At 51.0% G+C, this 143,171-nt stretch overlaps 1 protein-coding gene across 1 annotated transcript; it reads left to right on the top strand.

Moving 5' to 3' along the window:
- The first annotated feature begins 48,570 nt into the window (after positions 1 to 48,570).
- HS3ST2 (heparan sulfate-glucosamine 3-sulfotransferase 2) lies at positions 48,571 to 120,695 on the top strand. The gene is made up of 2 exons (XM_036460272.2): positions 48,571 to 49,326; positions 119,445 to 120,695. The coding sequence occupies exons 1-2, from the start codon at positions 48,884 to 48,886 to the stop codon at positions 120,061 to 120,063; spliced, it is 1,062 nt and encodes a 353-aa protein (XP_036316165.1). The 5' UTR covers positions 48,571 to 48,883; the 3' UTR covers positions 120,064 to 120,695.
- Positions 120,696 to 143,171: the final 22,476 nt, after the last annotated feature.

Genomic DNA, 143,171 nt, shown 5'->3' with positions numbered 1-143,171 from the left:
TATATATATATATATATGTGTGTGTGTGTGTGTGTGTGTGTGTGTGTGTGTGTGTGTGTATATATATATATATATATATATATATATATATATATATTTTTTTTTTTTTTTTTTTTTTTTTTAAGGTGCCAGCCTTTAACTACTTGGCACAGTGCAGCAATCTCTCTATGAGGCACACAGGGAGCAACACATCAAGCTCATTCTGGGGTGAACACGTATTGAACGAAGTGGCAGAAAGTATTGCCTGTGCTATTTAAGTTATTTCTTCTTCTTAAGTTTTTTTTTTTTTTTTTTTTTAAATCAAGGAGTTAGATATGCAGAAATTCTATGTGCATGTGATAAAGCAGAACAGACCATGACAGATGTCTGCCACTTGCAGTTCCCCGTTTTGAGAAAGCTCAGCGTCCAGGCCCACCATTCCCTCTGAAGACCCCCAGGCTCTTGCACCAGGTCACACGCTACACCACCTTCAGGACGCTGTTCACACAGGCTGCAGTGTGAATGGCACCCCCACTCGGACCCTCATTGTACCCAAAGGCATGCAGGCAACTCCCGGCCTTCGATTGGGTAGGTGGGGAGTACACTTGTTTCAGTGCTTTCACACAGTACAAAGTGAAAACGCAGAAAAACAAAACACCCAAGAGAATGTGAGTATTTGTATTTCCAATTACATGGAACATGCATTCCTCACCAGCAAGAGTGCCAATTTTGTTATTCTGAGTTCCTCTGAAATTGGCCCAAGCCCCTTAGGCACTTCTTGCCTAGTTCCACTTGTTGCCATGGGATAATTGGTCTAAAACTGATTACTTGGTTGCTAATTATGCGTCCTATTGACAGTATATTTCAGCTCAGGGAAGCAATTAAAAAGTTCGCCCTAATAAATCAGGGGTAATTAACAGATCTTAAATTTTGTCAAGAGATTAATTATTAAGAAATCCAGAACAAATCAATGTGTACTCCAGGAGGGGGAGGAAGGGTTCAGTCATTGGAGCTGGAGGTTATGTGGGCCATTCATTCGTTTAACAAATGTTTGCTGAGCACCTACATGGTGTCAGGGCCTCCGTGTCTTTGCTGAGGGGCACACAGGGAGCAACACGTCAAGCTCATTCTGGGGTGAACACGGAGGCCCTGACACTGGACAGGGAGTGTCAGGCACGTGACCGGCGCTTCTCAGGAGAGCCTCTCTGAAGGCATCAGAAGAACAGTGATACTCCTGACAGTCGTTTTGAGCATGTGTGCTCTTCTGCACGTGCTAAGAGCTTCCATGTTTATTTCATTAAGTATGTACAGTGACCATTGGGCATAAAAGGAAATGCATTCTTCTATTTGTAGTTTCCTGAAAATCCTGGCACCACTGACTCACCACAAGAGTGGTTCTACTTTCCTCCTCTGTGAAATGAAAGAGCAATGGTACCTCAAGCACTAGTTTGCGATGATGCATGGAAGATATTTTAAATAGTTCTTGACACATGCCAGGTGCTCAGTAGGAGTTAGCTGTTGGTATTATTTCCTACTGTCTTCTCACAGACCCAGAGGCTCTCGCCCGCAGCAGGCCACGCTGGGCGGCACAGGCAGGACTCCTGTGGCCAGAAACAGCGGCGGTGGAATCCGGGATGTGCCCAAGAAGGCAGAGGAGGTGGCCAAACTGTGGAAGTCCTGAGTCTCACCCAACATATTTCAGTTTCCAGTAGGAAATGGATTTTGCAAAATAGAAAAGGTATACTGGGTCCTTGGGGAAACATGTGACATCTATGATCAGACATTCCACGGGCAGCAGGCAGGCCAGCCGGGTGATCGCCTCACCAAACATGCTTACGTCCTTATAAAACACATCGGGCGCACACTGCTCACTGCCGGAGGCACCCTCTTTTTTGATGGATGTAGGAAATGATGTGATGAAATATTCAAAAGTCTAGAACTACAGTGCGGGAAGAGCCCCCTGAGCATGAAGCCAACACGGGAGGGAGAGAGTAAGTCCTGAGACATCACTAGGCCCCTGTACGGAGCTGAGCCAGACGCACCAAACCCTAAATCACTAGCCATGCGAGCTAATTATTTTTCCAAAAACGTAGGTCATTTTGATGTGGGACTTTTCTTTTTATTTTTAAATATATTTTATTGATTGTTTATAGAGAGGAAGGAAGAGGGATAGAGAGTAAGAAACATTGATGAGAGAGAAACATTGATCAGCTGCCTCCTGCACATGCCCCACTGGGTATGTGTCTGCAACCAAGGTACATACATGGTCTTGAGGGTAATTGAACCTGGGACCATTGAGTCCACAGGCCAATACTCTATCCACTGAGCCAAACTGGTTAGGGCAATGTGGGATTTTTTTTTTTTTTTTTTTTTTTACATGTAACCTGAGAATCCTGACTAGTATGGTGTCAGCGAGTATTTATCTAATAGATGAAAACATCAGAACTTTGCTAGAAGGAACTTTAAGAAATCTGGGTTTGTTCACTTTTTGTCATATCCAGAAGCTCAGTGTGACACTCAAGATAACCTGTACTGGGTCTTCTTTCCCTTTGCAACGTTAGAAAGGAAATGTATGTTTGTTCGGATTAGGAAACATAGGAAGTAAGACATGCCTGCAAAGTATGTTCAGATATTGATTTTAGTGTGTTTCAGAAGCAATACATGTTCACTCTAGAGAATACAGAAAAGCACAAAGAAAATAAAATTATGGAACTAGTCATAAATAAACATTATGGCATACCAGTTTTTCCTTTGCATCCATGTTTTTGAAATAAAATTGAGATTATACTCAAATATTCTTGCAGTCTGAGTTTATTTTCATTAAAATATGTTTAGATGATTTCCCTAGCCAACAATTATTCTCCTATAGCATCACGTTTGACCACAACCTGGAAAGAATTAGAAGTTACAGAAATGTACAAAGGACAACCTATAAATACCTACGCACCCACCATGCACAATGAACAACTGTTAATATTTTGTTATATTTGCTTTCAGTCGTTATTTTTAAAGAAAAGCATGTAACCAAATCCCCCAACAGGAATCCTTATTAACTTTTCACAGGGAGAAAGGCCTCTGAAGAGCTCCCTGTGAACAACGGCGTGGGATGCCCCGCCCCCAGGGGGGAGCCTCGGAGCAGTGGATGCTGGTCCTCTTCCCATGGGGTGAGCACCAGTTCCTGCTCTCCATCCCGCCAGCGCTGACTCTGTGAACCCCCGCCCTTTCTAAGATTCATTGGAGGAAGGTGGCATTTGGTTATTGTCTTAGTTTGGAGTCTTTGATTCCTGCTGACGTAAAATATGTTTTTTATATGCTCTGGTCAATTTGTGATTTTTCTATGTGAATGGCATTCTTAGGTCTTGTGTCCTTACTCTGTTTGAGTATTTATTTTTTTCTGTTTCATTAAAGATACCTTTGTATACAGCAAATATATTCTGCTGTGCACCATTTGCCATTCAATTGAATTTACGATGGTTTTGGATATACGTATGTAAGTTTTTATTTTTTATAATAAAATCCATCAGCCTTTTCCTTTATATTTTCTGCTTAGAAAATCTTTCCCCATGTAAAATTATAAAATTATTTACCAAAAATATTTTCAAGTGTCTTTATGGTTTTATTTTTACATAAAACTTTTAAAATCACCTGTAATTAATTTTTGTATATGGGGTGAAGTAAAGATATTTTGATTTTTATATAAATTATTATCATGTTTCTTATCATCATTTATTGAATAAATCACTCTAATGAAAAATGCCATTGGGCATTTGGCCCCTGGTGGTCAGTGCGTGTCATAGCAACTGATTGTACTGTCGTTTGATTGATTTGCATATTACTCTTCTATTATATAGGACTAGAAGTCCCGTGCACGAATTTTGTGTGTGTCCCTCAGTCCAGCCTGCACCCTCTCCAATCTGGGACCCCCTCAAGGGATGTCTGACTGTCCGTTTAGGCCCGATCTAGGTAGGACATCCCTCTCACAACCCAGGACTGTTGGTTCCCAACTGCTTGCCTTCCTGATTGCTCCTAACTGCTTCTGCCTGCCAAAATGATCACCCCTAACCACTCCCATGCCAGCCTGATTGATGCTTAACTGCTCCCTTGCCAGCCTGTTTTCCCCTAACTCCCCTCCCCTGCAGGCCTGGTCACCCCTAATTGCCCTCCCTTGAAGGCCTATTTCCCCTCAACTGCTCTCTCCTGCAGGCCTGGGTCCCCCTTCCCCCCCTCCACTGTCCTTCCCTGCAGGCCCAGTCACCCCCACCTTCCCTCCTCTACTGGCCTGGTCACTCCTAACTGCCCTCCCCTGCAGGCTTGATCACCCCCAACTGCCCTCCCTTGCAGACCTGCTCAGGTGCTTTCTTGGGGGAGGCTCGGGCCCTTCTCCTAGGTCAGGCCGCCTGGTCTGTTCTCTCACCACTTGGCCCTCCAGGAGGTGAGCAGCTCACTGGCCTCTTGCCTGGGGCTCCCTGTGGAGAGAGGGTCTGAGGGCTGCGTGGCTGGCTGAATGGGCCGAGCCAGAGTCGCTCTAGGTGGAGTCCTGATTTCCCTCTCAGCCTAGCCCTGACCTTTGAAAAACGGTGCCATCTCCTTTATGCAAAAAGGAAAGCAGCAAGAGCCAGAAGCGGAGTGAAGGGCTCAGATGAGAGTAAAATTTAGGAGACACAATCAAGGGCTCTTGATCAGACCTCCTTCCCGGGGGATCCTCCTTGTGATAAATCACAGACTCAGAGGGTGACGCCCCTGAGCAACCGTGGCCAGGCAGAGCTGTGGCCCGATGAGCATTTGAGGGTAGCACTCTGCTCTGTGCCACTTGTGCTGCTCGCTAATCCTCAGCTCAGCTCCTGGGGCACCAGCCACCACTGTGCTGAGAGGAGCACACGGAGGGGGAGCAATTTGCCAGGATCACCCTTGTCATTAGGGGCAGAACCGAGCTGTTTGATGGGAGAACTACAGGCCAAAGCAGCAGGCCAGGGCCTATGACCTGGAGCCCAAGAGTCCTCCTGGGGCGGACCCTTGCTGCAGTGCCGCCTCTGCTGCTGCTCCTGGTCCCCAGCCCACCCCCCACGTGGGCTCCCCTGGCCGCCCCTCCTCTCCCCGCAGGCCCCGTGTAGCCTGCCTGAGTGATGACATAACTCCTTTGAAAACTCCCGGCAGAGGGAAAGGGGCCAATCAAATGTGAGTAAATCCTATTGCAAATCCCCAAAGCCAGGAGCCCTGCATGATGTATCGCAGTATAATGCACAGGCCTGCACACAGCACACCTTAAAGGTTTAAGGAGTCCACTGGCTTTTCAGAACTAGTGTCCACACACAGGTGTTCACACACTGCAGTTATACATCGCCCCCACACAAATACCCACCCTCCACCCCCACGTGTGCATGCACACACTCACTCTGCTTTTTCCTGTGGTGCGACCTTTGTCTCCGTCTGACATGTTAGGTGTATAACTCTGTACTCATTTTAAGTACTTTGGCTATTTTTAAGACAAAATTAGGAAATTTAAAAGCAGCATTTTGCTTACTCATGAAACTTATACCAGTGACTGGGAAGGGGACACCGGCGTTGGGCTGGGGGACTGCCTTTTCGTGGGAGTGAGCCCCTCTTGCTCTGCTGGGACTCTTTTAAGCCATGTATCTGCATTGTCTTTTCAAGGCCTAAGAATAGAGGCATTTGGAAAAAGAACAGAAAATGGCCACTTGCTTCCAAACAACACGGGCTTAGCGGAAAGCGCTATACCTGGTAGGAAAGCCTATACCTGGTAGGAAAGCTCTGTACCTGGTAGGAAAGCTCTGTACCTGGTAGGAAAGCTCTGTACCTGGTAGGAAAGCTCTGTACCTGGTAGGAAAGCTCTGTACCTGGTAGGAAAGCTCTGTACCTGGTAGGAAAGCTCTGTACCTGGTAGGAAAGCTCTATACCTGGTAGGAAAGCTCTATACCTGGTAGGAAAGCTCTGTACCTGGCAGTTAAGATGAAGGCTGAGGCCCATCCTGGAGGCTTACAGACCCCAGGGCCACGGTGGTCTGCTGCAAGGGCTCAGGCTGGGCCCAGGCTGCCCTGAAGGAGCCCAGAGGGAGGTTTTCTCCAATGGCTGCCCTCCCAGGGGCCCTCCGCGGGGCTGTTCCCTCGGCTGGCTCCCTGACCCAGATCTGTAAAGCTTAGGCCAGGACGCTCTGCAATCTACTCGCTAAGATGAAAATCCGTCCCTTCCTCTTCAGGCTTAAGTGGAATGATTAATTCGGAGGGTCTGACTCTGCAGGGGGCTGGCTGCAGCCTTTGAGCTCAAGTTCCTTTGCACCACGTCCTGTGACTTGAGAACCCTGGTCTCTAGTCTCTATGGCAGCTGTTTGGGAGCAAGGGCGTCAGACCCAGGGAGGACGGGGCCTGCAAGGTGGATGAGGACTTCCAGCCAGCTAATGAGAAAGCTGGGGCTTTCTTCTGAGTCCAAGGTAATCCTGGAGGGATTAACTCTTATCCAAGAACTTCTTAATGAGAGTCCACTTACCTCCCATTTTAGAGACTTTAAAGCTCCTGAAATTTAGAACTAATCAGCAAGCTGGTCTGCTTGGAATTCAAGGACTTCACACAATCAGAAGTTCAAAGGAAAAGAGAGCAGCTCAGTAGCAGCCCCTGCCAGCAGAGAGGAAAATATTAGCTGAAATTCAGCAAATGGCCTTGCTCTGTGTCCCTGCAAAAAGCACAGAGGTGCCAGGTCGGGTCTGAAATGTGGGGTCTGGCTCTGACTTGCAGATGTGTTTTGTTTAGTTCACAAAATAATTCTAAATTTTCAGAAATTTCTTGTGTAAATGTAGTTTCGGGCTTCTTTGTAAAGTAAGAGGCTCTAGCAGGAACAGGCCTTATTCCTGCATCCATACAGTCTTCTTGAGCTGCCTGGCGGCTGTGTCTTTGTGATGGACTGTGTGTGCGCATTTGCCACAGTCTCTACCTTTCCCTATTATCCTTCCAGCTGACAGCCAGCAGGAAGCCAAGGCCCTCAGCCTGACAGCCCACGAGGACCTGGATCCTGCTGACACCCACCTGAGTTTGGAAGATGACTCTGCCCCCAGTTGAGCCTTCGGATGAAACCACAGACCTGGCCAATGCCTTGATGGCAGTCCTGAAGCATAAGACTCAACGAAACTGTGCCCCGACTCCTGAGCCTAAGGCACTCTGAGAGAGTAAACATGAGTTGTTTTAAACTGCTCAGTTTCTGGTAATGTTGTTATGTATCAACTAATGTACATTCCTCTGGGCTTGGAGTTTCAACAACTACATCCCTTCTCAATTTGACCTTATCTTTACCTCTAGTAACTTTACTCATGGTGTAGATCTGCTACATGGTGTAGATTCTCCCACATCTGGGTCATTTCCCAGGACTGACTTGTTTGAGGAGGAGGGGGGGAGTGTGACCACACTCAGCTCACACCTTTTTTGTGTCACTCACCAGAGGCGTTGCACAATGAAAGGTGTGTTTTTTGATGGTAGGGACTCTGTCTTGTTCGTCTTGACATCCGGGGTGCTAGATATACTGATATGTGTTCAGCAAATTGCTATTGAATGAATGGATGTAGCTGAGTGGCTGAATATCCATCACAGGTACTTTCCCCTCCAGGTTTATTCTTCATGACTAGATCGTCTTCGGTCCTTTGAAGGTGCCAGAGTTTAGAGAATTAGATTCCTTTTGGCATTCATCCCATTTCCCAATTTTTTGTTAATATAACCAATGCAGCAATTAAGCATTCTAATAGCCAAGTATTTGTGTCCATTTATGATTATTGCTGGGTCAAATTATAGGCACAGTATTGTGGTTTTTAATAGTTACCAGGATTATATTCACCTTCCTAAAACATTCACTTTCCGAGCACCTGCCAAAGCTAGATAGTATTTTTTCTTGCCGATTTAATAGCTGGAAATGGTATCTTGTTTTTATTTGCATTTATTTGCTTATGAATGAGGTAGAGTATTTTTATTAACTGTTTCTATTTCTTTTATAAATCTACATTTCATGTCCATTAACCATTTTTCTATGGGAACAGTTGCTTTTTACCTTACTGATTTGTAAGAGCTCTTTACATATTAGTTGTAAATGATTTACACCAGTTTTTAAAATTCTGTTTGGAACACATTACGAAGTTTCTATTTGGTGAAATTTACCAGTTCTTCATTTTATACTTTCTATTACACATAGAAAATTAGTTTTGACCTTCAATGTTTTACATTCATATTCCAATCTTTTCTGTAGGGAAGTGGTTGATCTACATCAGACCTGTTATTAAGTTCCACAGCTGACGTATGGCCTTCCTCTGTATTAGTAATGTTTTGCTTAAGCGTAATTGAAATCTAGTTATGGAGAATCAGACAGGGTCCCCTGCAGATTCACACTCATAGATGTTTAATTGAAGCCTTTTTCTCTAAGTAAGACTCTAGAGACAGTCCTCCTCTTCTAATAGTGGAAGCCACTTATACCTTGCACTAAGTCCTGGGAATGAAGAGATTTCTTGGAAGACATAATCACCCATGAGAGTGAGGGGCAGCAGAATTGGGTCGGTGACATCATTAGACAACAGGTAACAGCCTGGACAAGTGTTCAATGTTGAGGATCCTACAGGAAGTGAAAGTGTCCTGATAGGTGATCAAATGGGATCAAACACTGGTTGAGTTCAGGCCCAGTGCTATGGACTATGCCAGTGCCTTAATATCCACTGTGTTATTTAATTATCCTACTAACTCTACAGGGTAGATATTATTGTCCACACTAGAGGCCTGGTGCATGAAATTCATGCATGGAGGGGAAGGTGGTATCCCTCAGCCCACCCTGCACCCTCTCCAAACTGGGACCCCTCTCACAATCCAGGACTGCTGGCTCCCAACTGCTCACCTGCCTACCTTTCTGATTGCCCCTAACCGCTTCTGCCTGCCAGCCAAATAACCCCCTAACTGCTTCCCTGCCAGCCTATTTGCCCCCAATTTCTCTCCTCTGCCAGCCTGGTCACCCCGAACTGCCCTCCCCTGCAGGGTTGATCATCCCCAACTGCCTTCCCTTGCAAGCCTGGTGCCTTCCAACTGCCCTCCCTTGCTGGCCATCTTGTGGTGGCCATCTTGTGTCCACATGGGGGCAGGATCTTTGACCACATGGAGGCAGCAGTCTTGTGTGTTGGAGTGATGGTCAATCTGCATATTTCTCTTTTATTAGATAGGATAGAGGCTGAATAGGTGGGGGCCAGCTGGTTTGCCCTGAAGGGTGTCTCGGATCAGGGTGGGGGTTTTCTTGGGGTGTAGGGCAGCCTGGGCAAGGAGCCTGTGGTGGTTGCAGGCCAGCCACACCCCCCGGCGACCCAAGGGGAGGTCCTGGTATCTGAAATTTATTTACCTTCTACAATTGAAACTTGGTAGCCTGGAGTGGAGCCAAGCCTCCTGCTTGCTCTGTGACTGCAGCCATTTCTGTTTGGATTTGTTTATCTTCTATAATTGAAACTTTGTAGCCTTTAGTGGAGGCTTAGGCTGGCTAGGTCAGGTGGAAAGCTTGGCTTCTTCCATTGCCTGGGAAACCCAAGCCTCCCTCCTTCTCTCTGTGGTCATAGCCATCTTGGTTGGGATTAATTTGCATACTCACTCTGATTGGCTGGTGGGTGTGGCTTTGTACATGTAAACAAAGGTATGGTCGATTTGCATATTACTATTGTATTAGATAGGATTTTACAAAAAATATATTTTATAGATTTTTTACAGAGAGGAATAGAGAGGGATAGAGAGCTAGAAACATCGATGAGAGAGAAACATCTACCAGCTGCCTCCTTCACATCCCCCACTGGGGATGTGCCAGCAACCAATGTACATGCCCTTAACCGGAATCGAACCTGGGACCTTTCAGTCTGCAGACCGTCGCTCTATCCACTGAGCCAAACTGGTTTCGGCTGTATTAGATAAGATTTTAAAAATGAAGGAACTTAGCCTCAGGGTCTTGATTTAGGTTTGTCTAGCTCTGAAGCCCTTTCTACCTCCATAGACTGCTGCTTTTTCCCATGTGACACAGGTGATATCCAAGGGTGCAGCTGGCAGGAGCAGAATGGCCAGCTGTGGGCCATGTTTCTGGTGAGATGCCATGTGACACTGGTTGGCTACCAAGATGGGCACATAAAGGAGAAATTTGTGAGAGCTTCATAAACTCAGCCTATGGCAAAAAGGCCCAGTCAGCTGCTCTGGCCTGTAACTGCACATTGACTTCTTGCTAGAGCTTTCTAAATGTGTTTTCTTATATAGGGATAGGGTCATCCTATGTTAACCTGCACTTGTTGTGGCAAATTGCATTGACCCCTCTTCTTTAACCTGTAAGGTTTCTGTCATTTTCTCATCCCTTGCGGGCGACCCATAAGTGGACCCAATGCTCTCTTCAGTGTTGAGTACCGGAAGTGCCGTGGTGTATCTGTCATTTCTCTGGTGCTTAAGAGTAGCACTCACAATCCCAAGGTTGCTGAGGGATAAGGTAAGTTCACCACATGGATTCATGGAAGATGGACAATTCTGAAACCATATTTCAGTCATGTTTCCCACAAATGTTTATTGAACACTTACTATAGATGCTTATAACATATCAAATGGCCCAAACTGAGAAAGAACTCGCCCTCAAAGAGCTGACGTTCTAGCAGGGCAGGGAGAAGGAAGAGGAGGTGAGGTCACAAAGGTCATGGGTGGGGAGAGCGTGCAGGGCCATCTGGCTTTTCCTCTGAATGACAAGAGAGCCATGGCAGGGCTTGCGCGGAGGGCATGACCTGATGCGTTTCACTGGGATCTGGTGGCTGCTGCACTGAGAACAGATTGTAGGTAAACCAAAGTCGAGGCAGAGAGGTTAGTAGGGATCAGGTGGAAAGCTGTAAGAGGATGGTGGAGTAGGCAGGGAGACAGGAATAAAAGTTGGTTGGGAGTGTATTCTCAAGCAGAGCTGATGGGATTCCCTGACATAGCAGATGTGGGATGTACAGTGAGAGAAGTCAGTTGCCATGGGCTGCCTTTAACTAGAGAGGAAGGCCATGGGGGGGCGAGAGAGAGGGGGAGATAAAGAGGTCAGTTTCAGACATTTGAAGGCCTATTGTGCCTCTTCTGTTGCTCAGCACTCAATCACGAAGTGTGGTTGAGGTGACAGGAACTTAAACAACTCAGAGGGAACTAGGAAATGCACAGACAAAGCGGTGAGCCGTGCCCACAGGACTCTTTTCTGAAAGTCCCAGGAGGAAGCTGAGAAGGGCTCACAGCACCACCGCACTGATCCTGCGGGCTCTCAAGAGCCCTCCAGGTCTCCCGAGAGTCTTTTTTTTTTTTTTTTTAAAATATATATATTTTATTGATTTTTTACAGAGAGGAAGGGAAAGAGATAGAGAGCTAGAAACGTCTATGAGAGAGAAACATCGACCAGCTGCCTCTTGCACACCCCCTACCGGGGATGTGCCCGCAACCAATGTACATGCCCTTGACCGGAATCCACAGACCGAGGCTCTACCACCGAGCCAAACCGGTTTCGGCAGGTCTCCCGAGAGTCTTAAAGCCACGTGATGTCCGTTCTTTCTCCATGGAGCCTGAGGGATGCCTTGCTACCAAGCTGTTTCCAGGGCACACTGACAGAGCAAGTGTAGACTGAGTGAGATATGGGACGAGTGACAAAGACAGGGCTGCAGGTCCAGGAACTAAATCCCAGATCCAGGTGTGGAATAGTGGTCTTCTCTTGGGGGCACTTCTAGTGCCCGCCCTCCCCAGGCCCTCAGCAGGCCAGAGGTGGCACAGCCCTGTCCCCATGAGGTTGGGCACGGCCATGTGATTCATTCTGAACAATGAGCTGGAATGGCAGTGACTTCATTGTCCTGTCCCTCTGGCTTTCCCTGTGGTAAAGAAGGAGGCCTGGGCTCCAGATGGTGCAGGCCCGGCATGGCTCCGCAGAGCAGAGTCCCTGCACATGTACAAGGACTACGAACTTGTGCTGAGCCACTGGCATTCCAGCGTGAATATGTCACCACAGAAAAGTTCCACTCTCTCCACTAAAACAGCTCTTAAGGACAGAAGCAAATTACACCTTACTCTGTTTCCTCCTTCATCTCTTATCCTCTTAAGAAACATAAAATCTGTTAACGCTCTTCTAATGCTTGTGATAATACAGCAGTGTGTCAGGGCCCTATCCATCCTGAGACTCCCCCCACTCCACCCCCCCACCCCCGGCACTCAGCGCTGGTACCTCTGTTAGAGCACCACCCACATCCTGTGCAAATAATCTGTGTGCATCTGAGCCTCTCACTGGACTGTCAGTATCAGAATCCTAAGAATTGGAGGGGACGAAGGACGGATACAGACAGACAAAAGGCACAGCACTGGGTCTCTTCCACCTTCATCACAGTGCTTTTAGTTGACTGCAGGTACTAGAAACTAACTCTTGCTAGTTTAAGTGAGAAAGGGAAGTCGATTGGAGGGATAGAGTAGTTCTTGGAATCCAAGGGAAAGAATGCAAGGACCTGGGTGACCCAGGCAGACCCTGGCATCTCACTCAGTGACAGGACTTCATCAATGTTCCCTGCACTGCTCTCCAGCAGCTTCCCATCCCCGACTCTGCAGCTGTCAGTTGGACTCTCCAAGAGAGAGAAGCCAATGGCCTGGCTGTGGTAGGTGTCTCCCCCTATACCCAACGCCAGTGACAGGAGAAGCGCCAGGGAGTAGAAACAGAAAGGAATGGCCTTGCAATGTGAGCAGCTGGAAAAGAATCTCACAGAAGCTCATGTCAGATGGCAGCTGTCTGACCTCTAAGAAGAGAATCTACCACTTCATAGCTCTGCAGACTCTCTCAACATGATGCTGCCTGGTAAATGCCAGCCAAGCACATCTCCGGACCCCGCCTTCCATGTCCCAACTCACCCCAAACTTCTGCAGAAATACCTGGACACACATCTCTTTTTAGAGACCAGAATATGTCCAGAAGTTTGGGTCATCTTATTTGAATTTAGCTGGCTCTTCTGTGGCCCCAGCAACTTTCCTCCTTAATGTTTCCCATAGCCAGGGCCCCTCGCTCCTCTCATGGGCTGTGTCAGCCCCTACTGGGGCTGATGGCTCAGCCAAGCCCAACTGTTAGCTGGGAACTGACGATGACTTTCTCCGTATCTGGCCCATAGGAAGTGTTGGCTGAATTAAGCTGAAGTGGATTACAAAAGCTAGCTGTGTATCTTTTGGTCCCCTCTTCCAGAGTGGGAAACGGGAAGTGAGCAGGAGTCCACTGGGAAGAGAGTGTGCAGAATCAGTATTGGAAAGAGATCACCCCCATGTCCCATTTATGCATTCATTAATTCATTCAACTAACATTTCCAGGTATCTATTATGTCAATGTTTTTCTAGGTCTGGGGATATTAAAATGAAACAGATCTTGTCTTGCCATTACCTCAAATCTAGTGGGGGATAAGACATTTAAACAGATAACTGAAATTGTGGGTGATCAAATAAAGAGTAAAATCTTATTAAAAGAGTATGGCTTGGGAAGAAGCCTTGACATGCCCTAGCTAGTTTGGCTCAATAGATAGAGCATTGGCCTGAAGACTGAAGGGTCCTCGGTTTAATTCCAGTCAAGGGCACATGCCCAGGTTGTGGGCTCATTCCCCAGTAGGGGGTGTGCAGGAGGCAGTCCGATCAATGATTCTCTCTCATCATTGATGTTTCTATCTCTCTCTCCCTCTCCCTTCTTCTCTAAAATCAATAAAAATATATTTTAAAAATATTTTTTTTAAAAAGAGACCATGACATGAATGCTGCCTCCATCACCTCCTGGCTGCATGACCTTAGACAAGTTTGATCTTTCCAAGTCTTCATTTCCTATGACAAAGGAAGGCAGAGTAACTCAGTTTTGCAGTGTTGTTGTATCAGCTATAACACATAAAGTATCTAACATATAATAGATTGTCAATAAATGGTAACTATTAATATCATTAAATAATCCAGGGTATTTTTTTACATACTTACGCTTTTTCCATAATGTCCAGGACCTACAATATTGCCTAGCACATAAATCCTCAATAAATATTTTTGAATGAATGAATCAATGAACCACCATTTCTTGTGCACTTATCTCATCTTGGGCATCCGTGTATGTATCTGTAAAACAACTTAGAGAAATACAGCAATAGGAGTTAAGACCTTTGTCTTTGGTGTTGGGAATATTGGGTTCTAGCTTACTATGAACTTGGGCTCTTTCTGAGGTGGGTCCCTAGAAGCAGAACCCAAGGAGGGGTTTCTGCAAATGCTGACGCTGTACTCCAGAGGAACTTGTATGAAAGGAAGGAGATGAGGTAAGGCAGCATAAGAAGCTAGATGAAGGCCTTGGCGGTTTCTGATGCCTCAGTCTGGCTTCTACGGAGAGCTGTGGAGCGTGCATTTCACATCAGTACTGTCCTAAAGAAAGGGAGCTGGCTTTTGTACCCCCACATCAATCAGCTGTTGGCTGGGGGTGGCCTGAAGAAGCACCTCACAATTTCTGAAGTAACCCCAGGCATGGTGGTTCCCGCTGACTCCATGGCCATCCCTAGATGCTAGAGAGGAGCTGGGTGCTCAGGGGTCTGGGTGCAGAGCCAGGGACAGGTGCTATAGACTTCCAAGTACTCCCATTGAAACGACAGCCTCTGTGACTGATGGCACACAAGGGAACTAAGAGGTCAGAGCTTAAGGGACACATCGGAGGTTACCCAGCTCTAAGTAAGAAGTGAATCCGAACAATATCAAGTGTTCATAACAATGTCGGCCGCTGTTGAGCAGTCAGGTTACCGGGTGCTGGGCAGGGGAAGAATGCTTACATGCACCATCTCCTTCACTTCACTGCCCATCACAAATCTAAGGGCAAGTCGTTGCATTACTCCCCGTTAAAACGAGGGAACAATGCTCGGAGGGGCTACACAACTTGCCCAAACCACACTGCCAGCAGAAGCATGGCCAGGATTTGAAATGAGACATGTCAGTTTCCAAAGCCAAAGGATATTAACCACAACTCTAGGGAAATACTACGAAGTATTAATGTGGTTTTTATGTGCTCCACAAATTTCTGGTTCCCTTATCTCATTCCCTGCCCTGTATTCAAGCAGGGAGCAGTCTCTGCTCGCTTTGTCACAGGACATTTGTAGTGAAGTGGAAATCAGAGAAGAGGGTGCCCTTTTGGGATTTCTCCCCTCCCCCCTCACCGAAGTCTAAGTTTTAGGGAAGGGGGGTCTAAGAACACAGAGTACAATGGCTTGAAGAAATGGGAAGATTTATTCTAGTAGAATCAGGGTCTGCTGGACTGCGGAAGAAGGGGTAGGGAGAGGAACAGAGAGAGGGCGAGAGAGGGAGCATCCTTCGGATCCCTGGGCAGCAGGGAGGAACCCACTTTTCAGTAGCACAGAGAAGGAAAGCTGTGGTGTTTCTCAGTAGATGGACCATAGGACGCCTCCCTAACCCTCTCGCCTTCAAGCTTAGAGTCACACAGAGAGGGAGCAGGCGAGAAGAAGCCATGCAGATGGTGACGGAGAATGCACCCGAGATGTGTAGACAGATCACTGAGATTCAAATACGGCCACACTCTGATGCAAAGACATGGATGTGCTGACCTAGGAAGAACCAAGCTAACTTCCTGCAGATAACCAAGCTGAGCTGGAAAACAAAAGAAACATTTATTCACACCTGTCTGAAGTTTGAAACATATACCTATGACCAATGGGGAGAAATTGGCCTTAGGCGACAGGGAGGCATGGCTTGTGTTATGGTGAGTGGGGAGACCTTCTCTGCACTGAAGTCAGCATCACTGGTAACTGAAAGGCAAGCACTTGCCTCTCTGTTTGGCTTTCTCTACCCACTGTCCCTATTTTGAGAGCGGGAAGTATAGAATACTGAAGTCTAAGTAAACTAAGCTAGAACCCTGATAAGAGTATTGCCTCAGTGGAAGGGCATTGAGAAAATTGTCCTCATCATCGGCCCAGGGAAGTAAATTGAGGAATTTGTCAGTAACCAAAGCTACTGGTTAGAAAATTACAAAGCGAACTCACTCATGGAAAAAAGAAGTGCCGAATGTGCAACTCACGTTGATGTTGAAAATCAAATTATAGCCCAGCCATTGTGGCTCAGTGGTTGAGTGTCGACCTACAAACCAGGAGGTCACGGTTCGATTCCTGGTCAGGGCGCATGCCCAGTTGCAGGCTCCATCCCCAGTGTGGGGCATGCAAGAGGCAGCCAATCACTGATTCTCTCTCATCATTGATGATTCTCTTTTCTTCTTCCTCTCCCTTCCTCTCTCTGCAATGAATATAATAATAACTAGAGTCCTAGTGCATGACATTTGTGCATTGGAGGGTAGTCCCTCAGCCCAGCCTGTGCTGCCCTCTCACAGTCCAGAACCCCTTGGGGGATATCTGCCTGCTGGCTTAGGCCTGCTCCTCAGTCCTTAGTGCTGCCACAGAAGCGGAGGTGGGAGAGGCTCCCGCCACTGCCGCTGTGCTCGCCATCCTTGAGCCTGGCTTCTGGCTGAGCAGCTCTCCCCCAGTGGGAGCCCACTGACCACAAGGGGGCAGCTTCTTCATTGAGCATCTGCCCCCTGGTGGTCAGTGTACATCATAGCAACCAGACATTCTGCCATTTGGTCTATTTGCATATTAGTCTTTTATATGTAGATAACAATAATAATAATATATGTGTGAAAATCAGATTATACTCCTGATAATTTAGATTTCTAAAGTGATAAAGTCACATTAAAATTTGTTCTAGAGTGATAAAAACCTCAGGGCTCTCTGAAGACATAAATACAAAACCACTCTGTAATACCATTGCCATAGCTCTAAGTTCCATGGGACTCCCCTGATATAAACAGTACACACCAGGATTTAGCTATAATTAAAGAACTATAAACTGTTAACTATGAGGAAGAATCAGCAGACAACACACACAGTAAAATTAACTATCTCAAGAACTTTAAGTAGCAGAATAGCAATCTAAAAGACACTGTAAGTCCATTTAAAATTTTTATTAATATAAAAGAAAAAATAGAAAAATCCTTAAAAAAAAGTTAATATAAAAATGATAACAAGCAGACTTGAAAAAGAATCAAACAGAATGTCTGCCAATAAACTATGTGGGCACAGAAAATAAAACCTCAAAAAACATGTTAGCAAATTAGACACTACTAAAAAGAGAATTATTGAGGTATAAGTTAAAGCTTAGAATATTACCCAAAATAAAGCTCACAGAGAAGAGGATATGGCCAAGATGAATAAATGATATGGAGAACAGAATATACAGAGAGTTCTAGAAGGAAAGAATAGAGATGATGGGAAACAGGCAATATTCAATGAGAATTTTCAGAATTTAGGAAGCATAGTGAGTTTGAGCATAAACATATATCTACATATAAATCCAACAGGTTAAAACTGAAAAAGAACAAAGAAAATATTAAAAACAATAAAATTATCTGCAAAGAAAAAAAACACACAAACAGATTGATAGCCACAACAGAAACTCAGACAATGGAATAGTCCCTTCAAACTCCTGAACAAAACCCTGCCAATCTATATTTCTATACTTAATGCAAATAACAACAGTGAAAGACAGAAAAGATGGAGGGAGTTTAATGCTCCGGGAATGTGTTGCAGTAAAAGGATAGTGAGCATGGAATGAAGAAGTAGGATGCCAGAGCATAAGTGACATCTGGGAGTAACTAAGAAAGCTTCTCTCTTTAAAAAATAGTAATTAATATTGGGGGAGAGGGGAAAAGCCAGGTGGAAATAGAATAACCAGGTAACAAAATGAATCAAATGAAAGAAGGGTGATGAGAGTTAAAGCTTCCCAAGGCCTTTGTGTTGCTCTGAGCAGAATAGAAATAGCAACCAACTGCAGAATCCAGGATGCATATTAAAATCTTAAGGGAGATCAGAGGAGACCATCGAGCAGCTGTGACACCCCAATAGGCGCAAACACGTGGATTCAAGGGAGTTCTTCAGTCACCCACGGAATACCACATAACCAGATATCCTGAAAAGAGAGACCATGGGGAGACAAAGAAATAGCCCGCACATGAAAGAAAAGCAGGCATAACCAGAAAAGGAAGTAAACGAGTTAGAGGCAAGCAACCTACCAGAGCAAGAATTCAGAGTAGGATGGCTAAAAAGAATGGAAGAGAAATTTGATGATATGAATAAGAAACAAAAGGAAATGAAGAAGAACCAAGAGGAATTGAAGAAGAACCAAGAGAAATTGAAGAAGAACCAAGAGGAAATGAAGATGAACCAAGAAGAAATGAAAAATGACATCGCTACTATGAAGAACTCAATAGAAAGCATCAAGAGTAGACTAGAAGAAGCAGAGGACCCCATCAGTGAGCTAGAAGACAAGATGGGGAAAAAATACTCAATTAGAGCAACTTCTGGAAAAAAAAAATTAAAAAGCAAGAGGAGAGCTTAAGGGAACTTTGGGACAATACAAAACAAAACAATATTAGAATAATAGGAGTTCCAGAAGGAAAGGAAACTGAGGGAGACATGGAAAAAGTTTTTCAAGAAATAATGACAGAAAAGTTTCCTGAGATAGAGAAGAAAAAGCCCACACAAATCCAAGATGCTTGCAGTGTCCCAAGCAAAATGAATCCCAGAAGACCGATGCCAAGTCATATTATAATTAAATTGGCAAACACCAATGACAAAGTAAGAATCTTAAAAGCAGCCAGAGAGAGAGAGAAAGTTACATATAAAGGAACCCCCATCAGACTAGCAACTGATTTCTCAACAGAAACACATCATGCTAGAAGGGAATGCGATGAAATATATAAAGTCATGCAAAGGAAGGGTCTGAATCCAAGAATACTGTACCCAGCAAGGCTATCAATCAAAATTGAAGGTGTAATCAGGAGCTTCACAGAAAAAAAAAAAAAAAAAAAAAAAAATACTAAAGGAATTTATCTCCACCAAACTAGCAATGCAAGAAATGCTAAAGGGTCTACTGTAAAAATGAAATAGAAAGCGAAGAAGAAACACAGGGGTATAGAATAAAAATGGCATCAAATGAGTACCTATCAATAATAACCTTAAATGTAAATGGATTAAATGCTCCAATCAAAAGACATAGGGTAACAGATTGGATAAGAAAACAAGACCCATATATCTGTTGTCTACAAGAAACCCACTTCAGAAAAAAAGACACACAGACTGAGGGTGAAGGGATGGAAAAAGGTTTTCCAGGCAAATGGAAATGAAAAAAAAAAGCTGGGGTAGCAATACTTATATCTGACAAATTAGATTTCAGAGTGAAGGACATAAGAAGAGATAATGAAGGCCACTTCATAATACTAAAGGGAGCAATCTAACAAGAAGAAATAACCCTGGTAAATATATATGCACCCAATACGGGAGCACCCAAATACATAAAAAACAAAACAAAACAAAACAAACTACTGGAGGACATTAAGGGAGAGATTAATAGCAATACAATCATAGTAGGAGATTTTAATACCCCTCTGTCACCCTTGGACAAATCATCTAAACAAAAAATCAGCAAAGAAATATCAATCCTAAATGACTCACTAGACCAGGTGGAATTAATTGACATCTTCGGAACATTTCACCCCAAAGCCACAGAATATACATTCTTCTCAAGTGCACATGAGACATTCTCAAAGATAAACCACATTTTGGGACATAGGCAAAGTCTCTTCAAGTTCAAGAAGATAGAAATCATATCAAGCATCTTCTCAGATCATAGTGGCATAAAACTGGAAATTAACTACAATAAAAATAACCCTAAGAAATCAAACACATGGAGACTAAACAGCATGTTATTAAACAAGGATTGGGTTACCAGAGAAATCAAGGAAGAAATTAAAAACATCCTGGAAACAAATGACAATGAAAACACAACAATCCAAAATCTACGGGACACAGCAAAAGCAGTTTTGAGAGGGAAGTTCGTATCCCTACAAGCCTATTGCAAAAAACAAGAAAAAATGGTAACAAATGATCTAACTCTACAACTCAAAGAGTTAGAAAAGGAGCAACAAGAAAAGCCCAGTATAAGCAGAAGGAAGGAAATAACAAAAATCAGAGTGGATATAAACGACATAGAGACCAAAGAAACAATACATAAGATCAAGAAAACCAAGAGCTGGTTCTTTGAAAGGATAAACAAGATAGATGAACCTCTAGCCAGGCTAACCAAGAAACAAAGAGAGAGGACTCAAATAAACAAAATCAGAAACGAAAGAGGTGAAATAACAACAGATCCCGCTGAAATACAAAAGATTGTTACAAAATACTACGAACAACTCTATTCCAACAAACTGAACAAGCTGGAGGAAATGGACATATTCCTAGAAAAATACAAACTTCCAAAACTCAATCAGGAAGAATCTAAAAATCTCAATAGACCAGTGACTTGGGAAGAAATTGAAACAGTCATCAAAAAGCTTCCAGCAAACAAAAGCCCAGGGCCAGATGGCTTCACAGGAGAGTTTTACCAAACATTCAAGGAAGAACTAAAACCTATCCTCCTCAGACTATTCCAAAAAATTCAAGAGGAAGGAACACTTCCAAACTCCTTCTATGAAGCCAGCATTATCCTAATACCAAAACCAGATAAAGACAACACAATAAAAGAGAATTACAGGCCAATATCCCTCATGAACATAGATGCCAAAATCCTCAACAAAATTCTAGCAAATCGGCTCCAGCAGAACATCACCATGACCAAGTAAGATTTATTCCAGGAATGCAAGGATGGCACAATATCCACAAATCAATAAACGTGATACATCACAAAAACAAATTGAAAAATAAAAGTCATATAGTCATATCAATTGATGCAGAAAAAGCATTTGATAAAATCCAACACCCTTTCCTGATAAAAACTCTCAACAAGGTGGGAGTACAAGGATCATACCTCAACATACTAAAAGCTATATATGATAAACCCACAGCCAACATCATATGCACTCCCCCTTAAAATACCAATGCACTCCCCATTAAAATACCAACAGCATATTTCATGGACCTAGAAAAAACTCTCCAAAAGTTCATTTGGGACAATAAAAGACCCCGAATAGCCACAGCAATCCTGAGAAAGAAGAGTAAAGTAGGAGGGATCTCAATACCAGACTTCAAGCTGTATTACAAAGCCACTGTTCTCAAAACAGCCTGGTACTGGCACAAGAACAGATGTATAGATCAATGGAATGGAATTGAGAACCCAGATATCAACCCAAATCACTATGCTCAATATTTGACAAAGGAGGCACGAATATACAATGGAGTCAAGACAGTCTCTTCAATAAATGGTGTTGGGAAAATTGGACAGATACATGCAAAAGAATGAAACTAGATCACCAAATTACACCTTACACAAAAATAAACTCAAAATGGATACAGGACTTAAACATCAGAACGGAAAACCATAAAAATACTAGAAGCATCCACAGGCAGCAAAATCTCAGACATATGCCAAAAGAACTTCTTCACTGATACTGCCCCTAGGGCAATGGAAGCTAAAGAGAAAATAAACAAATGGGACTACATCAAAAGAAAAAGCTTTTTTACAGCAAAAGAAACCATCAACAAAACAACAAGAAAGCCCACTGTATGGGAGAACATATTTGCAAATGTTACCACTGATAAAGGTTTAATCTCCAACATCTACAAACAGCTTATACAACTAAATAAAAAGAAGATGAATGATCCAATTAAAAAATGGGCAATAGACCTAAATAGAATATTTTCAAAAGAAGACAGAAGGAAGGCCAAAAGGCACTTGAAAACATGATCAAAACAACAATGTGGTACCATCTCACACCTCTCAGAATGGCCAACAAATGACAAGTGTTGGCGTGGTTGTGGAGAAAAAGGAACCCTTGTGCACTGCTGGTGGGAATGCAGACTGGTGCAGCCACTGTGGAGAACAGTATGGAGTTTCCTCAGAAAATTAAAAATGTATCTGCCTTTTGACCCAGTGATCCCACTCCTCGGAATATATCTCAAGAAACTAGAAACACCAATCAGTAAGGATATATATATGCACCCCTATGTTCATAGCAGCACAATCTACAATATCTAGAATTTGGAAACAGCCTAGGTGCCTGTCAGCAGATGATTGGATCAAAAAACCATGGTACATCTACACAATGGAATACTATGATCCCATAAAAAAAAAGAAGGAATTCTCATCATTTGCAGCAACCTGGATGGAATTGAAGAACATCATGCTGAGTGAAATAAGCCAGTCAATGAAAGAGAAACACCACATGACCTCACTCATTTATGGATAATAAAGAACATTATAAACTGATGAGCCAAAAGATAGATATAGAGACAGTAAAGCAACAAGTAGACTGTCAAATTACAGCAGGTAGGGTAGGGAGATCTGGGGGAGATAATAGATCAACCAAAGGACTTGTATACATGCATATAAGTACAACCAATGGACACAAAACTCTGGAGAGGGAGGGTATGTATGGGAGGGGGGGCAATGTTAAAATATGTACACAGATAATAATTTAATAAAAAATAAAATAAAAAAATAAGCCGAAACTGGTTCGGCTCAGTGGTAGAGCGTCGGTCTGCGGACTGAAGGGTCCCAGGTTCGATTCCAGTCAGGGGCATGTACATTGGTTGTGGGCACATCCCCGGTAGGGGTTGTGCAGGAGGCAGCTGGTCGATGTTTCTCTCTCATCGATGTTTCTAGCTCTCTATCTCTCTCCCTTCCTCTCTGTAAGAAATCAATAAAAAATATATTAAAAAAAATCTCAAGGGAAATGACTAAGAGAATAGAACTAAAATACGTAACTTCTGAAACAGCAGAAAGGAAAAAATGCCTAATTAAATCAGTATAAAAGTAGACATATAAACTATAAAACATCATATCTAATAAAGAGGGAATGTGCTAATTTACTATCACACCCTCGCAAAGATGGCAGCGCCCACAGCCATAAGATGGCGGCACCCAGTCCCCTCAGCACCCACAGCCTCATTCAGCCTCAGTCCCCCAGTCACCTCAGCTCCACCTCACCCAGCATCAGTCCCCCAGTACCCTCACCCCCACAGGGGAAGTTAGTTGGGGGTGATCGGGCCAGGAGGAGAGGACAGTTGGGGACAGTCATGTTGGCAGGGGAACAATTAGGGGGCTATCAGGCTGGCAGGCAGAGTGGTTAGGGGCAATCAGGCAGGCAGATGAGTGGTTAGGAGCCAGCAGTCCCAGATTGTGAGAGGAATGTCTGACTGCCGGTTTAGGCCTGATCGCTGGCAGTCGGACATCCTCCAAGGGGTCCCAGATTGGAGAGGGTGCAGCTGGGCTGAGAGACATCCTCCCCCCAGGTTTTTGGTTTATAATATAAAATAAACTCACTAATATTGTCAACTGTGATTGAAAAATCAAAAATATCTCAAAATAAGATGGTCAAAATAAATCCAAATGTACAATTGCAATCAGTATAAATGGATTATTATTACAATGAACACACAGGGATTTTTGGACTGGGTAAAAAAAAATGTATCTATATGTTATTTATTAGAGATTTACCTAAAAGGCAGCTTTTGAAAGTAATGGGATCAAAGAAGAGATCCCAGGCAAATGCTAACCAAAGGACAGTGCCTCTGGCTCTGGGGTGAGAATCTCCCCCATCTGCTTGACCCTTGGCTCCTGGCTGGGGAGGGTGGGGGAAGTGGAATGCACAGGCCTGCAGTGGGGGCTCCTGGCCACCAGACTGCAAGGAATGACCATTTTGCTTCCTGGCACGTGTGTGTGAAATCTGACCCTAGATTGGAATCACAGGTTCTGGAAGCTTTATGTGACCAATGAGTTTTCAATGATCTTAAAGGCTCGTCGGTCCTATCTCAGCCTACATGCTGGACATGGTGGAATGCACTCTGATTTCATCCAGAGGAATGAACCTTAGTGACTCAGAAACACTGACGTGCCACTTCTCCTACCCCACTTTCTTGTTTTATTTAGAAAAAAGGCGAGAAAGGGAAAAGCAGGCATTTGGGAAAAGGCTTCAGTGATGGCTGTATTTCTCTCCTCAGCTCACAGGCAGTCATGCCAAACTTGGTGACTGATGGCCTGGAGGACAGAGCAGGGCCTCATGGGCACCTCTCTAAGCTGGAGAGCTGCCCACGAGGCTCCGACTAAACGGATTAAAGTAGGCAGCTCGGTGGATGGCTACAAAACCAGAAGGTGCCGAGCAACTCACACATTACAAAACAATTGAATTAGCAGTGATGTTTTTTGGCCTGAGGCTTTTTTCCTGGCTCTGGAAATAAAGACAAACTTTGATCTATTCCACTTGGAACCTGAGGAAGACAGTGGGCCAGAATATTTCCTATAACCTTATAGGCTATTTCCAGATGTCGCTGTGGCTTCTTGGAGGCTGGGGGGGGTGGGGGGTGCTGCATGCATTCCAAATGACGTACCCTGCTTCTGGTACAGCAACCCCGGGAGAGAGAAAGAGCCCCCAAGACTTGTGGGAGGCAGTGCTGCCCCCCAGGTAAGGCATTTACTCGCTGTACCTCAATGTGCACATGCCATGCTTAGTGGAAGTAAAATATGAAAGAGGTGGAGAAATGACAGAACAACAAATATCATAATATATAGAAACTCTAGCTCCGTCACATCTACAACCACTGGAGGCTTGACCAACCAGAAGTCAGTGCTAGGTTGCCTTGGCGACCCAGCACTGACTGCTATGGCTGCAGGGTGTTGACCCAGCACTGACTGATGAGGGGGCTGCAAATCAGGCCCGGAGAGAGGCCTGAAGAGAGAAGCAGGGTCTGCTCCATAGCTTCTGTGGCAGCTGTTGATCAGCACTTGCCTATCTCTTTCTTTCCGGGCCTGGCCAGCAGCTGTGCCTCCATTTCTCTCCGGGCCTCCACCAGGGCTGCTGATCAACCCTGCCTTTCTAATCAGGCCCCATTGATAGGCCCAAAGATGCTGACTGGCATAGAAACTGACCAATCAGAACCAAATTGGCCATCAGAGGACAGTAGTTGGGGACAAGATCAGGCCAGCAGGGGAAGACAGTTAGGGTGATCAGGCAGGCAGGCAGAGGCAGTTAGGGGCGATTAGGTCAGCAGGGGAGGACAGTTGTGATGGGCCAGTCCTGAAGGTGAAGGCAGTTGGGGGAGGCAGGCTTGCAGAGGAGGGCAGTTAGGGGTGACCAGGCCGGCAGGGAGGACAGTTGGGGCCCATCAGACCAGCAGGGGATGGCAGTTGGGGGTGATTATCAGACAGGCAGGGGATGGCAGTTGGGAGTGACCAGGTCTGTAGGGGTGGGGAGTTGGGGGCAATCGGGCCAGCAGGGAAGCAGTTAGGTGTTAATCAAGCTGGCAGGGGAGTGGTTAAGGGATGATCAGGCTGGCAGGCAGAAGCGGTTAGGGGCAATCAGGCAGGCAGGCAGGTGAGCTTTTAGGAGCCAGCAGTCCTGGATTGTGAGAAGGATGTCCGACATCCACCAAGGGGTTCCAGATTGGAGAGGATTCAGGCTGGGCTGAGGAACATGAACCCCAGTGCACAAACTTCATGCACTGAGCCTCTAGTAGACTTATAAAAGACAGAACAAGCAAAGGTTTTCCTGTTCTTAAATAAAAAGCAATTATTTTTCCAGGAAAAAAAATTAATGAAAGGAGGCCTGCCACTAACACACTCTAAAAATGTATTTTACATTTTGAAGATGAAGAAATTATGCAGCAAGCACTCAAGCAGGAAAATAATTATCTTCGAACACAAAAGGAAAACACAACCTATATATTTTTAAAAGATCCGGTGGCCCAGAGCTGCCCCTCGGTAATTAGTGTCAGAGAGACTCGGTGGTGCCTGTCTGGCTTTGAGAAAAGAAGACTGTCCTTTGCTAGATGCGCACACTGGTGGTGTTGAGGAAGGCCTGTCAGGGAGCCCGGCAGAGGGCACGTGTTGCAAAGCTCTTCAAGCGAAAAGAACTTGGCATGTAGAACCGTGAACCCTCCCCTGGCGGCCAGGGCTTTTTCCCAAGGGTGTAAGCAAAGAGCTGTTGTGATTTGATGGATGTTAAAACACACACACTCTTCTGGGGTACATGAATGAGGAGGTATTGCATGCACTGAGCAAGAAGTGGTGCAGGCCTGGACCCGCACGTGGTGGTGGGATTTGAGGTCATTCTAGAGCGATGTTGAAGAGAACTTACTGATAGATTGCGTTAGGGGTGGGGTGGAGAAAGTGAGAGTTCAAAGAATTTCAGATTTCCATTGGAAACCAAGAAGACGGTTGTGATTTACCAAAGTGAGAAACAATGGTGAGGAATGAAGATTAGTGAACTGACTAAGACATGACCAAAGAAGCACTTGGCTATGCATGTCTCACTCATGTCCTCAGCCCCACACTTCTCTGCATGCACCACACCATTCTCTCAAATCTTTCCATTGACCCCCCTGGAGCTCCTATATTGTGATCAATGAATCCCCAACATCCTCAGCCACCTCTACCCCACACCTCCTGCTCCTCCCTTGGTCTTCCTCATTCCAGTAAATGGCGTGTCCACACTGAATTCTTGACCCCCACGCCGCTCATACCTGCTTTTTCCACAAGCACCTCTGGCCTGCCAGGTGCTGAAGTCCAAACCTTGAAGTTATCATCAACTCCTCTTTTTGTCAACACCCACACCATACACTCCAGGAAATCCAGTGGCTTTCCATGACTCAGAATATACACCAGGGATCTTACAATATCCCATAAAGTCCTACCAGATCTGCACCCTCTGATAGTATCTCTTGCTCTCCTCTCTTTCACTCACTTTGCTGCAACCACATTGGCTGCCTTCCTGTTGCCTGAGACTCTGAATACATCACCTCAGGGCCTTTGCACTGGTTCTTCCTTCTGTCTGCAGCACTTTTGCTCCCTTCCCCACTTATCCACATGGTCCCCTCATTTCCTTCTCATCCTTCAAATATCCCCTCATTGGTGAGGCATGCCCTGGTCTGATATAAAGCAACGTCCTTTCCCTTCTTATCAGCACTTGGCATACTCTCTGTACTTATTTGTTTACTTATTTATTGTTGTTTTTCTCCACTAGAATGCAAGTACCATGAGACCATTATCTTTGCTTTGTTTACTGCTGTACCTCCAGAGCCCAGCCTATGGGAGATGCCCAATCAATATTGTTGCTATATGTTGTTGCTAGTGACTAAGAATCAAGTAATCTGAAATTTAGTCTCAATTATAACCTCAAGTAACTTCCCTGAGATTAGTATTTCTTAGCTGGGAGGTGGGGAGAGTAATATCTGCCCTGCCTAGGTCACGAGGCTGCTGTGCAGATGGCTTAGATGTTACAGAAAGATGTAGATATTTTTATAGGCCATAGTCCCATGGCCAAAAATGCATAGTAGAATGTATGGAACTCAACAAAGGGAAGGTTAGCAATTTCTTTTGCAATCACTATGGGGAAGAAAAAGAGTGAGGACCCTAAAGAAACTAGTATGTTCTCACAGGGAATTCTATGACGAGTTCTGATCTTAAAAGATTGGTCCATAAAAGATGGAAAGGCAAGCTCAAAACCAAAGATGAATACAAAAGAGTGGTGAACAGGGGCAAGAATGGTTTTATGGAGGCTGTGAGAAGAAAATAAATAAATAAATAGCTAAGGTTCGCAAAAAAGCTAAGGATGAGAAAAATTGATTTGGGGACACATTGGAAGAAGAAGATAAATGACAGAATTGTGCCAGCAGATGACAGATTAAAAACAGAACTCAGGTCTTAGTTTGCTTGCAACACTGAAAATGGTCTTCAAACTTGAAATAATAAATCCTTAAAAATGAAACTTGAAGAGCCCCTGAGGTAGGAAAAGAAGCCAAGAGTATTATTTCATTAACTGACATTGGGCCACGAGACCCAATGTAGTAGTCAATCTAATCCCCACTTCATTTAAGGGGTCTTTTTCTACTCTCCCCAGGTTTGGCAACCAGGTTCCCCCTCTGGTTCTGGGCGTATCCCCACCTCGTGCACAGCTCGGCCGGTTAGGAGATCACCAAGGAGCCATCTCTGTGTGCTGCAGAGTCTCTTCTTATCCACGACCAAGCCCTAAGGGCCCTGAGCCGGTCGGCCCACGTGCTTGGTTGTGTGTGTGTGCACAAGCGCATTTCTCTCCAGGGGCCGAGGAGGGTGTCTTCTGATGACAGTGAACTAGGCTTCATTGTTACCCAGCATCTTGTCCACCAGAGGCAGGAGAGTTTAGGGATCATAAGGGTTACTGCCCCCCTGCTACTCACAAGTACAAGACAGACATACTTTTGGTTTTCCAGCTTCCTATTAATACTCCAAGAACTTCAACTATTTTCTCCCTGACAGGCTGACCTTGACTGTTGTCAAGGTCACTGGCTGGCCACTGAGTTTCCATGTGGTCATCTGACCATTGGGACCCAACTCTGTACCAATGTGTGCCCCACTTCCCAGTCCATAGGAATGGGCTCCCATTTTGACTTCCCTTCTTTGCTCTTATTCTCACTCCAATGGGGCACTGGGACCTGGCACCCATGGGGACACTTTCCAGACACTGCCCGCTGTCTACCTGGGCTCCTCTGGGCCTTCCCCACCAGGCCCTCTCTCTTCACAGCCGCCACCGTGCCAACCACGGCCATGGAGGGTCATCACCTTGGGCACTGGGCCCTCCACCGAGCGTGGAGTCAGCCCTCCCCTCTCCCTACCATTCTGTTTGTACACGGAGACTCTACTGTATGTCACGGTCAGTTGGACCTGCCTCCTCCATTCTGCTGTAAATTCTGTCCTTCATGACTCACTTAAATGTAACAGCTCTGAAACATATGAGGAGGAGATTCCCACACAACTTCCAGGAGAAGCAGGTGGACTCCGTGAGGGGCAGAAACTGAGCCTCCTTCATCTTTGTACCCTGGGGCAACCAGCAGCCCTAAATTTTACGAGGAGATAATCAGAGATTAGAAAGACTCTGGTCTCTATTTCCAAGAGAGACAAATGCCACGATGCCTGAGAGAGTTACATGCAGACCCTATCAGGGGTCCTCAAACTTTTTAAAGTGGGGGCCAGATCACGGTCCCTCAGAGAGCTGGAGGGCCGGACTATATGAACTACTAATTCCTACTGTAACACCTCGGCTGCGCTCACTGCCCAAAAAACCTGGCGGGCCGGATCAGACTCCTCTGCGGGCCGCATGTGGCCCGCGGGCCGTAGTTTGAAGACGCCTGCGCCTAAATGAATCCTTGCCGCTTTGCTTTGTGAGGATTTGCTGGGAAGAGAAGGACATGTATGAAGCTGACCTGGTTTCCAGTTCTGAGGGGGTTCGCCTCAGCGCTGCCACACAGAATTTGTGAACCTCAAATCTTTTAAAACTATTTAATGTTTTAAAAGTGTTTTGAATTGTAGTAAAATACAATTTTAACATTTAAGTGTGTGTCTTAGTGGCATTAACTATACTCATATTGCTATGCAATCAACATTACCATCCCGCCACCTCTAGACTTTTTCACCTTCTCAAATGGAAAACCAGTAAGAGCCCCTGGCACCACCATTCCACTCGCTGGAAATGTATGACTGCTCCGGGGTGTATTGGAGGGACCGTTCAGCATTTCTCTGTCTGTGTCTTGCTTTTTTCGCTAATGTGCTCAAGGTCCATCCATGTTGTAGCTGTGCCAGGATTCCCTTCCTTATTAAGGCTGAATAGTAGTGTACTTGAGTTTTCACAAGACCTCTTTTCTCCCAGTATCTGGGGTAAATGGCAGGCACTGGATGCAGGAGGAGCTGTCCGGGGAAGTCCCACACTCGCCTGCCAGACTGCCGGGGACGGCATTTCTAACAATGACTTCACTGAGGACACGGGAGGGGCCAAGCTGTGTGAATGACACAAAAGTGGGCAGAACAGCTCTCCTGTTGAATGATAAATCTGAAGTCAAAACCTCTGGTCTATTATACTAGGAAGATATATGGAAACCGAGGAGATGAGAGTTAAGAGCAGTAAGTGCAGTGAGCTAAAATTAGGTTAAAGTGCACGCGTGCATGTGTAGCGGGTCCCCCCACCCCCCGAAGCAGATGAGGATGGAATAAAATGGCTCTAAGAGCAGCATGGCCGAGAGTTGTGGGTTTTAATTGACCACACGCTCAGTCTGAGTCAACAGTGGGATGTGGTTGCCAAAAAGGCAGCTAATGGGACCAGAGATGCACTAATAGAAGCAGTGCCAGCGGGGCAGGAAGTGGCCGCCTTGCTGGGAGCCGCGCCTGGAACGCTGAGCTCAGCTCACTGCCCAGAGGGCGAGGGGGTCCGGAGCCCGGGGCGTTGGGCAGAGGACAAACAGTCTGGGAAACAGTGGTGTGAGAGCAGGAAACACATCGGGGGGCTTGGCAGGTGGGAGAGAGGACTTTGCGGGGCCCAGGAGGTCGCTTTAAGATCTGGAAGGCTTGCTCTGGTGTGGTGTTCGCCAAGGGAACGGCCAGTCCTGGCTGAAGTATAGGGAAGGGTACATCTACCTAGAAAGAGAAAGCACCTCCCAGGGCTGAGTGACTCCTTGCCACCGGAGACGGTGAATCAGCTTGTTTCAGAAAAGTGATTTTTAGGGCCGAGAGCCCTTGGAGTGGCCACCACAGCGGCACAGGCTGCTGGCCTCCAGCGGGGAGACCAGGACGCTTCTAAAGGTCCCACAACGAAGGCCCAGGAAGGCGCCGGACAAAGTTCTGTCCGCCCCGTGCTCACCGCGCGGACCGAGGGCCCTGCTGTAGAGGAAATGGCCACTGCCATGTGCCAGCCGGAGGCCAGCCCCAGCTGGATCGCCTGCGGCGTGTCTTTCTACGTCACTTGCCACATTTCAGAACCTGCGATTCCACGTACAGACCTGGAGGCCTAGCCTTCCTGCCCCACACGCGGGCACCTCCCTGCGGGACAGCAGCGCCCGCAGGGAGCAGCTGGTGCGGGTTTGGACAAACCAGAGCTCTCACAGCCCCACCTCACTCCCTGCGTGGCCCTCAGGCTGAGTCTGCGGCCCCTGTGCCCTCAGACCAGGGGTTCTCAGCCATCTTTGCACTCAGGTGACTTGGGAGCTTCAAGCAAGCCCAGACCAACAGCAGGAGCCTCTGGGGGGACCAGGCTCCAGAGGGATCCAGGGCGAGTGCAGGGCAAGAACTCAGCAGCCAGGGAAGGAGGTTCAAAGACACTCGTGGCCAGCAGACAGAACTTTTGTTTGTTTTTTGTTTTATGATTTTTAATGAAACATTTTAGCAAACTGTTTCCTAAACTGGAATTAAATTTCATATAAAAATACAATCACCTCATTTTCTTTATTCTTCAGTTTGGCTTTTCTTCTTCTTCTTCTTCTTCTTTTTTATTTTTATTTTATTTTATTATTGTTGACAATATTACAGATGTCTTCCGTTCCTCCACCCTGCCCCTACCCAGCCCCTTAGGTCAGTAGATAGAACTTTAAAGAATATTTTATTGATTGATTTGAGAGAGACAGAGAGAGAGAGAGAGAAATATAACTCACTGGTCCACTTATTGATGTAGTCACTGGCTGATTCTTGTATGTGCCCTGACCAGGGATTGAACCCGCAACCTTGACATATAGGGGTGACCCTCTAACCAACTGAGCTGTTCTCTCGGCACCTGAATTTCTAATTGTCAAAGAATTTGAACAGCTGACTGGGCTGCTTCGGAAGTGAGCTCCATATTTCTGGAGGCAACAGATCAAGAGCATTTTCGAGAAGAAATCCCTACTTTGAAATACGTGACGGGGACGATGAAAACCTCCGGAGTGTCCTTGAGCACACGCTCAGGTTCCGTCTGGGCAATTAGACCCCGACAAGGCGGGTGAGGGCTGCACAGGAGCCGAGAGAAAGCTCCGCAGGCGGGGCGGCCCACTCCGGGGGAGCCATGACCTCAGCCTCCGCAACGCTCAGGTCCTTAAAGTGCCTGTGTGCACTCTGCTGCACACTGACCTGGAAACACAAGTGAGGGGAGGTAGGGGGAGGGGATGGAGGAGCGACAGCAGCGGGGAGGGTTTTAGCACACATGAGGATGGTTTGGATTGAAAGTGCAAGGTTCTCTGAGTCAGTCTAATGCAGAGGCCTCAACTAAAGTATTCAAGGAAAGAACTGTTTTCTAGATCCTAGCACTTTCTCTGGCACACTTGCCATGTGATGTTTGCTTAAATAACCTCTTGGAAAGCAGCTGAGATGCTTGCGTGAGAGTTCTTAGCTTTGCAGCAGACCCTGGTGCTGCTGCTGTGAGCTGAACAGAATGCCATTCAGTGGGTACCAGACAGTGCAAGAAGGTTTTGAAACATGCCTGCTTAATAAAGAACAATACCTTGATGCAATGACTTATTAGAAACGATTATACTGGTTAAAATGTATTTTGCATGTGAAAATATTCACAATGTAGAACTCTGTGAGAACATTAAGTTACAGAACAGGACTGCAAGGTCTGATTCAATTTACTTTTATACTTACATACAAAATCTGGGGGAAACCTGAACTTCACGTCTTATACAAAATTAACTTAGGAAGGAGGATGAGCTGAAATATAGAATGTAAAACTGTAAAACTTTTAGAAAGAAGCATAAGAGGAAACCTCTAGGACCTTGGATCCAGGCCTGGTGCTGGGCCGTGTGCCTGTGCCAGGTTGTAGAAGGGAACGCCGGGGAGTGTGGTTTGGTCAAATGAAAACGTCTGTTTTGCAGAAGATCTGTTAAAGAGCGAAAAGGCCAGCTGCAGACTGCGGAAGATATTTGCAAACGATGTTTTCCCACAAAGGACTAGCATCTAGAAGATACAGATGCTAACTCAAGTCTCAACAGTAAAAAATAAAAATAAAATAAAAAGACACAAAGAGGCTGTCCCGCAGAAGAACGTGCAGATGGAAAACAAGCACATTAAAAGTTGGCATTAGCTCTCAGGGAAACACGTCACAACCACAGAAGGAATCAGCAGCCTCCTCTCAGAATGTCTGACATGAACAGCAGTGCCAACACAAATGCTGGGGAGCAGGCAAGGAACTGGGCCCCTCGGACCCTGAAACATGATACAGCTACTCTGGAAAACAGTTTGGCGATTTCTTATAAACTGAATATGCAATTTCATTTGATCCAGCGATTTAGTTCCTGGCCATTTATCCCAGAGAAATGAAACTTATATCCACATAAAAACCTGCATGAGTCTTCATAGCAGATATGTTTATAATAGGCAAAAATGCCCTTCAATGGGCGACTGACTAAAGAAACTATGGTACATTCATACCATGAAATACTGCTTGGAAATAAAAAGGCATGAGTGACACAGCAACAATGTGGGTGGATCTCTGGGGAGCTGTGCTGAGCAACAAAGTCAGTCTCAAAAAATTACCTACTGTCTGACTCCATTTGTACAACATTTGAGAAAAGACACCGTTTTGGAAGTGAGGGGCTGCAGAAGGGGGTGGAGGTTCACTTTTGAAAGGGCAACATGAAGGACCCTGTAGTGATGGGTTTGCTCTACATGTTGACTGTGCTGGCGGATACACAAACATGAGATAATGTTGTGTGACACTAAACACACGCACACACACGCGCACACATGCACACACACATCAATACAAGTAAAACTGGGTAAATCAGAGCAAGGTCAGTGGGTTGTATCAACGTCCACACCTCGCTATGATGTTGTGCTGTAGTTTTGGAAGAGGCTACCATTGGGGCAACTGGGCATTAGGATCTTTCGTTAGTTCTTACACCTGCATGTGAATCCACAATTATCTCAAAATTAAAAGTTTAATTAAAAAAAGAGAAATATGCATTGACATGTAAAGATGTCCACAACATAGAATTTCATATGAAAATAAGGTTACAAAATAGAATACAGATACAATTTATGTTGATCCTCTTGTGCATTTATATTAACAGATATAACATCTGGAATATATGTGAAGTGTCACATCAATTAAAAAAGAGTACAGAGCTGATGTGTCATTCAGAAAAGCGCTGAGATGTCTGGAGAAAGAGGAGGTGGGTGCAGCCGGTGGCAGCAGCAAGGCCGCCGGGTCCCTCCAGCTAGGAGCCACCGCTGCTGCCCAGAGCTGCTGCTGACATAGCTGCCCATCAGCATCATGGGTAATGGACTCTGGGTGTCCCTACTCCTCCTGCTACCACTTGCTTCCAGAACTTCAATGTGGCTGCAACTATTACCACAAGAGAGAGCAAAATGTTCAGGGCCTACTCAGGAAGGCAAATAATCCTCTTCACTAATATTTACAGGGTAAAATAAGATCGTTGTTAGAGTATTAAATTTGACAGTAGAATAGTAGTCAAGTTTTCAAGCAAATATAAATTGGCTAATTGAAATAAGCAAATACTCTAGAAAAATTAAGTGTACTGGACAAACACACACACACACACACACACACACACAAACTGTTCCTCAAGTGTTAACTAAAATTTTTATTGTTAGTTCATCTCATGGTAAAATTGTGTAACATGTGATGAACCTAAAGCAGTCATATTTTATTGCAAAAAAATTAAAATTTAAAAGCTATCAAGACTACATTATAAAATTTCCAAAGGCCTCCTAATATTTAAATTAAAAAAGAGGGAATAGTAGGAGAATATCATGTAAGGAAAAATATCCTGTAAGTAAATTACATCTAGAAAATTTTTACTTTAGAAAATTAACTTTCATTTGTAATGCTAACAGCAAGACACCCATGTAAAACATACATGGTGTCAAAATAAGCCAAAGGAAAATCATTTGGGTAAAAATGAAAAAGGATCACAAATCAAATTTATAGAAAAGATTCCTTTATTAACTTTTGGTCAAGAATATGTTTATATATTTTCAGAAGACAACTCTGAGACCATGTGGATTCCTGCAACAGAGAGGAATTGACAGGACTGCTCCAGCCATGAAGACAGAAGAGAAACAGGCCAGAGATGGAAGATCCTGACGATGCCCTGCCATACTAGCAGTCAACAGCCGTGCATCGCTACCGGTTGCCCAGGACCAAACCAGAGAGGGTCAGACCTGCATTACCACCATCCAGAACTGAGGTATCATTGCATGTACACGTAAGGATCTGTTTGACATAGAAATTGGGATTCAAAAGAACTGTTGGCCCAGAAAGAAACTCACTTCATTTGCCTCGCAGCATAACCATTATTGCTTTCTCATTTTTGGTTCATATAAGTGTATTTTTTATGAGCTCATTCATCTAGAAGAAATGATGAACAACATAGACTGATTAATAAGAACAGACCCAGAGACAAGGAGGTATGGATCAGACTGTTGGACCTCAGAGGGAAGGTAAGGGAGGGCTGGGATAAGGGGGAGAGATCAACCAAAGGACTTATGTGCAGGCATATGAGCCTAACCAGTGGTCACGGACAACAGTGGGGTGGGGGCATGTGTAGAGAGGGGTTTGGAATGGGAATGGGGAGGAGGGGGGAATGAGGACAAATATGTGATACCTTAATCAATAAAGAAATTAAATAAATAAATAAATAAATAAATAGCAAATGGGGAGAGGAGAGAGCACAAGAGGGGAGGGGAGAGAGAACGAGAGTCCTAGGTCCTTTGCTTCTGACTCAGCACTTGGGCCCGAAGCACAGTCACATGCTATCATTTTAAGGACCCGCAGCAAGGACACAAATGGAGGCCCACATACCCTGTGCTTAAACATTGGACAGCTATCAACCAGATCTACAAAATATTAAACAAAATAGATTCTATTATCCAATCTGACATAAGCTTCAGAGCACCCTGGAAGGCTGAGTCAGACTTAGAATCTGACTCTGGAGTCCTTCACTTGAAGATGAAGGCATTGTTGTCGGAGAAAAGTGTGGGTGGACTTCCCCCACTGTGAGTGGGAGTGCGGTTCTTGGGGTGCTGCTGGAGGCCCCCAAGGGAGGGTGGGGTATGATAGAAGTTTTGTTTCTAACCCGTGTTTCTGCGTCCCATTTCCCTCGGTCCAGTCACAGAAGACGTGTGGCTGGGGTTTCAGTAGAGCTAGAGGCAAAGCCAGTGTCCAGCGCTTCCTCCCATACTGGGGCCCAGTCCAGTTCAGCCTCAGGCTGGCTGCAGCCCCTTAGTCTATTGTGTGTGGTGCCCATGCAAGGGGAGTGTGCCCCCAACAATAGAGTCCCAAGAACATCAGAGGAATCAAGAGGGTAAACTCCTTTGTTTAGGGGATTAAGAATTCCAAATGTCACATCCTTGCAGTGGCCACACCCATTCTAGCCAAACTTGCTCCCAGGGGTGATTGACAACAAGCACCTTCGCTACTCCCCCTAACTTTACTGGGCATGCACCTATCTTCCCTTCGCTCCTGGCCTGGTATTAGTGACTAAGTGAATCACAATGGTGTCATTATGAGGCAGCCAGCCCTGGTCTATAGCTCGCCCCCTTCTCTTTCCACCCCTGGCTCACCTGTACTTCCAGCTGCCTCACACACAAGCATAGAAACATCCAAGCTCCAGCCCCTACCAGAAAGCTCCACTTCTGGCCCCCCTTTTGGCCTCAGTGTGTGCACGCTGGTGGCACAGCCCACTCTCAGGAGCAGGCCTGGGGGAGCTAGGTGGGCCTGGAAATGAGGGGAGGCTGTTGGGCCAGGTGTTTCCAGACCCAGGATGCCTGGAATGTGATGCCATGCAGGCCTCACAAGCAGGCACATGTCTCTGGTCCTGTGGCCGCCTCACTTCACGGGCGGGAACACAGCCAGAGCCTGGGTCTCCCTGGCTGCAAGGGAATGCAGGAACGTGAGATCTGACACTTTCAGCTTCTTAGTGGAGGATAGGTTTGCCTGCCACCAAACTCACTGCATGAACACAGGAAGGCGCTCAGAGCTTCTGGCCTCAGAGAAGAGACAAGGTCCACCAGGATGCTTTAGCTCCTGGCTGCTCTGCATGGCCAACTCAGCGGTGCACAGAAGATGATGCAACCAATGGTGGCGATGCCGAGGAGGGTGATGACAGAGGCCGGTGTTTGCTGAGAATTCGCTCAGTTGGGCACTGTGCCAACTGTGATTGGATCCTCACATCTCTAGTCTGTAGCCCTTTGGTACTGGCCCTCCAGCAGAGAAAAGACCTGAAGTGCTAAGATAGCCCGCCAGTCACTGGGCAGCAAGCGGGAAAGACAGGACTGAACTCAGGCGTGTGGGGCTTCAGGGCCCTCAGGCTTTCCCGCTGCCTTGGCATCCTCTGGAGAGTCCACCTCAGAGGTGACTTTGAGCCTAAAAATCAAAATGTGTGTTAGCGAATATTGGCCTTGATTACAGAAACCTCGAATAACGCCCTCTGATCCTGAGTAAGGGTACGCTGCACGGAGTGTCCGCTGGGCCAGCTCTCAGGCTGAGCTCGAGTGCATTCGGACACCCTTCCCTCTGGCCAATCTTCTTTAGGACTGAGGATTCCCAGTGATCAAAGTTCTGGAGACAGGTCTAGGAACCCTCGGGAAGGGAGAGCGGGCCAGAGGGAGCGCGCGCGTCCTGGTGGTGGAAGAGGGGGCTGGCTTTTGTCTTTCTCTCTCTCTCTGTCTGCCCCGCCAGGTGGAAGGCTGGGCGGCGTGGTTTGGGGACCATCTGAAGAAAAGGCTTTTCAGATCTGAGGTGGCTGTAAGAGAAGAGGGGACTCTGTGTGGCGGCAGTGTTTGGACACATGAGATTCCGGGCTGAGTGAGGAGAGGTAAGATCTGGGGCTCGGGGTGTGGGAGGGAGCGCTCCTGGGCAAGGCTCCCGGACGGTGTGCAGGCAGTCATGGAGCACGCTTTGGAATTACAACTTTCGAGGCAGAACCCAGTCCTACCGAATCCAGTCTCCCAGGGGGGCTACTGGTCAGCGGAAGGTTGGCCTGACTCAAAGGGAGAATGATCCAAAGCCATGTCTGGGCTCACCTCTGGAGAGGAGACAGGCATGGGGCACTGAGCTGAAAGCAAGCACTGAGCTGGCAGTGTCATCTGGGCAGGGGCTAGGAGGGAGGCACCAAGGCCCTGTGAGGTGTCACAGCACCAACTACAGAGGACGCTGTGCTTCCACCACATGGCCCATCCTGCCGATGACCCAGACTGCCAGCCTCGCTCCGTGTGCTGTGCACCCGCCCCCTCAGCTCCAGGCAAGGAGAGCAGGTCCCACACCACCTGCAGCAGGCAGCACTGGCTGAAGAAGGCCACCGCAGCTTGTTTTGTTTTTGTTTTTAATGTATTTTTATTGATTTTTTACAGAGAGGAAGAGAGAGGGATTGATGAGAGAGAATCATTGATCAGCTGCCTCCTGCACACCCCCTATGAGATGTGCCCGCAACCAAGGTACATGCCCTTGACCAGAATCAAACCCAGGACCTTTCAGTCCGCAGGCCGATGCTCTATCCACTGAGCCAAACCGGTTTCGGCTATGCCACACTTTTATAAAAGGAATGATTCATGATGACTTGGATGGTACAAATCCCCACCTACCCACCAGCTGACCTTTCTTTTGTTGTTGTTAACCCTCACCTGAGAATATTTTTCTATTGATTTTTAGAGAGTGGAAGGGAGTAGGGGAGACCCACAGAGAGAAACATCAATGTGAGAGAGACATATTAATTAGTTGCCTTTGACTGGAATCGAAACCAGGACCCTTCAGTCCTTTGGCTGATGCTCTATCAACTGAGCCAAACCAGCAAGGGCCCAGCTGACCTTCTTGAACTGTGTACCTGCCCACGGCTGAGGCCCACAGGGTCTGCCTGGGAGAGCAGTCAGGGCTGAAGATGTGGACCTGGAGGGCAGCCACCAAGCACTTTGTCAGAAAAGTTTGAGGTTCTTTCAGAGCCCCTCTGTCACAGACTGTGCTTTCTGTGACACCGTGTCTGAAGGGAGGAGCAATGATATCAATCTATAAGGACAAATCAAGTGAGAGGACACAGCAGCAAATGAGAGATTGCAATAAGAATTGGAAGCAGGACGTGGCCCAGCAGTGGCTGAATGCCTGAAGCAGGAAATGCCGCCTTCCTCCCAAGAATATTGAAATGGCTCAGTACTTGGAGTGTCAGGTGCTGGGATGAGGTTCAAGGAGGAAAGACGTACAAGGCTGAGCAGCCGGACTCCTAGGCATTCCTTGCAATGTTCACAGCAAGGAGGTTGTGCTTCATTCTAGACACTGATTCTATAGACCAGTGTTTCCCAAAGTGTGGTACGCGTACCCCCAGGGGTACGGGAAGAGTTTGGTGGGGGTATGCGTTGCACCGGAGTTTGGTGGGGATATGCACTGCACCGTGCTTAGCTGCGCCTAATTCTCATGAGTACGAGGGATACTCAGCATTACGAAAATTATAGAAGGGGTACACATATGTCGAAAGTTTGGGAAACACTGCTTTAGACCAATGGACTAACATGTGCTCCTGACAGGAGGCCCCACACAGAGCTGTGGGAAGGAAATGTGTATTGGTATGAACCAAGGGGAAGAAGGTTAAAATCACCATCTTATAAAGCGTGGGGCAAAAGTAAGCTTATAAGTGTGAGTACACAAAACAGTTAATTCTTGTATTCTTATTTACTAATTATTATATTATTTTCCACATGAGCAACTGTAAACCAACTTTTGCCCACCCCTGTATAATAAGGATGTACTCATGGGTCCCATTCCAGCATCTTCTCATTCTTCTTCATGTTTGAATGAGGCCAGTTCCAAGACTGCTAGCTGCTTAGAACAGTTTGGGGACGGGATGGAAGGCGAAGATTTGGGCGGTTGGCAGTTTTTTTTAGGGGGTTTTGTCTCAAAATAATTTTTATGAGGTTGACAAGTCTTTAGCCCCAGGGGTGGATCATCTCTCTAAGTGAGATGAGAAGCCACAGAGAAACAGAAGGACCCCTTTAAGGGTTGAGTCGACTTTAGGAAGACCCGTTGGGACTGTATCAATCAGTGCCTACTCAGGAAAACAGGACCACTCTAGGTATTTCAAACACAACTAATTTAAAACAGGAGATTGGTTCCAATAGTGATGGAGGGTGGGAGGAGCCAAAAGGGAAGGATGCAGTTGCCTAGCAAGTAGCACTCAGGCTGCAGACACCAAAGGGGGGGTGATGATACCAGAGCCCATGACTGTTACATCACTGACTGCTGGAGCATCTGCTACTGTTACTGCTGCCTCAGGAACCACAGCCACATCCACTTTGCAGGAAGCTCAAGGTTACACTCCCATTAACACTGCAGGATCGTGTCTGAGAGGGGCAGGGTCTGTTACTCCTGTGTGTTTTGTGCTACTGAGGCTACAGAAATGCCCACTTCAACCTCCATGCTACATGAACAAGTAATTTGAAACCTACACTTAGCCAACTCTGCAGCTGCTGCTAATGCCATGTGAGCTAATTCTAGGAGAGCATGGTCTCTCCCCTCCATTGGTTGTCAGTGTCCTGCCAGCGCCTCCTCTTGGGCAAACCTAATTGAAAAGCAGCTGGCAAAACCAAAATAGCTAGCCAGGGATACTGGGGAATGTCACTTTCAGGTTCCCTGCATCTTCAATCCAAAGGGGAGCATGGAAGAGAGGGGAGAGAAACGAGGGGGGAGACTGGGAGTGGCTATCGGAGGAGTTAGGTGAGAAAGGACGGTGGCTTGGACTATGATGAAAGCAATGGAGGTGGTGAGAGGCAGTCAAATTCTGTACATTTTTTGAGATAAGAATCAATAGGATTTGCTCACAGATCAAACATGGAGTATGAGAGAGAGAGAGAGAGAGAGAGAGAGAGAGAGAGAGAGAGAGAGAGAGAGAGAGAGAGAGAGAGGCTAACTCTGGATTGTTCTTGGATTGTTCTTGGTCTTAATGAAAGATTAAATTCCTATGTACTTGGATGATTAAGAGCATGATAAAAGCAGGTCTTAGGAAGTAGGAAGTTCAGTTGTGGATATGTTTAGTTTGAGATGCCCACCCATGAGACATCAGGTGGAGATGCTGAGTAGACAGTTCAGGGAAACAGAGATACAAATTTGAGATGTAGTCGTATATAAGTGGTATATAAAGCCATGGGACTTATGATGTCACTATGGTTGATAAATAAGTGATGATGCCCAGGGACTAATTCCAATGATTCTCCAAGATAAAGGTCATGGAGGCAAACAGAAACCATGGAAGAAGGTTGAGAAGAAGCAGGGGGAGGGGGGGTGAGAACACCAGAAGAACATGACATCTTGAAACCCCAGTAAACAAAACCTTTTAAGAAGAGTGTCAGTTGTGTGCTTATAGGTCAAGTTCAGCGAGGACTATGAATTGACTTGAGATTAGCACTGTGGACATCATTGGTGACCTTGAGAGGAACGGTTTTAGAGGAGAGGTAGGAGCATAAGTGTGATTGGAATGGGCTCCAAGATGAGTGGAGAGAAGAATTTGGAGGCCCTGGTGAGTAGAGATACAATGCCTCCCCCCATGCTGCTGAACTGTATGTTTATCCCTATGTATCTATCCAGTAAGCAAATGCTGGACAGCCACGCTCTTGAGGAGTTGAGCTTTGTGTGTTGATGGGAAGGGCTCAGTGGAGAGGGTTAAAGCTGGATTCAGAAGGAAAAGGGAAGGACTGCTGGAGTCGGATCCTTAAGGAGACAAGAATGGACTGGACCTAGTGCACAGTGGAGGGGTTGGCTTTATTTAAGTCAAGTCCTTACCAGGAGGAAAACCAAGCATGTGAACGTAGCTCCAGCAGGTGGGGGAGGTGGTGGTGAAAGTTCTCTCCCAGCTGCTTCTGTTTCCCAGTGAAGTAGGAAGCTGATGAGAACAGGAGAGATGTTAGAGGTGTGAGAAGAGGAGAGAAGGAACTACATCCGGAATGGGACCTCGAAGTGGCCAGGGAACTAACTGTAGGATGATTGCAAGGAAGTGTTAAGGGTCCACTTGAGATTAGAAATGATGAGTTTTGAGTGATTTTGGTCATCATGCCTGTGCATTTGCTGTGTTCAGCAGCGTGGGTGTAGGCACTGGGCACTGGATGGGCAGAAAATTGATTTTAAGCAAGAAATACAGTACAGTGAGAGAGTGCTAAGGGAGTTGATGATATAAACAACAAAAAATGAATATCCTGTTTCTCCATGGAGTTTAGACTGAGAAAAGAGGGAAGAGAGTTCAGCAAGGCAGTGCTCAATAAACAGATTCACCCCTTTCAGACAAGTTGCACTAGATCCTCATGACTACAATTGTTGTCCTCCAGGTAAATGGGGTATTTGAGGGTCTTCCCTATATACTTAACCAACAAGCAATGCTGGACACTTGTCATGAGCTCTCTTACTTCCCTAGAATCATTTAAAATATCGGGGAGATAAGCTGGAAACAAAGCCAGAGCGGACTTAAGTGATTATGGAGAACAGAGATTGATTTTATTCTATTGCCAATAAAATTTTCAAGTAGGTTGAAAGATGCATATCTAGTTGAAAAGTACATATGTGTATCAATCAAAATGGCTTAAATCCAGATGATAATTTATCGATGGGTATCATTTAAAAGTTGCAGCCTAACAATGGCTAATGTTTATTGAGGGCGAATTGCTAGCCAGGCTCTGATGAAGCGCATTGCATCTGTTTTCTTGTGTAATCCCAGCAGCAGAGCCAGGATCGGAGGCATCTGCTTCCAGAAAATGCACTTCTAACCACTGCACTCTTGAGGAGATCTTCAGGCAAAGCTGAATCCAGGGATTCAGACATTATTCACAGGACTCCGTCTTTCACTCTCACTCTGCTTACTCTGTGTTGAATGAATTCCCATGCATGTCAGGCCCCCACCATTCATGACAGCTCAGGCTTAAACGATCCTTATATTTAGCATTTCCAGAGAAAGTCATTTTCCTCTTAAGAAAGTACTAGATCTACATCAGTCTGTTTATAATGTTAGAAAATAGATTCACAATATTGTTAAGTAAAAAACCCTCACGGTTTACAAAACAGTAGATATGGGCTGACCCACAGATAAATACATTTACAATTGGAAAGATATAAATAAAACACTAACAATCGTTATTTCTGAGTGTTATGATTTGGGGGACTATATTTTATTTTTGCTTCTCAGTATTTTCATTTGTTCCTACATTAAGAATATATTATCTGTATGATAAAACTATTGAAGGTAAACAAAAACTCAATAACAGCAAACAAAAGTATCTCTCCATACTGTTCTCTGAGGCTAGGTCCTTTCCCTCTCATCCCGTCCGGTGCCGCTAGGTTGTGTCTCAGGAAATGGATAAATCGGGGGTGGCAGCACCCGAGTGACAGTCTTACCTGCTTCTGTTTGGTTAAAGACGGGAAGAGGAGAAGGAGTACCCCAGGCCAGCTCTGCAGCATTAGTATTTATTTATTTATTAATCCTCACCAGATGATATTTTCCCATTGATTTTAAGAGAGTGGATAGGAGAGGGAGAGACAGAGAGAGAAACACGAATGTGAGAAGAGACACCTCAGTTGGTTGCCTCCTGCATGCCCTGGACCAAGGCTGGGAGCCTGCATCCGGGGTACATGCCCTTGGCCAGAATTGAGTTTGTAAACTGACGTTCTATCCACTGAGCCAAACTGGCTAGGGCTCTGCCATATTATTGAACATGGGAACAGGCTCAGTATCTTTCCTGACACTGTAAGCACTTTGGTCCATTTTGAAATGGAATGTTAGTTCTTCCTGGCAAGCCCTCAGGAGGTAGCATTCAGGGGTGCATCACGAAGGAGAGAAGACACGTAAACCACGGGGTCCCCACTGAACATGCAGCCGAGCTCCAGTACCAGGCTGACTCGGAAGTGGCTGTGTAGTCCCTGCCCTAAGGAGTTTCCGTCACAGTAGGAAAGCAGGGCAGTCAGATAGCGTGGACTAAATGATGCCGAGCAAGGGGGGCTCCAGGTGCTGACCCCAGGGGAGACATGGCGAGAGCTGGTCGCCAGCCTCCGCGTTCCTGCTCCAGCACGGACGCCCCATTCTCCAGCCTTCGGCGCACACGAGAACATGGCAAATCCGCCCTGCTTCAGACCGCTTCCTAATTCCTCAAGTACAGATCAGAGTAATCCCCGTCCTCCCCGCATGGAGAGAGGATTAAACTGGGTAATGTATCTAAATGCTTAGCCTGCAGCTGAGAAAATGCGCAGTAAATGGCACCTACCATTTATTAGAAGTACGTTTGTGAATAGCAGAAGCAAGCCAACATGGAGATGACAAAACGTTTGGAATCTTACAAAGGGCTTCAAATGGCTCCTAATCTTGCAGATCTGGTTCCTTCTGCAGGCAGTATCTGGCTTCTTGAACCTTTGCCCTGTGATTTTGTCCAGGGTAGAGTGCACTAGCATCTACATGTGATTTTGTCCAGGATACAGAGTGTACTAGCATGTACCTGTGATTTTGTCCAGAGTACAGAGTGTACTAGCATGTAAAATCATCTCGCCCTCCTCCCAGCCTCCCCCTAAATGTGGAATAGGCTGTCGCATCCTCCTGGCTCGGATGGGAACTTGGCACTTCACACAACCTGCAGACCACATGGCTCCAACTCACAGTCCTTCGCTTCACCAGAACCACCCTCTTTGGAACATTTTCTCACATTTCACAGAACTCAGCTCGAGAGAGGAAGATGTGAGACATACATTGAACTAAAACTGAATAATAAGGCTTGACTGGTCCAACGACTTCAGGAAAAGAAAATGTCCTTGTTTTATAATTTTCGAATTCAAGGTCTGGAATGCAGGGTGTCAGAGTGAGAAGGGAGATGGTGATAATGCTGATGCACCAGAGACAGGCCCTCAGCGAGGGAGGAGCAGTGTCTTCTGTGATGCCGTTCTGACACTCCAGCTCCTCAGTCCTGCAAGCTCTCCCAACGTTCTTTCCGGTATGAGCTATTCTGAATTCTTCTTTTTGCTTACATTAGCCAGGTTCCGTTTCTGCTGCTTGCAACTCAGTAACCCTTACTGATTCCTAAATAAATGGGAGGGACGGGAGGTGGGGGCATGAGTGAGAAGGAAATGAATAAGGATCAAAGAGCAGCAGAGAAAATGGAGAAAGCAGCTAGATCCTATGACTGCTTCACATTTTGAAGGGTTCCAGTCCTCATCCAAACGTATCCTTTAAAGCAAGCCTCCACCCCACCTCCACCGTCTCCCATGAAAATGGTCCCTGCTCTTTGTTACTGATGTGGCTACTGCTTTGGCATTGGTCAGGACTCGTTCATTGCAAGTAACAGAAAGATAACTAATCAGTTGAAGCAAAAAGGCGCAGGGACCATGCTTCTAGTGCAGCTGGATGTGGCGCTGACAGGGTGCTGTCTGAGCCCCACCTTGCAGTCTGCTCTCCTCTGTGTTTGTTCCAGTCCCATTCCCCCTCCTGCTGGCGAGGTGGCCACTGGAAGCTCCAGGCTCACTTTGTACTAGCTCATCACCTCAGACCAACAAGCGTTTCTCTTTTCCAACAAAAGTCCTATGGCTGATGCTCACTGGAGGCCTGAGTTGCTTTCAATAAAGTATGATTAGAAAATTATAGTTGTTCGGGCTTGGTCATATGCCTGCCCTTGAACTAGGATCAACCCACACAAACCACACAGGAGAAGAATGAGAGCAAAGCTTTTCTCCAAGGACATTGGGATTACTAGTTGCTCTCCATCACTTTTCTTGGTTCTTTCTGGATGACCCAATGCCCACGTTAGCCAGGCAGCAAGCCACGCAGAGTTAAGACTACAGTCCGAAGGATCTCCAGAGGCTTTGTTCTCACCAACCGAATATAAGTGGCAGCAATGGATGCAGCGTCCAGGAAATGTCCTCAGAGGGATGTGCCAGGTCCTTCTCTGTCCTTGCTTCCTTGCCTTTGTCCGGAATGCGGTCTCGACGGCTGGAGGTGAATAAGGTGCCTGGACTACCGGCCATGTCGGAATGGAGGAGACACGTGTTGGAGCTTGGGTCCCTAACACTGCAGCCACCAGCCTGACTCACCTTCACCTTCTCCCAGGTGGTAGAAAAGGGAACAGGAGTGCCTTTGACAAACCATAACCCAACATAATCCTCCTCAATCCTTCCAAAGGAAACTCATGGTGCTGCTATGAAAACGGGTGAGAAGTACTAGGCACGCCTGTCCCCTGTCTTATTCCTGAGACACTCTGCCTACCCCATGGTCGTTACTTTGGGTGGAACTTTGAAGACACAAAGCTGCTGGCTCTGGTGTATTAGAATACCGAGAACTTCAGAGTGTGCACATTCAAAGGAAAACTAAGTTTAAAACGAAGCCAAGCACAGAGTTAAGAGAAGGAACTACAGTCATTTTCCCACTAAGATCAAAATGCTGGTCAGAGTGAGCTAATCTACATTTAACCTTGTAACTTTAAGAATGGAGGACAGAAATAGCACGTTTACTTGTGAAAGTGCCTATTAGAACCCTTTTCAACATATCTGTGTTGACATTTTTATTAACAACTTTAGTGAGGAATTAAATTGTAATCAAACACAGATATGACATGATGCCAATAGAAGGGTTGTCTTGAATAACAGAACCATAGAACTACACATCAGAACCCAAAGAGGTTTTTGAAGTTAATCTTGACTCCCCATTTTACAGGTGAGAAAACTGAGGCTCGGAGAGGTCAACCAACTTGCTCCAGGTACACCTGGAATCAAGGGTGAAGCTGTCTGGATTCAATCTTCCTACTTTCTCTTTTTGAATAAATGAAAGCAATATCATGATTCAAGATTCAAGTAGACTTAAAAAAACAACAACAACAACAAAAAAACTGGAAGCAGTGAGCTGATGAGACCAGCTACAATGCAATCAGGTCAAATGTGTAAGGACCTACATGCTCAGTCCAGAAAAGCCCACTGTCCAAGCACAGTGTGAGCTGATGTGCCTTAATCAGCAGCACTTGTAAGAAACATTAAAGATGTGAGTTAGCTGTAGGCTTGAGGTGCCAGCAGTGTGATGGGGCAAGAAAGAGATAAAGCAGCCATAGAAACAGTTTGCAGAAGACAGGTCTGAGTTCTGTGAACCTTTCGATCTATACCCGTGATTCCTCCCTCAGTGCCAGGTGTCAAGAGTTTAGAAATGATCTAGACAAATTAGTTGGGCTCTAGGGTGGCATTACAGGGGAGTGGTCAAAGGAAGCGAGGGAACTGCAAAGCACTGTAACAGAGTCACACTGCCTGGCCTCCACCCCAGCTGTCAGTGACTGAGGATGTGTCCATTAAGCCTGGATCTCACTGTCCGTGAATGAGAATGGATAACCCTGTCCCTTTGGAGGTAACGGAGGTAATGCATGTCATGTGATTTGCACATTACTGGCACAAAACAAGCACTCCATTAATGTTAGCTACTATCGGGATTAAGGAAGCAGAGTGATGTAGGAAAATGGTAATAACCTAATGGGCTGTGATGAATATTAAACAAGTTAACACTTGCCGAATGCTTGAAAGAAATTTGGTAGCAATTATTATCTGCAATAGAGGGACTGACCTAAGGTTTCCATGGATGGGCCTGGTTTAGGGGCAAAATATACCCTGACAGGCTGTGGTCCACAGAGCCTGATCAGAAGGATGCTCAGAAGTGTGTGTGTGTGTGTGTGTGTGTGTGTGTGTGGAGGGGAGGGGAAGGAGTGAGGATGGTCACTCAGATAGTCTATGGGGGTACTCACTTGACCACCTGGGAAGGGTGGCTTGGCATTGTTATGGACTGACAGCTGCTTTCTGGGCCACGGTCCTTTAGGCCTGTTCTGATGACCTCTGAGTAGGGTGGTCACTAAGCTTGCTCTGGTCATGGCCACTGAGGCTTGCTTGGGGGCAGACAGAGAAATCATTCCAAGCGGGGTGCTCCTAAGTCATCCCCTCTCTTCCCTTTTCCCTGGGCCAAGGCGGGAGCAAGTCCCTAGTGCCCCGGACCTGAGACCCCATGGGAGCCGCTAGGGGGCGGCCGCTGAGAAGAGCCCGCCCGCCCGCGCGGAGTCCGCTCCTTTGGGGTCCGCGCACCCCCACGCCCAGCGAGAGGTGGAGTGACTGGGGTGGGGCGCGCGCTCCCTGGTGTGAGACAGCCAGCCGCGGGAGTGAGTCAGCGCGTGGGGGGAGGACGGAGGAGCTCCCCAAATAGCCGCGGATTCACACTCCCGCTCCGCTCCTCACGCGTCCCGTCTAGAGCCTGCGTCCCCGTCTCGCGTGTCCCCTCCTGCGTGTGTCCCCGCGGACGCACGGTGCCTGGGCCCCGCTCTGAGTCTGTCTGGGGAGGGGGGGAGGGAGGCAGTGTCCTGTGGTTGTCTGTGCAGGTTAGGGGCTTTCTTCCTCCTACTCCACGTGGGTGCGGGTGTGTCCCGGGTGGCCCTGCCTGTGCGCGTGTCCCCGCGGCGGCTCCGCTCACAGGGCAGAGGCTCGGTCCGCGGCCGCGTCTGGGTCCGGGTGCGGCGCCATCTCCACCCAGCACCCCCCACCCCCGCCCCCGGCGTCCGGAGGCAGCGCGTGGGGTGCGGGCCCCTGAGGAGCAGGTGCCCACCCTCCCCGCACCCGCTGGCAGGGCGCCCGGGGCGCGGCGGGGCAGGCGGTGTGCCCGGCGGACGGAGGGGCGGGCCAGGTCCCGGCGGGCGCGGGCTCGGGGCCGGCGGCTGACGTCAGGCGGCTCCTTAAATAGCGGCGGCGCCGCCGCCTTCCGAGGAGCGGAGCCTCCGGAGCGGCCGCGCCAGCGCCACCGAGCGGCCGCCGCCACCCCGGCGGGCTTGGGGCTGCGGGCGCCGGGCGCGCTCCCAGCGCTGCGCGTCGAAGGGCCGGGAGGCGCCGGGAGCCCCGCCGCCTAGGACGGCGCGATGTGGGAGGCGCTGCGGCCGGAGCCCCGAGCATCGCCCGCCGCCCGCCCCCCGGGCACGGTGCGCGCCCCGCCGGCGGCGCCGGGCAGAGACGGCCGCCCCGCGGCTGACCCGCGTGGCCCGGGCGGCGCCGCCCGAGCCCTCTAGGCGGCCGCAGGGCCGGAGCTCGCCGCCAGCGCCCTCGGAGACCATGCCCCCCGGCGCGGGCCCAGGGAGCCATGGCCCTTAGGGTCCCGGGCCGCGCGGGGCCGCCCCAGGCGCGCAGGGCGCGCAGGCTGCTCTTCGCCTTCACGCTCTCGCTGTCCTGCACGTACCTGTGCTACAGCCTCCTGCGCTGCTGCGACGGCCGCGGCCGCGGCCGCCTCCTCCGCGCGCCCCGCGGCCCCCGCGCGGCCGTCCCGCCCGCGCCCCCGGAGCCCCGGCCCTGCGCCCCCCCGGGGCCGCCGCCCCGCGCGCCCGCGCCGCGCCCCGCGGCTTCCAGCCTGTCGGGCTCCCCGAAGCCGGGCACCAAGCGGCTGCCCCAGGCCCTGATCGTGGGCGTGAAGAAGGGGGGCACGCGCGCCGTGCTGGAGTTTATCCGCGTGCACCCGGACGTGCGGGCCCTGGGCACCGAGCCCCACTTCTTCGACAGGAACTACGGGCGCGGGCTGGACTGGTACAGGTAAGGGGAGCCCCGCCCCGCGCCTGCTTCCCTTCCTCCCCCGCCGGTGCTCAGAGCCGCCCCGCCTTCTCTCTTCCCTCCACCCCGCTGTGTGTGTGTGTGTGTGTGTGGGGGGTTATCCAGAAGTTCCGTCTCTTCTCTGGACACGCGGTTTCTGGGGTGGCAAAGGGCCCCTGTCCCTGGAGGGAAGGAAGGGCTCTCGCCAACCTCAGGGCGGCAGCGAGCAGCGGGCTGATGGGTCCAGCCTTTGGGATGGAGCGCGGTGCGCAGGGGCGGGCAGGGAGGACGCTTCTCAGGGCCTCCCGGCCTCCGCGGGCCTTCCTGGCCTCTGAAGGGCCCTGAGAAGGACGGAAAGTAGAACAGGAGGACTTTTGCGACAGGGCTCTGTGCTGAGGGATTGAGGGGTCCCCTCAGTTGCAGATGGATGAGCGAGGGCATCGCGGAGGTGCTGGATGAGGACGCTCCTTCTGCAGGCTCGCTTCCAGCCACAGGCTCGCTTCCGGCCGCAGGCTCCCTTCCAGCCGCAGGCTCGCTGCTTTGGCGGGGCTCAGAGCCCGGGTTCCTGGTCTCCCACAGGGAGAGGATGCCTGGATGTGAGGCTTGGCCAATTCCTAAGACACTTTGAGCCTCGGGTGTCTCCAGCGTCACACGGGGCGCAGAAGCAGTGTGTGCCCTCTGGCTCCGGGCCTTTCTCCTGCTGTGTAGTGCCACCCTGGGTGACGCCTCTGCCGCCGCCAAGGTGGGCGTTTGGGACGCTGCTGAGCTAGCTCTCAGGTGAAGATCGGCCGGATCGTAGGGGCAGCCAGTCCACTCCTCCGTGCACTGCTGAGGGTGAGAGTCACCCAGGTTGGTGGGTAGCCTGAAGCTTCTGGAAGGTGGCAGCTGCCGCTGTTCAATGTCCATTTACCTCCCAAGCCCTGTTTGGTGCTGAGGGGCAGGCCTGGCCCATGTGTTGGCTAGCGGGGAGTCCTGGGGATGCTATCATGTACAGGTTCCTCGTAACACATGGCTCACAGACTTCTAGACACCCCCTGGCCCTGTAAAGACTTTCTAGAAAGGTCTGCCTAGGATTGGAACTGGGGAGGGTAACATGGTACCTGCACAATAGCTGAGGCTAATTTTTAAAATGTGTATAAAAGTAAACCCATTAGGAAGTAGAAAGTTCTAAGTATATTGGGCAAAGGGCAACTTTATTAAAAGGACCCCACGGAGCTCATAATAGGGGGCCCTGGGTTTGCAAGAAGGGGGGCACCGGGCTGACTGCCATCCTTGCCGGTTAGCCTTCATGGGCACGGTTGCGGGAGCAAGGGTGGCACATTTGCCATCCTCAGGAGACAAGCAGGCCTGCAGTCTCTGTCTCCGGGAGAGCCCGCTGGGAGAGCTGGGGTGGCCCAGCGCCATTACGGTGGCTCAGTGGAATGGGGTGGCCCAGAAAGGCAGGTTTGGTGCTTTCCAAGCTGTGTCCCACAGGTACCCTCTGGGCATCGGAGGTGAGCAAGGGCAGAGCCGGAGCCTGGCCCCAGGCAGGGACGCCAGTGCATGCCCGCAGAGCCCTGTGTGGTCACAGCAGGGGTCCCTGGGGGAAAGGCTGAGGTCATTGGGAAGCCAATGTGAAGTGCTTTCTGTGTGCAAAAGTGACAAAATGCCGGCACCTGGCGTTACATAGTGCGCCCCCAACCCCCGGCCTGCACAGGCGCTGCGCCCTCTGCCCGCGTCACCGGCGCCGCCCGGGCTTCCTTCCCGGGGCCCTGTCATTCAGGGATGGCTGCTTTTTATTTTTAACCTTGGCATGTGTGATTCGAAGCCAGCTTAGCTGCGAACCTTCGAGATGGAGCTGTGCCTTTTTTTTTTTTTTTTTTTTTTTTTTTTTTAGCACATTTGGATTCTGCTAAAATTCTCGGCTGAGTCTGGGTAGGTTTTATTTAACATCAAGCAGGCTGACAGCTCCACATCTCAGGGTCTGACTTTCCCTCCCTTCTCCCTTCATGTTCCTGAAAGAGCAATTAGCCTGGGGGTCTGCTTGTGAATTGCCATCGATGCTAAGGTAATGCCATTTGGATCTGTTTCCATTTGGATGCTGTTTCCATAATTTCCAGAACATTTCTATGTGTGTGCTTTGCCCTTCATCACCACTCAAATAGGAAGCGTTTGTTGCAGAAATGAAGGGGGTTTCTGGGGTCCTTTAAAGGCCACGGTCCCACTTGATTCCTGAATTCCACAAGCTGAACGGCAGGGGGCGTGACACTGCTGCCCCCGCTGTGTCACAGCTGTGAGATCGGGAACCCAAAGAGCTTGTGGAACAGGCTCACAGGCAAACTGAGGAAAGCTACATCCGTGGACCACAGAGTCCCCTGGCACGTATGTGCCAGCACGTGTGCATTCCAGCAGGTGCTCCAACCACGGCTCCCCACGGCTCCCCACCAGGAAGCCAGGGCCACTGGCGCCTCGGTGATGGACTGTTTTCCAAAAGTGGAGTTGCAGAGTTCCTGGCAGTGGATCTCACATGACTTGTCCCTGCTTAGCCCCTGAGGATAAGTTCCTGGGGCCGAGGCACAGATTGGATGGACAGTGGGAAAACCAAAAGCTTCACCCTCAACCCAAAGGAGAGACTTTTTGCTGTGGGCAGCCAGATAAGCCAGGAGGTGACAAGCAGAGCCCGAAGGCCGGTGCCACAGCTGGAGGGACACCCTCGGCAGAGACCAGGAGGCAGAATGTGACCTTCCTTGCTCCCAGCCCGAGCCCACCCTCTCGGGAACAGCCCCGCCCCCTGCAGTGGTACCTCCTTCAGGGATTTCCTGAGACCCCCTCCCAGAAGCTCTCCCTCACCTGCCCTTCTTGCCTGGTTCCCTTCTTTCAATTTCCTTCCCACAGGGGCAGCTGGGCCTGTAACGCCAGGTGCTGCCCGCCTGGTGAGCAAAGTGAAACCACGCTGAGGAGGGACCGGGCAGCACCTGCCAGAGGCTGGGTGGTCACCTGGGTGCTGTGATGGGAGGCAGAGTGCTCTTTCTGAATCTCCGGGTGCTGGGCGTGGGGGGGCGCCTGCCTAACTCATGGGGGGGGCGGTTGAAGAGTGAATGAAGCACTGTGAGGGAGTGCCTGGAACTCTGGTCCACGGACATAGGGCAGAGTGTTACCGCTGCAGCGACTGCCACCTGCCCTCACTCCGTACACTCCTGCGACCACCTCGCACTGTTAGTATCAGAGAATGATTTCTGCCGGCTGCTCTCACCAGATGGGCGAGGAGGTAACTAATTGCTGGGAAACTCATTCCATGAGACAAGCAAGGGTCCTGGCCTTAAATCTCCTTTCAGTTCTGCTTCAATTTTATTTTCATTTTTGCTCCCTCCCTTCGATAAAAAGTCATTTCACGTTTCTCGTTGTCAGTTTGCTCATCTTTAAAGTGGAAATGCTGCCTCACCTGCTTCGCAGTCAGTGAGAATCGGTAAGACGGCCAGGTGACGATCTTCCCGGATCTAAGGTTACGCTTAGCAGCCTGCCATCACCAAGGGCGGGAGTGAGGCTGAATCGTCAGGCTCCTCATCTTTTTATTTTTTAATTGATTTCAGAGACGGGGAGAGAGATAGAAACATCCATGCTGAGAGAGAATCATTGATTGGCTGCCTCCTGCACGCCCCCTGCTGGGGATTGAGCCATGACCAGGAATCGAACCATGACCTCCTGGTTCATGAGTTGATACTCAACCACTGAGGCACACCAGCCCTGCCAGGGCTTCATCGTTTCTAAAGAGGTACGAGCTGTGCCTGGTCAGTGGTTTTTGGCGTCTTGGGGAGGCTGAGTTTGCGTTTTCGGCGATGGGTGGGGAGCTTCTCTAACACTGAAATGCCAGCAAGAGCAGGGCAGCGTGTGTCCCTGACTGCTCGGTGGCTGCATTGGGACAGAGAGCCGTTCTGGAAACGTTAGGCTCCCGTCGCCGTGTGTGTATTTGTTCATTGTGGACGGTGTTCTGGGACCGGGTGAGACAGGAAGACACAGTATTTGCCCCAGGGGCAACGTTCACATAAGAAAGAGAATAAAAACACAGAATAAGGTGTGTTGCTTTATCCAGCTCACTGCAGCCAAGAATTAATCTTTAAGGACAAACTTTAGGAAGGAATAAAACCGAAGGCAGAGGCCAGGGAAATAGTTAAGACACAGAAGGCTTGAAGCATCTTTAACAAAATGATTAAGACACACACACTTATCCACGCTGTTGAGGGCACAGATGCCTGGGCGGGCACCCCGTACACACCACTGCCTGTCCCTGCAGACTCACCCCTGTGAGGCGTGTCGCAGCCTCGGTCCAGGAGGGTGTCGCACACACTGATTAAATCCCCGCTCGCCTGGCAGCCCCTTCGCGGGAGCACGCCGGCGACACAGCGTCCCTCCACGCGCCCAGCTCTGGCCAGGCCTGGAGGGCGTGTAGAGTGGGCGAGCAGGACTGTCTTTTTGAGCAAAGACAGCTTTGCTCCCCGGAGCTCAGAGGGTCAGTGGAAGAGGTTGCAATGAAATAGTTAAAAAAGCACAAGGCTGTTAGGTTAAAATGCGAAAATATCACCGAACCTGGGTTCTAAAAAGCATACCCCTCACATTTAGCATCTGACATTAGGGTCTACCTGACGATGGTGGGGTCTCAGCCTCCTGAGGTACCAGCTTTCCGGGGGGGGGGGGGGCGGGGGCACCGCTCCCAGGGGCCGTCTGCCCTGAGACTGCTGGCGACGTCTGCTGGGCGGCCCCACCGCTTGGGGTCTCTGCATTTCCCCTCGCTGGTGGCTTTCCACCTCGTCAAGCTGCCCAGGGCTACAGAGCACTTCTGCCCAGCAGGCCTCTCTGGCCAGGGAGCTGCCGTTTGGGTGCTGAAGGTGACGCTGCCCTCTCCCTGAAGGCGCCTGTCCTGAAATGAGGGAGCGGGGGGCTGACGCCCACCGGCGGGTGGGACCGTGTGGCCTGCTCTTCACCGCGGCTGGCCGCCAGCTGCTGCAGGCCCCCGGCCGCCCAGGGAGCGGGCCCTGTGCTTGCTGGTGCTCCCCGCACAGGCAGGGGGCAGATCGCCCCTTCCCGGGAGAGGCCACACCTCATTCCCGAGGGGCCGAAAGCGGGGAAGCACAGGGCTCTCCGTTGGGGTCCCCGAGGGGCCTCTGGACGGAGGCCTGAGGGGCAGGGGGGTAAGCGCGGGCTGAGTGGGGCTGGAGGGTCTGAAAGGTCGCCCGGCCAGCCTGCCACTGGGACTCGCGGTCCTCCAGGCCCCCCTGGGCGGGTCCTCCATTGAGCTGTCAAACGCCCACCATGGCAGGCTCAGCGCCAGGCCGGCTCCGCCACCGTTCTCTCGGCGGGTGATGGCAGTGATGGGCAGAAGTGCTCTGTAGCCCTGGGCAGCTTGACGAGGTGGAAAGCCACCAGCGAGGGGAAATGACAGCATTCAGAGGGAATTGCTGCCCGGCACGCCCACAGCCGGGCGGCAGGGGTGCTGCCATGCTCTTCCAGGGCCAGGGCAGGGGCGGTGGTTCCTGCTGTCCCCCTCAGTTTCTCCTCCAGCTGCAGCCAGAGGCACGCACAGGGGCTCCACCACGGCTCCAGGCGAGCGAGCTGCTCCGCCCGGGAGAGGCGCTGTGGGCCCTGGGCGGGCGGGCTCCCCTGCCCCTGGCGGCTTCCGATGCCCTGGCGCTGTCTTCCTGATCCCTGCCCGCCTGGCACGTCCTCTGTGGTTATTCTCTTACTACCACTGGGTGAGCTAACACTCAACATTGTAATCTTCCCATAAAGAACGGGATCATGTCCTTCGGTGTGTATACCTTAGAGTAGAAACGATGGTCTCCTAATGCAAACTCCAGGAGTGACCGAGGAGAGCTAATGAACAGCCCTGGTTCCCGCCGAGTCTGCCATGCCCCCTTTCCCGGGCACTCCGGTCCGTTCTGTGTGCCCTCCCAGGCGTAAGCACAACACACATCGTGCAAACATAGTTAAAATGCATATTTTTAAAAACAGCCTCATTTGAAAACCATCCTAAATGGAAAGCCAGTGTTACTTAGAAAGTAATCGTAAAAATAAGTAGATTGAAAACGAAGCAGTGCTCTTGGATGTTGCGGCCTGAGGAGGCCAAGAGGCCCAGGCCTGCCTGCCTTGTTTAAAGGAGCTGTTTCGGAAAGACCAGTCAGAGCAGTTAAAGAAACACCAGCAATGCCAGGCGCCCCCCCCCCCCAATCAGCAAGCGTGGGAGTGACGTGGGAAAGCTGATGAGGTTCGGCGAGGGCCAGTAGGTCTTTGTGGAGCCTAAATCACCGGGATGGGTGCACGCCAGCCCCAGGGAGCCGGCTGGAGTCTGCAGAAAGCCCAGCTCAGTGCAGCCCCTGTTTCCAGCTTTCAGTTCTTTGATGTGTTAATGAAGGAGGAGACAAACCAGAGGAAAACTCAGAACAAACATGAGCACTAGGAAAAGCACTTTTCCCTGGCTGTGTGGCTCAGTTGGTTGAGCATGGACCACTGAAGGGCGGCCGCTCGGTTCCCAGCCAGGGCACGGGCCCACCCTGAGGGACCGGAGCCCTACCGGCAACCCACCCACGTTTCTCTCTGACATTGATGTTTCTCTCTGCCTCTCTTTAAAAATAAGGAACATTTTAAAAAACGTATTTTGACTTGCAGTAGTTGCGAGGCAGTGGCCTTCAGAAGAGCCGGGCTCCCGGCGTGGGGGTGTGGAGGTTTCTCCGCCGCTCTCTGGTGGAAAGCAGCGGCGTCCGCTGGACTCGCCCTGGGACTCCGTACCCAGGCGTCAGGTTGCAGAAGGCAGCAGCAAGTTAAGGGGAAGGGGCCTGGGCCTTTTTAAAACTGATGAGGCTCATCGAAAAGAATGGCTCCGCCACCTGAGACAACATGGGTGGACCCAGAGGGGATGGTGCTGAGCGAAGTCAGATGGATGATCTCACGTATGTGTGGAATCTATTGAACAAAATAAATGGGCAAACAGAATAGAAACAGAGGCGTGGGAGCATGGGCAGACTGGTGGCTGCCAGAGGGGAGCGGGGTGGAGGGGAAAGAGGCAGCATTAGGAAGGACACACTGGCAGTCACAGAACAGCCACAGGTGAAGCACAGCAGGGAACAGAGTCGGGCGTGTTGCAGTTACTACGGATGTGTCACTGGAGTATTGGAAATATATAAATAGCTAACCACTGTGCACATACCTGAAGCTAATATAAAATAATACTGAATGTCATCTGTAATGGAAAGAGGAGATAAAACTGCTGAGTGAGGATTTAAAGTTAGAAACAGCGAAGTGTGAGGCCCACGTGGTGTCTTTAAAAGCCAGGCTGCTGGGTTGCGCTCCGCTCTGCGCGCTGGGCGTGAGGCTGGGGCGTCCCCGGCAGTCCCTTCGCGCTCCCCGGTGTCATCTCCGTCCGGGAAGAGGGAAGTGCTGTGTCCCTGGACGTCCGGACGTCCTGTATGCCCATTGGAAGCAGCTCAAGGGCGTCTGAGAGCAGCCCCACGCTTGCCTCTCGTCAGGCAGGGGGCCATCGGGGGGAAGGGAAGGCCGTGCGAGCTCAGAGTGCCCTGGCTTCGGCTCACTGCTGGGTGTGGGAGCCCCCGGGCCCCTCGGCTGGCTGGGAGCTGCCTGTGGGGGGAGGGCAGCAGAGGCATGGATGAGACGCCCTCGAGGGAAGGACAGGGTGGCATTGCAGCAGTGATTCAAAGCGTGGGCTCTGGCATCAGATGAAGAGTGGAGACCTCAGTTCCACCTCCTTCCCAGTGTGTGTCCAACCACCCCCCACCCCCTCGCCGTGGCCTCTCTGTGCCTCCGTCCCACGGGGACATCACAGCACCTGCCACGCGGGCTGCTGCGGGGAGGACAGGCCTGAGAATGTTACCGTGCTCAGCAATGTCTGGCCTGTGGAAGGTGTCCATGCGTGTTAGCTGTCATTGTTGGTCACTGACTTCAGACTTTTGCTGAGCTAAGAGCTGAGGATCTAGAGATGAACAGGATGCAGACAATCCATTGGGCTCTACGTTGTTCGATGGGGTCATTACGTGCTCATGGAAGTTTTTACAGACGTCAGATGGTGGCAGGTACCATAGCAGAGATACAGGCAGAGCTCCAGCAGGAAGAGGAGACAGAAGCACCTGCGGGGTCTGGGAACACGTCTGGAGGAGGTGGCGTGTCACTGGGTCCCCGTGGGCGAAGAGGAGGACTTTTGCAGGGGACAGTGGTCGTGTAAGGATGTTTTTCGTAAATATATTCATCCCATGGTTTCCCCTTTGCTTACAATCAAATCATAAAATAAAGTTGGTTCAGATTACTTGAGTTCTGCATGCATTTATTGAGCACATGCTGTATGCCAGGCACAGAGCCAAAGCCTGGGAAATGAAGATGAGAAAGAAGAGTCTCTTTAATGAGCTGAAGAAGTCCGATAGCAAGACTGGCTGAGAGAGCGCTGCTGGACGTGAGTCACCGCGGAGGGCCCCGGGGCAGGTCAGAGAGGCTGGGGGGGGGGGGGGGGGGCGGGAGGGAGTTTCATTGCTGTGGCCGGGATCTGGCGCTTCTCCTCTTGTGGTCCCAGCTCACAGGTCACTCACACACCTTCGGGGGCCGCGCTGCTCCCGGCCACATCACCTGTTTTATTTGCCCCGTCCTCGCTGCAGTCCCAGATTATCCTGGGCTTTGTTTCTTTCCCCACTCTCCCCCAGTAGACTCGAAAGTCCCTGAGAGCAGGGGTCTTGTCTGTCATGCTCAGGCCTGCACCCCAGAGCCAGAACGGTGCCTGGCAAACAGTGGTGCTCCATCACAGCTGCTGACTGTAGACAGTTGGTTGAGGGACGAGTAGGAATCGGCGAGTCTGCGCCGAGGCTGCACTGCACACTGGCCCCACTCTCTGTAGGCTTTTCACGCGGGTCTCAGAGATGTGAGAGCGAGGATCCGGGCACTCTGACCCAGCCTCATCCCCCAGGTGTGCACGGAGCACTGCTCTGTGCTGGGTGCTGTCAGCGTCCCTGAGGAGGGGGCACTGAGAACAGCCCTGCCCACGGCTGTGGGTGGGAGCAGAGGGACAGACGGACATGCACATCACACCCATGGCACCGGACCAGCAGGGCTGCGGGGAGCGCAAGGGGCGAGGCGGCAGGAGGGACAGGTCTAGGCAGGAGGGAGGGAAGGGCTCACTGGGAAGGGGCTGTGCACCCGAGACCTTCCACTTCCCAAGGCTCTGGGCTGCCTGTGGGGGGTGGAGGCAGGAGCTTTTGCAGTGACCTTGGGGGGGGGGCACTGCAGGATGCCGATGGATGCATGGGGCAAAGGCGGCCGTGGTGATGACCTCTATGAAGGGTCTGACGTCCCTCCAGGCCTCACAGGTGACGGCTGGCGTTGGGTTCTAACCTCCTTCCCAGGCAGCCCTGGGGGAGCCGCAGGCCCATCTGTAGGTGCCCTGAACCAGCGGAGAGGCCTGTCCTGCGGGAACTCAGAGGCTTCCGGCCCGCGGGCAGGTGGCGGGTGGCACAGCCCCTTTTTGGGGCTCACTGAGGCCTTTTATAAGGCACACCTCCTAGGCTCCCTCTTAGGTTCTAGGGCGGGTGGGCAGCTTTGTCGCAAACCGGAAAAAGGCGCACGTCACTCAGGGTCTCACCCTTGTTCCAGCCTCTCGGACACGCAAAGCAAGGGAGCTGCTGGATGCCGGTGCCTGGCTTAGGGCTTTGTGGGTGTGGTTTCCTCCCACAGAACGGAGCCCCGAATGGTTTCCTGCGAGCTGCCTGGGACCCGCGCCCCACGTCCCCACGCTGCTCGGCGGAACGCGCTCTGCTGTGGCAGCCTCTGCCTGCCGAGGGGCTTTGTTGGTTTTAAGGAAGATGTGCACTCATCGCACAGCTTCCCTTCTGCTCCAGCAGGAAGGCTTACCGGGGAGGGCATTTCCCAGGATCAGCCCGCGTTTCCAGAAGTGGCTGGTAAGCCCTCCCCGCTTACGGCCCCTTCTGGCTGAAGTGCTGTGGAACCTGAATTATTAATTCCGTGAAAAATGCGTTAGTCATTGCGAAGCTCTGTGGTGGCAAACTTGTACTTGAAGCTCCTTGTATTTTCTCTGCGAACCAGACCTCGGGGCCACGTGGCCACTCTGCCCGCCGCTGCTCCGGGAGGGAGAGAACTGACTTCGTTCCATTGTTCTCCCTGCCGAGGACAGAGGGGGAATGGGCACAGGGACTGCGGGAGGTCCTGTGCCAAAGCCGTTCCCATGGGCCCTCAAACCCGGACTCACGCAGAAGGCAGCTGAGCACACAAGGCTGTCCGCAGCACGGAGCCCGAGCAGGGCCGTGGAGGCGGCTGCAGCCCCACACCGCCCTGGGCACGGCTGCGGCTGGGGCAGTGACCGCTGGGAGCAGCGATGGCGTCACAGATCCCACATCCCTGGGCCTCTGGGCGAACAGGAAGAACGAAGCTGGCTGTGGGCCGATGGGGAGGCGGAGGAGGCGGGCTGTTCCATTTAGAGAGAGTGCTGGTCCCATGGGAGGGTACCTGTCCCATTGGAAGGGGACAGCTGGTCAGTCCCCCAGGCTTTTTGCCATCCCTCTTTGGCCAGATCTTCTAGGTTTTGTTTTTTATTTAAGAAAAAAGCTTGAAATATGGCATTTTAAAAAATGTTGTGTCTGACTGACTCACGGCTTTGGGAGAACACGTGGACCCAGCAGGACACGCTGTGGCCGGTGGTGTTTCTGTCGGTGTTTCTGTCGGTGTTCCTCCGGGCCCTGTGAGGCCGGCCTCGGGCGGGCCTTAGCCTTCCCCCGCCTCAGGGGAGCGAGGGGGAGGCGGCCCTTTCTCAGTGCGGCCCCTCCTCTTCCCGCCGCCTAAGGCAGTGCTTCAGAGCTGCTTAGGCCCTGCTCCTGGGATGTGCCTGGAGGAGAGGCCTGACGTGGACCTTGGCCAAGGGGAGGAGAGGGTCTCGCAGGCCGTGGGGGCCTGAAACCTCTACTGCTCCTCAAGTCACTCACGGTCGTGCCCCGGAGTCCCTGGGGATGTGCTGTTTGAGGTGCCACCACTGCTCCAGGCTGCCCTCCCCGGCCCCTCTGCAGCTGATCCCTGTGCCCAGCCCGCAGGATGCTTTCCCTCCCCCCTCCCTCCCTCCCTCTCTCCCTTCCCCTCCCTCCCTCCCTCCCTCCTTCATCCCCCTCCCCCCTCCAACACCCCCCCTTCCCTCCTCCCTTCTCTCTCCCTCCCTCCCTCCCTCCCTCCCTCCCTCCCTCCCTCCTTCCCTCCCTCCCTCTCTCTGCATGGTGCCCTCTCTCCCTCTCTTCTCCCTCCCTCCCCTCTCCCTCCCGTGCCCCTCCCTCCGTCCCGCATGGTGCCCGTCCTCCGGCGGCTGCCGGTGCTCGATGGGGCAGAGGTGCTCAGAGGTGCCTGCTTAGAGGAGAACTTGCTTGCGTGGCCGTGGGCACCCTGAGGGGGGGGGTGGGTGCTGCTAGAAGTCCAGCCTGGAGAGGGGCCTCGCTGGCAAGGAGGGGCCGCGGGGGGGCCAGGAAGGTCAGCGGGAGGAGCTGCTGTTCCCTGGACCAGTGGGCACCTGCGGGTGACGGAGCACCTCTGGATGGCGGTGCCATGGGGGCTGGAGGGAGAAATGGCGGGGCAAAGGGCCCTCAAGGGGACGGGTTGTGCCAGAGGTGGTGGGTTCCCTTTCGCGCCAGCCAAGCGTGGGCCTGACCGCGGAGCGGTGGTGGGAGGGCTGGGTGAGCCATGGCCAGGTCCTCCCCAGGCACCGTGTCATCCAAGTTCCACCCGAAGTCTGACACGTTGTTCCTCAGCCTGCAGCCTTCCGGGCGCACCAGAAAGACTTCCTCTCCTCTGCGTGGTATTGATGCCCACTCCTGCCTTCTGACTTAACTTATTTACTTAAACATGAAACTTTGAGTCACCATCCTAAATGCGAGTCCCCCTTGTTGGAAAGGAAGTCGTCATGGAAACCAAGCGATGCACTGAAGTCCCAGCCTCACTGCTGCCTGGGCGCGTGTTCTGCCCGAGGCAGCCCGCTTTCCTGATGAAGACAGAATCACGCTGGGAGGGGTGTTAGCAGCGTGTCAGCACTCAGGCCGTCTCCATGATGTAATCCAGCGCTTCGGGTGGAATGAAAAAGGGAAGGCAATTATTTCCCAATGATGGGGTGATGAGGCTCTTAAAGCCAGGCCTGTGCGCCACTGGCGCGTCATGCCCCGCACTTCGGGCAGTGCCAGCCTAACCACCAGGTCCTTCTTGCTTTGAGGTCACCGGCTCATTTTATCCACAGCGCGGGGCCTGGCGGACACTCCGGAGTCGGGGGGTTTGCGAAGCTGTGGTTGCAATTTAAGTGCCGGTCAGTGGGGCATCCTGGGGGAGCGAATCCTCGGAGGAGCGGCGGGAACAGACCAGCCACGTGGTGTTTTCAGGCCTTTTTCCGGGGACAGTTTCAGGTAGTTTGGGACTCTGGGTTTGATAAGCTGCAGTACGTGCTCTTGAAGATATTACCTGAGGCCTAACCCAAAGTTTCCTTACAACCCCAATGTCCGTGACCAGGCAAACCTTTATTTACTGTTTCTTACAAAGCTGAGAAGGTCGGCTCTCGAAGGCTTTGTGCGAGTGAAAGGAGGGCTGCGCTGTAGGACGCCATTCGCCACTGTGACACCCAGAGCAGGAGGCTACAGGACAGAGAGCACCCTGTGGGCCCTGTTTGGGGGGCTGGGGGCCGGGGCTGGGGGAGGAGGGAGGTGGGTGCTGTGACCATCAAGAGGCAGGTGAGGGCATTGGAGGTCATGGAATATTCTGGACTCTGATTGTGTGGTAGTCACATGAATCTACAGATGTTACAATTCATAGAGCTGAACACCAGTTAAAAAGTCGGTCTTCTGTAAGATACTTTAAAATATAAAATAAAAAGTAAAATTTTATATTAAAACATCTATGTGCCCTGGCCAGAGTGGCTCAGTTGGTTGGAGAGTAGTCCTGGGCACTGAAAGGTCATGGGTTTGATTCCCGGTCAGGGCGCATACGTAGGCTGCAGGTTGAATCCCCAGTTGGGGTGCATAGGGGATGCAAAGCAGTGCTTGCGCGCTCGCTCTCTCCCCCCCCCCCCCCCCCCGCCTCCTTTCCCCTCACTCTAAAATCACTTAACATGTTCTTGTGGGAGGATTACAAAATAGTAATAATAAAAGTTAAAAAATTAAAATATCATGATTAAGCAACTCAGCTCCTGAAGGGCATCATACACCCCTCAGTAGTGGTTCCTAATTGTCAAAGAGACCGAGCTCCCAATTTTTCTAGTTCACAAACCTCCCTAACTTTCATCCAGGTTATTTGTTAGAATCAGGGATAGTAATGGCCTTTAAATTTTCCCTATCACATGCCCACACTCGTGACTGACACTGTGGTCTGAAGCAAAGGTCCAGAAGATTCCATTTAGGTCTGGGGCCACCGTGGCCAGCACAGACACCCAGCAGGCACTTCACAGTCTCCTGACAGCATGTCTGTCCTGGTTATAACCAGCCCAAGGACTGAGCTAGAAGCATCGCCCTGTCCACCCCACCTCCACCCTGAGCCAGCTCAGCAGGGACAAAAAGCTCCTGGAACGTACCCTATCCAGCCAGCGCCGGGAGGAGCCGCCCCAGACGACAGCCCCACACTTTCTTCTTCCCAGCCCTTGGTAAGGACCCCATGCTCCCACAGCCCCCTGCCACAGACGCCACTCCCGCCTCTGCTAAGGTGGCCTCCGGTCGTGTCCTCTCTTCCCGTGGCATCTGAGATCCCGTACAGAGACCACGTGACCAGCACAGTGCTCATTGAAGCCTGACTGGTCCTGGTATGGATGCCATGGCGCCCTGTGACCCCCGACCCGCGGCTTTACCGAGTTGGCTGAGTGGGTTTCTTTTCCTTGGGTGACTACGTCACTGCCTGGTTGGTTGGGTGGAAGTCACCTGGGCTGGAGGCAAAAACATGAGTGCTAGCACCTGTAGGTGGTAGTGAAACTCACAGAAGTGGCTGCAGTAACTCAGGAGCCTGTGTGGCTGACGAGGGAGGTCATGGTGGGGTGTGACCAGGAAGTAGTTTAACACAGTGAAGGGGATGCAGTGATGGGAAGGTGGAGGGTGGGCAGTTCAGGTCGTAAAGCTCGGTAGAGCGGGAGTGTGTGCACAGTCGGTTTGAGGGCCACTCTTGACGCCTCTTCTGTGCCAGCTTCGGGGAGAGCTGGATTACGTTGTCTGGTGCTACCACTTCCCAGTGACTGGTCTGCTTGGTTATTCATAGTAACCAATTTCAAAAGTGATGATCATGCTACTTATCAAGATATCTGGCATCTGTTATGGTCACCATTGTCCCCAGCATATAAATACTTGTACTTTTTTCTAATTTTAATCCTATCTAATAAAGAGGGAATATGCTAATTGACCACCACACCCTCACAAAGATGGTGGCACCCACAGCCAATAAAGAGGGATTATGCTATTTGACTGCTACACCCTCACAAGGTGACAATGCCCAGTCCCCTCAGCCCTGCCTCATCAGCCTCAGTCCCCCAGCCCTGCAGGGGAAGGCAGTTGGAGGCAATCGGGCAGACAGGGGAACAGTTAGGCATCAATTAGGCTGGCAAGGGAGTGGTTATCAGGCTGGCATGCAGAGTGGTTAGGGGCAATCAGGCAGACAGGCAGATGAATGGTTAGGAGCAGCAGTCCTGGATTGTGAGAGGGATCCCAGATTGGAGAGGGTGCAGGCTGGGCTGAAGACCCTCCCCCCCCCCATGCATGAATTTCATGCACCAGGCCTCTAGTTTATCTATAAGTAAATAAGTAAGCAAATAAGCAAATAAAGTTATATCCACATGGTGCAGGCAGCTTGGCAGCTAAAGAAATATACACTGGATTGAAAGTTCTGAAGCTATCGCTCAGTTAAAAATAACAAGGTGAAGAATGCATGCTCTCTTATGGGGAGAAGGTGGGAAGGAACAGTATGTATCCCAATGTGCAGAAGTTAGTTCTGAGAGGACACACAGGAGGAGATAAAGCAGCAGGTCCTGTGGAGCTGGGTGCACAGGCCAGGGGGGCTCCTCCTGCCTGCTGGGTGTGGGAGCCATGTCAGTATATCCTTCGAAAATTAAAATGAGAATTGTACATTGTGGGAAAGTAGGAAATCGATGAAAGAATTAGAAAGTTACCCAAAACTGTACTTCTGGTTGTAACTGCTGTTAGAATTTTCTTTATACCATTTGAGACAAGTCATGTGTATGTCTTATATACCACTTTACATAAAGATACATACATGTATATTTTATTATGTTTTAGACATCATTTTATAACTTACAATACATTTAACAGCATGGCATGGCTGCCTTGCCATGACAGTAAGTGTGGGTCTACAGAATCATGTTCAGCACTTACACAGCACTTAGCTCTGTAGCCATACCATTAGCTATTTAACCAAATCTGGCGATGGAAGTTAGGATTGTCCCACATTTTATTATTAAACAATAAAAATGACAGCAGTAAGCATTCTGTCTGTTTCCAGGCTCAGGAGAAATCTCTCGCAGAAGAATTGTGGGTTTGAGAAGAAGCCTGCTTACACACAGACACACTGGCTTTGCCACAGATTCTCCCCGCCCACCCCCAGCCCCACCCCCACCCATCCACCCACTGGGACCACCTTTCAAAGCGGGTGCGAGCTCATCTGATGCATGAACACAGCCTCTTTAACTGGAAGCTCCTGGCTGCTTTTAAAAATGTTTACTGCCCATTTGCAATTTATTTTCTGAGATGTTGGTTACTGTTTTTCCTGCTGGAGATTTTTATTTTTATTTTAAAAGGGGATGCTTCATGCTTGAGGCTCCTATTTGGGTTGCCTCTCACTGTCATCATCTCAGACATGTTGCTGGTGGGCGAACAGACGTTGGCTGCCTTTTAGCTTCTCATCTCTCCGTAAAGGAGTTCACATGTTCTGTGTGTTCTGATTATCAAGATATTTGGGCATTTTCCTGTCATTTATTTTGTCCATTTTCGTTGTTCATTCCCTCCTCTCCTGACTCTCTGTTGTTGAATTAGTGGGGGATTCTTTTTCCTTTTTCTTTACTGAAGGAGCAGTGGTTTACAGCATCATAAAACCTTCAGGCGTGCCACCGAGCCTGATGTCTGCACCACCAGGCCACCACAGCCGGAATCCAGCTGCCGAGGCGCTGTGCCACGCCACTGCCAGCTGTTTGCCCGCCCCCTTCCCTCTGCTAGCCACCATCTGGGGGCAGCCTCTGAGAGCTCCTCTGTTCATTTTTGAGAAGATTCCACATAAAGTGAAATCATCAGTATTTGTCCTTATTTCACTTAGCATAATACCTCAAGGCCCGTCCGTGTTGTTGCAAATGGCAGGGTTTCTCATGATTTCAGCCATCATTCTCAGGGCGGAATAATAGTCCTGTATACACCCGTGTCATGGCTACTGTGGCCTTGTGGTCATTACCTCTCGTAAGAAGTCTTGGAATTCCTGGCGTGTGTTAAACGCATCTGCAGGTCCGGTGCCAGGACAGATTTCTCCTATTTTTGTCACTAGCAGGACAGGGAGGTGGCGGGAAGCTGAAGCCGGCATTGTAACCGTCTTACACGTCCTGGAGCTACGGGCTCATTTGTGGGGGTTTCTCCCTGGGAGCTGGATCTGAATTCTTGGTCTCATGCTTATGGACAGCGCCTTTCTCCTCTTTCCTCCCTCACACCATCGAGCCTTCAGTGCCGCTCTGTCTCGCCGAGGGGGACAGGGTGGCCTCATCTGCCCAGAGTTCTGGAGCGTGCCCTCTCCCCAGCACCACTCACACCGGCTCCTTATCGGGACAGCGCGGGGCATGGACACTCCTGTAGGTCTGAGTTTGGATTTTCCAGAAACCAGAGAGGAGCCAGGAAGGTGAGCGCAGTAGTTGGCTTAGGAGGTGACTCCTGAAGGCAGGGTGAGGGAGTGGCAGAGGGACACGGGTGGGGAGGTCGATTCTGAGAGCTGCCGGCCCTGCGGTGCTAGGACCGTCCCCTGGGGAGTCTCGGGAACGCTAGGGAGCCTCAGCCTTGTCCCTCCAGGAAGCTCACTGGCTGAGCGTTTCCCCGAGGTGCTTTCTTCCTGGTGGCCCTGGCCTGGCCTGTGAGGGAGGAAGGCCGCACCTCGGCCTGGGGAGAGCCGGACAGCCTCAGAGAGGGGCCGGGCCTGCGGCCGGGCGCTGTGGGTTCACAGGGCCTCGGGGCCCAGGGCAGGCGGAGGGGTTGGGGGCACAGCGGATCTGACAACGCGGCAGCCCTCTTGCTCAGGAGCTGGAGAAGAAGCCCGGTTCTCAGACCTGAAGGGCTCCCCAGGCCCAGGACCTCAGCACCCCAGGACCTACTTGGCTGCTTAGTACTGATCGCTCAGCAATGACCTTGAAGCCCAGTTTCCAGGTGGACTCGGTCTGGACAGAAGATCCTGTTCTCCTCCGACCGTGGTCTCTGCTGAAGGCTGGGGGTGCTCTGCCTGCTTCCCCCAGGCCTCCTCCTCCGGGTGGGCCGCCTCCTCCGCTCCCGGGGCTGCCGGCCCTGTGCGGGCGGCCGGGATGTGGATGGTGGGAGCGGCCAGGCTTCACACAGGAACACCGCCTGTTCCCCTGAGGGGCCAGTGACACTCGCAGCCCTGCCCCCAGGGAGAGCTGCTGGGTAGAGCCTCGGCGCTGGGCCCGGGATCCACGCTCCGGGCCCGGGATCCACGCTCCGGGCCCGGGATCCATGCTCCGGGCCAGGAAGTGCGTCAGCTGCTCGGGCTGAGGTAAGGACGCGGTGCTCCCACTGCTCCCACCTGTAACTCTGAGCGTTCGCCTGCACCGTGTATTCTGAGTGGATCTGAAAGGAAAATAGAAAGTAAGTGCAAGAACATGGCCAGAATCTGGGGGTCACCTGTGAGGGCCTGAACTTGGAGTTGGGGGCTTCCAGGTCGCTGTCTGCCACTAGCATCTCTGAGCAAAACTGCAGGGAGCTGGCAGCCAGGGCGGGGTCCGCGCTGCTGGCCTGTGGCTGCGGCCCGCAAGCCCACCAAGCACCCTCAGAGGCAGGGGCTCAGGAGGCTTTTCCACAGTTGGTGAGGCTCCTCCGGCTGCAAAATGAGTCCTTTAAAGTCACGCCGCCCCTGCGCCTCCTTGGCTGCCCTGCGCCCGTGTTTCCTCCAGTCCAGTTGGCTGTGGAGCAGTTCGGCCAGCCGCCTTGCTGGGGAGTCATCAGGAAGAGCTGTCAATTAGGTGTCCTCAGCTGCTGACGCCGGAGCCACATTGAGGGCAGGGCAGGGGCACAGAACGGGCAAGACTGTGGCTGAGAGGACAGCGGCCTGCAGAGGCCGGGCCCCCGAAAGTCTCCTCTCCTCCTGCCAGCTGGCAGGGCGGGTGGGACGAGTGTCTGCCAGGCACCCCAGTCCCATCGAGAGCCCAGGGAATGCTGCTTCTTCCCAGGAAATCCCACGTGGGCCTCATGACCCCAGGACTCCATGTGCACCAGCCACACAGCCAGCACTGCCCAGCCACCAACCCCGCCCCTGCTCCCCGCACAGCAGCCGCTCCGCCCCGCCTGTGGCTCCCTCCCGATGACCACCCGCCTCCTCGCGATGCGGAGCGACCGCAGTACCTGCCATCGCTGTGACACGAAGCACACACCTGCCGCTGGCCGCCTCCTCTGTGTGTGCAAAGCGCTGGCACCGTGGCACGGAGCTCTGGTTGCTGAGTGAACACGGATGTCTGTGTGAGTGCGGGCAGGCTCAGCAGCTCCAGGCTGGGAGGGAGTGACCGCCCTCAGCAGCGGGAAGGAGCTGCTAAAAGGAACAGGAGTGTCGGCATGAAGGAGTGCGACCGTGTTCTCCGCCTGTAGCTGGAGTAGCGCCGTCTGCGCGGCCGTCAGTCACATCGATAACCTGGGCCTCGCCTCGCAGCGGCTTTCTCTGCTGCGCCTCTCCTGCATGGAGCGGCGGCTGGGCCTCCGTGAGCTCAGCGAACAGCTCTCTCCAGCCGTTCCTCTGCTCAGGCAGCTCTGTGCTTTTCTGCAGGTGGCACGCTTTTCTCCCTTTCACCCAGATTCCGAGACGCCCTCCCGGGACACGGAGCTCATCGTGTGGGTGCTTCTAGCTTCCCTTTGCTTATCCATTTCCCTGGGAATGGGGGGGAGGCTATGCTCCCATCCCCCTCAAACTGACACACACACACAGGCCACAGTTTCAGACAATTCCGCTTCCTGTGATGCAATCGACTGTGTCTAAATTTGGCCTTCTCAAAGAGCTGTCTTCTCACCTCAGCTTCTTCATGCAAACAGGGATGGCCACTTTCTGGGGGGAAAAACAGCAACCCTCAAAGTTGTGCAAAATAAGACAAAGAGTAGCCTTTAACTTTACTCAGAAGCCCGTTTCCGCCCTGGCCGGGTAGTTCAATTGGTTGCAACATCACCCAAAAGCACCAAGGTTATGGGTTCGATCTCTGGTCAGGGCAGGTACAAGAACCAGCCAATGAATGCACCAATAAACGGAACAACAAATTAATGTTTCTCTCTCAAATCTGTCAGTTTCTACTTTTATTGTTGATGTTATCCTCATTAGGGATATTTTTTCCATTAATTTTAGAGAGAATAGAAAGGAGGGGTCAGGTGGAAAAAGGTGGGAGAGACCCACATCAATTGATTGCCTTCACATGCACCCCAACCCAGACAGGGAATTGATCGGAATTGAACCCAGGACCCTTCAGTTCGAGAGCCAACACTCTAACCTCCGGAACAAGTCATTTTCTGTGATAACACTGGCGCCCAGAGGAAGCTGAGGCGGCGGTGCCGTGCACACGGGCTCTTTGACAGCAGAGGTATGGCGGAGCTCTGTCCGTAGGGTGGCCTGGTACCCAGGGTGCCAGATTTCCTCCTCATGTTGACTTCACACCACCTCATTTCCTCTGCTCCTGTCGGGGGTCACCTCCAGCCCAGGCTGCGTAGATTCCAGAGACATCACTTGCTTTTGCAAGTGACCAAAGGAGCTCACAAAACAAGGACACTTCGCTGTGTCAGGTGCACTGGGAGGCAGCAGCAATGCCATCCGGCTGCCAAGAGTGCGAACTCACCACTTCCCCATGCCCTGCCTCATGCCCTTAGGAGGAATGTCCCTGTCGTCTAGAATTTATCAATATTTTACCTTCTTCCCACAAAACACAAGAACTTTGGTATTCAAACCTCTACAGCAACCCCTACCTACTATGTTTGTCTAGGATTTTACTTACAACATGTTTTTACTGACACATATCCTATTATTATAACTTCCTTTGTAGAAAATAGCAGTTTTATAGATTTACCTGGTGGTTTCTTTTTAAAAATGTATATTTTTAAATTAATCTCAGAGAGGAAGGGAGAGAGAAACATCAGTGATGAGAGAGAACAGCAATCAGCTGCCTCCTGCACACCCCCTACTGGGGATTGAGCCCAAAACTCGGGCATGTGCCTTGCCTGGGAATTGAACCGTGACCTACTGGTTCAAAGGTTGACACTCAACACTGAGCCATACCAATGGCGATCTGGAGGTTTCTGAGTTCCTTTTCCCTCATGACCTCTGACATGCCCTTTCTCCTCTGAGTCCCATTGCCATCCACTGAAGTATGGCCTTCAGTATTTTCTCCACTGGTACATTCTGCATCTTCTTTTCTGAAACTGTCTTACTTTGCCGTCAGTCTTGATTATTAGTTGTCTCTGAATGGAACTCTAGGTTGTGGGCACTTACATAGTGGGTGGCTGCTCTCCCTCTGGTCCCGGACAGGGCACTGCCAGCGTCTTATCTCTGGCTGCTTTGGACTAGAGCCTCGGTGTTCAGTAACTTCACCAATGGGTCTAAAGTATGGACTTGTTACGTTTGATTTTGATTGGAACACATTTTGCTTCCCAAATCTGAGGACTAATGCTTTTTTATCAATTCTGGAAAATTATCAGCCATCATTTCTTTTAAGTATTTTTTTTCTGTTCTCTCTAGTTCCTTCTAAGAGCTCCTGTTAGATGTATGTTGTGCCTTCTAATGTGTTTCTACCATTTCTACCATCCTCCTATTTCTTTCCTTCAATCTCTCTGTATAGAAAGTTTCCTTTTTATTTTTTATATTTGTGGGAGTATTTATTTTTAACAAGAAAAAAAACCCTCCATTTGGAAAGACTAGAACTTTTGCCAAAAATTGGATTTACCCATTTTCCCCCATAATGTGTTATCCTCTTATCAATATTTCTACTTTTTCTTTTAACCACTTCAATTATGTTAATTTTGCAAAAACAGACTCAAGAAAAAAAGATGCAGGCCAGACATGTGAATATGGACTGCCTATGGAAGATGGGCATGAGGAGAAGAGTGATCTCAATAATTAATAAGTGCACAGAGAGGGGCCACGCACAGACCAACGATGATAAAGCACAGGGCACAGAGTATGATTAACTCTCAGTGCAAGATGTTTAAAAGATAATCAGGAGAAACATTTATTCAGTTGGGAGTCTCACTTCTCTGTGACTTGCTGCCAGTCCATGTGGTATACAGAATCCAATGTTTTTTTAACATTGTCCTTTCCTTTCTGCTCGTGAGAAGCTCTTGAATTGCAGGCGTTGGATCTTATCTGTTGTTACATGGCTGCAGCAAGATGTGGTTGAAAGACGAATTCGGGGTTCAGATGAGCCTCTTGTGCTGACGCTGTAACCTTGGACAAGGTCATGTCATCTTTCTGACCGTCGATTTCCTCATTTGGAAAACAAGAGTGAAAAGACCTCTGAGGCCTGTTAAAAGGATTATTTGTGACCTGCTGTTCCCCGTAGATGACTACAGTAGCTGCTCAACCTCCGTGGATGGTAGGAGTTCTGTCCAGAAATGAGCTTTTGTTAACCACAGACCAGAACAAAAGAAGTTGGCTTTCGATCTGGCTAAAACATGACTTCCAACAGAATTTTTTTAAGCACAAGGATTGCTTCTGCGTATAGTTGTGCAACATTTTCCTTGGAGTGATACCAGGGAGGAATTCTGTGTTCACACCCGCCTCCACCATCCCATGCCCCAGCCCCATGTGTCTGCGCTCAGCCCTGAGGAGTCTGTGACTTCTCACTCTCCTTCCTCCTGCTGGTCTTGGGAGCAAGCCCCCGTGTGTTCACTCTGACTCCTCTCTCCTTTTGTGCTCTGTCCGAGGGAGACCTATCGCACATGGGCCGGGCGATGGCTGCAGCGGGGAGGGACCTGACCCTGGCCTGTGGACTGTGGCACTTCGTGAGGCCTTGGGACTGATGTCAGTCATCTTCCCAGCAGGTCACACAGGCTGTAAAAGTGCCCAGATGCTTCCCAGGGTCTTGCATTTAACCTGAGATGTCTTTGAAAGCCTTCGTATTTTGAACATTTTGGAAAATGCCCTGATTTTCTGTGATTTGGGGGTGCTTGCACCTTGTGTGCCTTCCCAATGTGGGAAGGGTACGTGGTGCATGTGTGCTCAGGCTCTTGGTGTTTTTGCCTGAAAGCAGCTTAAAGAAAAGGTTGATTCAGGGCGAACAGGGCCCTTATGCTCCATCTTTTGGGTCTGCTTCCTCTGGGCTATCGCGACCCTCAGGTTCTGGCAGACCCAGGCATCACTCAGCACAACACCCCGTCCTTGAACAGAGCCCCTCAAGCAGTTTCCATGCCCACCCTGGGAGCCCCGCGTTGCCATTCTGAAGGGTTCTCTGACCATGCTAAGGTGATACAGTTCATTGCCATCTTGTTCCCATTCCTGGGCCTCAGCGTGGGAGCAGCATTGCTCCTGTAACATAAAATGCAGGAAGTCCAGTTAAATTTAAATCTCAGATAAACAACAGATTTTTAGTGTAAGTCAGCCCCAAATATTGCAGGGGACATACTTACACTAAACAATATTCATTGTTTATCTGCAATGCAAATATGACTGGATATCTTGTATTTTACTTGCTAAAAATAGCAACTCTATATGGGCACCCCGTCCCAAACCACACACAAGAACAGGTGGATTCTCCAACACAAAATCAGATGCTGTGTTATCGGAACAAGAGACAATGTCCAGGGGGTGGTGTAAACCACAGCTGCTGGTGACAATGACTGTGAGGGGCTGGATGGGTGTGATCACCCTGCGGTGCGTATGTGGGCTCTTGTCCTCAGAGAATGCCTCCCAGCAGTACAAATCTGTACCAGTCACCCACTGCTGTGTAACAAATGCCCCAAAACCTGGCCACTTAAACTAATAATTACTTCTCGGCCCCACGGGGTGACGGGCTTACACAGCACCTCATGGGCTTGAAGTCAAACACCAGCGGGGGCTATAAGCATCTGAGCAGTCTGCTTGGACGAAGGTCCAGGCCGGCTCACGTGGCTGGCAGTCGGCTGTGAGCTCAGGCGGGCTGTCAGGCAGAGTGACGACAGTGGCCTCTCCCCGTGGCTTGGGCTTCTTAAGGAGCGGGGTGCTGAGAAGAAGCACCAATGGCAGGTGTTCTAGGAGGTCCAAGCAGAAGTTGCAGGATCCCAGAAGTCCCAGAACATCACTTGTGCTGTTAGTCAAGCAGCCACTGGGGCCGGCCTAGATCCAAGGGCAGGGCAAGTAGACCCCGTCTCTCATGAGAGGAGCAGCACATGTGTACAGGAGGGAAGACATGGACGGGGTCGCCTTGGAGATTGCCAACCACATGTACTTTATGTGCATTATGTAACGTACCCTCACGTTCACTATTAGGCAGCTGCTGACGGGGCCCTGTTTGACAGATAGGAAAGTGAAGTTTTAATGCAGTCAGGGGACTTGCTCCTAATCAGACAGCTCGGAAGTGGCAGAATGTGGGAGCCCCTTTCAAGTCCCGTGTGGTTCAGGGTTCCTGTTCAGGGTTCGGGTTTGGAGAAGGCCACACACAAAATGAAAGAGACTAGAAAAGAATTAATTTGGGGAAATGGGGGCCAGGTGGGAGTCCATCTCTAGGGGGAGGAGTACTCTGGCCTTGCTATCCCTTTTATTGAGGTTCTGAGATACACCCATATTCTTTTATATATATAAAATTTATTTTTTATAGAGAGGAAGGGAGAGGGATAGAGAGCTAGAAACATTGATGAGAGAGAAACATCGACCAGCTGCCTCTTGCACCCCCCCCTAATAGGGATGTGACCGAAACCAATGTACATGCCCTTGACCGGAATCGAACCTGGGACCTTTCAGTCTGTAGATCGATGCTCTCATATCCACTGAGCCAAACAGGTTTCAGCTACACCCATATTCTTTAGGCAGGAAATTCCAATAATAGACAATCAGCAATAATTTACATATGACTAACAGGTGGAGGCTGCTTTAACTACCAATGTCTCAACTAAACAGTGAGTGATTAGCTCAGACCATTCAGAGTAATTAAGGTTGACCAGCCTTCCAGATTCCCTTTTCTCTATTAGTGAAAATGAACGGTTTAGGCAGCGGCAAAGCACTAGAGCTCAGGACTTCTGACTCCCGGCTAGTATCTTTCTCTCCACTGCAGCCCACTCCTCTGGAGGGGAGTGCCTCTGCGTGGATTTGAGGATGAAGATGCAGTTCCCTCCACCTGCAGGAGCACACTCCCAGCAGTACAAATCTGTACCAGTCACCCACTGCTGATATAGTGCACGTTCTCCTGTCACGTGTGTGTCCACCCCCTGCTTGTTGTATCTGGGTCTCCTCCTGCATTATTTTAGATAACGCTAGAGGAGATCCTTTATAATTATCTTAGTCTGAGATATGATAATTACAAAGCAGTGATGGTGTCGATGGTTGAGAGAATATGAGTCATTGTTCCATAAATACCCCTCCCCTCTCCCTTCTGTGCAGTGTGGTATGCTTCCTTACCTCATCAGTGCTGAGTGTGGTCAGGTGACACATTTTAAGGGATATTAGCTGTTGTGACATGATCAAAGGTCGGAAATGGGCTTGCTCTGCAGTCACCATAAGAGCATGGCCCAGGGAACCAGCCAGCCCTGGGAGGATGGGACACGTGAGGAGCCTGGGACCCGGCCTGCAGCTTAGACCCCCCGCCCAGGTGAGCCTGGCCCAGCTCAGCCTGGACAGAGGTCTTCCACTGAAAGGGAGTTGCTCGTCAGGGAGCATGTGGCAATGTCTGGAGGTAGTTTTTGTTGTCACAACTAGAAGGAGGGGGCCATGGCATCTAATTGGTAGAGGTCAGGCATGCTGCTGAGCACCCTGGTGCACAGAACGGCCCCGTGACAAAGAAAGATCCTGCCCCAGTGCCAGCGGCTGAGGCTGAGCACCTGAGCTGAGCGGGACTCAGGAACGGCCAGCCGTAGAGGCACGCACAGCAGCCACAGACTGTGACTGGAACCCTCTGGGTTTGGGCAGGTTTTCAGTGAGTGTGATGGGCAATGGCAGACGGAGCGGCAGGCTCGTAAAGGCTCTTCCCGGGTGGACTTTGCTATCTCCTTGCTGGCTCTGGGCCCAAGGCACGACCTCTGGCCACGTGTGACCCAGCTGATCAGCTCGGACCCTGGGGCAGGAGAGCACCCCCTCTGGCCTCAAAGATTCTTCCTTAGCGCGTCCTGTCATCCTCTTTCTTGACTCCCGAAGCCCTCAGTGACCACCTGCCTTCCAGGCCCCCCGCCCCCCAGTCACATTCAGCCTGTCTCAGGGGTTTCTCCAGCGGGCACTAAGGCTTGTTTCTCCCCGGAGCCTTTTCCTGCGTCCTCTCCAGTGGGCCTCCCCAGCTGGTGCCTGTATGTCCTCAACGGTGCCTCATGTCCCCAAGGAAAGGAATTCATTCTTTTCTCCTTGAGGAAAGAGGAAAGTGTTCCTTTTGGTCCTTTATAAAATCTCCTAAGATATTTTTACATAATCTTGGTTTCCAAACGGAGAGAAGGATCCAGTTCTGACTGTTCTGCACAAAGGAAGTTATAGAAACAGTTTCACTTACTGAACATCCGACCTCATTTTATACCTTTAGCTGTTCCCTCACTTTGAGGGACTTTTCAAACATTGAGATGCATTTGCATGTAGGGAAGTAGACAAGTCTGATCCGTTTCACATCTGTACACACACCTGCGTGACCACCAGCCGGGTGAAGAGCATGCAGCCCCTCAGCAAGGCCCTGTGGCTCCCCCGCAGTCACCGCCACGGCCGTCATCTCAGTCCGTCTGCCATCTCCAGACGTTAATGTTGCCTGTCCTTGAACTTCACAGTCTATCATGGTATTTACTCATTTTGTCTGTCTTCTCGTCCACATAATGTTTTCAAACCCATCTTCTTTGTTGGGTGTGTATCGTTTACAAGATTCATTAAAAAAAAAAAAAAAATTCACGCTGGCTGGGGTAGCTCAGTTGGTTGAACACCATTCCATGTACCAAGAGGTCTGTTCCATTCCTGGTCAGGCACATCCAGTAGGGGGCGTGTAGGAGGCAGCCAATTGGTGTTTCTCTCATCAGCGTTTCTCTCCCTCTACCTACTTGCCTCTCTAAAATGAATAAGAACTTGTTAACATCGTTTTCAATTACAGTTGATATACAATATTTTATTAGTTTCCGGGGTATGCGTAGTGGTTAGATATTGTATAACTTAGGTAGTGCTCCCCCTGGCACCATACATAGTTATTACAATATTACTGACTATTTTCCCTGTGCTGTACTTGACAGCTGCATCACTGGTTTGTAATTACCAGTTTTACTTCTTAACGCCTTTAATCCTTACCTGAAAACATGCTTAGAGAGAGGAGAGAGAGAGAGGGAGAGAGAGAAACACATTATCCGTTGCCTTTCCTATATGCCCCATCTAGGGTTCAAATCTGCACCCTGCATGAGTCCTGACTGGGCACAGAGCCGCAATCCTTGGATGCGCAGGAAGGCCCGCCCACTTTATCTTTTCACCCCTCTCCCGGCCCCCTCCCACCGGCAGCACCGGCTTCTCTGTGTCTGTGAGTGTGCTTTGTTTTTGTTTCCCACATGTTAGTGAGATCGTGCTATTGGCCTTTCTCTGTCTGACTTATTTCACTTAGCTAAGTGACCTCAATGGTACCCACGCTGTAGCAAATGGTAGCATTCCGTGCTTTGTCCTGGCCTGGTAATATCCCAGCACACACACTGTTAGTGTGCTCCTCCTCTTTTACCCACTTGTCTGTCGGCGGGCACTCGGGCACCTCCCAGGTCTTGGCTTGTGTATAATTCAGAGGCTTTGGAATGGCTTTCCCACAGGGAAGAGGAAGGATTTGGTACAATGGCTGCCACTCCTCTCAGGAGTCCCGGAGTGGAGGAGAGGGAATTAGGCTTCCAGTGAAGATGGGCATCTAAGCCTTCTCCCGGCCCACACTCCCAGGACAGTGATCAGCCCCACAGGAGGGAACTGGCTTCACCTGTTTGGTAGAAGCCTCAAGGAATCTGCGAGGCCGGTGCCGAGGAGGCTGGTCTGCAGGCGCCATGGAGGGCCGGGCACTTTGCCCGGGAAGAGGCCGTGGGCGGGCAGAGATCCCTGCCCTCAGCCAGCGTGGTGGCCGGGCTCCCTCCGACGCCGGAGGCTGCCCCGATCAGACGCCACGGAAGGCACCGCCCTGCGCTGCAGCCACAGCAGATGGAATCTCCGGGACGGGGCCCTCAGAGGCTGCCGTCTGGCCGAGCAAGAAGCGGCACACGCATTGGCCTAGGGAGGTTGACTCTTCTGTAGCCGATTTGATGATCTGTTCTTCCCTGGAAAAGCACCCATTTCACCCAACTTTTCAGTTTACAGGCAGGGACACCGGTGATCCACGTAAGACACACCCATCGGTTGCCTCCTGCCCCTGACCCAGGCCAAGGGTCAAACCTGAAACCCAATAGGTCCCCTTGAATCCAACCCACAACCCTTCAGTGTGCTGACCAACACTCTAACCACTGAACCACGCTGGCCAGGGCTCACATTGCATTTTGAATCAGCTGAGAGTTGGCTGGAGTATCACTTCAATGGTGTGGGATGTGAGTCTCAAACTTTCTGAGCCTTGAGCTGCTGAGAGTACCTTCCTGTGCCCACAGGTTTCCGGAATCTTCTTCGTGGGGGTATCTCCTATCAGGTGCACAGCGGGGAAGGCAGAGCAGCCTGAATGTCTCCCTTTATAGGTAGAGTTCTTTAAAGTTAGAACATTACTGGGAGACATGTCTAGGTTTAGTGTCTTTCTATCAGTATTTTTCTGATTATGATTTTCACTCTTTTGAAACATAGAGTTGTCATTAATCCAGAAAACTGTTGATCTCATATTGAATATTGGCTTTGGAATCCTATTCACAGATATAGCTTTTCTACGTTTTACATCCTGTTCCTGTCTTTAATACCTGCCTCCTCTCACCACTTCCCCTCCATCCTCTTACTCTGAGTCCCGGGACCTTTGCCAGCTGTCCGTGTCGTCCCTCAGCGGCTCTCCCGCGTCGTCCACTCAGCCCTGAGGACAGGTGCGCTGCAATGGCTATGCCATCGCCTGGAGCCACACTCAGCCCTCTTCCCCGTCCCAGCTCTGCTCCTGCTCCATGGCGGCTGCACTTTCTCTCATTTTATTGGAAGTACAAAGCAAATGCCAATGGGATTTACTTCCGTTTCCTGCAGAAATCAAATCTCATTTGTCCTCTGCTCGTTGTAGGACACGGAGAGCTCATAGGCTTCACACTTCTAAATCACTTTTATTTATTTATTTATTTATTTATTTATTTATTTTAAATCAATCTTTATTGTTCATATTACCACAAAGGTTCCTCATTTCTTCCCCCCTCCACCAGGTTCCCCCCCCCACCCTCCGTCCCCTCCCCATCCCCCATTGTCCTCATCCATAGGTGCACAGTTTATGTTCAGTCTCATCCTCCCTCCCTTTCCCCGATAGTAAATCCCTCTTCAGATAGTAAATTTGTTACTTAGCATTTTCTCATATCAATAATACCTCCACATGCCCAATGATACACTTCACACAAAAAACATTTCCAAATAGGTCAACCAGCCTCATCCAGGCCCCATCCAAGGCACTCACAGATCAATACCCCAGCGCTATACTAACTCAACACATCCAGATCTAAGCCTTCATCACTTGATTCAGCAGACCCTCAAGTTCCCGCAAAAGTTTCCAGCCATGTCTGAGAGGCAGCCGTGGGGAAGGGGCAGGCAAGGAGCGAGCTGTTCCGGGCCTGGCCTCTGTTGCTCTGGTTCGTTCCACAACCAGCTGCTCCGGGTCTGGTCACTGCCACTCCCGACCTAGTTGCTCTGGACTTGGCTGTTGCTGCTCCAAGCCTGGCCGCTCCGAGCCTGGCCGCTCCTGGCCTAGATGCTCTGGGCTTGGCTACTGCTGTTCTGGGCCCGGCTTCTCCGGGCCCGGCCATTCCGTGTCTGGGTGTTCCTGGACTGGCCACCCTGGGCTTGGCCGCCTCTGCCTCAGGCCTGGCTGCCACTGCCCCAGGTCTGGCTGCTCCAGTGCTGGCCATTGATGCTCTGGTTCTGGCCGCTGCTGCTCTGGGGCCTGGCCACTGCTGCTCCGGGCCCGGCTGCCACTGCCTTGTGCCTGGCCACTCTAGGCCTGGCCACCGCTGTTCCAACATTCTGTCCCTTTTTCTTTTAAAAAAAAAAAACCCATTTATGTTGCAATGTTGGCTGGTGAGTTGAGTTCTGACTTAATCTTTGATTTTTCAAGATCTTCTTTGTATTCTTTCTTAAGTAATTTTACTATCTTTTGCTCTCACTTGATTTCTTCACATTGAGAACTTCTTTGGTTTCTTCCTCCTTGTCCTGGGAGCTCAGCAGGTTGGCCTGTGGCACCCCTTTGTTCTCCGCGGGCTCCTGCGCTGCTTCAGCCTGTTGCCGGGGTCGGCGCCGCCCAGGAAGCATCCCCCAGCCTTGGCTCCATTGCCGGCGCTCAGCGGTCAAAGGCTCAGGGCCCCCCCCCCCCCCCCCGGGGGCCCCGTCGCCCGGCTCCTTGCTGGTGCCCGGCTGGCGGGTGTCTGGCAGGGGCTCCTGCTCCTTGTCGCGTTCCTCCAGTCTGGAGCTTTCTTTCTCCCTCCCGCTAGGGGAGTCCAGGATCAGAGTCAACAGACTGTCCTCTGCGTGCAGTGTGCGCTACTCCGGGATCTCCACTTTTCGCAGCTGCCCCAGGACTCCACCTCACAGCCCCGTCTCCCTCTGCTTGAGCTTGGGTCCCCAGGGACTGGCCCAGACCGGGAGTTCGGGGCGGTCCGGTCTGAGGCTCAGCGCCGCCGGAGGCTTTGTTTCTTCCGGCTAGGGTAATCCAGCATCAGAGTCAACATTCAGTCCTCTGCGCACAAAGCACGCGACTCCGGGGCCCCCGCCTTTCGCTGCTCCCCTGGGATTCTGCCTCACAGCCCCGTCTCCCCTGCCGGAGCCTGGGTCCCCAGGGTCTGGCCCATAACTGGGGCTCAGCGCTGCCGGTTCGGGGGTTCAGCCCAGGCTGGGGGTTCTATTTCCTTCCTGCTAGGGAACACCAGGCAACACCCCCTAAATCACTTTTAATTGGTGGGGCTAACCCCAGGCCCGCCACTCCTCCCAAGCAGAGGGCGCTGGGCCCCTCTAGGGCCTCCCTCCGCGGGTCCTGGGCTGGCTCTGCAAGTCTGGGGACTGCGCTGGGGACAGGAGGGCAAGGCCACAGGCCACATGTGACAAGGCCACATGGCAGGTTCCAAACACCCCTGGTGTCCAGACACCTCAAAATCCTGGGTTTTGTGAGGCTCCGGTCTCTTAGTACAAGTGACATTAAAAACAAACAAACAAACAAACAAACAAACTGGCTTAAACGGAAGAGAAGTTATCTCGTTCAGCTGAGAAAGTTCAGGGGCCATTCTGCCTTCGGGATGGCGGGGTTCAGGGGCCATTCTGCCTTCGGGATGGCGGGGTTCAGGGGTCATTCTGCCTTCGGGATGGCGGGGTTCAGGGGTCATTCTGCCTTCAGGATGGCGGGGTTCAGGGGCCATTCTGCCTTCAGGATGGCGGGGTTCAGGGGCCATTCTGCCTTCAGGATGGCGGGGTTCAGGGGCCATTCTGCCTTCAGGATGGCGGGGTTCAGGGGCCATTCTGCCTTCAGAATGGCGGGGTTCAGGGGTCATTCTGCCTTAGGGATGGCGGGGTTCAGGGGCCATTCTGCCTTCGGGATGGCGGGGTTCAGAGGTCATTCTGCCTTCGGGATGGCGGGGTTCAGGGGCCATTCTGCCTTCAGGATGGCGGGGTTCAGGGGCCATTCTGCCTTCGGGATGGCGGGGTTCAGGGTATAATGCAGTTCCCTCTCCCCCCGTCAGCTCCATGGGCTGGCCTGGTCCTCAGTCCTTCCTGGTGGGGAGATGCCTCTCACCTCAGTCCTCATAGCCCCTCCTGAGTTCGGCAGGGGGATCCCAGGAAGAGCTCAGGCGTAGACCTTGCTCTGATTACATCACATGCCCACCTCTGAGCCCTCCCCACCTCCTGGAGCGGGGCCTTCGGTTCGGCAGGGCGGCGCGCCCCCTTCTCACGCAGGGCTGGAATGTGCCCACGTACATTCCAGAAAGGCTGTTGGGGTCCGTACTCTGCGGGGGAGTGGTTGGCAGGCACGAACGATAGACGCGCAGCCCAGATGCTTCTCCGATAACGGTGAGCCCACTCCGCCCGCAGCGGCCAGTGTGCCTGGCCTGGCAGGGCTGCAGGTGCACTGGCCGGCGGCCCCCACCCCCAGGGCCACACAGGCCGGCACGCGCACCCCGGCCACGTCCTCGCAGGCGGGTGCGGGCCCTTTGCTGCTGCGGGAGGGTGCCTCAGGGCTGTGTCACGGCCAGGCCTCTCGCCGGGCTCCTCGGCGGCTCTTCCCACGGGCTGCAAGCTCTCTCCCCGCGCTGCCAGTGCGGACGCGGCTTCTTTGGCTTATTTCTGCATGTTTAAGTATGTAAATCCTCAGTCTTGTGTCATCTTCCAGAAATAGAAAGCTTGCTGCCGATATAGGATTATTTCTCCCCAGCCCCCAGGTCTGGTCCGGCACTGAGGAAGCTGGCTCCCCCCTCCTGGGTGCCGAGCGTCGTGGTGGGGAGACGGTCGGCCAGGCTCTGGGAGAGAATAAAAACGCGTCCGTAGATGCTGCAGTCTCAGCAGCAGCCCTTTCCTCGATGCTGACACTGCAGCTCATGCCCGGGTTTGTGCATGCGCTGTGTCCTCTGTCCTCACACCCCCACAGGCACATCCGCACCCCAAAGTAAGGGAAGGGGGCTCAGAGAGGCTGGGACACCTGTTTGTTTTTAAAATGTGTGTTTGCCCTAGCCCATTGCTCAGTGCCCCAGACCTAAAGATCACAGGTTCAATTCCCAGCCCGGTCAGGCCCTCATGCTAGAAGCAACCAATTGATCTCTTTCCTCTCTCACATTATGTTTCTCTCTCTCTCTCTCTCTCTCTCTCTACCCCCCCCTCCTCTCTTCCTCCCCCCTCCTTCCCGCTCTCTAAAAAATCAATGGAAAAATATCCTTGGGGGAGAATTTTTTAAAAAGTATATTCAGTTAGGTCTCAAACCCATAACTTTATGTGAGATTTCCTGATGACAGAATAATATTAACTTTAATGACTCATGCAAATGTGGCTGAGGGTGTGGTATGGATTCAGGCCGCCTGGGTCAGGTTGGGCTTTGGGACCTGGGGCCTTTATTTGCTTTTCTGGGAAATGGTAACAGTCCTGGCCTCCGAAGATGTCAGGAGCCGAAACGCATGGCATGAAGGCTCAGCGAGTGCTGCCCTGGCCTGTCACTCCGTTTGCCTGTTACCCTCGGCTTTCCGCAGTCAGGGTTCATTCTCTCCGAGAAGACAGGAACGCGGACACGTACCTCGTCGAAGGCCCCGTGTCTTTCCTGGGGCCTCGCTGACCCTGCAGAGCCGGCCGGGGCACTGGGCGTCCCCAGGAGGGCTCCGGATGGCGCTAAGCAGAGCCGTGAGGTCATCTCCGTCCAGACCGTGTCAGGACGGAAGGGAGATGTGTTTGAGGAAAGTTCACCTACAGCTTTAGCCACGTGCCCAGCCCACACCAGAACAAACCGGACAAGGTCTACCTCTGGATGGAACCGGCACCCCCACTGCGCGCTGGGAGGGCGTCTCCGTGCCCGATGATGACAGCCCGGACGTCAATATTGGAATGTGAGAGACGAGCTTCTAATCAATTCTTTTTCTGGTTTAGATTAAAGCACAGAAAATGCCCAAATGCTCCATCTGCTTCCTCTAAGACTTCTGGTAGGCTAGAGCCCAATTATGGCTGCCTTATCCATTTTTAATAATCTTCCTATGACATGCAAACGCAGGGAGGGTGCGATTATACCCACGTCAGCTTCTGTTTTAGAGCTTCTATCTCATCCATAATTGATAAGCACTGGGAGGCTGGAGGGGAGCTGAAGGAGAGGCGGGAGGGGTCCCGAGGCAGGCGAGCAGCTCCCACACCAGGAAGAGGCACAACCGCCGAGGTCAGGCCGGCTGCTCAGCGGCACCGGCATGGCCTCTGCTGTGCCTCGGTGCGGGCAGGCCCGGTTCCCGCGATGGCTGCGGCGGCCCTGGAGCTGGCTTCGTCGTCAGAGGGCCCAGCAGTCAGCTTGGTGAGGAGATGGACCCTGACGTTGAGCTCAGTCCCACAGCCCGGCTCCCAGTCCCTGCGCGGCTCTGGGTGACCTCAGACAGGTGCTGTCTCCCGCCCTGCCCCTGGAGGAGCCGAGGGCACCCTGGCACCGGCCTCCGGAGCAGCAGCACAGGAAGAGCTCGCGGGGCCCGCTCTGGCCCTGGTTTCTGATCTGCCTCCTCCTCCCGGCTCGGTGTCCGGGCTGTGGAAACCCACGCCTCACCCACACTCGTGTGGAGTTGCTGTGACAGGAACAGTTACTCTCCTGTCCGCACCCGGGGCGGTGCCTCTAGGAAGTCTTGGCGCAAGTGTTTCGGGGACGCACAGACTCGCAGAAGCCTACGCGACGGGGCCCAGTAGGTTTTGCTGAAAATATAATTGAATCAACAATTTACCGCTCGTTCTCATGTCGGTGCTGCTGCTGCCAGGGCTGCCAGACCCCCTCCATCCTTCCTGGGCGGCCTCAGGAATCACCACCCCCCCGCCCCCCCTGCATCCCCCCAAGCGTCCTGGCTGGGCGGAGGGTCCCCCGCCCGAGCTGGGTTCTGAGCCGTCCCAGGAGGTCTCCCTCTCCTTCAGCACTCCCACTGCCATCTGAGCAGCAGCCTGGAATCTGTGCCCCGTGCTGAGCTGGCCCTCAAACACCTCTGGAAGAGCTGACACTGCCCAGTGGGGGGGGGGGGGGGGGGACGGGGGAAGGGGATGGAGGGGGACAGAACCAGAGCCATATTTCTGAGGAATGAGGGTCACCTTCCCCCGGGCCTTTCCTGAGGATGATGGTGGTTCACCTGAGACTGACGGGGAAGCAGTGGCGTGGGAGCGGAAGCAGGAGGCTGATCGCCCAGCTCCCCGGCCCAGCGCCCGCCCCCCCCCCCCACACACACACGCACCCCCTCCCCCCCAAAGCCTCTGTGCCTGCTCCTCTGGCTGGACTTTCTGCCCCCAGGAGGCCACCTGGCTGGTCCCTGCTTCACTCAAACCTCTGCCTCAGTGTGAGTGACATCCCCACACACACACACACACACACACACATACACGCACACACACACACACACACACACACACACACATTCTGGAACTTCCCATCCTACTCTGCTGCATTTCTTCACGGTGATCCTCACTTCCTGCTGCATTGCACCCCGGGGAGGGTCTCTCCCGGTCTCGGTGGGATTGCTGAATGCCCGGCTGCTAGGACCACCTGACCCGTGCCGGTTCCCCCGTCTGTGGGAGGAGCCTGGGCACCAGCCACGTCCAGTTCAGCTTCAGGCCTGGAGCTGCTTTCTGCCTCCAGACCCAGCGCACTCTGCTCCCTCAGGGACTCTCGGCTTCGCCCCGGTGTCTGCTTGAGGCCTGAACGGAGCTGGGCCCCGCTGGCCGCTGGCGCCATGTGCCTATGGCCTGGAGGCGGCTGTGCCCCGGGAGGTCTGTGGGGAGGCGAGGTGATAAGGGAGCTAGAGGAGCTGCGTCCCCGCCAGCCCGCATGGTCTCTTGCAGACAAGCCTCTGCCACCACCTGAATATAATTAATTTTAACCCAGGCTGGCAGGGAGCCGCCCCCCGGGAGCCATGCGTCCGTGGAACTTAAATAAAACACAGACCTTTTACTGTGCCTCTACCACCCGGCCGTGCCACCCTCTGCGCCTGGGTCCCCTGCCCCAGCTCACACTCTCCATGGGCCCCTCTGCTCCTGAGCCTGCAGCTCTTCCTGCCCCAGGGCCTTTGCACCTGCGCCCTGGATGCTCTCCCCCCAGCCGTCTCCCTCCATCCTGAGCCCAGCATGGCCCGTGGGAGAGGCTGCTGCTTATGGGGGCCTCTCCCGTCCTGTGGAATCTCTGGGACAAGCTTGCCTACTTGTTTCACTGGCATCACTTGTCCTCCTGCCCCGCCCCCAGGGGAATGCCAGCTTTGTGTGGGAAGAGACCAAGAGGTTGGCTGTTCCTGCTCACTCGCTGGCCCCACCCCAGCGGTGGGTGGCTCTCAGGTGCCCGGAGCCTGCCGGCCAGGGAAAGGGGCCGGGAGGTGGTCAGTGCGCCTCAGTGACTGGTCCAGCAGTCTTCTGGTCGTGCTGCCATTAAGGTCAATTTGCATATTACCCTTTTATTATATAAGATACAGGCCTGGTGCATGGTAGGGACCATCTGGCCTGCCCTGTAGGGGGTGCCAGATTGGGGTGGGGGGGTCCCAACTGTGGGACGGGTCTGGGCTGGGCTTGGGGCTGCTGAGTTTTCAGGCTAGCCACACCCCCAATCAGAGTGGGGGTCCCCACTGGGGAGCAGGGCCGACCTGGGCAAGGGGCCACCAGGGCTTTGAGGCCAGCCATGCCCCTGATCAGGGGTGAGGGGGCCCCACTGGGGGCAGGACCTCAGGTGGTTTTCAGGCTGGCCATGCCCCCTGCTTTGTCAGGAAGGACGTCCAGAATGATGTCTATCCAGTCTAATTAGCATATTACCCTTTTATTAGTGTATATATATGGCCTGGTGCCTGAAATTCATGCACATTGCAAGGAGATTAATTAGAGGAAATATTTTAATATTGCTATTTGCCCTTTCTCTTCAATAGAAGTACCAGAGATGAAAGAAAATTAGTAAAATGTATATGAAAATCTCCCTCCTGTCAGGGGACCCAGAATCAAGTCCCTGCCCACCTGCACATGCCTCGAAATTGTGGGAGACCCAGCCCCAGCCAGCGCCACCCCTGTCAAACTCCGCAGGGCCTGGGCACAGCCTCAGGGCCCCTGCCAAGTCCCATCAGGCGGGAGGTGCAGCCTCGGGTCCCCCAGTCCTGGTGCGAGGGCATGAGGGTGCGAGGGCGGGATGACCATTTGCATATTAGTTCTTTATTATATAGGATTGCATTTATTAAAAGGTAAAACCTCATTTAAGCAGATGGTTTTTTATGGGGAAAACTTGATTTAAGAAGGTGTAGGAAAATTGGAAATATGCTAACAATTTTACTTGCATTTGAAAATAATGTCCAAAAAAAAAGCTGCAAGACCAGAAGATTTTATGTGTGAGTTTAATCAAATACTCAAGAACCTAGGTTATTTGTGCTGTTCAGATATATAAAAAATGTGCTTTCATGTTTATCTTAGCAAATTGGAATTCTCTGACACCAAACTGTGAATACAGATGCATAAACCCTGCATGATAGAGGTGTAAATAGCGTTCAGCCAAATCAGCGAAAGGAAGTGCGGAGCTAGAGAGGGAGGGGGAGATGCATCCAGAGGCTGTCTCCCCGGAACCAGGGCCCCCGTTTCTCCGATGCAGCAGGTGGCTGGCTTTCAGGTGAGGCCTAATGGGAGTCAGTGGTCATTTGTGAAAACAGTGACTTTGCACTAGAGGCTGCCTGCTTTATGCGTCGGACTGGCGCCCTGCAGTGCGCTTCAGCAGCATGTAGAGTAAAGCCCAGAACAGCACGGGACTGCAGGGACTAGCACTGTTCTGGAAGGTACAGCCAACGTAACAGACTAGAAAGAAGGTAAAATAATCACAAATCCTGAAAAGAAGTGACCTTTCTTTTTCAAGATTTAGCGGATAATGGTATTATCTGCCCACAGAACCCAAGGGATCAACCAACAGTCTATTAACCTAATAAGAGTTTGGCAGAGGGGAAAACACACACACACACACATACTCACCCACACACAAACCCACACACACAAACATTCACACACATACACACACACACAAACATTCACACACATACACACACATTCACACACACACACAAACATTCACACACATACACACACACAAACATTCACACACACACTCACACACACAAACAAACATTCACACACACACATTCACACACACACATACACACACAAACACACACTCTCACACACACACACATTCACACGCACAAACACATTCACACAGTCACACACACACACAAACACACACACACTCTCTCTCACACACACCCACACCAATTCAACAACATTGTGTGTGTGTTGGGGGTGCAGGTTTATTTACAATGTAAATAAAAATATTAAATAAATGCACAAAAATATACATATGAAGAAAACCACAAAACTTTACTAGATAATGTAAACAACAGTGGAGGGCATGGTGTGTACCTGGATGTCAGTTATTCTCAAATTAATTAACTGATTATTTCTAATCCTCACTCAAAGATATGTTCCCATTGATCTTAGAGAGAGTGAAGGGAGAAGGAAAAGGAGAGGGAGAGGGAGAGGGAGAGGGAGAGGGAGAGGGAGAGGGAGAGGGAGAGAGAGAAGCATTGACTGGTTGCCTCCTGTACACACCCTGACCGAGGACTGAACTGCAGCTCCAAATCTGAGTAAGTGTCCTGACTGGGAATCAAACCCGCAACCCTTTTGTTCACAGACGATGTTCCAACCAACTGAGCCACAGGGGTAACTTATTCCTTTATTCAAACAAAGGGAAGCATACTCCTGGAAGTCGGTGAAAATACTGAAAAAAAATTGTAAACATGGAGAATAAAGTTATTAGATTAAAACATAAGTTTATAATAATTAAAAGTATAGCACTACTATAAAAAGCACCAGTGGAATAGAATCCATAATTTAATATGATAAAGTATTTGAATCTGTGGGACAGACTTACTAAAAAATGGTATTGAGACAACTGGCTAGCTATTTGGAAAACATTCTTCTCTCACATATGTCAGAATGTCTCAACGTGGTCACAAACTTAAATGTTAAAAACACCGTGGCGCCAGCATGTGTATGCAGCTTGCATGGTCGCAGGTTCCAGACTGCAGCCATTTCTTTCCTGAGTGGATCCATTTTGCTGAGGAATACCTGGGTGACCTTTTGGTTTATGATCAGCACATTTAGAGGCTCCTGAGAAGACCTGATCCCCCAACACCTCTGGGGCTCATAAGCAAGCAGCTGCAGTGCCCCAGAGCCGAGGCCTGGCCCTCACAGGGAGACAGCACGCACCTGTTAAAACTTTGGCCTTAAAGGGACATACATTCTCTAAGGAAGAGTTGCAGTTTTCCAAACCCCAGCTCCTCACGGCTGCTTAAAACTGACAGCTCCTCCCCTGGCCCTGCCCTGCCCTGCAGGGAAGTCCTCTGGGTCACGCTGAGTGCTCCTGGTTTACAGATGGTTCCCATTTAAAGTGTGAAAATATGTGCTCCGAGGAGCTGAAAACCCACACGCCACGCTCTGCAGCCTAGAGATACTGTTCTCGGGAAAAGCGCCTCCAGCAAGGCTCCCGCAGCCTGGCTGCAGGCTGGCAGCACTGCGCCTGCTGCGTGCCAGCGGGGAGTGTGAAGCCGTGCACTTTTCCTTGTACGCGAGTCAGACCCAGAAGAGGCCTTCCTGGCACCGAGGGCAAAGGGCCACGAGGACCTGACTGTGGGTCAGTGATGCTTTCACAGAAAAACCTCATCGGAAGGGGAAATGTTAACTGACAACCAAGGCCGGGTTTGGGGGGGCCTTAGGAGGAGTGCTTGTGCCCTGTCAGGTGCAAGGCCCTATAGGAAGCACTCTTGTGGGGTAACAGCCCCTCCTCTTCCGCTCCCTCTGTGCTAGAGCTTCCTTTCCTCTGTGTCCCTGGGAAATTGCACCTGACTCACCATGGTTGCACAGACCAGATTGCAATCTTTTTTTTTTTTTTTTTTTCCCCAAAATAAGTCTTTTTTGCTGGGGAAAAAGAATACAGTGAGTGCCCTTATCCGTAGTGATATATTCTAAGACCCTCAGTGAATGCCCAGGTCCACGAACAGTACAAACTCTATATACACTATGCTTTTTCTTGTGCATTTGTACCGATGATAAAGTTTAACTTAAAATTTAGGCTCAGTGAGAGATTAACAACTACTAGTAAAACAGAATAGTTGTAATAATACTGCAATGAAGTTATGTGAGTAGTTTATTAAGTAAAATTAGGATGACTTGAACACAGCACTGTGATGCCTGGACAGTGACCTGATGACTGAGATAGCCACTGGGGGACTAACACTGGACAAAGGGATAGTCACATCCTGACCAGGACAGAGCAGGACTAGATGAGATTTTATCACGCTGCCCAGAATGATGTGCAATTTAAAACTTACGAATTGCTTATTTCTGGACCGTGGTTGCCCACAGGTAACTGAAAGCATGGAAAGCAAAACTGTGGTAAGGCCAGGACATCTGGTAAAAACTTTCCAAGAATGACACCCATAACAGAAAGCATAAAGGAAAAGACTAAGAAATTGGGTTCCATAACTATATGAAATCATTTTTACTCTAAAAATATTATAAAGTCAAAGCAGAATGGGTAGTGGTATATTCAACTCATATTCAAGAGTAAACTATCCCTGGAGAACCAAAATGGAGGTGACATAGGTAAACACCTGTACCTGCTGCCTCCCACAACTACATCAAAATTACAACTGAAATACATAACAACTGTCATCCAGGACCGTGGGAAAGCTGGCTGAGTGGAACTACTGCAACTCAAGGTAAAAAAGAAAGTACATTGAGACTGGTAGGAGGTGCAGAGGCACGGAACGGGCTGGCCCCTGGCTGCACTACTTTTTTTAAATGGGAGGGAGATACAAGCTCCCACTTGCCAGGTGAGACTCTGGGGAACCCAGACACATATGGGGAGAAACTGGACTATCTGGCATCGGGTCAGGAATGTGGAGACAGCTTTCTTCCAGATGGAGGTGCTCACAATGGTCATTGTTCCTGTGCTGGTATCTCCCTGGTGCAGGACTGACTGGCAGCCATTGCTGTTTGCTCCACCCTGGAGTTTCCCTGAGACCCTACCTACCCAGTTTACAACCCCACCCAAGCTGTGTGCAGCAGCTTTTGCATATGAATGGCCTGTCTTTTCTAAGCCTAAAACCTGTCAAACAAGCTGCAGCTGGGTCAGGGATCCCCAAAGATAACAAAAGAAGGCCAAAGGCCTGCACCACCAGCACCTGCCTTGCTTCACAGCTGGGCCTTATCTGGGCACTTCCAAACCCTATACAAAGTGGAGGAATCTGCAGATCTCTCTGTAGCTCCTGCTGGGTGGCCTCAGGCAGTGGCTGACTTTGCACCTTCTTGGAGATCCAAGAGCCAGTGCACCCAGTGGTCATTGTGAGACCATACCGGATTATAACTCTTCAAATTCATAAGTGACACACTCAATGGGCAGACTCAGCAAACACCAAATCCTCACTAAAGCAAGTCCTTCCCCATAAGGGTGTTCCTGCACAGCAGCTCTTCCAATGTAGACACAGCTGATCCTCACAGCCAATTGGTCTGGAGGTCAATTCCTCCCAGTAATACCAACAACAATCAAGGTTTAACTACAACAAGACTGTGCACACAGCCCACAAAGAGGTGCACCAAGATTGTCCACCTCAGGTGACTGGGGAGGCTGTGCTACTGGGCCCTATAGGACAACTAGCACACAAGGCCACTCTCTCAACACAGGGAAGCAGCCAAATGGGGGGACAAAGAAACAGGTCACAAATGAAAGAAATATAGGAAAGCAAACTACTGGATATAAAGTTCAAAACCACAGTTATAAGGTTACTCAAGAATCTTCTAGAAGGGAGCCAGGAAATTTGGTAAGACCCTCAAGGATATGAAAAAGGACTAATCAGAAATTAAGCATACACTGACCAAAATAAAGAATAATATACAGAGAACCAACAGCAGACTAGAGGATTTCAAGGATCAAGCCAATGATTTGAAATACGAGGAAGCAAAAAACACATAACAGAAAAGCAAAAAGAAAGAAAAAATCCAAAAATATGAAGATAGTGTAAGGAGCCTCTAGAAAAACGGCAAGCATACCAACATCAGAATTATGGGGGTGCCAGAAGAAAAGAAAGAGCAAGATATTGAAAACCTATTTGAAGAAATAATAACAGAAAACTTCCCCTACCTGGTGAAAGAAATAGACTTACAAGTCCAGAAAAATGCAAGAGAACCCCAAACAAAAGGAATCCATAGAGGACCACACCAAGACACATTGTAATTAAAATGCCAAGAGCAAAAGACAAAGAGAGAATCTTAAAAGCAGCAAGAGAAGAACAGTTAGTTACATACAAGGGAGTACCCATATGACTATCAGCTGATTTCTCAACAGGAACTATGCAGGCCAGAAGGGAGTGACAAGAAATATTTAAAGTGATGAATAGCAAGAACCTACAACCAAGATTACTCTACTCAGCAAAGCTATCATTATAATTGAAGGTCAGATAAAGAGCTTCACAGATAAGAAAAAGCGAAAGAGTTTATCACTACAAACCAGTATTATATGAAATGCTGGAGGATATTCTTTAAGAGGAAGAAGAAGAAAAAGGTAAAGACAAAAATTATGAACAACAAAGTGACAACAAATACATATCTATTAATACATGAATATAAAAATCAAATGAATAAAAAATCTGATGAACAGAATAAACTGGTGAATGTAATAGAATCAGGGGCATGGAAATGGAGTAGACTGACAATTCTTGGGGGGAAAGGAGTTGGGGGGCAGAAAGAGATTGAACAAAGATCTTACATGCATGTATGCAGTACCTATGGACAGGAACAGTGGGCTGGTGAGGGCCTGGGGTGGGGTGGGAACAGGGTGGAAGGGAGCTGGGGGGCGGGGGGGGAAGGAGGGGCATCTGTAATAATCTGAACAATGAAGATTTTTTAAAAAGAAAGAAAGAGTTAACTATCCTTAACTTGTACAGGTTGATAAAATATAAACAAGAAAGTGACAAATATCCTAATAGCAAATAAGGTAATGAGCACAAATAAGCAATGTGTATTTCTATCTACAAAAGAAAGCAAAACGATTGATTTTGTAGTCACACAAAAATATAAAATAACAGCCTCTTTTCACCTGGGAAGTGGGAGGTGGGAAGTACCCTCTTGTGTGCTGTTGTGAATGTCACTTGTGGAAGAAAAAGCCTTGGACTCAGTCACACACAAGAATCCTGCTTTTAGAAAAACAGTTTCGAGGAAATAGCAGTGTAGATGCATGATGTTTAATATCTTTTGTTTAAATATTTTAAAAGGCCAACAAATCTCCAATGTGGGAGATTGGCGTGGAACACCACACAGCTGTTAAAGAGAGGAAGTGCATGGATGCAGGCTGTTGACAGGGAGATTACCTATTGTGCAGTAGCACGCTTTTAAAAGTTACAGAACAGCACGTTCTTTTAGTGGGATTCTATTTCCTTTTCTGAAACTACTGTGTGTGCACAAAATCCTACAAATGGAACCATCAAAGGTCTGGGAGAATATACCACACGCTGTTAATAGTGTTTATCGCAGTGCTGGGCGATACAGGATCTCGGTTTTTCCTCTTTCCTTGTGCGGTGTGCTATTTCCACCGTCAGGCAGAGAGCGGTGTCAGGAAGTCCGCAGCAATTAAGTCTCAGATCCATTTCTGAGCCTGGGCCTGCCCAGGGCTGTGGTTCGTCTAAAGAGGAATCCATCCACACTGTGCCCCGTGCCCGCCCTCCCCCGCCTGCGGTTCCGGGCGCTGAGGTGTTCCTCTTCGGAGTAAGCTTTGCCACCACAGCGCCCGGAGGTCTCCCAAGTGGGGATGCCACCTCATGCCAGTCCTTCGTGCCCCCTGCCAGACTCAGCCGGCGGCGCGGTGCTTTTCCTAATTGAATAAAGCCCATCGTTTCCTTTTTAAAGCATGTGGGCCCATGAGTCATTAGGCATTAGCAAACTGAAGATGGCCGTTAATGAAGCGGTGTTTTGGGAGCTCCTGGGAGGGCGCAGGGGGCTCGCGCAGACGCTGCCCGGAGGGCCGAGGACCTGTGACATCCCCGCGGCAGAGGGCCTGTGCCTGGCGGGATGCCGCCGGAGATCCGCTGTGGGACTTGCATCGTCAGGCGGCCAGAAGGAAGCCCAGCGAAGTCACCGACCGGCCTAGGAGACTAGCCCTTCCGGGCCGGCCGACTCTGCCTCGGCGAGGCCACACTCGGGCCCGTGGACAAGCCCCTGAGCACCAGGTCTCCCATCTCACCGGGAGGCTGTGCCGTGTGGCAGAAATGAGGATCACACCCAGCTCTGCCACCTCTGGCTCTGGCCGCGGGCAGGTTCCTGCCATGTATTTGGCCCACCCACGACTCGGTTTCCTGGTTCATTAGAGAGTTCTGAGCGAAACCCCAGTCTCTGCCCTCCGCCTCCTCCCGGCCAGGGCGCAGACAGAGCCTTTGACGCCATCGGGGTCCAGAAGGGGCTGGAAAGAGCCTTCGAGGCCCAGCCTTACTGGGGCCACGGACCCCTGAGAAAACCGTGTAAACACAGCGAGCCTGCCAGTGTACGGAGCACTTCCTGAGAGGTTTACACGCCTCACATGACCTCTGTGGGCGGCACCGTGGTTACCGTCCGCGGGCGGACAGTGAGGAGACGGGTTCAGAGAGCTTCACCGCTGCCCAGGGTGGCAGGACGTGGCTCCGGTGGAACTGGAATCCAGGCCGTTCGCCTGCAGAGCACAGTCTGCCCTGGGCTGTCCTGTCTGTGCACCCCCTCCCAGGTGTTTACATGCACAAAAACGGCATTTCCCAGGCGGTTCGGGGCCCATGCACCACCGCTGAACCCGCAGGCTGCCCAGCGCTCCGGCGCGAACGCTGAGGAAGGGGTGTCCGCAGTCTCACCACTGTGCTCGCTGCGGGAGCCACCCGTCACCCTGTCACCCGCTCCTTCCTCCGCAGCCCTGAGACCTGCTGGACCCACAGGCCGGGTCACTCCTCTGCCTCGTTTCACCCGCTATCTACCACCTCCGTCCCACCCCTGCCTCTCCCGCTGTCCCTGACCTCCCTCCAGCTGCTCCCCCTCCGCCCGCACCAGCAGCCTGGCTTCCTCCGCCCTCGGCCGGCCATGCACAGCAGTGCAGTCTCCTGCGTGCGCTCCTCTGAGAGTCCGTTGCCTCCCTTTTTGTAAGTCTCTACTCAAATACCCCTCCGGGTAACGCCTCCCCTGGACCCCCTTTGTAAGACGTTAGCCTCCCTCGACCCCCAGCCTCCCTATCCCTGCTTCCTTTTTCTCCTTAGCATGTGTTTAATGAGCTGCATAGTTTATTCATCTTGTTTATTGTCCATCTCTCCATAGCAAAAAGCTTTCCATAAAGACAAGGATTTCTGTCTCTTGTTCAGGCCACCCCTGGACTCTGGCAGAGTGCCAGCACGTAGTAAATGCTCAGTAAATAGTTGATGAATGGATGGACTTGGCCCAATACCCTTCTACCCTCGGGGCCTGTTATTGGAGGCAAAGACCCAGGGAAGCTAGCACGTTGACTCGTTGGGAGCAGTCGTGCCAGTAACATTTCCTGGGCTGGAAGTCTGTGTGGCTCAGACTCCGATATTGGCAGCGACCAGGACTCACTTCCAGGACCAGGGTGGCTTCCTGGGAGGGGCAGGCAGGCCTGGAGCAGCCCTGTGGGAGCCAGGGGAACGAGTCCAGATGGCGGCTGCCTCTCCATAGTCTGTGTAGTCAACGGAAGCGAGGTCTGTGCCAGGAGGGGCCCGAGGAGCACAGCAGACACTCAGGAGCGCTGCGAGCGTGGCCGGAAATCTCTGCCCAGACGCCCACCACCCTCGGCTCTGTCACCCGAGCATCAGGACGTCAAGTGCAGCCCTGGAGATAGAGCGAGGGGAAGATTGTTTAATCCACCCATCACTGCGCTCATCGACCGCAGAGGTGATTGCTCCAGACTTATTTTCCAGAAGATAAGCTCCCCTGTAAACACACCCTGATTTTATTGTCATTCACCCAGAGTTTTAGCTCCTGCACCAAATATAGCAAATGCTGCTCTTGTGCAATATTTGACCAGAGAGGTTTTGTTTGGCTCACATGGCATTTGAGGAAAAGAAGTATTGGGGGCCAACTCACAAATAAAGACATACCACGAAATGAAATTTCTGGCTTGTCTTAAAAGGGGGGCCATTGGATAGCAGCGGACCCCTATTCCTGCTGGCTGGAGAGAGGTGATCGCTCTGTAGATAAGCTGAGCGCCCCACCGCCCTACCCAGCTCTTCCCACCGTTTCCTGCCTGACCCATGGAAGTGTCTAACCTGGCAATGCCAGCCTCCGCCACAGGGACCTGGCTGCTTTGCTGAGGGCACAGGAGGGGGCAGCTCTTGACTCCAGAACAGAAGATTCTCCCAAAATTCATCCCAAAGAATCCAAAATATAGACGTGTTAAGCGATCTTCACTCGGCCTAAAGCTCTTGTGCTTGTAAAGAGGCAAAATGAGAAGAAGCTATTTACATGGTTTCCAGACGTGCAGCCGCTTCCACGGTGTGCTCTGAGGAAGAAGGCTGGTGTCAGACCCTTCCACCTCTGCACACGCGTGACGGGGCACATCTCCTAAGCTCCCCACGCCTCAGCTCCCGCATCTGTCAGTGCGATAGCTGTCGTTCCTGCCCTGCTGGACTGGAGCTGAGAATTACAATGTTCATGGAAGGCACTCCGGGCCCACGAGAGGCAGGTGGTCGACCATGTTTGCTGGAACAGGGACCCTGCACTGTCAGGAAGGCACTTGAACTTGGCGTCTTCAGGGCAGATTCCCAGGCCTGCCCTCCGCTCTGAGGGAGACACACCGCTTCTCTGGGCCTGGGCTTCCAGGGCCCCTGGCCGCGGAATCCGCCGCGTAGGTTACCACGTGGAGCTGGTGGAGCCGAGCATGTCAAAGCCACCACGCTCACAGCCTGGCACAGAGGAGACCTTCAGATGCCCAGCAGATCTCCTCTCACTTTTGTACCAAGTCTCGTGGACTGTTTTCCCTCGACTTCTACTCACATCTGACACTCTGGGCGACAGACAACCTAGACAGAGCAGAGGGGGCAGTAGGGGGTGGCTTTTGTTCCTGGCACAGGGAACTTTGACCACTAACCACCGCCTTTGCTCTTTGGCTTTTGTGAGTGACCATGCAGGGGATTCCGGGTGGGGAGTCTGGCCTCTGGCTGGGTCACACACGTCTGCTCTGGCAGTCTCCGACAACACAAATCCACGTGCTCCCATCGGCTTTTGCTTTGTAACCAGCCACCCCACAACTCTGGCTTACAACAGCCACTACTGATCCCAGCCACTCTGCAGGGTGGGGTCTGGCCTGAGCTCACCTGGGCAGTTGTTCTGGTCCGGGCCTGGCTCACCTGAACTTGGCTGGACTCACTCATGCATCTGTGGCCAACCAGTGGGTCAGCCAGTGCAGGCTCGTGTCTAATGGCTTTGGTGGCTTAGTCCCGGTACACCAGATGCTGGGGCCCCACCGCCCATCGGTCAGCCTGGGATCCTCCAGCAGGTTCTCCTGGGCACGCTCAGTGGTAGCGACGGGGTTCAGGGCAGCAGGAGGACAGGCCTTAATGCATGAGGATTGTTCAAGTGTTTGCATGTGTCACCTTTGCTACCACCTGTTGGCCAAAGCAAGTTATGTGACCAAGTTTGGGTCATTGTAGGAGGGTTCTACCAAAGGGGCTGGCACAGGAGGGGAGTTCTGAGGCCAGTTTTGGCTGGTGGACCCCACCGGGACCAGTCAGCCGGCTGGCAAACTGCTCCCTCGACCTGAATTGAGTGGGAAACCCAGAGGGTGAATGCTCTGCCCCACATCCCGCCTTCAAGTTCTCGGGCTCACAGGGAATTTGTTCCTTGGTGGCTGCACCACCCAGCACTCACCCTGCTTCCCCCGAGCCTGGTTCACAACGATGCCCATTCCAGCCTCCAGCCCAGGCTTCCCACGTGGCCCAGCATGGCCCGTCACTCGGGCAGTGGGCCCATGTGTCCGGCAGTCTGTGCCTCTTAAATGCCGAACTCTGCCAAGGCCATATGCTGTCTGGGAAAGGCATTGTTCACTGGGAACATCATTGCTGGGAACCGACAGAGGCAGCTGCCGGGGCGGGACCTGTCACAGTCGGGGCTGCGCTGGGACCTGTGTGCCTGCAGACTCAGGCCGCGGCACCGGCTGGTCCCACCTCCGAGTTCCTGGTTCTCCTCGGTTCTCTGGACCCCACACCCCTCAGCTGCTAGCACCAAGGCGGGCAGTGTGTTCTCGGTCCCCAAGGCTCTCTGGCGCGGTTCACCAGGGTTTACACCTCGGCACGCGGCTAGGACCGAACAATCTGGGGCCTGCCCGGTCTTTCTAGAAACCCTGTGGGGAGGCAGCATGGGGGATCCCGTGTCTGTATCCCCCAGCTGGGATGAGTGGGGCAGGACTCCTGAGTGCAGCTGGAATCGGGGGGCGCACCGGGAACAGGAAAGGGCCCGAGGCATGGCTGCAGAAGCATGCCCAGTGGGCCCTCAGCACCGCAGCCAACATGGCAGCACTCACCATCTGCCTGCACGGCGGGTACCGTTGGCATTGCTACTTTAGAGAGGGGAAACCGAGGCCGTGGGCACTGAGCTGGCTCAGCCAGGTGAGTGGAGGGAATGACCAGCATGCTCTGGTCCGTCTGTCCGTCACTACACCGGCTGCCAGAGTTGGGAGAACGAGGTGGTCGTGGGAGGTTAGAGGAGAACTCGGAAGGACAGAAGCAGATAAGCAGAATGAGTGAACCCAGAGATGGTGGTCATCCATGATGGGGTTGTCACACGAATCATATCCCCTTAAAGGGGCCGGCACCCTGAGCTTGGCCTGGATGGTCTCGGGCAGCACCCCAGCTGGCCGAGGCAGGTTCCCTCAGGTCCTCTGCCGGAGCTGACCTCTGGCCTCTAGACTTCCAGGGCTTCCCACTCTGTTGAAGGGGTGGGGAGGGGGGAAATAATCCATTCTTCTTCCTTCTCAATCAGAACAGATGGAGTGGAACCAAATGGCAATCAAAAGCCAGCTCTGTCACTGAGGAGAGGGCTGCAGAGGGTAGTCAGAAGAGCCGCTAATGGCCTCTGCATTAGACTCGCCCCGGTACCAGCACCGCTGGGCGCGTGGCAGTCAGGCCGAGGAGGGGAGAACACCTGTTTGGGGGAGCTGGGCTCGGGGAGGGCTGCCCACAGCGTGGTTGGCTACTTCCCCAAACTTGCCAGCACACTAAGTCCACCCGGGAGGGGCTGAGGGGAGGGGAGGGACCAGGGTGTTAGTCTGTGAGGGCCTTTCCACATGCTCACAGCAGGCAGGGAATGGGGTCCTTCTCACACGCCAGACGACGCGGTAATGGGAGTGCATGTCCCCCTGTGCCGGGCAGGGAGCCTCTCACGTGGACGAAGCAGAGGCCTGAACACCCTAGGCCAATGGTTGGCAAACTCATTGGTCAACAGAGCCAAATGTCAACAGTACGACGATTGAAATTTCTTTTGAGAGCCAAACATTTTAAACTTAAACATCTTCTAATGCCACTTCTTCAAAATAGACTAGCCCAGAAGAGTGGAAGAGCCACATTCAAGGGGCCAAAGAGCCACATGTGGCTCTCAAGGTGCAGTTTGCCGACCACAGCCCTTGGGTCATGGCGGGCCCTGCGGAGGGTCAGGCCAGCGTCAGCTTGGATTTCATGCCAGACCCTCCCAACCCCAAAGCGCCAGGCGTGAGAACAGCTTCTCAGAGGTGCCGCCGCGCGGACTGCCGAAGCAGGAGCAGGCGTCGGCACAGGCTGGCACTGGGCGCCTCAGGGCAGGGCTGTGGGAGCCGCACCGAGAGCGGCCGAGCCTCCAGCCTTTCCGCAGTCAAGGGCGCCTGAAGAGCAGTAGGAGCCTGCGAGTGCCATTCTGAGTGCGTTGTTGAAGGTTTTAGAATTGGTTGCATGTGTTACAATTTCTTAAACTTCTGTCCTTCTTGTGGCCCCTTCATGATTTTATGGATTTAATATAGAAAGTAAAATTTAAAAGTAAAATGTTATCACTGTGGTGAGTGGAAAACTGGTATCTCTTGTCAAAGAAATACAACGAAAACAGAGGAAGCTGTCCGCTCCGGAAAGACGCTGTTGCCTGAGACCCGCTCTCTTTGTCAGAAGCAGGAGCGGTCAGAGAGGGCCTTTGTGATCCAGTCTCTGTCCTTGACTCAGCAGTAGCGGTCGGAGAGGGCCTGTCTGGCCTGTGGGTCAGTTAGTTCATGCTGAGCCCAGGACCACCCCCTCACCCCATCCTGCGGGAGGCCCGTAGCCAGTGGGTTCCTGAGGATATTCAGCATGACATAATCCAAACCACAGAATGAGAAGGGATGGAGTACATTGAATGCTGGTAAGTGGTACAGAGCAATAAAACATGACGTGAAGATAGGGAGAGCCAGGGTAGGGGTTTCGGTTTTAAACATTGGTCAGCGATCTCTTTCCTGAGAAGCCGTGCTTCTTACAGACTCCGAGACGGAATGGGGGGCGTGGAGAATCGAGGGAAGAGCGGTGCTCCAGCCAGAGAGAGCAAAGGCCCTGTGGCAGGAACGTTCCGGGTGGGTTCAACTGCCAAACAGGCAGTGAGGCTGGAGTGGAGTGAGGGAGAGAGGAGATGGCTGGAGGTGAAGTCGGAGGAATAAGGGGGAAGGGGTATAGATGGTCTGCTGTCATTTGCCCCACGATTCAGGAGGGAAAGTGGAAACTTTAGTCAACCAGCTTGTACTTCATTTTCACGAGATGAAAATGGATCGTCTGGCCTGGCTGCACACTCGACATTAGTGCAATGTCGTCAGCCACCTGGCGTCTGTGCCTAGAAAGCCCCAAGCTCAGCCTTTGCTTTCTGAACAGTACCCAGAGCGACTGGCTACTTTCTGGGATTCCAACAGGAGCCCCGAGGTTTCGGCGTCTCGTAGACCAGCTCAGGAGCCCCAGTGCCCGAGGCCCGCAGAGGGGGCTGTGGCGTCGGGAGCTGTCCGGCTCTGCCGGCTCCTGTGCGGCCGAGGGCAGGATGGCCTCCTCTGTGGGGTGGGTTCTTGCCAGGGCTGCGTGTCCTGGGCCATGCCCTCGGGAGGGTGAAGGCAGTCGGTGGGCAGCATGGGTGGGGGTGGGCACCCTCTGCTGGGCTGGGGACCCCCCTCAGCAGGGATGAGCTATGAGCTGCTTTAAACCGCTGCCAACGGGATAGCTCGGGTCGCACACGTGGCGGCAGTTCCCTCCCGGGGGAACGGCAGGCAGAAGGGCATTCCATCGAGCCGTCTGCCTCGATTCCTTTGGCCCCACACACCCTCCGCCCTGCGCCAGTGTGCCAGGGAGCTGGCTGTGTCTAAGGTGGCGAGGGGGGAGAGGCGCGAGGCGCTCACGGGCTGAGCTGGCGGCAGCACTAAGGCGGCCACACACGGGCCTTGCGGCCCATCCGCCTCCCAGCTGGAGTGTAAATTAATCTGGAGGTAGCGGCCTCCAGGACGCTCCCACGATGCCTGAGTGTGGAATCTCTTCCTGGGCTCCCCCAGCTTTCCTCTTCTGCCCCCAAAATGTGGGATTTTCCACGGCCACGCCCTCAGGGCTCGGGCCCCTGGCCTGGAGGGAGACGGTGGTTGCCAACCCTGTGCTGGGCGGGTCCCGGTGAGAGAGAACAAGGAACCGCCCAGCGCCACCAAGCTCCATGCAGCCTAGAGCCCAGCCTGTGGGCCCTCTAGGGACCGTCTGCCTCCTCGGTATTAGCGAGTAAGCGGATGACCGAGGGAGGGCTCCGATCGGCTGAGTCTACTGTCTCCCTGTGTCTGTATCCCATAAAGGTGTGGGGAAAGCTTGAATGTCAGAGAGAACAGACCACCTGTCGGCTTTGCCTACCCAGCCCTTCCCCTCTCTGGCCGGTGCCTGCCTTGGTTTTCCTCTGGGGAACCAGCTATGTGCCATGTGGGCTTGGTTGGGGGTATAAGGCAGCAGTCCATCCACGGTGGTGGACACAAAACCTAAGCTGGCCAATCAGGGAGTCCCTTCCCTTGGCCATTGTGATGTGCTCAGGGATGGCATGTGACTCAACACGAGTCCGTCAGCGTTTCCCTGCGATGCTAAGTGGACTCGGCTAGAAGTCAGTCCCTTCTTCTGCGGGAGCTCAAGTGTGCTGATGGCCGTCTACCCAGCATACTCAGCGGTGGGCGCGAAGTGCAGGCTGGGAGCTGCTCTTGTCCTGCCTCTCACCTGCCTACCGCTTCCTCCACTCCCCCTCCCCCCCCCCCCCCGAGGCCATCCCCACCCATGTGAGGGCAGCAGGATGCGCATCCCACTGTGTTTGGATGGTGAGGATCGGGGTATGGTTGAGAGAGAGGGGAGCGTGCAGGAAGCCGACCGGATAGAAGAAAGGAGACTTCTGTGGCAGAATGCTAACTTCTCACCAATCACGATGCCGGGTTTCCAGGGCCTGTGGGAAGCCGGAGAGGACACTTCAGAGCATCTCGGAACTTAAATGTTTGCAAGGTCAAGTTCTCGGCATGTAAAGTTCTCTGAGCGCACAGGCTGGGCACCGCAGCCAGGAGGACAGGTGTGAGTTGGTTCTCACCATGTCTTTGTAGCTATTGAAATTGTCCACAACCCCTTGCCCAACTATCATCATTGAGAAACTTCCCATGAAAATCTTTATTTCTGACTTTTCTGAGCGTATGTGAGCTTTCCAAAGAGCACGTGGGGCAGCGAGGGGGGCGAGCTTCGCTGCACTCAGGTCCTCAGACGGCGGCCCAGCGCTGCGGAGCGCTCTCTGTGACAGAGGCCAGCTCCGAGCCCGTGCCCCGTGTGCTCCCGCTCTGCGCTGTGAGGAGGGGAGATGGGAGCACAGGCTCCTTTCCAGCCCAGCTGCCAGCCAGGTGCTGGCCCAGCAGCAGCCCCGCCAGGGGCCACCTCTGGGGGTGAGGCAGGCAGCGGAGCGGCCAGAGCAATGGCCAGTGGGCAAGAACTGAAGGAAGACGAGCCACTTGGCCGGGACAACAGAGTTCTAAACAGAAGTGTTTGAAGAGCTGTAACCTGGAGGCCAGTCATGGCGGGCCTGCCATGCTGCGGAAGATTGATGGAGTTCAAGGAGATGCGGTGAGGGGCTGTCGGGGGACGTCATTAGAGCGGCTGGCTGGCACTGGTTGGGGGGGGAGGGACGGGGACAAGGATATTTTTGTTTTGCTTTCTGGCTTGACAATAAAATATTAGTGCTGGCTGAGCTATACACTTCCTCTGGTGTGATTTGAAGTTAGCAATTAATCACACCCTCCTCACTTCCTCGTTCCAAAAGATAAAGATGGAAATGAACATCAATTTCTACTTGCACTCCTGGCCAGACCAAGAGCAGGCATTCTACAACCAACACCACCGCTGCCACCTGACCTTCGGGCCAGCCTGCAGGAGAGGCCGGGCGCCCAGCCAGCCAGCCGCGGAGGACTGCACCTGCCTTGGCTGCGTGCTGGTCAGTGGAGGAGAGCCGAGTGGTGTCCAGACCCGACTCCAGGGACCAGGAGGGCTGGCCCTGCCCTAGAGAGAGGGATGTGGGCTCGTTTCTAGGAGCTGGAGACAGGGGGAGGGAGGTATGAGGTGAAGAAAGACCAGATGTCACCACACCGGTGTCCTTCCCGGGCCCTCACAGAGCGCCACGGGGACTGTTTAAGGAGTTGTGCCATCCGTGTCACTGCGTTACCTTGTTTAGCGTCGTACCAACCTATGAGACACGACCAGTACTGTCTCCACTGACAGATGAAAAACTGGCTGAGGACACGCTGTTGAGGTTGAGCTGAGCTTCAAACCAGGCTCCTCTACCTCCAAATGGGAGCTCCCGGCGCAGAGGGCAGGCAGGCAGAAGCCTCCCCGGGACTTTGGCAGGAGCCTCACATCCCCTGCCCTGGCCCAGGGCGGGGCCGCAGCACCACTCCCCCACACGCAGGCTCGGCAGCTGGAGCAGCGTTAAACCTCCGCCGATGGATGGCTGGGTAACATGGCGGTTCTCCCGCTGGGAAAGTCAGGCCAGTCTGATCCCACGGAGCCCCCCCTCCACCCCTTTGGCCCCAAGCTCCACCCCCTGCGCCAGTGCCCTCACTCCCGCATGCGGCACCACCCCGCGTCTCTCTAAGGGCCGGCGAGAGGTGGCCTCCCACCCGGTTCCAAACCTCCAGTTCCGGTCAGGCCCCCGATGCCCGCTCAACCTGGAGATGCCCCTCTCCTGGGCCGAGGGGAGCCTTCCCTGGAAGAGCAGACCGCTCACCGCGGCGTGTCAGAGGGAAAGGAGGCCGTGGACAGCACCGCGGCCAGCTGGCCCGGTGGGCAAAGGCTGGGAGTCAGCGGTTCCCAGGGACCCTCCTGGCCCCGCCTGGCTGTCTCTGAGGGCCGGGTCATCGGAACCAGGCTTGGTCCTCTGGCCCATGTGGGAGCCGGGCTTCCCACACCCCCAGACCGAGCACTGCGGGTGCCTGGCTGGGAGGAGAGCGGTATCTGTAAGCAAAGGAGCCTGGAGGCCCATTCGCTTCTCCCTCAAAACCTCTCCAGGCCGCTGGCTCCGCTGGGCAGCTCGAGCTAGCTGCACCGTCACACCCAGGGCGGCCGTTGGTGCAGAGACATGGGCCTCCCAGCAAACAGCCAGGCTGCAGAGCTTCAGAGCAGGGAGCACACTGAACTACCGCCATCCCTTCCCTCTGGTGCCCACAGGCAGAAAGCCTTTCTCGGGAGCACGCTGGGGAGGGTGCTGGCAGCTAAGAGCGCGTCTGCATTACCTGCGTTCAGCTTGGGGACCCAGCGTTGGGCCCATGTTCGGCCCAAGCTCTCAGGGCCACTTCCCGCTTCTGCCCCTAGTCCCCCCCCCTCCCCCGCCGCTTAGGAGACGGCCTGGCAAACCAGGGGAGACAGGGCTGCCCCCATTTTCCCTTGGCTGGGCCCGTGAGGATTTTCAATGCGCCCAAAGCAGTGTGTGCGCTGCCCACAGAGCCACCTGTTTGTCCTCCCACCCCGCCCCCTGACCCTGCCGACCAGGAGGGAGGAGCCCTCACCTCCCCCTGCGCCGCCTCCAGACCCGAAGGTCACTGTTCTAATACATGCGGAGCGCTGAATGACTATGACTTACCGCCCCTTGAAAAAATATTGGCAGGAGAGATTCCCCTACATAAGCACAGTAACTTGGGTTTCCGAAAGGAGTTTCATTAAAGGAGCATTGCTGCACTTTCTTTTCTTTTTTTAATCGTTGGAATTTTTTCACCAGAATGGGATCAGACCTTTGAACAGTTTCCCGCCTCTTTTCCTTTGGGAATGTTTACTAAGCAAATTGTAAGCGTACCACAGAGGTCGCCACTTTCTCTGGTCGCTACAGGGCTCGGCCACACGCGTGCGTCTGCAGCGAGCGAGCGCTTCACACCTTCAAGGAGACGCCGTCTTCCCTTTGCATCTCCCATGAAAAGGCGCGGCTTTGTTTTGCGACAGTTGTTTGCGGCCCTGGGGAGCAAAGGACATTTAATTCTCATCTTTACACCCCCCCACCCCCCACCCCGGAGTGATTACAGCCATTATGTGACGTATGTGCCATAATTGGTCCCATTTAACAGATGAGAAAACTGAGGTTTCGGGTGGTTAAATAACTTACCCCGGATTTCTCAGTTCAGGATCAATTCCAACTAGAAGCCAGGCCAGGCTGACTCCAGAGCTTGTGGGTTCAATCACTAAGTTATTGTGGGGGAAGGTCAATGGGGGGGAAAGGAGATATATGTACTACTATATGTAATACTTTAAACAATAAAATAAAAAAATTTTAAAAATTAAATAAAAATGGAGAGCTGTCACACTGGCCTGAGGCCTGAGGAAAGCCTTCCAGGCCTTAAGGGAACTGAGGCTTTGCAGCAAGGATCCTGAGGCGGCCGGGGTGGAGAAGTCACCTGTTTGGCGGGAGAGGCGGGTCTGCTGACAGTTTGGTTACTCCGTGTGGAGATTGCTGATGGGGGTTCTGGTTAATTCGTTGTGGAATTTTAAAAGACAAGCAGATGTGCCACGGAAATGCATTTACTTCCTACGCCCTGGGGGGGGGGGCTGGGCGTGCTCACCCGTCCTGGCTGAACGTTGGCGGTGTGTTTTGCAAGACGCGGCTCTCCTGGCTGTGTCCCCGCAAGGCCCCTGCATCCGCGCCAGCGCAGGCAGCAGCTCCCCGCTCCGTGTCATCGTGGCCGCAGGCGCCTACTGTGCGCCCGCCGCCTGGGCGGTCCCTGCTTCATCCCCTGCTTTCAAGAAAAGCCGCCACGCGAGCAAGGTGCAGGGTGCTCACAGTCGTGTGTACACGCAGCAGTTTATGCTCGTATTAGTCTCTGTTAGTTACTGTTATTTCCCACAGGAACAACTGTAGACCCACTTTGCCCACCCTGTCCTGAGGGAGAGGGAGAAGACACCAGAATAGCCTGGGGCAGCTTCCGGTTGCCATCCGGGCCCAGGCACACGGCAGGCACACACAGTCAGCATGCGTGCATGGTACTCTGCCTGCACAGGATTTTCTGTTCACTGAGTTAAGTGAGTAATACTCAGTGGGGCAGCCTTTTACCATATGTGTAGCTTTCTGCAAATATCTTAACATTTTGACATGATAAATTGAAACTTATTAGCAACCCATGATGTCCTGTGCCATGGAGAGTGTGTGCCCTGGGCCACAGAGAGTGTGTGCACTGTACCATGGATATGTGTGCCCTGTGCCATGGACAGTGTGTGCCCTCTGCTTTGTGCCATGGACAGTGTGTGCCCTGTGCCATGGAGAGTGTGTGCTCTGTGCTCTGTGCCATGGAGAGTGTATGTCATGTGCCACAGAGAGTGTGTGCCCTGTGCCATGGAGAGGGTGTGCTCTGTGCCATGGACAGTGTGTGCCCTCTGCTTTGTGCCATGGACAGAGTGTGCTCTGTGCCATGGAGAGTGTGTGCTCTGTGCTCTGTGCCATGGAGAGTGTATGTCATGTGCCACAGAGAGTGTGTGCTCTGTGCCATGGACAGTGTGTGCTCTGTGCCATGGACAGTGTGTGCACTGTACCATGGATATGTGTGCCCTGTGCCATGGACAGTGTGTGCCCTCTGCTTTGTGCCATGGACAGTGTGTGCCCTGTGCCATGGAGAGTGTGTGCTCTGTGCTCTGTGCCATGGAGAGTGTATGTCATGTGCCACAGAGAGTGTGTGCTCTGTGCCATGGAGAGTGTGTGCTCTGTGCCATGGACAGTGTGTGCCCTCTGCTTTGTGCCATGGACAGAGTGTGCTCTGTGCCATGGAGAGTGTGTGCTCTGTGCTCTGTGCCATGGAGAGTGTATGTCATGTGCCACAGAGAGTGTGTGCTCTGTGCCATGGACAGTGTGTGCTCTGTGCCATGGACAGTGTGTGCCCTGTGCCATGGAGAGTGTGTGCTCTGTGCCATGGACAGTGTGTGCCCTCTGCTTTGTGCCATGGACAGTGTGTGCCCTGTGCCATGGAGAGTGTGTGCTCTGTGCTCTGTGCCATGGAGAGTGTATGTCATGTGCCACAGAGAGTGTGTGCCCTGTGCCATGGAGAGGGTGTGCTCTGTGCCATGGACAGTGTGTGCCCTCTGCTTTGTGCCATGGACAGTGTGTGCCCTGTGCCATGGAGAGTGTGTGCTCTGTGCTCTGTGCCATGGAGAGTGTATGTCATGTGCCACAGAGAGTGTGTGCCCTGTGCCATGGAGAGTGTGTTCTCTGTGCCATGGACAGTGTGTGCCCTGTGCCATGGAGAGTGTGCGCCCTGTGCCATGGAGAGTGTGTGCTCTGTGCCATGGACAGTGTGTGCCCTGTGCCATGAAGAGTATGTTCTCTGTGCCATGGACAGTGTGTGCCCTCTGCTTTGTGCCATGGACAGTGTGTACTCTGTGCCATGGAGAGTGTGTGCTCTGTGCCATGGACAGTGTGTGCCCTGTGCCATGAAGAGTATGTTCTCTGTGCCATGGACAGTGTGTGCCCTGTGCTATGTGCCATGGACAGTGTGTGCTCTGTGCCATGGACAGTGTGTGCCCTTTGCCATGGACAGTGTGTGCCCTGTGCTCTGTGCCATGGAGAGTATGTGCCCTGTGCCATGAAGAGTATGTTCTCTGTGCCATGGACAGTGTGTGCCCTGTGCCATGAAGAGTATGTTCTCTGTGCCATGGACAGTGTGTGCCCTGTGCTCTGTGCCATGGACAGTGTGTGCCCTGTGCCATGGACAGTGTGTGCCCTGTGCCACAGAGAGTGTGTGCCCTGTGCCATGGACAGTGTGTGCTCTGTGCCATGGACAGTGTGTGCCCTGTGCCATGGACAGTGTGTGCCCTGTGCCACAGAGAGTGTGTGCTCTGTGCCATGGATATGTGTGCTCTGTGCCATGGACAGTGTGTGCCCTCTGCCATGGACAGTGTTTGCCCTGTGTCGTGAGAGGCCAGACGCTCCTATTCGATTTAATTGATGCTTCTTTCAAATGTAGTGAATGTGGATATGATGACAATTTTGTATCTTCTTTCAGGAATTATGTTTTCCTGTTTTCTATTGCTGTTTTTTTCTTATAGATTTGTAAATCTCCATGTTTGAAGATATTGAACTGAGTCCTGGGGTTTCAGCATTTTACCTCCCACGTGATTATTTCTCTTCCCAAACTCTTAAATGTTTCTGTGGCCACATGTGCCTCTTTGCTCCGCCTTTGACATCTTGGTCATAAACCTCCCAGTTCTCAAGAGTGCACACACGTGTCCTCACGTTCAAGCTCCCCTTTAACGGGAACTGGCCCGGCGAGGGCGTGACTGAGGAGCCGGGCTCGTTTCTCCCAGCTGACTGCCCGGTGACGCCCGCTCCCGGTCCCAGCCGTGGACATGCTGCCTGTCTCCTGCGCACTGCTGGCAGCGGTGCTTTGCTCTGGTTTCAGATGCTGTCGTATTCATCCATCTGCCTCTTCCTGTTAAACACTCGGCGCCCTTTCCTACCCAGGATTCTTCCTTCTAACACAATCTTACCTTTACTGTATACATCCCGAAGAAACTTTATCATTGTAATGTCCAATTCAATTTTTAAATCCTCTTGGAATTACATCTGATTTATAAATTAATTCAGGGAGAATTGATGTCTTTCTAATATTTCGCACTTTCCATCCCCCATTTATTAAAGTTTTAATTGAGCTGCCTATAAATTATAGAACAGTATTAAATATTAATCGTGTTAGCAGGCATCTTTGTCTGGGTGAGCATTAATGAGACGCCGCCGGGAGGTGACCCCCTCGGGCGCTGTGGTCAAACCAGCGGCTCCGGTGCTGGCTCAGGCAGGCCCCCGGCCCCTGGGCGGGTACTTCTGTGCCAAAACCCCTCTGTGAAGAGGGAAGCCAACACCAGCCTGCCCGGTGCCGGCCGCCGCGCGGCTCCCGTGGCTCTCAGGCCGCTGCTTTGTGGGCGCTGGATGTGGAACCCTGAGCGCCTGTTTGGGGAAGCATCATCTCCCTCCCACTGCGCTGAGTGTCTGCGCTGAGGCTGGTGCTGCATTAGATGCCATGAAGTGGGTTTCCGTGGGCCTGCGGCTTCTGTCACAGCTGCGCTCCCGGAGTATTGCCCGTCATCTTGTGGACAGGAGCACGTGGCAGCTCGGCCCATCTGGCTGCCTACGGAGGCCTTTGCCGTTAGCTTCTGCCGCACCTCTCCCCGCTCCGGCCCCTGGCCAGCAGCTCCAGAGCTAGGGAACATTCTGTGGCAGGAATCTCCTTCCTTTCACTAGTGTCACCCATGTCCCCGAGCCCCTGAACCATCATTCCAAGTCCAACATGCTTCCTGTGTCACCTCCCTTCTCCAAAACGTGCTCCGTGTGGTGCCTGTCGCCTGCTCTCACACTTCCTCGCGCATTTTGACAGAACACTTTTTGTCCTTCAATTGAGGACTGGCCCAGTGGGAGTGCCATGAGCAGTGCCCGCCCTGCCCTGGGAAGCCCTGCCTGAGCTGGCCCTGTCAGTCCCCACGCTCATTCAGTCCCATGGAAGGTCTCCTCTGCTTCCCCTCTGCTTCTCTGCTTCCCCTCTGCTTCCCCTCTGCTTCCCCTCTGCTTCCCCTCTGCTTCCCCTCTGCTTCCCCTCTGCTTCTCTGCTTCCCCTCTGCTTCCCTGCTTCCCCCCTGCTTCCCCTCTGCTTCCCTGCTTCCCCTCTGCTTCCCCTCTGCTTCCCCTCTGCTTCTCTGCTTCCCCTCTGCTTCCCTGCTTCCCCCCTGCTTCCCCTCTGCTTCTCTGCTTCCCCTCTGCTTCCCCTCTGCTTCTCTGCTTCCCCTCTGCTTCCCCTCTGCTTCCCCTCTGCTTCTCTGCTTCCCCTCTGCTTCCCTGCTTCCCCTCTGCTTCCCCTCTGCTTCCCCTATGTTTCTCTCCTTCCCCTCTGCTTCCCCTCTGCTTCTCTGCTTCCCTGCTTCCCCCCTGCTTCCCCTCTGCTTCCCTGCTTCCCCTCTGCTTCCCCTCTGCTTCTCTGCTTCCCCGCTTCCCCTCTGCTTCCCCTCTGCTTTTCTGCTTCTCCTCTGCTTCTCCTCTGCTTCTCTGCTTCTCCTCTGCCTCTCGTCTGCTTCTCTGCTTCCCCTCTGCTTCTCTGCTTCCCCTCTGCTTCCCCTCTGCTTTCCCTCTGTTTCTCTGCTTCTCTGCTTCTCCTCTGCTTCTCTGCTTTCCCTCTGCTTCTCGTCTGCTTCTCCGCTTCTCTGCTTCTCCTTTGCTTCCCCTCTACTTCTCATCTGCTTCTCTGCTTCTCCTCTGCTTCTCTGCTTCTCCTCTGCTTCCCGGAAGTGGAAGTGCTGGGTGAGAGGGCACATGAGTTTCACTTTGGGGGAGATAACATTGAATTTCCCTCCTCAAGGCGGCCTGGAGTTATGCTGCTACCAATACTGAAGAGTACGTTCCACACACTCTTGCCAGCAATGGCTGTTATAATGCACGGTGTCCCCAAAGTGTATACTCACTTCCACAGCTGAGAGCTCAATTTTGAAAATGAAATGTATTTCAATGAACACAGCCTTTATAATTATTCAATGTGTGTGTGTACATTTTTGGGACACCCTATATTTCAAAATATATTTTCCATTATTATAGGTGGATAATATTATTCATGATTAATTTGCATTTCTTTTGTTTTAAGAGAGATGGAGTACCTTTCATATATTTCTTTCCACTCACAGCTCTTTTTCTATTAATCTTCTCAGGCTGTGTTCCTAGTCTACTGGTTGTTTCTCCTTTTCTTACTGATTTGCAAGGACTTTGAAAAAATATAATTGAAATTATCCTTTGTTTCTCAAATACTTTTCCATTTTCTTTTATTTTACTCACCATATTTTCCATCCCAGAGCCTCACGTTTGCTCTGTAAGCTGTCTTCCCCATGATTTTGTCTCCTGCTCGGAAAGACTGTCCTTGTCCCAAGACTGAGTTCACATTCTCACATTACCTTCTACCGTGACAGTCACACTCAAACCCAGGTTTTGTGACTTGCTGTGTTGCTCTGGGGACTGGTTGTCGTTCTGTGGGTGCCAGTTCCCAGCGCCCAATTGGGCCTGGGGCAGTGCCTGCGTCGCTGAGTCCGCGTGAGGCTGAGCAAGGTGGCTGGCGGCAGAGCTGGCACAGCCGCTGCACAGTGTAGCTTGTTTATGCCCGGGGCACCAGGGCCACGCCTCAGTCGGCGTGGGCTGCTACAACAAAACGCCGCAGACTGAGTGGCTCGAACAAGACGAGTTTATTTCTCCCAGTCTGGAGGCTGGAGGTCCAGGACCAAAATGCCGGCCGATTTGGTCCCTGGCGAGCAGCGGTGCCTTCCTGCTGTGCCCGCACATGGCAGAGGGAGAGCTCTTCGCTCTCCTCTCTCTTCTAGAAGGGCACGAAGCCGATTCCCGAGGGCTCCACCGCATGGCTCCCCAAATGCCAATCCCTGTGCCAGGGCATCGGCGACGTGCGGGACGAGCATTCGGCCTTAGCGACCAGGCGGTGCTGACCATGCTGTGCCGCTCTCTGAAGATACACGCCAGGAGGATGTGATGATGTGTTGACCTTCCGAAACGATCGCCAAGTCAGGTTAAGTAACGTACCCACCACATTACTTAATGATGGTGACCCCGGTGAGGATCTGGTCTCAGCAGCTTGGAGTGTCCGGCACAGACCCTTAGTGACCGGCCTCCATGCGTTAGGCCCAGGCATAGGGTCCTCGTCGCAGATAGTGTGCCCTTTGACAGCGCCTCAGCCCGGGCCTGCCCCCAGCTCTGAGTGCGGCACAGACTCCACAGTAAGGAGCTCGCGGGGTCTGTGCCCGGCTCCTCCCTTGGCGACAGCGGTGACGTGTTCGGCGCAGTGAGCTGTGCCATGTCTGTCACTGAGCAGCAGCACGCGAACTCAGCTCTCACCCGGCCCTGAAGTGGCCACTACTCCTGCCTCTGTCGTGCCTCTGTCGTGAGGAGGATGCCTTTCTAGTCTCCGTCGTCACCAGACCGGCTCAGGACACACACACACACACACGCACACACACACACACACGCACACATGCACGCACCCCACACAGGCATGGGAGGAGCAATTGGCGCCCGGGGAGGGAACGGCAGCCGGGCCTGGCAGCACAAGCAGGCGTGAGCACTCTGCCTCCTCACCGTCACCCCCAGGGACGTGCCCACGTCTGGACCAACGGGCTGGACACCGCAGGGAAGGGGCTCTGCCCTCACAGCTCCGCCAGCTCCCCTCACACCACAGTCTGGGCAGCCTCGCCAGGCGGGGAGGCCACACGACTGGACCAGGCAGGCTGGGTGCAGTGCCCGCTGTTTCCAGTTCTCTGGAAAAGCCAGCTTCCAGCACGGGACCTTGGTGCCTGCCCCCATTGGGCACAGGCACCCCTAAGCCAGAGGAGGCCCACCCTGTGGGAGCTGGGCACAGCGCCCCACTATGGCCAGAGGAGGCCCACCCTGTGGGAGCTGGCACAGGCACCCCTAAGCCAGAGGAGGCCCACCCTGTGGGAGCTGGGCACAGGCACCCCTAAGCCAGAGGAGGCCCACCCTGTGGGAGCTGAGTGCAGCTGCTGCTCCCGCGGGAAAGGGGCCCACCCTGTGGCTCACAGGCCGCCGCCTCGGAGAACAGAGGCACCCCGGCCACCGTTCCATCCTCACGGACAGAAGCGTGTTCTATGGGCGTCTGCAGGCACAAGCCAGGCCCTGTCAGCATGGAGGGGGGACCTGGCCCCGCCTTCTGTGACCTCACAGTCCGGTGACAGGGCATGAGGTCACGTGTAAAACGGGCGATTCCGCGTGGGCACCATGGAACCTCGGGGTAACAGATGTCAGGAAAGGCCTCCTGGTGGAGGCGATGATGAGCCAAGAGCTGAGAGAAGTTTTGCCTAACAGGCTACGAAGGGCTTCACACACACACACACACAATAGGTCAAAGCCTCTTAGCCTGAGCAGTGCAGGACTGGGGTTCGGAATAGGCCCGCGTGGCCGGGGCGGCCCGCGTCCGAGAGCCAGGCGGTCCCGCCTTCCTGTGAGCGGGAAGGATCCGGCTGCACTCGCTCCGGTCAGTCAGAGTGGGAGGTGGGGCGGAGGAGGGTGCAGGGGCGCTCCCCTCAGGTGTGGGGGAGCAGGTTGGTTTCAGAACCAATTTCTTTCAATAAAGCCTCTTCCCTCCTTCTGCTCCTAATTGCCCCTCTGGAGACTGCGATGGTTTCTGAGGAGGCGGCTGCCCGGTCCGAGCTAATGAGTCACTGCAGAGCCCGCAGGCAGCAGGGTCTTCCTAACACCTCCTTGGGGGAGCAGGTTTAGCAGAAAATAGGATCTTCCCGAGAATCCCTCCATCGGCTCAGGTGTGCCGCCCCGCAGACTCCCGGAGACCTGCCGCCCCGGCCCAGGCTCACTCACGCAGGGTGGCCCTGTGCGGAGGGGCGGCCACGGGAGCCGTCTCTGCCCCGCTGGGTGGTCAAAGCTGTCACTTCCGAGCTGACAAGGGCGGAGGGAGGGTTTTCCTGTCGGTGGGGCCGCCGGAGGCCGGTGACTTCTCCTCGGGAAGAGGACGGGCCGCAGGCTTTGTGGCCTGGGGACGGCACCCTCTCCCGGGGACACCCACAGGCTGCTGCTTCTTTGTGCCAGACGAAGGCCCGCCCTTGTGCTTTCCCTTCAGCAGGTATTTACTGCAGCCCTACTAAGTGCCCTCATCCCCTGGGAGCTGAGAACGCAGCCGTGTCCAAGACAGACCAACCCTATTCCCCCGGAGCTCTCAGTCTATGGCCAGGGCAGGTCTGGGCAGAGAGAAACATACAATGGAATTGGATAGACAGCAAAGAGCACCATGGTGTTACTGAGTGCACCTCACACGGCCGTGCTTCCCAAGCTGCTAAGAATCATAGCATGGGGGCGGGTGTTAAAATGGAGGGTCCTGGCCTGCCCCCGAAAGCCACTGAACCAGAATGTACAGGGGAGGGGCCGAGGACTCTCTTTCTCTAGGGCAGGCCGGGTGGTCCTCAGACACGGTTTCAAAGGCTGAGTGGCTGAAGGAGCACTCGGTGTGCAGTCCAGGCTCTTAGCTCCGTGGCCCACGCGGAGCGTCTGGGCTTTAAAACTGCAGGTGCCAGTCCTAGTGTCCAGCCGAGCTTCTGATTAATGAGTCTGATGTATCCCCGAAGCCCTCCAGGTGGCCTCCCCTCGCAGCCCCAGGCAGAGGGACCACAGTGCTGTCCTGATCACAGGGGCCGCGGCCAAAGGGCCGTGTGCAGACAAGGCAGACATGGCACACCTGTTCTTGGACATCTCACTCGACCTTCTTATATTGGGAGCGCGGGCTCCCCTCAGTCTGTGAGCCTGAGCCTGGCTCATGGAGCCCCTCCCTCCATGGACTCTCTGCAAACCCTTCCTCTGCCCCCAGTCAGGATGTCAGCAAGAGGCTGGGCGCCGGACCGCACCCCCCGTTTCTGAGCCCTCAGGATGACCTCTCAGTGCCTCTGACACTAAAGGGCCTCTGATCCATTGGCTGAGCACCTATGGTATGCCAGGTATTATGCTAGACCAGTGGTCAGCAAACTCATTAGTCAACCCAGCCAAATATCGATACCGACAGTACAACGATTGAATTTCTTTTGAGAGCCAAAATTTTTAAACTAAAACTTCTTCAAAATAGACTCGCCCAGGCCGTGGTATTTTGTGGAAGAGCCACACTCAAGGGGCCAAAGAGTTGCATGTGGTTCAAAAGCCACAGTTTACCGACTTCTGTGCTAGGAGGGCAAAAATGAATAGGAAACACACCCAGTGCTGAGGATCTGTTGACACAAATGGATGCATAGCTAATGGCTCCACACACTGGGACGGGGTTCTCGCAGCTGGAGGCACAGAGGGCCATGACACTAGCGGGGGTGCTCCCAGAGGATGTGACTTCCGGATTAGACTTGGAAGGGGAGTCAAGGCTCAGACAAGAAAGACGATCGAGAATAAAAACAAAAACCTCAGCAAGCACAAACCACATGAAAGAGCGGGACTTTGTGTTGAGCGTGGCGCGGGCACTGGGTGGCCAGGAAGTAGGAGAGATTAATTCTGGAGAGGTAGGCGCTGGCCTTCAGACCAAGTGGGAGAACTCAGACTTCATCCAAAAGAAGAATTGATAACTGACAAGGTTGGGTTTGCTTTAGAAAGATTTCCCTGCTGGACCCGGAATACAGACGGGCTACAAGGAAGGAGGGATGAGAGCATGGAGGTCAGAGAGAGAGCTCTCCTTGGAGGAAATGACAAGAGCCTGAGGGGGAAAACGATGAGGAGGTAAAGCCTCTGAGAATGAGAGGCAGCTGTGAGACGGAGTCAGGGATGTAGGTTTCTCCGCTCTCTGAGTGGGCTTCGGGTGATGGCATCTGTAGAAACTGGCAAAGGAGAGAAGTGAGTGGGGGAGGAAGAAGGCAAGTTCAGTTGCTGAGGCATGGAGCCAGTCCACAGGCAGCAGGGCATTCCAGCCCAGAGCATGGGGAGGCTGGAGCTGCTGCTGCAGACGCACGGTCGGCATCGCGCAGGCGGTGGTGGGAGGCCTGGGAAGGAATGAGCGAGAGGTGGGAACACGCCTGTGGCCAGCCCAGAATGGCCTGAGCGTGGGGAGAATTTGAAAAGGGAGCGAGGGCTTCAACACATAACTGGAGTAGACTGGTTGTCGGTTTCATTGTAATCTCAACAATATCGATGGAGCCTTTATTGTGTCGTGGACTGTGGTAGACCCTGGAGATGTAGGTGCAGGGAAAGTGCCCCCTGTTCTCGCGGAGTTTACGTTCAGTGGGTGAGCATTGCTCCCACCTGGAGGAAGCCAGGCAAGTCAGGTATTTGGGTTGCAAGCAACAGCTACCAACTATGACTAATATAAAATAGCAAGTACCTTTTTAGAAGGAGGTGCCATAACTCATAGAATGCAGGCAGAAGTGGGAGAACCAGGGCCAGAACTAAGATCACTGCAGGGATTTGCTAAGAGAAGCTGATGAGGAGGCTTTTCCAGGCCCCTATACCTGGTGGGAATGTTCAGTCCAAACATTTCAGTCTTTTTTTTATTTTTTTTTAATATATTTTATTGATTTTTTTTTACAGAGGAAGGGACAGGGACAGAGAGCTAGAAACACCAATGAGAGAGTCATCAATCACCTGCCTCTTGCACGCCTCCTACTGGGGATGTGCCCACAACCAAGGTACATGCCCTTGACCGGAATCAAACTGGGACCTTTCAGTCCCCAGACCGACGCTCTACCACTGAGCCAAACCGGTTTCAGCTAAACATTTCAGTCTTGATGGCCCACTGTTAGTCTTTATAACACAACCAAAGGCCTGGTGCATGAAAACTCATGCACTGGAGGAGGGTTCCTCAGCCTGGCCTGTTCCTTCTCACAGTCTGGGAGCCCTCAAGGATGGGAGGCAACCTGATGATCAGGGGAAGGCGACACCCCCATCATACTTCTGCTGCTGCCACTGCTGCCAGCGCAAGCTTTGGGTGGCCCTGGTTGGCTGGGCAACCGATATCCAAGGCTTGCCTGTACCTCAGGCCAGCCCTGGGCAGCTGGGGGTGGATCCAGCCACACCATTTGCCTGCCCATCCCCTCCCTGCAGGGCTGAAAGGACTGGGGGATTCTGTGGGGCTGAGGGGATTGGACTCCGCCATCTTTGTGTTGGTGTGACAATCAATTTGCATATTCCCTCTTTATTCAATAGGATTGGCACTGATTGGCCTAACTTCATTTATGCACCCACCTCTTGGCCCACCAAGATTTTGTCCAAAGCAGGAGTGGTGGTTCCTCAAATAAAAATCAAGGGGCTCATATCAGATGTAGAGAAATCATTGCTGAGCAGGTTAAAGTAAGAGGTGGGAGGTAAGTCCAAAGGAGGAGTGTCTGACCATTACAGTAATTTTTGCAAAGCTCCATGGAGTATAAAGGAGGCTGAAGCTTAAGAAGGTTATAGGCTGAGAGAAAAATTCAACTGTGTGTTAGCAACTGGAAGCAAGTAAACGAAATTTAAACAATGACTTAAAGAGGGAAAATGAGCCTTAAGGAAAAGTGCACACCCCGGCCCACGTGTGTGAGCAGGGAGCCGCACAGCCAGGCTCTGCACGCTCCCCTCCCACAGGCTCGGCGGCGCTCTGTGCCAGCGCCGCGCAGACGTACCTGGTAGGGTGTCCCGGTGGGAGAGAATATTTGAAGTGCACAGGGGCCGTTTGACCCAGGCACAGCGACACGTGTGGTGCTGTTTGCAGTCTGGTGAGAGCTCCCCCCGTGTTTGAGGGAGGGAGACCCTGCAGCTGACGTGCCATTAGGAACTGGGGACATGGAGCTGCCCTGCCGTTCAGAACCCAGGACAGGGATGCTCTGCAGAGCACTGGGACTGGCCGGAATGGCCCCAATGGCACAGCGCTCCTGGCAAAGCTCATCGCCCGTTAGTCTCACAAGCTCAGGAATGCTGTCCCCACTTCCTCTCCGCATCTAGTGTTTTCCAGGGAAATCTGTTTCATGGCTTGTCAAGTCGACTTATTTGTGTTTGGGGGATTGCCTTTACATCAATAACCCACACGGAGTTTGACATCCTTAAGGTTAAGTGTACTCTCACATTCATGTAATTCTGCCTACTTTCATCATAAAGGCCAACATGTAATTACAATGTATCCCAGGGTCATAATCTGACATAGCCAGATATATAAGAAAAGCTGGCCAGAAGATTCTATTAAAATGTGTGTGATTGTTAGCTAATAACAATAACCAATTAAAAAGTGGCCTTCTCGGTGTTAATAAACACTATGGAGACTTTAAGCTCACACAGGCTCATTATGAACACCGGGCCTAGAAACAAAATAGCAGTTTTGTCTGCCTATCTGATGCGCAGTGACTGAAAGTTCAAGGGGCTAACAGGCAGGTTTGCAGGGGAGGCACAGAGGGAGCAATCTGAGAGTGCAGGTGGTCAGGGAGCTCCTGCCTGCCTCTTCCCCAGAGACCAGGGAGGGTGCAGGGACAGTGTGGGCAATAGTGGCAGGATGGAGGAGAGAAAAGTTGAAGGTATGACGGCTTATGTCTTCCTCGTGCACTGGGAGACTGGTTGTGTGTTAAGGGCAGGTGCTTGTGGTGAGAATTTGGAGCACCTACTCTGGAGAACAATAAGGGGCTGTAAAAACAAATGTGCCAAATTACTGAGCAGCGGTGAGGCTCAAGTGAAGATAGAATTAGTAACCATAGGAAGGATCCAGTTTTCTCTCCTGCTGTTGGGCAACCCAGAGACGGAATTAGAAATGATGAAAGGCTGGGAGGATGCATTATTAGGGACTGGAAGAGCGAGTAGTACAGGAAATGGAGGAGGAGGAGGGAGAGGAGGAAGAAGAAGAAGAAAAAAAAGGAGGAGGAGGAGGAGGAGAAGGAGAAAGAAGAGGAGGAGGAGGCGGACGAGGAGGAACTGAAATGATTGTTCGTTGGGTCCAGAGAAGGTATGCAAGAAAGTGAAATCAAGAAGATCATAGATGAATTTGAAGGTTGGGTATAATGAGTTGCTACTGTGGTAAATGCATAAAGAAATAAGATGGCAGTCCATTCTTTTCCTTGGCATTTCTTGGCGAGCAGCTATATCATTCCATGGTCTGCCTTTGTCTTCACACTGACTCCTCTGTGTGTCTCTTCTCCCCCTTCTGTTGTCTTAGAAGCATATTCCTCACCGGACTTTGGGCCTATCCTAATCCAGGATGACCTCACCTCCAGACCCTCACCTTACATCTGCAAAGACTTTTCCACATGTCTTCATAGGTTCTGAGCAGACACCTCTTTCAGAGGGTCACCATTCAACCCAGTACATCATCCTAGAGTGGAATTTCAGGGTGAACCATGTCAGAACTAGGGCAGTTCCAATGACAGGATCCAAGGAATGGCCAGGAGTGAGAACTGCTAAAGGAGAAGAAAAGTAGGAGACAGTTAGTCAGGTCACTGAGTGGGGATGCTGATGGGGTCTGGGATGAAGACTGGGAGCCAGGATCTATGTTCCAGAGGAATGTGCAGACCAATGCCTTGGGGTTGGTCAGTCATAGTGTCAGGAGTGAGAACCTCTATTGGAACCATCTGAGGAGCTTTAAAAATATCCACCCGAATAGCTTTAAGCAGCTGGTCCCGGATGGGCCCAGACATCGCATGTTTTACCCCTTGGAGTCTAATGTGCAGCCAGCATTAGAAAAACGAGCTTACGGTAACACATGACGTCCAGACAGAAGTCACAACCCCAGACAGAAGTCACAATCCCTGCCATCAGGTCTGAAAGAGACACAGCTGGGGAGGAGGTCCATCACCATCTCCGGAACCCGCAGGCAGAGCTGGAGAGCAAAGCCGGGCGGCGAGAGGTGCTGCCCGCCTGCTCGGCCGCTGGCGCAGCGAGGGCTTCCTCACTGCCTCCGGCTCCTCCCGGGGAAGGAGTGCAGCAGGAAAAGGCTTTCTTTCCTCTTTTCAAACACAAAGTGCTAAGACTTTGCTTTGTTCCCAATTTGGTGATGAGGGATACTTTATTTACTGATTTATTTCAATTACAGTTGATGCTCAATATTATTTATATTAGTTTCAGGTGTGCAGCATAGTGGTTAGAACTCATTTCCAAAATACCTGCTCTACCTACAAAACCAGCCTTTACTCCCAAACAGATTTTCTAACATATTTGGAGAAATCTCTTTTGCCAGAACAAGTACCTTCCTCTGTATCTTTTTTTTTTTTTTTTTTTTTTTAATCCTTTCCAAGGATATTTCCCCCTTTTTTTAGGGAGAGTGGAAGAGAGAGGAAAAGACAGAAAGAAACAGCATGTGAGAAAGACACGTGGATTGGTTGCCTCCTGCACGAGCTGACTAGGGCCCAGCAGGGGAGGAGCCTGCAGCCCAGGGATGTGCCCTCGCCTGGAATGGAACCCACAACCCTTCGGGCGCAGACTGATGCTCTATCCACTGAGCCAAACCGGCTAGGGCTCCTCTGTAACTTTTGAATGTGTAATAACCACGTTAACAGTCTCAAGCAGTGTACGAGGTTATACAATAAAAGTCACTCTCTTTCATCCCTGACCCCTCCCTGGCTCTCCCCAGAATCCCCTGCGTTTGTCAGTTTCCCTAGATGCTGCCTCGCCTGTTTTCATTTCATGCTGCATCCTGGAAGTCATGCTATATTGGTGCACAGAGCTCTGCTCACTCTGTTAACTGCTATTCCAGCATTTATTTAACCCTTGCTGATGGGCGCTCCCTGTCTGGAAGCAAACTGGTTAAAGACTAAAAAAATCAAGTAGAAAAGCAGATTCCTCGCCAGGTGAGAGCAGGCGGGCCTCAGAGGCACAGGGGAGAGAGGCGCCCCCTGGGGAGCTGGGAGCAGGGAGCTGACCCGCACCCGCCCCGCCCTGCCCCGCAGCCTGTCTGACCGCTGCTCTGCCCGCAGGAGCCTCATGCCGCGGACGCTGGAGAGCCAGATCACGCTGGAGAAGACGCCCAGCTACTTCGTCACGCAGGAGGCCCCGCGGCGCATCTTCAACATGTCGCGGGACACCAAGCTGATCGTGGTGGTGCGGAACCCGGTGACCCGCGCCATCTCCGACTACACCCAGACGCTGTCCAAGAAGCCCGACATCCCCACCTTCGAGGGCCTGTCCTTCCGGAACCGCACGCTGGGCCTGGTGGACGTGTCCTGGAACGCCATCCGCATCGGCCTGTACGCGCTGCACCTGGAGGGCTGGCTGCGCTACTTCCCGCGCGCGCAGATCCACTTCGTGAGCGGCGAGCGGCTCATCACGGACCCCGCGGGCGAGATGGGGCGCGTGCAGGACTTCCTGGGCATCCGCCGCTTCCTCACCGACAAGCACTTCTACTTCAACAAGACCAAGGGCTTCCCCTGCCTGCGGAGGACGGAGGCCAGCCTCCTGCCCCGGTGTCTGGGCAAGTCCAAGGGCAGGGCTCACGTGCAGATCGACCCCGAGGTCATAGACCAGCTGCGGGAGTTCTACAGACCTCACAACATCAAGTTCTATGAGACCGTGGGCCAGGACTTCAGGTGGGAGTAGGCCTCCCCGGGGCGTCTCCTGCGCCTCTGCCTGGGTTTGTGCTTAGGGCCTGCGGCCCGCAGCGCCGGGCTCCAGCGCCTTCCCGGCTGGGGCTCCGTCAGCCCGGGACCAGGGAGCCCAGCCGGGCGAAGAGTCTGGGGCCCTGCCGCTAGCCAGGCAGCGCGGACCCGCCTCGGGCGCCCAGCCCCGCAACACTGGGCTCCCAGGAGCTGCTGCGGGAGAAGGGGTCTCCCCGCTGGGTGCGCTGTGGCCCGCGGTGAGGGCTCTGTTGCTGTGAGCACAGCGGTCTGTCCCTGTCGCTGTCCCCCCCAGAGTGAGCTTGCTGCTTCCGAGCGTCGTGTACCTCCCTGTGAGCTTCCCGCCCCCGGCTGGTGGCACGGCCACGGTCCTCGTCCTCCGCCCTCAGCAGCCCAGCCAGAGCCGCAGCGGACGCGGCCGGGCCCTGCGAGGAGACGGCCCTCTGATGAGGGCACAGACCGGAGCTCCCGAAGGCGGCCGTCTTTGGTGACCTCCCTGCTCCCTGTGGACAAAAGCACATAATTCTGCTGTTACGGGTACTTGCCTCACGCGAGCTTTCATGTTCAGCATGCAACAGAACATGCCTGTCCATGTGAAATAAATACGGCTCCCTCCGTCCCAGCGCTGGCTCTTCTCTGTGAGCGCAGGAGCACTGGTTCGCTCAGGGCCTCCAGGCAGGGTGGCTGGAGTGGCGGGCTGGGAGGGAGGGAGAGGCGCGGGTCCCGGCGAGGTGAGGAAATCGGGAAGGAAGCCCTTGCTGGGAGCCGGGGCAGAACCGCACCCAGGCTGCCGGCCATGCTGCTGAAGCAGAAGCCTGGCTGTATCCCTCCTGAGGCTTAGGTCCCGGGCCCAAGGGCTGAGAGGACATCAGATACACATCTGCTGGGCCAGCAGGATATTGTGGAATAATTTCTAACATTTAAAAATTGGGAGGGTTTGTATAAAAATACGGGTGTTGGGTTTATTTTTGATGGAAGCTTGCTGCACAGAGTCTGCATGCCAGAGAGGCAGCCAGCGAAGGGCTGCTCCGCCTTCCAGTCCCCACCCGGCCCTCCCCACGGATTTAACCCTCTCCTGCCCCGGGGCATGGGTATCAGCCCCGCTGTGGTGACCTCAGAGTGAAGTTCAATGGCGCCAAGGTAAGCCAGGTGACAGTTTCTGGGTCATCTCCTGCTTCTCCTCCCTCACCCTCTGCTCCACCGCACAGACCTCTGGGCCTTTTCCTGGCTCTTTCATGCCTTTAGCTGGACTGTGCCCCACCCCATGTCTCCAGTTAATGGAAATGCCCTGCTCTCATAAGACTGCACTCGTGTCCCTTGCCGGGCATTTGTGGGACCTTCCCTGACCACTCTGAGTTCTCTGCCCGCTCTTCAGTGAGCACTGGGAAGCTTGTACACATCTCAGCCACAGCTTCTATCAGATGAGAGCATCCCTGTTTGGTCACATGACTGTCTACAGTAGGGGTGTCGAACTCAATCAGAGAAGGGGCCAAAATCTAAAATCCAGCCTAAATCGCGGGCCGAATGGTTTACTGAACAGTCATAAACTGTCATTGTGATGGAAACGCAGCGGAGTGCAGTGATGACAGCGCGGTGCGGGCCACATTGCAAGGCCTGGCGGGACGGATTTGGCCCGCGGGCCTTGTGTTTGACACATGTGGTCTACAGGGTAAAGCTGGTAGCTGGCTAAGACGTCGTAGGCACACAGCACATGTTGGATGGATGAATGTGTGAGCGGGTGGGTGGGTGTGGGGGGCCTGGAGGCATGGACTGGAGTGTCCCAAGGACCAGCTAACTCCACAGTGGCCATGGTGGCCAGGAAAATGCTGGGCCACTTTGCTTTGTCTGCTGCATCAGCATCATGCAAGTTCCCTGGAAATGAGAGGCTGGCTTAAAAGGAGACAAAAAACATCAGTTTGTATCTCAGCCCCTCTTCCTGCCCCAGGCATGTCACAGGAGGCAGATAACTGTGACCAGATACCCAGAAGCCAGTCTTGGGAGCCTGGCCCCTCTGCGCACCCCCGCAGGCCTGGCAAAGGTACAGCGAGGCCCATGCAAGCTGCTGCCTCCCTGGAGCTGGGCCCTGAACCTCGGTGGCCTGAAGGATGGGTTGTACATGGACATTAATGTGTTGCCCTTACATTCCTCCTTCAAAGGTATCGGTGTCCTGTGGTCCTGTCCACCTGGGGGACAAAGCTGTATCCAAAGGAAGACAGAGGGACATGGGGACAAAGAAAACCCCCAAGAAAGAGTTGGGGACATTTGCTTCTTTATCCTGACTCGGGAGAATTCAGTCCAACAGGTGAAAATTCCGAGTTTTGTGTGCACACAGGCAGCCATTCTTTGCCTTGCAAGCATTCCCAGGCTAAGCAGCCCCTGCGAGAATGAGCAGTCAGAGTCTCCTGTAATCAGCATAGGGCTCACTGCATGCCAATGAAAGATGCCCGAGACCTCGGAAGTCCTAGTTTAAATGGGTGATACCTGTGTACAGGAATCTGCTCAGCAAAATCTGATTCTTATTCCAGGACAAATGCACCCTTTCGCCCAGGCCTCCCCAGGAAAAGCTTGCAAAGTTCCAAATATTCGTGTGTGTGTGTTTGTGTGTCTGTGCATGCGTGTCTGTGTGTATGTGCGCGCGCGCGCGCGTGTGTGCAGTGAGAAGTGTGTTTCTCGCTCACTACTAGTCCAGGGAGCCTGGTGCTTCCACAGTAGCAGCGATTCTGGCTCCCTCCCTCCCGGTGCTCAGCACCCGCCTTGCACTCAGCAGGAGGAAGTGCGGAAATGGACGGAGACCACCCAAAGGAGCACAAGAGCCTGCGGACTCAGAGCTGTGAGAGCCAGGAGTCCATGGTGACCTCTGGTGTGCCCTGAGGGAGGAGTGGGAAGTGGGGGGGGGGGTTAGCTGGCGGCGGCGGGCTGATTAGAGGCAGGACATTCCGTGTGCTTGTTGGCAGGTACATGTGACCTCCTCAGGTAGGTCCTGAGCCGGAGGCAGAGACATAAGAACCAGAAAGCTGGTGTAATGAGCCACGCCCTGACCATTCGGGCTGGTTCTGTTGTCAGATTTGGTCTCACTGTTGTCCATGCCAGCACCCAGTCTCTTGAGAGCCAGCCTCTCCCATCCGAGCTTGCAGCAGCCTCTCTTCTCAGGCTTCTGCTGCTGTGAATGCGCCTCCTCGGGTGGGCAGGTTGTGGGGTCGCTTTGGCTCATGTTCCCTGCGGTAGAACGCAGTTACCTGGTTGCGTTAGTTGCAAGGGAAGCTGGGATGCATGACCACGTTAGTCCTCGTCCCAGCTCGCGGACCGGTGAGGGGAGAGCCACCTCCTACTGCCTCCATACGTGACACGCCGGAACCACGCAGAGGGGCCGGGAAGGGAGCTGGGACTCCTCCGGAGGAAGTGTGGGAGCCGGGCCTGGCGGCAGGATGAGTCGGAGCTCCTCTTCAGGGCAAGTGCGGCGTGTGCCATCTGAAATGCCCTGGGGCGTGGTTTCGCTAGGAGAGGTCAACTGGGAGCGAGGGTTCAGGGCTACATTCTGGTCTGGGCCCATCTACACCACACCCAGTTTTACCCCAAGTTCAGAGGGGACCTCACACCTGCCCACCTGGTGCTCCGGACAGAAAAGGAGACTCACTCACTCTCCAGGGTAAGGTGGGCCAGTCAGCGTAGATGCCCCGATGGCAGCTCACCCCCATGGCAGCTCGTAGCCTGGAGAGCCGAGAAACCAAGTCAGTGGGTGACAGGTGCCCGGGGGCTCCTCACACGGTGACAGCGAGCCTGGCTCTCCCTGAACTTGGCTTCCTGACAAATAAGGGGAACATATTGCTTTTATCATTTTAAAAAAAGAAAGCATATACACCTCCACTCCCAAAACAAACTTAGAACTAACTTTATTCCATTTTTCTAGTGAAAAATGAAATACGAATGTGCCATTTAGGGACTGTACCCCAGCTGCCACATCATGCTACCGTCAGAAAAAAGAGGGAAAGACAGAAGACAGGAAAATATTCCTCTTGACCAAGTCAGCCCATTTGAGGAGATCTTCCACAAATTCTACCCAGTCCTGTAGCTTCCGTCTCATTGGCCACCTCTGCCTGAAGGGGAGGCCGGCAATACAGTGTCTCAGCTGGACACCTGTCTCCCTGGCAATACAGGACCCCGATGCTGAGGAGGAAAGAATGGACGTTGGGAAGACGATTATCAGTCTCTGGTACAACGAAGCTCCAGCAGTTTGAAAAAGCTGCCTCTTAGATTTCCAACACCTCACACTTGATCTTCCAAACGGCTCTGATACCTCCCACCGGGAGCCCCCAGCTTGTCTCCCACCCCTTCCACTTGGCTTCACAACAGATGCCCCTGCGTCAGGCTTCCCTGCGCACGTGTGGGTGTGGGCAATGCCCCCTGCCCCAGCGGAGTCCTGAACGCTCTCTCCAGAGGCTGCACAGCCAGCTCTCAGGGGCCGGGGGAGCCGGCTCCGCACACCCTGTGTCACCTCCCACCGCCCTGCTCCCCCAGCAGCACATCAGAGGCCTGGTATACAGAAGGGACCTGCGCTGGGGGCCTGGGACCCTGAGCTACGCACACCTCCACAGGCGTCAGACTCATCTCACCTGCTGATGTGGAGGGTCATGCTCTGAGCATTTAATTCACGTAAAGGCAATTCTATTCTGTTAGAGAGAGGAGGGAGCAGTTTCATCTGACACCTTGCCCCGGGACGTATTCCCCAGGGACGCACACCCATGACAAGGCACCACGGACCTTCGTCCCCTCCATCCCTGCTGCTCGTCTCAGTGCGAGCGTTTTGCTTCAAAAATTGTGATCCTAATATTGATTATCTCTTATTGTACACTCTCCACAGCCTCTAAGTGCAAGCCACCTTCTTCCTCGGGCCCCAAGTAAACACACAGCACGTGAAGGGGCGCGTTGGTCCAGATTTCTCAGGCGATTCTGCCTCTCTCAGGAGCCTGTTGACTTTACAGCCCAGTCTCTGAGTGGCATCCATCATGTGGCATCTGCATGCCCGCCCACACACACACACACTCAGAATGCAGCAGAAGGGACCAGACCCTGAGTGGAAAGTGGCAAGAGAGAGGAAGGGGAGGGTGTAAGGGCTTCCAGCAGCCTCTTAATTCCTGAGTCTTCCTTGGCCTGCGTGCTTCCGTGGGCTCTGGTCAAAGCCCTGTTCCTCAGAGCTCTCTGTAAATGCATGTGTGTGACTGGCTTTTCTTGGATCCCTGTGGAGCCTGTGTGGCTGACACGTGTCTGGCTGATCCACATCTGGCCAGAACATAATTAACCACGTGTTACTAGGCCACCTGACTTTGGCATTGTGGGAACGGCCGGCCCAGACCCTCAGTATGGAGCTTGTCTGAGGAGTATCAGTCTGATGGGCACATGCCTGTCCTGCAGTGGGGCTGGCATCTTGCCCCCTGCTGCTGGGTCTGCAGCCCTGCTCTCGGGCCTCTAGGCCAGGAGCAAAGGGTGCATTTGTAGCTTGTCCCCAGCTGCTCCTCAGCCCTGGCTGCTCCTCGCCTCTGGCCTTCCTTCCATGCTAAGTATTTGGCTCCCTGGATCCCAGTAGGACTCCGCAGTCTGTCTCCCAGATGAGCCTGGTTTTCATGGGGTCAGTGCCAGATTCCTCAGTGTGGCTTAAAGGCATATTGTGCCACCATCAGAGTCCAGAACCCTCTGTCCAGAGGCTGTGGGGGGCAGCCATGGGCAGAGGCAGAGTGAGGGGCCTCTGGGTGACACAGCCCCAGTGGTAGACACAGAGGCGAAGTGTTCAGGAGACAAAAGTATTGACACAGGACTCCAGTCTTTCTCCTGACTTCAGGTAATGATTACATGACTTTACGTCACTTGCTCTTGGTAATAATTAGAATTCTTTTACATATACTGTGTGTGTGTGTGTATATATATATATGTGTATATATATATATATATATATATATATATATATATATATATATATTATTGATTTTTTACAGAGAGGAAGGGAGAGGGAGAGAGAGTTAAGAACATTGATGACAGAGAAACATTGACCAGCTGCCTCTTGGACCCCCCCTACCGGGGATGTGCCCACAGCCAATGTATTGTACATGCCCTTGACCAGAATTGAACCTGGGACCTTTCAGTACGCAGACCAACACTCTACCCCGGAGCCAAACCGGTTTCGGCATAACTAGAATTCTTATTCCCATTTTGCAGAGGAAAAAAATTGAAACCCAGAAATTTTTATAAAATTCACTTGTCAAATGTAACAATGCCAGGACTCAAATCTATAACTTATAACTCCAAATTCCTTGTATTCATAAGGAAGAGACTAAAACTTAAGTTCTTTCGGGAAGAATTTGACATCAAAGAAGTTGTTAGGCCTGGAAAGGAAGACCAGATATTCATGTATTTTAGTCCCAGATATTAATATATGAGAAATGGAGATAATAAGAAGAAATTGAGCATAAACTCTGTTGTTTTGTTTGTGGCAAATAGGGGGGTGAGGATTTGACCCTAGCATGTCTCAGAAATCACAGACATAAGGAGAGCAGATCAACATAAAACTCCACACCAAATCTTCAAGATGGAGACAAATGTTGTCAAGAAATGTATGTGACAAAGGTTTCCAGGTCACTGAGTCCGGACACAGCTCTGAGTCTCTCAAGAGGCAGGTGAGGAGGAAAGTGAGTGAGTAGTGTGCCTCGTGGGACCCACAGATGAGAGCTCAGAGGGAGAACCAGTTCCTCAGAAGGCTCTTTCCTAAGACCTGACGGTCCACATGATGCATCCTTGATCATTATGTTCCCAGGAAACCCTGAGGTCTTGTGAACTAATCTGACAGCTCTCTGCCATGCTGGCTCCCAGTTCCCTGGCCCCGTCCCAGCACAGGAGGGCAGCTGAGCTTTCTGGTCATTGGTTGGGAAGGAGGAGTCGCCATGCAGCCAGAGTCACTTTACATCTCACCTAAGATGAACTTCCGGTGGCGTGTCTACATCCAACGTGTGTGTGGTGAACTCACATCGCACAGAACAAGGACTGCATTCGTGTGCCATTTCTCCCCCTTCTCTGTCACCAAGTCCAACTGTCCACCTACATCAACGTCCCAAATGAGGCCTGAGTCTGCTCCCAGCAGTCCTTCATGGCTCAAAGTGAAGTAATGTAGAGACTGTTCTTTAACAGAGCCTTTGTAAAGACGCAAACATAAGATACTATCTTTTCTGAGGGACTCTTTCTTGGGCAGTGGCCGGGGGGACAGCTGTCAGACCTTATAAATGCATATTTGGAGACATTTCAATTTTGAGCCCAAGTGCACAGCTATTAACCTTTTGGAAAAATTTGGCAGCAAAATAGGCTTCAGGTCACCGAGTGAATGAACCTTTTGAGTAGGATAACTTAATGTTTCCCATTTGGAGAGTAAGGTTTTCCCCAAAAATGCAGGGGGGGGGGGTGTTGTTTTTTGTTTTGTTTTGTTTTTTGGCATAATTCACATTTGGCTAATTCTACCTGCACCATTTAGCCAGCAGGTTTGCTGCTTCGTGTTGTCTCCTGGAACCTGTGACTACAATCTTGACACCCAGTGATAAGAGAACACTGGTATACCCGTCTGCTGTGGCAAAAAAAAAATGTTTCCACTTTATCTAGAAATAGCATCAAATTGTTGAAAGGCACAGTCTCATGTTAAGCCATTTAAAAACAATAAAACTTTCTTTTCACCCACTCTGACTCTTGCAGGAAATCTAGAAAAAATGAGAAGGAGAGAGAAAGAATTAAAAGCCTTGGATCAATATGATTAAGATCATATGACTGGAGCCATGAATGATTTATGTATATGAAATCCAAGCAATAACATACTGAAGGTCTTAGGTTATTCCCTCTAACCTCTCTATTGAGTGAAATAGAGTCAAGCCATGATCAATGGTCAGATAAGTTAACCGAAGTTGCTGTCTTCATGGAGAGAATGAGAATGAGAGACCCTAATGTTTGCGAAGAATAGATGTGGCATTGAGATTTCAGGGACTATTCACTGGGCCAGTGTTGCCCAAACTATAGACATTTGAGCATCATCTTTACAATTTTGGTCATATCCACATCCCACCTGTGCTATTATTACTCTTAGTCTTTTCATCAACCCCTTCCTATTTATTTTGAAGGGAAACCTTATTTCGTACTAAATAGCAGCCCAGTGCATAAATTCGTGCATGGGTGGGGTCCCTCGGCCTGGCCAGTGATCGAGGCTGATGGGGGCCATCTCACCCAGTCCCAATCAGGGCTGATCAGGCCAGCCAACTGGGGGAAGGGACCGCAGGAGGTTGGCTGTGGGAGCACATTGACCACCAGGAGACAGTTCTTGCATCGAGCATCTGCCCCTGGTGGTCATTTTGTATCATAGCAGCTGGTCATTTAGGCTTTTATATGTCTAGATCATACATGGAAAAACCAGTCTCACTAACTCTGATTAATTAAAATTCAGACACCTAACTATTCCTATGAGGAGGTGTCTTTGCCCCATTCCTTTGATTTTGAAGAAAAGGGGTTTTCACAAACAATCCAAGATTCTTTTCTACCATCGCTCCTCTTCCTAGTGTGGCAAGAATTTACCTGGTTGGTGAGTGCAGTCATTGGTCCACATTTTGGCTGAGCTTATTTATCAAAATTAGCTCCTGATTGGCTGGAGCTAATTTATCAAAAATCCTAGTTTTTGTCTTTCTCTTCCCCTCTTCACCCAGACTGGAGTCAGGCAGTGATGTAGGTAAAAGGGTTTGTTCCTCAGACTCATATATTCCCTCAGGTAGGCTGCCCACAGTGCCAAGGATGGAATGAGGTGGGGAGAGCATCAGTAGGTCCCCTTGACACAAACAAAGCCAGGCCTCATCCTAGACTTTATCATAATAAGAAGGTCAGTGCAATCTCCCATCTTCCTATACTTTTGACTTTTTTCTCAGTTGGTTCAGAATTCAGAGGGAAAGAATAATAGTACTTTATTGGGTCCTTTAAATCCTAACAAATATGAAAAAAAAATTTAATCATCAATATGTTACCTAAAATCTTCCCAGTACCAACAATGAGACATTCCTTCCATTTTGAAACATATATATATATATATATATATATATATATATATATATATATATATATATATATGCCTAATATGCAAATTGTCCCCTCGGGAGTTTGCCTAAGAGACTAGGAGTTTGACCACTTGCTGTATTGTGCACTGACCACCAAGAGGTGGCGCAGAATGAAGGAAGTCCCCAGCTGGCAGCCAGCAGCTGGGGAAGGGAGGCTCTGGCCGGCAGCCAGAAGGCCTTGATTGGCCCTGATCTCTGGCCAGCCCTAGGGACCCTAATTGTGCACGAATTTCACACACTGGGCTTCTAGTATTGGATAATGACTTGGGAAGTTGTAGAACTTTATTTTTTTTCTAGCTAGAATAGACTATATTTTGAGTTTATCTGATGGATTCTATGTAAAGAGTTACTGATAACATTTTGTGATATTGGGGAAGTAAAAACTGAGATCAAAATCTAAAGTGTTCTGGGGACCAAATATTGTCTCCAGGAGCAGCATGATATGCAGATTTCAAAACCAGGACAGCAGGGCATACACAATGGCAGCAGGTGGGAGTCACACTCGCCACCTCCCAGGTCCAAGGGAACTACAACTGAATTATAGAGCAATCATCCTGAATAACCAACTGAAGACGAGCTGAACAGAAGTCTTATAACCAAGGACTTACAGAAGAAGCCACATCGAAACTGTTAGGAAAGGCAGGGAGTGAAAAGGGCTTGCCCCACACCCACCTGGGGTGGCTGAGGATCCAGAGGAATCCCTCAGCTGCAAAGGTTCCCCTTAAAGAGGGTGAAGGTTCCCAACCCTGGCGCACCCCAAACTGCGTGCCGAGCCATGCAGAGGCACCTCTGCAGCGAGCGCCTGATGACAGGGCACTGAGAGGAGAGGAGAGGGCCCTGGAAGCTTTGGGAGAAAAATTGCTTTGCCAGCAGAAATGCCTCCTGTGCAAGGCTGACTCCCCTGGAAAAGCTCCCTACTCACCACAGGTAACCAATGCCCGGCGCTCCAGCCAAGGAAAACTACAAAGTGTAAGTGTCCCCATGTCCCTTTGTCTAAGACAAAGAGCCTGAACCAGGACCCACAGGATCTCTGACCTCTTTTGTTAAACCCAGGGATGGACAAGAAGTACCCCTCTGTGAAGATGCCCGAGGAGAGAGAAATGATGGGGGAGAGGGCACTGAGAGAAGATTCAGAAATTTAAAGAAAGGTTGTGCGAGGGGGTCCTTCTTAGATTTAAGGCAAGAAAAGCGGAAAAGTATTTGGTAATAAAATTCCTATTTCATGTTTTCTTGAGATTTGAAACCTTTTATTAAAAAACAAACAGAAATTAACAAATGCAATCTTTAGCCAAAAGGCTCCAGGATGGTTAATGGGACAGGCTTAGGTTTGGACAACCCAGTTCAGATCTGACTGTGCTTTTGTGAATGGTGTGAGCTGGACCTCGCTGCCTGCTTCTCATCCATGTGGAGGGCTGGTAATGGCAGGCCCGGCTCAATGTTCTCGAGATGACTGAGATGATAGATGCCAAGTGTTCGGCAAAGCAGTCACTAATTGACATATTCTTTTTGCGTGTTAAAAAAGGAAAAAATTTGCTGAAACCGGTTTGGCTCAGTGGTAGAGCAACAGTCTGTGGACTGAAGGGTCCCAGGTTCGATTCCGGTCAGGGGCATGTACGTTAGTTGCGGGCACATCCCCAGTGGAGGGTGTTCAGGAGGCAGCTGGTCGATGTTTCTCTCTCATCAGCGTTTCTAGCTCTCTATCTCTCTCCCTTCCTCTCTGTAAAAAAATCAATAAAATATTTTTTTAAAGGAAAAAACTTAACAAATTTTAAAATAAAAATGCACAGCTTCTGGCTTCCTGAGGGCGAATTTAGCCTATGTGTTTACCTCAATTCTCTCTCCAAATACCAGAAACGATAAAAAGCAAAAACCTTTGTAACGCAGAAGAGAGAAAGCTCTGACCCATAGATGCGGAACTCTGGGGAACTCCTGGGAGATGGAACATAGATACAGACAGAAAACTCCAAGGGCTGAGCACGAGGCTCTGCGGGTGGGGTGGAGGCAAGGAGACCTTAGCAGCTGGCCCTCCCCTCCCAGTGCTGCTGGTGGAGGAATAGAGAGTGGAAGCTGCTGACTCAGGGACTGATCAAGGATGAAATAAGCTCTTCAAACGTTTCCTTGGGTCCATGTTGTGTGTAGGAGCAGTTGGCAGGAGTTACACAGTGTGTGTGTGTGTGTGTGTGTGTGTTCCAGGTCCTCGGGCACAGCAGCCTTGTAGCTCCTGTCTGTGGAGGGTGACCAGATGGACATGTGCAGGGCCCTCCCTCCACCAAGACAAAGGCAGCTGGCAGGACAGGGAGTTCCGGACCCTCTGAACTACCCTCATTGCCCCAGGGCGCACACACCTTCCCCGGAGCAGGGGGCTCGGAGAGACACTGCTGCTTGTTAGTGCTTTCTGTCATCTTCGGCATCAGCTGCTCAGCCAGCAGCCTACTCCAGAGAAGCAGTGACAGTTCACAGCTGCCGTTAACGGGCTGTTTTATAGGGAACCACAATTATAATTGGATGTCAAGTGTTGTGCATCTCAGTAGATGAAAAGCGCCAACCACTGGAGCCCGGTGTTTAATGTTTTAATTGGATGATTAAATGTCCCATCTCCTCACTCCTCTAGCTTCTCAGCGTGGCTTCCAGCTGTGGCCCCATCTCTGCCAGTACTATCTTCTCCAGCCCCGAATCTAGGCATTTGCTTCTATAAACCTATTTCTGGTCTATAACTTTTTACTGGGCATGGGTAGACAGCCACCCACTGGCCTGGACCCTGGAGAAATAGGGCAGCTACCAACTTTTATGATAGAGAACCCCCCCCTCAAACTCCCCCCCAAAAAAATCCAGCTATGAAAGCATCCCAGGTCCCTAGGTTTGCTCAGCTCACTTTGCACAAACTGAACCCCATAGCATTTGGCTTGACAAACCCAGTCCATTCAGAAGGTTACCACAGGGAGTACCAGGCTCCTTCAACCCGCTGGCTACAGGCTCTTGGCAAGGACTATCTTAGCAGTTTACAGCCAGAATCCATCCTTGGAGTTCTCCTCCACCAGATTCTTGGGCATAAATTAATATAGGAGTCACCAGTAGGAAGTGATATAGTTGATTGGGGAAGTGGCAAATAGATTGAGGCACATGCCAAGCATGCCTTTATATGTCCACTCGTGGGTGAAAGAGAAAGTATGGCCTCTGCTAATGAAAGTGAGAAAGACCTCCTAGGAGATGCGATGTTAGGAGCTCGCTGAGCAAGAGAAGGAAAGGACAATCGAAGACGGATGTCTTAAAGGTGGCAGTCCTGAGCCCACCTGCCTTATCATCTCGGATCTCAGCTCAGCCAAGAGCCTAGTGTCAAAGCCAAGTGTGGAACCTAATGGAGACAGGAGAACTCAGTGAGGCAAGGAGCCAACAACTCCCAAGGAACTCAGACAAGCCAAGTCCTGGAGCCCTCTCCATAACCCATTCTAGAACACGGACAAATCCAGAACTCTGGAATAGTAGCTCTGAATTCAGTCTTGCCTAAAATCCATAACCAGGGCTCAAGTCCCAAGCCCATGTCAAGATAAGGAATAAGGTAGGAGTCAAAGGCATCAAGCTGTTGGAAACCATCAACCAAAATTATTCATTATTTAAATCCAGAACCCTCTGACCCAGTATTTCTCTACTAGAAGGAAACTAAACAATGAATAGACTTGTTTGATAACAGCCTCAAACACCTTATTTAACACTAGAGGCCCAGTGCACAAAGATTTGTGCAAGAATGGACCTTCCTTCCCCTGGCTGCCAGCACCGCCTTCACTCTGACCAGCCTAAAGCCACCTTTCCACCTTCCCATGCTTCCCAGAGGCCCAGAGTGCCTGGGGCAGTGTGTCTGCCCCACCCCCAGCTGCTCAGAGCTTGCATATGCAAATTAACCCAGCACTTTTGTTGGGTTAATTTGCATACTCACTCCTGATTGGCTGGTGGGCATCACAAAGGTACAGTCAATTTGCATCTTTCTCTTTTGTTAGTGTAGATGGTCTTTCCATTCTCCGGGAAAAGACTGTCTTCTATTCAATTAGGAAACCCCAAGGTTAACACAGATCCCAGCATAATAAGTGCTCACTCTGTGACTAGACAGGAAACACAAGTCAAGTTAGAAGAAGGTAGTCTTTGGAGTCCATCAGACCTGGATTAGGATCCCTGCTCTGCTCCTTCTTAGCTGTGTGACCTTGAGCACATCTCCCCCCTTGCCTCACCTCAGCTGTGGAATGGTGTCCACGGGGTAGCTGTGAGGAGAAAATGGAACACTGAACCTCAGCTACCTGGCACAGAATGTTGCTTTCCTTTTTCTTTCTCTGAGGGCAACATCTCTGAGGATGGTATTAGATAATACCTATGTTTTCTATCCATCTTTGAGTGCAGAATCCTCAGAAGGTTTCAGATTCATGGAGTCCGTGTGGCCAGCCTACTGCCCAATATCCTATAGCACATCTTTGCAGGGCTTTCTGTATCAGTTATCTATTTTCATAACAGAACTGTGTGACAGACAAGCATAGAAAACCAAGGTTGTACAACAATAAACAGTGATTGTTACTCATCAGTCCTGGACTGGCTGAGCTGGTCTGCTGATCTAGGCCATCTTGTACATCTGCAGTCAGCTGGGTCATCAGCTCTGCTCCAGGGCGTTTTCATGCTCCAGTTGGCCAATCTGGGCTACTTCCCATGGTGGTGACAGTTTAAAGGGGTGAATAGAAACCTACAACAACCTGAGAGGTATGGGTTCAGACTGGACAGAGAGAGAGAGAGAGAGAGAGGGAGAGAGAGAGAGAGAGAGAGAGAGAGAGAGAGAGAGAGAGAGAGAATCAAGGCCAGCTCATGTTCCAGGATGAAGTGCCTCTTGATAAGAACTTCAGAGTCACCTTGCAAGAGAAAAGGATTCAGAGAAGAGGATTGTGACTGATTTCTGTAATCATTTCATTATACCTCCTGTGTCCTCCTCCTTCAGACTCTTTGGTTTTGAGAGGGTATCATAAGAGGCTGGAAGGAATGCTATGCTTGGACTGAAGAGAAAAACACTGGGTTCTAATATCAGCTCTAGTGTAACTTAGCCTTTCTGGACCTCAATTTCCTATCTACACAGTGATGTCAATAGTAGGACAAGTGATGCCTGGCCTATTCCCATTACTCCATTGGAACATGGCTCCCAATAGTAAGAACAGGAAGAAACATCTAAGCATCAGACTGTCAAAATCACTGGTGTTGGCCCTAAGCCTACTCACCTACAGAGGCAAGGGTTGTCCACTTCAGATCTCCACACCAGCCAGGACCTGGGACACCCCAGAATTCAAAGCCAAGTAAAAAACCATGGGGCATCAGGAGGTGGTCTTTCACCATTTCCCAGGAAAACGTTTCTCCAGGCAGCTCTGCCAGTGGTAGAAAAGGAAGTCAATATGGATAAGCAACTGCACGATTCATTCACTATCCACTTTTTACTGAAGTCTGTGGGAAAACCTATGTTACATGCCATGCTGCGTTCACTCAAGGTAGTTCTTGTACATGACACGTGTTTTCTCCTCTGCCCTCATCTGCTATCTCCCTTCCCCCAATGCAGTTCCAACAGCCACACACAGCTCCTCTTCTAGTTACTGTTCATTCCATTTACATTTTCTCATTATAACGTTTTCCTAAAGTGGCAGTCCTATTACTCAGGCCATCAGACACAGTGCCTGTGCAGGTTCAGTGCTTACTGACATCTAAATTCCCCTTGCTTAAAACCCACTCTTGGGGTCAAAGGACAAAAATCATCCCACTGTTCCACATGCCTTAGTTCCTCACTTTGTCTTTCTCCAAAGAAGACTCAGCTGACCTTCATGGGTCCTCCTGAGTGTACTCCCATAATTCACTCTCCTTCCCTCCAGCAGCCACAACATCTGTCTCCTTCTCTAGGTGAATGCTCCCTGATCAATACTGCCGACTCAAGACCTACCTCGTGGAGCCGGGGAGAGATTAAATGGATGATGCATTTCTGTTGTTAGGAAGATGCTTAATACATTGCAAGTAACCCAATAAAGATTAACCACCAGTCCTGCTATTAGTATTAATGTTAATGTCAGAATTAGTCTGTCACCAGCTCCGATAGAAGTCACTGCAGTCTTTATATTAGTTATTCCCACATCCTACATTCTCTCTTCAAGGCAAGAAGTGTCCTCCCACTCCAAGTCCTCTAGTGCCCTCTTCTCGGGATTTGCCCCTCACCTCACAGGCTTTACCCCAGCAGCTCAGGGAACAGTCTCAGTTGGCAAAGAAGCGTCTATGCCAAGTCCCCAGAGGAGGAAAGAAGCATTGTCTGTGCTCACACCCGAGCCTGGCAGCAGCCAGTGCCATGGGGCGCGGGTGGTCCTGGGGAGGCACTGAGGAACCTCCCTTCAGAGCTGAGAGGAGGAAACCAGCAGCTGGCAGGAATCGAATGTGATCCCACGCTCTGGAATGGCTGGGCTGGCTGGAACGGGGAAGGTCGGTAGTGGAGAGGAGAGCGTTTGAACAGCTGTGTTCTTTGCACATCCTACTCATACCTAGTTTTCACCAGACATTGTTTTCACACAAAGGGAGGTGTGGCAGTGCTTATGGCACCGTTAGGCATGGGTTACTCCTGTTAACGAAAAAACAATTGAAACCCGTAAAGAATTTTTGTGAGTTTATTAGACATGTGCCGGGAAGCAGAACCTCAACGAATTGAGATAATGCTCCGGAGAATGGCGGGTTACGTTTCTATATATATTTATACATTGCAATCAAAAGAAAGGGACGTAGGTGAGTTACATGAAATTTATTGGTGATAGATTAGGGAGGTGGGACAGAGGGAAGCGGGAGAAACCTCTGGGTTAGGGTAAAAGGTGAAATGATGTACATGAGCTTCTTTTACAGAGATGGATACAGGATATTTTAACGTAAATAACAGCTGACAATTAACTTGATAACAATAACTATGAGAGAATGTCTGGAGGCCATTTGTTGTGCCCTGAGGGGTCCAGGGTAAAAAGGAAGTTTCAAGTTACCCAGACCGACATCTCACAGACATCTTAGAGGCGGGGAAAGGCAGAAGGACTCAGTAAAGGAGATCTAAATTGATCTTTGTCAGGTGAAATATCTGGCACATGACTACCCACTATTACTTGTTTGTAGTTAGATATTTAATTTTCAAACCATCTTTTGTGGTTATTTTAGTCTCTGAGTTTGCAAGACTGCCACGCAGACCTTCCCTGAGCTTGTCAGGTTAGCATGTGGCTCTTTTCTTTCTCACTCCTGAGCTGTGAGCCTGGAAGTTAAGGTAAAGCCACTTCTCTGGAGCTCCTCAAAGACATCCTGGGACCAAGGACAGGCTCCACCACTCCCTGGTCAACCAGAAGCACAGCCATCGCACCCTCAATCGTCTCTCTCGCTCAGTTATTTCTTTTTACGATAAAGCCAACGTTATCTTTTAAATTTATCTTTATTGTTGAAAGTGTTATAGATGTCCTCCTTTTTTCCCCAGTGACCCCCTCACCCTTTACCATCCCCCTCTCCCCAGGCCTTCACCACACTATTGTCTGTGTCCATGGGTTATACAAAGTTCTTTGGTTAATCTCTCCCCACCCACTCTCCCCCGCCTTCCCTCAGATTCATCAATCTGTTCCATGCTTCTATGTCTATGGATCTATTTTGTTCATCAGTTTATTTTTTCATTAGATTCCACATATGACTGAGATCATGTGAAGCTTGTCTTTCTCTGACTGGCTTATGTCACTTAGCATAATACTCACCAGTCCCTCCATGCTGTCTCAAAGGATAAGAGATCCTTCTTTTTCACTGTTGCGTAGTATTCCATTGTGTAGATGTAGCACACAGCCTTTTATCCACTCCTCTCCTGATGGGCATTTGGGCTGTTTCCAGGTCTTAGCTATTGTAAATTGCACTGCTATGAACATAGGGGTGCATACATTCTTTCTGAATAGTGTTTCAGGTTTCTTAGGATATATTTCTAGAAGTGAGATCACTGGGTCAAATGGTAGTTCCATATTTAATTTTTTGAGGAAACTCCATATTGTTTTCCATAATGGCTACACCAGTCTGCATTCCCACCAGCAGTGCACTAGAGTTCCCTTTTCTCCACAACCTCTGCAACACTTGTTGTTTGTTGGTTTATTGATGGTAGCCATTCTGACCGGTGTGATGTGCTATCTCATTGTTGTTTTGATTTGCCTTTCTTGGTTGATTAGTAACTTTGAGCATTTTCTCATTTGTATGTCCACTTTGGAGAAGTGTCTAACTGGTCCTTTGCCCACTTTTTTCTTTTTACTGGATTGTTTGTCTTCCTTTGTCAAGTTGTATGAGTTCCCTATATATTTTGGAGATTAATTCCTTATCAGATGTATCATTGCGCCGAAACCGGTTTGGCTCAGTGGATAGAGCGTCGGCCTGCGAACTGAAAGGTCCCAGGTTCGATTCCGGTCAAGGGCATGTGCATTGGTTGCAGGCACATCCCCAGTGGGGGGCGTGCAGGAGGCAGCTGATCGATGACTCTCTCTCATTGATGTTTCTAACTCTCTCTCTCCCTTCCTCTCTGTAAAAAATCAATAAAATATATTAAAAAAAAAAAAAAAGATGTATCATTGCAAATAAGTTCTCCCATGCAGTGGGCTCTCTTGTTATTTTGTTGATGGTTTCTTTTGTTGTGCAGAAGCTTGTTATTTCTATGTTCTCCCATTTGTTTATTTTCTCCTTAGTTTCCATCTTCTTAGGAGGTATATCAGTAAACATATTGCTATGAGAGATGTCTGAGATTTTGGTGCCTATGGTTTCTTCTAGGACTTTTATGGTTTCATATCTTATATTTAAGTCTTTAATCTATTTTGAGTTTATCCTTGTGTATGGTGTAAGTTGGTGGTCTAATTTTAATTTTTGTTTTCATGTACCTGTCCAATTTTCCCAGCACCATTTATTGAAGAGACTGTTTTCATTCTAATGTATGCTCTTGCCTCCTTTATAAAATATTAATTGAACATAGTGGGTTGGATTGGTTTCTGTGTTCTCTGTTCTGTTTCATTTTTCTATCAATATATGCCTGTTCTTGTGCCAGACCAGGCTGTTTTGAGCACAGTGGCTTTATAGTATAACTTGATATCTAGAATATATATATACAATAATTTTGTTCTTCTTTGTTGCAGTTATTTAGGGTCTTTTTTGGTTCCATATAAATTTTTGGAGTATTTGTTCTAGGTGTGAAATATGCTGTTGGTACTTTAATAGGAATTACATTGATTTGGGTAATATAGACATTTTATTGTAATTATGTTTATTCTACCAATCCATGAACATGGTATATTCTTCCACTTGTTTGTATCTTCCTCTATCACTTTTTTCAATGTCCTGTAGTTTTCCAACTACAGGTCTTTTACCACCTTGGTTAAGTTTATTCCTAAGTATCTTAATTTTCTTGTTACAATGGTAAATAGGATTGTTTTTTTCAATTTCTCTTTTTGAGAATTCATTATTGGTATATGAAAATGCCATTGATTTTAGGTGTTATTTTTTATCCTGCTAATTTGCCAAACTCGTTTATTAAATGTAGTAGTTTTTGGCAGTATCTGTAAAGTTTTCCATGTACAGTATAATGTTATCTGCAAAGAAGGAGACTTACATCCTCCGTTCCAACTTGAATGCCTTTTATGTCTTATTTGACCACTGTAATTAAGACTTCCACTAGTATGTTGAGTAACAGTGGTGAAAGTGGACACACTGTTTTGTTCCTGTTTGAATTTTATTTTTGCCCATGCAGTATGATGTTGGTTGTAGGTTTATAATGTACTAGAGGCCTAATGAACAAAATTCATGCAAGGTGCTCAGCCATCACAGGAAAGGGTCATTCAGCCATCCAGTCTAATTAGCATATTACCCTTTTATTATTATAGACCAGAGGCCCTGTGCCTCTAGTGCAGGAGTGTCGAACTCAATCAGAGAAGGGGCCAAAATCTAAAATCCAGCCTAAATCGCGGGCCGAATGGTTTACTGAACAGTCATAAACTGACAATGTTAACCAGAAATGTGAATTTAAAATGAGTGGAACAATCTTTTCCTTAACAGTGCTGTTAACCAACTCACATGCTATCAAGCAAAACAGTAATATTGGTATCAAGCAAAACAGTAATATTGGAATGTACCTAAAATGCTCATTGTTTTGTTTTCTGGCTAGATGTCTGACACCGTTTTCCCCGGATCAATGAGTCAATGTTCGGTTTTATTTCTTGGGCTGTAGCAACCCGCAAAACAGCATGGAGGTTGTCATCGGTAATGCGTGATCTGTGCTTGTTTTTGTTCAGATTCATTATTGAAAACATCTGTTCACAAAGATAGGTGCTCCCGAACATGGATAGAATACGGGCAGCATGAAGTCGGAGCTCTGGCATTGAGTCAGGGGGCAGTAGAGGGTAGAAGTCCTCAATTTCAACATCCTGAAACCTTGATTTCAGGCCACTGTCAGACTGAAGCTCGATTATCTCCATCTGAAGGTGATGGGGCACATTGTTGACATCAACTGTAAAAGGATTGGCAAAGATGTCAAAGCCTGAGTGCTGTGTTCTAAAGTCAGAGAAGCGCCGCTCAAATTCACTTAGTAAACGGCTAACTTTGGTAGCCAGCCGACTGCAAGGAAAAGTACCAGAAATAGTGGGTTGAGATACTCAAACAAACGGGAAAGTGGGCAAGATTGTCCTGTTCCAGTTGGGACTTCCATAGTTGAAGTTTACGCTGGAATGCTGTGATCATGTCAGACATCTTCGTGATGACTTGTTTGCGTCCCTGCAGCTTCAGATTCAGTGGGGCGAGATGCTCGCATATGTCACACATCATAGCAAAATCACATAGCCAGGCGGGATCCGACAGTTCAGGCAAGGGCTTTCCTTTACTTTCCATGAAAAGAGCAATTTGTTCTCTGAGCTCAAAAAATCTTTTGAGGACTGCGCTCTTGCTCAACCATCTTACTTCTGTGTGGTATGGCACGTCTCCATGCTCTGCACCCACCTCCTGTAAAAACTGCTGCAACTGGCGATGATTCAGGCCACGTGCCCGTATAAAGTTAATAGTTTTAATGACTGTGGTCGTTATGTCATTCATGTCCAGAACTTTTCCACACATAGCCTCTTGGTGGATAATGCAATGATAAGTAATCAAGGGTGTGTGGCAGTGACTTTTTTGCATTCTTTCCTTCATTAGTCCAACCAAGCCTTTCTTTTCTCCGCACATTGAAGGTGCGCCATCGGTAGTTAGCCCCACCAACTTTTCCCAGGGTAATTTAAAATTATTTATAGATTTCTCCACAGCCTCAAATATATCTCTACCAGTCGTCGTCCCATGCATGGCAGCTACATCCAAAAGTTCCTCAGTGACAGAGAGGTCGGTCTTCGTAGCACGTATAAACATGGACAGCTGCGCTGTATCAGTGTTGTCTGTGCTTTCATCGATAGCAAGTGAAAAAGCGAGATAACTGCATGCCTGTTCGGCCAGCTGTGATGATAGATTTCCTGAGAGTTCTTGAACTCTATCTGCAATGGTGTTTCTTGACAAACTGACATTTTGAAAACTCTGTATCTGGTCTGGGCATACTTGCTCACACACTTTTAGCATGCATTGCTTCAAAAAGGCACCCTCTGAAAAACACCTTGAAGTACGGGCAATTTCTTCAGCCACTATAAAGCTTGCTTTCACTGCAGCATCATTTTTCGCTGTAGCCTTTGTAAACATTTGCTGCTGTGATTGTAGTTTGCCTTTTAGTTCTTTAACAATTTTATGCTTTTCTTCCAAAGTATATTTGCCATACTTAACATTATGTTTGGTGTCAAAATGACGACGTATATTGTACTCTTTCATCACCGACACTGTCTCATAACACAATATACACACTGGTTTGCCCTCTCTAAGCACAAACATGTATTCATTTTCCCATTTGTCATTAAATTGTCTGCCTTCACCGTCAACTTTTCTTTTCCTGGACATTTTGGGATCAATATTGGCAGTAAAAGATGTAGTTTATTGGAAATCTGTGTTAGAAGGAAAAAGTTGAAAACTGCACAGGGATAGCTTGATTTGGCAGATGGAGTGGAGAAAAAAAAAGTCAGTCAATAAATGCCTGGCTGGGTACAGATAGCAGATTCTGTTGCGATTTTTATGCTTGCACTTTATGCCAGGAACTGGCAGCTTCTGCTGTGTATTTTTTATGCCCGCACACTCACTCTCTCCTCTGCTCTGCCACCCGCACAACCACATCGGATGCCAGACTATAGGTCACGCCTCCTGAATCTCGAGTGACTTGTTATCTATGCGCATGCGTAATAGATAGCAAGTACGGCGGCCGGCGAGGCGGCCGGCGAGATCACAAGCCTCCTATGTCACCGCGCGTCATTGTGATGGAACGCAGCGGAGTGCAGTGATGACAGCGTGGTGCGGGCCACATTGCAAGGCCTGGCGGGCCAGATTTGGCCCGAGGGCCTTGTGTTTGACATGTGTGCTCTAGTGCCTTTCATAGTCCAGGAGCACTCAGGGGTGGGAGGCGACCCGGTGATCAGGGGAAGGTGATGCCCTCATCACATCTCTGCTGTTGCAACTGCCGGCAGTACAAGCCTCAGCCTGCTTTGGTTGCCTGAGCCTTGGGCAGCCCTGGGCGGCTGAGCAACCACCATCCAAGGCTTCCCTGCATCTCAGGCATCAGCTGGGCAGCCAACATTTGAGGCTTGCCTGGCCTCAGGCCAGCCCTGGGTGGCTGGGGGGCTGAGGAGACTGGGGGACTCTGGAGGCAGGCTGACAGAGTGGCCGGACCCACCTGGGGGCAGGCCTGGCTGTGCTGAAGTCCTGCTGCCCTGGCAAGGCTGAGGGGACAGGGCGCTGCCATCTTGTGGCTGTGGGCACTGCCATCTTTGAGGGTGTGGCAGTCAATTAGCATATTCCCTCTTTATTAGATAGGATGGCCTTTATTATGTTGAGATATGTTCCCTCTATTCCCACTTTGCTGAGAGTTTTTATCAAAAATTGGTGTTGGATTTTTGTTGAATGCTTTTTTTGTGTGTCTATTGAAATGACTATGTGATTTTTGTCTTTCAATTTGTTTTGTGATGCATCATGTTTATTGATTTGTGAATATTATACAGCCTTGCATTCCTGGAATAAATCCAAGTTGGTCATGCTATATAATCTTTTAATATATTGCTGGAACCGATTTTATAATTTTTGTTGAGGATTTTAGCATCTATATTTACTAGGGCTATTGGCCTGTATTTCTCTCTTCGTAGTGTCTTTATCTGATTTTAGAATGAGAAGAATGCTGGCCTCATAAAAAGAGCTCAAAAGTGTTCCTTCCTCTTGGCTTCTTTTTTTAATAGTTTGAGGAATACAGGTGTTAGTTCATCTTGAATGTTTGGTAAAATTCCCCTGTGAAGCCCTCCACACAAGGGCTTTCATTTGGTGGGGGTTTGTGTTCATTTTTTTGTGGGTTTTTTGTTTTTAATTACTGCTTCAATTTCATCAGTTGACCTATTCAGAAGTTTTATTCTTTCTGATTCAGTTTTGGAAGATTGCATTTTTCTAGGAATTTGTCCACTTTGTCCAGATTGTAGAGCTTGTTGGCAAAGTTGTTCATAATATTTTCTTACAATCCTTTGTATTTCTGTGGTGTCAGTTACTTCATTTCTTTCATTTCTGATTCTATTTATTTGGGACCTCTCTCTGTTTCTTGATGAGTCTGACTACAGGTTCATCAATATTGTTAATCTTTTCAAAGAACCTGCTCTTGGTGTCATTGATCTTTTGTATTTATTTTTAGTCTCTATGTTATTTCTTTTATTCTGATCTTTATTATTTCCTTCCACTTACTCCGGGCTTTTCTTGTTGTTCTCTTTCTAATTATTTAAGTTGTAAGGTTAAATAGTTTATTAATAATTTTTGTTTCCATTTTGAGGTGGGCCTGTAGTGCTATTATGAA

The sequence above is a fragment of the Pipistrellus kuhlii genome, unplaced genomic scaffold, assembly GCF_014108245.1.
Source record: "Pipistrellus kuhlii isolate mPipKuh1 unplaced genomic scaffold, mPipKuh1.p scaffold_m20_p_31, whole genome shotgun sequence".
In the NCBI taxonomy this organism is placed as follows: Eukaryota; Metazoa; Chordata; class Mammalia; order Chiroptera; family Vespertilionidae; genus Pipistrellus; species Pipistrellus kuhlii.
Note: the sequence above shows the minus strand (reverse complement) of the source record. Positions and strands in the feature narration are given on the sequence as shown.

What these genes read in the sequence shown, in the direction of transcription:
- HS3ST2 (XM_036460272.2), top strand. Translation starts at nt 48,884, where the DNA reads ATGGCCCTTAGGGTCCCGGGCCGCGCGGGGCCGCCCCAGGCGCGCAGG. An exon ending in CGCGGGCTGGACTGGTACAG is followed by an intron (nt 49,327 to 119,444) that starts GTAAGGGGAGCC and finishes CTCTGCCCGCAG; the next exon opens with GAGCCTCATGCCGCGGACGC.